Source organism: Chanos chanos, chromosome 6 (assembly GCF_902362185.1).
Source record: "Chanos chanos chromosome 6, fChaCha1.1, whole genome shotgun sequence".
Lineage (NCBI taxonomy): Eukaryota > Metazoa > Chordata > Actinopteri > Gonorynchiformes > Chanidae > Chanos > Chanos chanos.
The window spans coordinates 31534130-31678308 of NC_044500.1; the positions used below are offsets into that span (position 1 = coordinate 31534130).

At 40.1% G+C, this 144179-nt stretch overlaps 5 protein-coding genes across 5 annotated transcripts in view; all 5 read left to right on the forward strand.

Moving 5' to 3' along the window:
• The window catches only part of LOC115815312 (protein SSUH2 homolog), a 9815-nt gene extending 6754 nt beyond the window's left edge, over positions 1-3061 (forward strand). Inside the window, exons 8-13 of the mRNA XM_030778270.1 lie at positions 907-969; positions 1060-1142; positions 1278-1370; positions 1477-1582; positions 1755-1862; positions 2918-3061. Coding sequence (XP_030634130.1) covers positions 907-969; positions 1060-1142; positions 1278-1370; positions 1477-1582; positions 1755-1862; positions 2918-3061 — 597 coding nt within the window. The remainder of the gene's footprint in view (positions 1-906; positions 970-1059; positions 1143-1277; positions 1371-1476; positions 1583-1754; positions 1863-2917) is intronic.
• A 12067-nt stretch (positions 3062-15128) lies between these two features.
• On the forward strand, positions 15129-17670 carry LOC115815313 (protein SSUH2 homolog). Its single transcript, XM_030778271.1, has 7 exons — positions 15129-15236; positions 15599-15661; positions 15739-15818; positions 15954-16046; positions 16159-16264; positions 16432-16539; positions 17527-17670. Exons 1-7 carry the CDS (start codon positions 15129-15131, stop codon positions 17668-17670), a joined length of 702 nt encoding a protein of 233 aa, XP_030634131.1.
• A 2047-nt stretch (positions 17671-19717) lies between these two features.
• On the forward strand, positions 19718-30133 carry ssuh2.1 (ssu-2 homolog, tandem duplicate 1). Its single transcript, XM_030778565.1, has 12 exons — positions 19718-19773; positions 23764-23859; positions 24105-24180; positions 24324-24453; positions 24643-24703; positions 25579-25703; positions 25840-25902; positions 27380-27459; positions 27725-27817; positions 28203-28308; positions 28420-28527; positions 29996-30133. The coding sequence occupies exons 1-12, from the start codon at positions 19749-19751 to the stop codon at positions 30128-30130; spliced, it is 1098 nt and encodes a 365-aa protein (XP_030634425.1). The 5' UTR covers positions 19718-19748; the 3' UTR covers positions 30131-30133.
• A 1908-nt stretch (positions 30134-32041) lies between these two features.
• Positions 32042-77577, forward strand: si:dkey-49n23.1 (semaphorin-3D). Its single transcript, XM_030776675.1, has 18 exons — positions 32042-32065; positions 48215-48471; positions 64787-64947; positions 65589-65651; positions 66001-66120; positions 66428-66521; positions 67571-67699; positions 67934-68076; positions 68360-68474; positions 68620-68689; positions 69172-69316; positions 70720-70942; positions 72062-72150; positions 73030-73071; positions 73676-73833; positions 74736-74800; positions 75174-75307; positions 75620-77577. The coding sequence occupies exons 2-18, from the start codon at positions 48300-48302 to the stop codon at positions 76025-76027; spliced, it is 2331 nt and encodes a 776-aa protein (XP_030632535.1). The 5' UTR covers positions 32042-32065; positions 48215-48299; the 3' UTR covers positions 76028-77577.
• Positions 77578-102484: 24907 nt separating this feature from the next.
• dock3 (dedicator of cytokinesis 3) overlaps positions 102485-144179 on the forward strand; it is a 127658-nt gene continuing 85963 nt past the window's right edge. The window contains exons 1-4 of the mRNA XM_030778272.1: positions 102485-102698; positions 119004-119087; positions 127608-127648; positions 138626-138681. Coding sequence (XP_030634132.1) covers positions 102485-102698; positions 119004-119087; positions 127608-127648; positions 138626-138681 — 395 coding nt within the window. The remainder of the gene's footprint in view (positions 102699-119003; positions 119088-127607; positions 127649-138625; positions 138682-144179) is intronic.

Here is a 144179-nt window from a genome sequence, read left to right on the forward strand (position 1 = left end):
GTGGCAGGCAGCTGAATAACCAAACCCCTCAGTTTACAAGGAGTAATTACACACACACACACACACACACACACACATATCTATATATACATCTTTCTCTCTCTCTCTCTCTCTCTCTCTCTCTCTCTCTTTATGTATGTATGTATATATATATATATATGTGTGTGTGTGTGTGTGTGTGTGTGTGTGTGTGTGTGCGCGCGTATGTGTGTGTGTGTATATATATATATATATATATATATATATATATATCTGAATATATAAATATTATTCTTGAATATACAAAAAGTAAGTCTGAATATATAAATGTAATTCTGCATATATAAATATAATTCTTAATAAATAAATGTAATTCCAAATATATAAATGTAATTCTGAATATATCAATATAATTCTGAATATATAAATGCAATTCTGAATATCTAATAATTTGTAATTCCCTGTCAAATTTAGCTCCCCTACTTAGAAGGTCTTAATACCAAGAAAGTAAGGACCCCTTAATGAAGTCCAAATTATTTCCTCATTCAAATTTAGATTATTTAACGTTTTTGCTAGATTATCTTTGATTGTACTGTAAAATTTTACTGATGCTAATGATAAACTTGTTTTGCTCACTCAGTAGTCTCTGAAGAAAAAAAAAAATTCAAAACAGAAAAACGACTGTCTTGTGATATGCCTGAGTATAAACTAACTTTTATATATTCAGAGGTACTTTTATATACTCAGAATTACATTTATATATATTTGGAATTATACTTTATATTCAGACTGACATTTATATATTCAGGAATAATGTTCGTATATTTCCTATTAGGCCCCTCATTAAATTTGTATATTTCCTATTTGGCCCCTCATAATATATATATATATATATATTAAAAAGGTAAAGTTCTGTTTTATTTCTAGGGATGTCACTCTTGCCTGCATCTTGGTAGATCTGCATGTTACACATGTATGACATCAGGGAGGGTAAGTCTAATTTTTATGAATAACTGATCACACTGACGGTTTCTACTGTAGAGTGTTAATCCTGCATTACTAAGACTATTGTCCTTTCAGAGTCAGTGTGTAATGTGCGGTGGTACCGGGAGGAACTTCTCTAATGAACGATGCCTTACCTGTGGAGGGACTGGCAGAGTGCTGTGAGAGCTGATATCAACTATTTCCTTGCATTAGAATTTTATACAAATATTTCATAAAAAAAAAAACATAACTCGTGGCCCTCAGTCTATATTTGTTGTGAGGCAGTACAACTTATTTTCTTGATTACATCACAGGTGCATCTCCTGCGGTGGAATGGGTTCTAGAGTATGCTCGACTTGTCAAGGAAGAGGAAAACTTCTCTGGTTCTTGAAACTCAAGATTAAATGGTACAAAAACCATTATTTACTATTTTGTGATAATATCTAAATGATGAATGTGGATCAGTCAGAAAATGCTGACACCTTTTTGTTTATATGTATTTGCTTATCCCAGGAAAAACAACATACATAAAAATGTTGTAGATAAGTGCTCTGGATTCCCTATTGATCGTCTTGAGAAGGTTACTGGAGAGAATCTTTTCACCGACATGAACCAATTAGTGGGTGTTCAAATATCATTTTCATCTGTTTTCAATTTCAAACATTTATATCAATCTCTACAACTATTTCAACTTTCCAGTGGTCCCTATATGATAATATGAACATTCTTTGCATGACTATGATGATCCTCAGTTGTGGAAGTTGAGTTAGCTGAGTATGTGTTTGTTTCAGGTTAATCCTGTTGTTAGTTTCCCTGACAATGCAGTGAATGCAGCATCTAGAGAGGCTGTGAGAGCGCACCAGGCCCAGTTCTCTACCACCTGCCGTATCCTCCAGCAGGTGAGAGGCCTCTTTTTTATTTTTTTTTACCAGCCAACCATTTAAATTTCATTGCCCTGAGAAACAGATAGGCCACTCCTCCTGTGGAATTTTTTTGTCCGACCCAATGATTTTTTTCTTCCCCAACCCTAATGAGAAAGCCCTCTGCATTTCAGCTAACATATGAGCATGTGAACAACAAAGGCAATTGTGCTCAATACAGTGTTGGGACAACAGCCTGCATGCACAGTGGATCTGAAAAGGAGGCCTCAGAACCCTAAAACAAGTGAAAAGTGTGCGGTTTAGCAGTGTAGCAGGGGTCCCACCCTTCTGGAGGGCATCAGTGTATGTGGCTTTATGTAGCCCCCTACAAACATGTTAAGTTAGAACTGGAAAAAAAATTCTACAGGAGGGTGCAATATTGGCCATTCAGGACTGGGACTGCCCTCCCAGTTTTGTCAGTGAAGAATATATGTACTGCCACTTTAAGAATGGCCCTGTAACAGTAATTAAGTCAGTGACTGTCAGCTGTTGGACAGCCTGCGTACCACAGAAAAGGGATGGGTTGGGGGGGGCAGTTGTGAGTGCTATGTTGGGTACTAAAAGCAGGGTACATGCAAGCTGCATTCTTTGGTGTACAGAGATTGCTTATTTGTGTTTATATGAACTTTCTGCTACGCAATCTTTTTGTTGCAGTTTTCTTACATAACAGACACATTTTGTGGCCTCATTCTCATCTGCAGAAGACTTGATGCTTCACTCTATTTCTCATTTTCTTCTTTCCTTTTTGCTGTAGAGGACAAAATGTCCATGAACAGTGGCTGGCTGCCAGTTTCACCAATTAATCTTGTCTTGGTGAACATCTTTGGGTAGCACAGAATATCTGTAATTACAATTATAACTTTATGTGATTCAGTATTAAATCTCAAGCAGATTAGACAGTGGGGAGAAGATGACTAACTGTGATGTGTTTATTTTCATAGGCACAATACAGTAATGGGTTTGAGTGAGCATGGGAGAAAATATGCACATCCTCAGAGATTCGTTCTAAATATGGTTCCCTGTTTGTATTCCAGAGGCAAACCATTGAGTTGATCCCAGTCACTCGCGTGCACTACAGCTGGAAGGAGAAAACTCACATTTACTTTGTGTACGGAGCTGAACACAAAGTCTACACAAAGGACTACCCAGTGAAATGCTGCTGCTGCTCCATTTTGTAAACAGAAGAATCCCCTGAGATTTGTAGCACATTGCACACTACAGAAGAATCAACTTTAGCTGAAAAATTCGTTTTACTTCAATTTTCAGCTTTTCTTAAATTTGCTTTGTATGTCATGCTTAAAGGTCTAGAAAAGATCCTGAGTTGTTCTACACTATGAGAGAATCATCTGTGTCAGTCATGCTTTCTATGTCCTATTTTTTTTTTTTTTTAAATGATGTCACCCTTGAGACATTTGAGTATAAATCATGACCTGGTTATGTGATGTGGTTTTTATCATTTTATACTGTCATTGTATTGTGATGAACAGCTTCTGACAACTACTGCCATAAAGACATGGAACCATACCCATAACATGCACTTGACCCACTCAACCAACTCTTATTCTAAACTAGTATCATCCTTGAACCTTGGCATCCTGTACTGCATGCATCGTCGTGAGTTGGTTTGAGCAAAGAATAATGCAAACACATCCGGAGATGTACCGCACTTCACTTTATTAGTATAACCAATCTAAACTGAACTTTATATACCTAAATGTACGATTCAAAGTTAGTTGAGTTCGCTAGGATTAAAACTGCCACTGACTCTTATCAGTATTTAGCTGGTGTTTGACGCATATACAGTTGGGCTCCCATTCATTGTTTTGACCCCGGCTTCCCATTCAACTCTCTTAACAATGCCCAACACACATTTGAAACCACTGCTCTTAGCCAGAGTTGAATCACAAACCTTACACCTTTGCAGGCAAAACAAGCTGGCAAGCACATCAACTTTAGCAACTGACCCAAACGTGCTTACCAGTTTAACATAATTCATCTGTTTAAAACAAGTTGGGAAGAAAGCAACGTTAATCTATAAACCTAATAAAAACTACCACAGCCACCAGCCAGCAGTGACTAATATTTACATTTGAAGGATAATTTAACTTACATTATTCGGAGCTTCAGCCTCTTAAGCTGTAGTTTCATCCAACCTGCATGTGCTGCCATGTGATATGACTTGGGGGTGTGTTCACAGCTTTGCTACAACATAACAGAGAGCAGCCTGCTCAAAATACTCTCATCCATAAACTACCATTTGAACGTTAATGTGGTCCTGAGCATAACTTAGCCCTTTCAGATGGGAATGTTATCCGTTTTTGGGAGCTCTGATAGATAGTCTAGTAGTTCATTCTCAGTTAAGAAAAACAGGAGAACGTTGAGATCATTTTCCAGGACAACACAAGATTTTCCAAGACATTTTACTTTTTTCTCTCATTTTCCATGTGTTTTCCATAACTGGAAAATGGGTCAACTGTTTTCCAGGTTTTCTAGGACAGGTGGGAACCTTGTAACAATGTTCATCCATTCACTTTTAATTTTTTGTCATGAAATACAATTTCACATAACCAATAAGTAATCCATACACAAAATACAAGTAGAGTAGGGCTACAAAAGCATGGCTTTTGTTTACAAAACCAAACATGCATAGAGCTTTCAAAACAGGCTCATAACTATAAATTTGTATTAGAGAGAAAATAACAAAATACAATAAACACTCAGCAACCTTATATGTTTCTTCTGAAAACATCACAGGCCTCAGGCTGAGATCCTGTATATAGATAAGATTTTTCTGAAAAAAAAGGAGAAGTAATGAGAAAGGTGACGGTTACTTAGTATCAGTGCCGCTCCGCTCAGACAACTGTTTATTTGACACCATGCAAATTGTATAAATACAGAAATACATGATATCTAAATAAATAAATGAATAAAGCAAAATACATAGTTTAATCACAATCTTTCTTATTCTTTAAATAAAACACACATTTTCCATTTACCATTAAAGTAAAATAAAATAATGAGTCCAATCAGTACTGCTGTGTTAATGTATCCATTAACTGAGCTAGTGTTGATGTTCACTTTATAACTACCTAAAAGAGTTTCTAGGTTTTCGTGTTGTTCCCCTATTTCGCCATACTCATGGTGCAAAATTAAAAAAAAAAACTAGATCATTATTATCAGTGGCTGGCTATGTGGGTGAGATCGGAATAGACCTTTTTCATGTAATGCTGGTGATCTTTCCGGTCTGAGCCAAGTGGGGGTATCTTTACTTCCGGTTAGCCATCTTCCCTATTGCTTTCTCAGGTATGTTTTTATGGGCAACTAGTTTTTGGTACTAGTTTTGGAATGTCTACAAATTCGTTTTGATGATATGGTCGTGTGAATATGATGTAGTATTAGGGCCCCACTGAGGGGAAAACATTTAGAGAATGTAATCATAACATTACGAGAATTAAGTTGTAATTTTACGAGAAAATTTCATAATATTACGAAAATAAAGTTGTAATTTTGTGGGGAAAAACTCATAATGGTTAGGAAATATTTTACCAGCAACCAACAAATGGGTGAGAGGACAGTCAATATCAGCCTGAACCCTGGCAACTGCAATTAGTCTTAGACATCAGCCTGATGATAATGTGGTGCTGATGTGCCTAAAGATCAAGTACTGTATTTCGTCATTATGTGTGAAACCTATAATAAAGTATAACTTCACAAGATGCTCCACGTTCCTCATTACCACACAGGTGAAAGGTTGCTCTTCTAATATTTCCCCTCTGAAATAACATGTAGCCGAAAATTACAATTTTATTCTCAAAATATTATGACTTTTTCCCCGTAAAATTACGACTTTATTCTTATTAAATCAGGACTTTCTTCTCATAAAATTATGACTTTATTCTCAAAATCTCAAAATGTTTCCTCCTTAATGTGGCCCTAATACTCTATCGTATGTGAAGGATAGATATACACAAGAAGCTTTTTTAGCACGATATGCCAGCTTGGCTGTAGTTTGTCTATGGTTTCTGCGTGCCTTCTACGTTGCTAGCTTGTTAGGTTAAGACTCCTCATGGCCGCTTTCATGTATTAATGACAAACGCACCTTCCTGTGTTTAGTCCACTAAGGAAGGTGCGTTTGTCATTGGCACAGAAGGATGCTCAAAAAATCACCCAGATCATTACTGTTACTAGGAAGATGTCGTATATCAATGATCTAGTGCTGCATGAAATCAGTGGTGTTTGGAACTAAACAGACGGTGCGGTGGTTTGTTGATTACTGGTGCATACTCTGGACAACATAATTTTGTTGATAACCCATAGCCATTTGTTGCACGTCTTTTCAATATTATTTTAGCCAAAGTGTCTCCTTCAACAGACTGATGCAAACGATAATTTATTCTGCACTCTTGTTCATCTTGCCTCTAACAGATTTAATGTGAGCTTCACTACACCTCCAGTTTGTGTGGCTCCTCATTCTTTTTAAGTGACTTAGCACCGTGCTCGTATTACGACAGTACCGTCTCCTACGTTGGAGTATACCAAAAAGAACATACATGTAACAAACATGAATTAGTATCACAGCATATGTTATGACAATGAGCAATAGGATAATTTCATTACACATCCTTATTAAAGTGCATTTACAAGCTTGCTAGGTGGCTTGATCTAACCATCTCTCCATAGCTAGCTGGCATTACTATCATAATTAAGAAACTGTTCATTGAACAGTTCATATCCACGATCCACTTTGAATCATTTTATTTTGCAATATATATCCACCGTTTCAGCAGCTTGTGAGAGCTGGAATTTTGGTAGATTTCCCAAAGATCTGGAGAATATCAGAGAGACACACGCTTCTTCGCAGACATAGCCCTTGTTGACTGGAAGTAACTTTACCCTCTATTGCTTTCCAATATGGCAGCGTGAAAAAGGCCTATACCTCAGCTGCAGATTTGCAAAGTCTTTGAAGCGCAGAAATAATGCAAAAGAGAAAAGAAAGAGAACGAGGGAAAGAGCGAGAGAGAGAGAAACTGTATCTTGAGATGATTTAAAACTTTTTTCTTTCTTTTTTTTTGAAGTAATTAAAATGTTCAAGGACGTGTATTTAACTCTAACAACAATAATATGTTCATTTATAACAAGTGTTATCACCAAGGAAAAAAAAGATGTATTTAACCGAAAATGAAATGTACTATAGCCCCAAACCCAAAACACACTTGGATATCACTTCGATCCTTAACGGAAAACGCACAGCCGGTGTCTTCTGTCTTGTGCAACATAACAGTAAAACATACTTTCCCTGCTTGCACACAAAGCCCCAAAAATATGTCAGTCACAGCAACAAAATAAACTCAAGCTTTGATCTAAATATTAAATTTGAATGTTAAACAACATGTGTAAGTGGAGTACATAGTGACCCAAGTTTTAAAAGTTCACACACCCAAAAAAAATAGGACAAGTAATGAGGAAGGACGAAAGCAAGGACGAATCCTCTCGCTAAGAGGCTTCCTGATAGAAGCAACGTGCCACACTGCCTCCTACTGGCGACACTGAGATGCTCCAAATATACGATTAAGAATTCATATAGTTTTGGCAAGGAGTAATAATTGATTATTATGTAACCAATTAGAATATTCCTATTACAGAACAACAATCCCAAAATAAAACAGAGCCAAAATTACATAAAATGTGACCACACATTTTGTGTGCATCACAAAAACATCACAGGGAATTGCACCTATCTTAGGAGGAAACATCCCTGTAGCTCTGAAACCTATGGAAGAGTAATAACCATAATGTGATTATGTAAAGTGGGGGGAACTTTATCCACCAAATGCTGTAAGAAAATGAAAGACAATAACAACTCCTGAATTGTACATCTCTTTTTCTCCAGAATGTTTGGAATAAATCATTAAAACATTCGAACCTGATAGGGCATTTTCAGTGGTGGTTGCCTTTTCCCATGCTAGTGTGAACAAAGAGAAGAAGAGCTGCTTGGGCAGCTTCCTTCCCCCTGATGTTCTCGTCCACTTCCATCCCAGTTCCAGCCAGTGGTGCTTCAGACGATTAAAAAGAGATTTGTCTGCTGGCTGAAGAGCATGAGTGGTGTGGGGAGGACAGCTCATCACATGTACATTATTCCTGGCTTCATGAGCTCAAGGAATTGCAGGTTGAAAATGTGACTGTAATGGCCATCCAGCAGGAGGACATGTGGCCCGCAGTCCTACTTTCGTAACTGAGCAACAAACTTTTGGCCCCATTCCACAAAAAGATGTGAGATGATCCATCTGTTTTCAGAGACTCCAAAACTGCCTGGTTTTGACTCCTAGAAACCCACTCAGCTTGCACCCGCTCCCCCTTGAAAATCACCGTGACAGGAGTGAACGTCCCAACCACATTAAATCCATCTAGCACTGTTGTGGTTTCACCCTTTTCTCCTCCTGTTATTTTAAACCAGCTATTTCCTTTCTCCGCTATTACTTTTTAGAGACAAAATAGTCCTGCAATCCAGATTCATCACAGTTCCATATATGTGATGGGAGCTCATTGATCTGAAGCTCTGTTAGAAGTCTGTCATACTCTATGAACCATCTGGACGCCACTGAAGGGTTCATCCCAGGTGCTCTTGCAGTAGACAGGGCTTCTAGCTTGCAAATGCTCAGATTTTTGTTTCTTTTCATAAAACTTTCAAACCAGAAGTAACCTGCTGTTTGTTTTTCCTCCAAAAAACCTTTGACACCACATGCCTTTGCATATTGAAATGCAAGGTTTTGCAAATCTGTTCGAGTCATGGGAAGCTTCTCTGTGACAGCAGTCGGATGAGGTCAGCGAGCTCTTTCTCTGCTTCTGCTGAAAACAGAGGATTTTTCAATGAAGCACGATGAAAGCCTCTGACCAGTCCCTTCAAATGCCTCTGGAGTGTGAATTTTTCAACGTGCCAAGCCATATGCTAAGAATCTAAGTATAGGATTCTGCTCTGTCTCCACTTGCTCCTGACACTCCTGCATAGCTCCTCATTCTTTCCTCCATCCATTCATTTAATCGTCTTCCCTTCCTACCTGTACACTGCTCTCCTTTCTTAATTTTATTTACTCCCCTGTCACTTCTCTCTTTCCCTGTCCCTTTCCTTGCCGTGCAGGTGCCATCTTTTCTGTAATTCATTTAAGACATGAACTACTGCTGCAATTTGGCCTATATTTATGTATATATTTATATATTTACTAATCTTATTAACGATTTAATAGTGAGAATTTATTTTTAATTTTTTTAGAATCTTTACTCACGACATGGTTGCTCTGTGTTGTTTTTTTATTTACTAGCAATGTCCCACTTTACCTGAACCCCCCTTCCCACTTTATCTATCACTGCCAAGTTGACTGGGACAGTACTATAAATCTGTTCTTTATAAAATCTGATAAGAACCTATGCCAATTTTCATTATATTTCCATACATTATCAGTATGAACTGATTTTAAGATTAAAAGTTAAACTGTTAAATAATTATTGACAGTTTGTCATGTTCATCATTCTAAAACAATATTTCATTTGCCTCATTACCATGAGGTTTAATGTCTCAGACAATTTGAAAAATAACAACACACCCACTACTATGATGTCACACCAGTCAAAGGGTTTATTTAATTTACAATAGGCACTCAGCAACAACATAATAACAATTGTGGTTACTGGCTTGCAAAATTGACACTGTACAGTACCAGAGCCCATCTACATAGAGCCTGTCCACTCTCAGAACTTTCTGTTTCATAGGGGCTGCTCCCAAGGTAGCCCAGAATGAATGGGGGCCTGTCACTGCCCAGGAAATAGGGTAGCTGCAGGGGGATATAGAAACATTGTGGACATAATGCAGATCAGGTACAGGGCTTAAAGCAAGGACAATTTCTGTGCCTGAAATATGTTTGGGGGGTTACGAGAAAGAATGGAGGGAAGGGGGGTTCACAGAATAATGAAATTAATTCATTGAAAATGAACATGTCTATTACCACAACTGATACCAATAACGAACAATACCAAATTGTGCAATAACCAGTAGGTAACTTGTTATTTTTTAACGGGGGGATGGCCTAATGGTCACTGACACTACTCTATAGAGTATATAGTAGGGGCGTGTGATACTGACAAAAAATGATATCTCAATATTTTCTGGGATTTTGTCGATAACAATCAGTACACCCTACTTTGCATCCTTCAAAAATGTCTTTGTAAAAGTCTTTTATTGTAATTAATATACACACGCGCACACACACACACACACACATATATATATATATATACATATATATATTCTTGCTATGCGACAGTAAAAAAAAAAAGCACGAATATTTTCCATAGACATATAATTATCTATTTCCGATTCTAAAATGGCACTAGCCCTGCGCCGCAATTCCAGCACAGTGCTGGAGAACTTTAAGCCAAGTGGGTAGTGTTGTAAACTACTCTTGCTGTGCATGCGTGTTGCAGACCAGACTTCTGCCCAAGATTAGGACCAGAGTACCGCCACAAATCGGGAAGCGTCTGTCAGTGCTGTCCCGGCTGCCTGACCTGTCCTGCACATGTGCAAAAGTCAGCGCATGCACAGAATTCAACCTCTTTTATGACACTGCCCGATCCGTCACATGAGCATTTTGAACGTCATAGTCAAGATCTTAGCGGAGGGATAGCAACAGACAAAACCCCAAACTTGCAAAAACAGACAAAACCCCAACTTGCAAAAATGCTAATCTGCAGCATACAAAATGACGACTGTCACTTATACACTCTGTAAAAGAATTAAATATCTTTAAACAGACTCTCACTGTGAACAGTCAATTGTTTCTGGTTACGCAACTCGCTGGCTGCTGTCAAGTGTTTCAATCATGGTTTCAGCACCGTAAAAATGTTCACACATGACGCATTGGCCACAAGATGGCGGGTTGAGCAGTGGCATTTTTTGGAGCTTGTCAAACTAGTCCCAAAGTTTAGTCTAAGGTTGATGATTTTCCACTCTGAAGTGTCAAGATACACAAAAGCTGATTAACCTGCTAAATTAAAACTGGATCTCAAAAGACAGCAAACTTAACCTAATATTGAAGCATGATTATGCAATGGACATAACTCAATAAAATGGAGCGCAGAGATGATTCGGCACCGCCAACAACATGCAAGAGGCCAGTGGAGAAGTCCAAGTCAACAGATGACGATGAGAGTGATGAAGTCTCTTATAAGACAATTTGGAGGCTACACTAGGCCTTGAAAAAAGAATGGAGGAGCAGCTGGCCAATTTAAGGGTGCAGACAAATCAAAGTAGCGTCATGATTGCTAGCTTAACAAAAGCAGTCCAGTTCAACGTGGAAGAGGTGAAATAATGGAAAAAGAAAGTCAAAGCACTGAAGAAACAAAATGTCCAGCTATCCAAGGAGAACAGTGAACTTAAGGAGAGAGACAGAGAGCAAGAAAGATACAGAATGAGGTGGTGTCTTTGGATCAAAGGCCTGGAAGAGAAAAAAGGTGAAAACATCAGAGCACAACACATCCATATCCTTGTTAAAATTGTCTCAGATATGGAGTCAAAGATGGAAGAAGGAGCTGACGTTGTAGATAGAGTTGGACAATAACGGCATCGTCATCGTTCTGTTTGCCCAAAGGTGTGTGAAGGAGGAGATCTAGTAACAGAGCTACGGCAGCCGTGGTCTAAAGGTTAGAGAACCGGGCTTGTGACTGGAGGGTTGCCAGTTTGATTCCCAGGCCCAACATTCCCAGGCCCTTGAGCAAAGCACTTGACCCCTCGGGCAAGGCACTTAACACACTTAACCCTGGGTGCAGAGGAATGCTGCCCACTGCTCCTGTGTCTGTTGACTGCTGGTGTGTTGGATGGGTTAAATGCAGAGACAAATTCACTGTTCACAGTGTGTGTGCGATCACAGATCACATTTACTTTCACAGTGCTGCTATGGGAGGATTTGGAAGAAAGAAGAAGGCTAAGGCCACAAATTGAACAAGCGAGGCAGGCTGGAAAACTAGATTTCTTTCAGAGTCCATATGGATATATCAAAGGACGTCGGATTGGAGATGGCAGGTGAAGTCATACACTTTTGACTGTGATAAACTGTTTAATGGGATGCTGGAGCTCTTTCTGAAGGCTATGGTTCATCCAGTGACTGAGTGGATTGATTAGACAAGTGTTACACTTGCAGTTCATATTTCTTTTGTTCTTTTGTCAATGGTAAATGTCCTGTTATACTTAATTATTCTGCGTTTTAGCACCACCTACCAGTCATTTCTTAGTGCAGTAAAGAAACCCACTTCAAAAGAGGTCGCTTTAAGAGATGGCCTCTTTCTCATTGGTGGAGCTCAGGCACGTGACTTGTGAGATCACACTTGGTTCAGCCATTTTGTCACCAGCATTTACACTAGAAGGCATTTTTTAATTCTTGCCTGATAAATCTTTTTCAATCTGTTAGTGTAAAGCCTTGGAGAAGCTTTGCTTGTCAGTAGCATTGTTCTTTTATGTTATGTAGCCGCGTGTGTCTGTATATTTAGTGGCTTCATACACTTTGTGATTCTGTGTAACATAAGCAACTCATCACTGTATTTTTCATACTGTTGTACTGGCTCAGTTTTTAGCGCTGTTGTATACTGTAGTTCATAGTATAGCCTAAGCTATACAGTGTTTATTTGTAGCATTCTATTTACATTATTTACAGTATTTGCATTTTATATACAATTTGTAAACATCTTAATTGTGTTATACTGTATGTGCCAGCTTAAGAGGAAAGTACTTCTTTTTCATTGCCATTTTAGTTTCACAGAATCACAGTACTTAGAGAAACCACATGATTGCTCAAGACATACAAGACGATTGAACTTTATTTCTGCGCCTGGGTCTTCATTCAAGCCTCCAGTACTGAGTGTTTCACTCTCTGTCAATTCGTGCACAGTAGACACGCACACTAGGGGACAGAATCGTAAATGTTAAAATCTTGTTTGGTTCACTGAATGTTAGGGGCTGGAAGGACTTTGTAAACAGGAAATCAGTTTTTTTATTTTGAAAAAGGGCAAAAACATAACATACAAACATAAGTTCACCCCACATAATGCACCAGTGTGGAACAACAGATACATATTGCTAAGTAGGAAATCTATGTACATAGAGAAATGGAGGTCCAAAGGGATTTGGGCTATTGCTCATTTTATGGACGATAATAGAAATCTGTTACAGCAGGAGGAATTCTGTGAAAAATACCAACTTCAGTGTACTTTTAGGAACCACAGTGGAATGATAAAAGCCATACCAATTTCTTTGAGGTCAATGATTAAAGAAAACATTTCGTACTCCAAGGTCTTTCCTGGGCTGAGGCAGCTTTGCGTTGAAGGTATTGACTTTTGTGACAATAAATATACCGGCAGAGTTATTAGAAACATTCTGTTACAGGAATGTTAACCTCACCCAGTAAGGAGAAAATATGTTCTCAGGGAATTTGGAGTTGAAGAGGTTAAGAAAATAAGAAAAAGATAAATTTCATTAACACTTCCTCCTGAGGTAAAAGAGGTGAACTTCAAAATTTTAAATGAGATTTATCGATCGAATGAATTTTTAAGATTGAGATTTCATTTTGATGCAAACGACTGTATATTTTTTGTGGGAGAAATTGAAAATTCGAAACGTGTTTTTTTTTTTTTTTTTTATTTTTATTGGTGCAGTCTTTCTGGAGGGATATGTAAGGTTGGTTACAGTCCAAAGAGATTGATTTGTCACGCTTGAGTTTTTTTTTATACACAAGTGTAGATACTTTAAGTCTAAACCCAGTTTGAACCAGTGGATGTATGAGTTAAAATTCCTGAGTGAGTCACTGAAACTTGTTAAAGACAAGAAAGCCCTTAAGTTATTTTCATTACTAGATATGTTGAAGTTAATTTGAGATAGCCCTGTTTTTTTTGTTTCTTTGTTTGTTTTTTAACCTGTATCTCTTTCTGTCATTTTTGTGTTTGGATTTGTATTTGCTCAACCAGAGACAGAAGAAAGTTGAAGTGCATGACATGAAAATGTGCCTTGTTTGCTTGTATTTGTCATATTCTCAATAAGAAAAAAATAAGGGGAAAAAAAACACACACTCACACAAACTCCTACACATGGAAGGCATGATGTGGCTTTCAACAAAGTTCCTGTCTCAACCGCTTTGACTTCCCTAGAAAAGTAGACGGTTCAGGTGAAATATTTGAGGTGAGTAAATCTAGGCTAAGCCTGTTTGGTTCATTTGAAATGTTTCATGCTTACGTAGCCTGCCTATCTATATAAAATAAGTGAAAAATAAATGAGAGAAAAAAAAAGTGTTCCACTCAACCTGATGTGTCACTCAACCTGAAGCCACCCTAACACTGACGTTTTCAGTTAATTTATCAAATCTTAGTACATTATTAGTATTGTCAACAAAACAAGAAGAACATTTAAAGTTGGATGAAGTAGCTCAACAAATTGTTACCATTTTCACATCTGCTTTGCATAACCTGATGCTATTTCATACATTCATCACCATGAATATCATTTGTCACCATGATATTTCCTCCCCTGACTTTTCAAGCCACCTTTTCCGCTGTGTGCCTGTGTATTTTGTGGTTCAGCTAAGGTTCCGTTTCCTCACAAGTTAAATTAGGTTTGATGCGCTTTTGCATCAGAGTGAATTGTCCTCATCTCTGAAGATGGACAAGGGGCATCGTTTAAGGTAAGTCGAAGAACTGTATAATAATGCATGAGAAAACACTGTGGGGGAAACTCGCAAGCACCCCCTTGTTATATACCTTTCCCAGTGTGAGAGAAAAATTGAAAAAACGTGCCGCCACATCTTTTAAGCTTTAACCAAACCCTTTAATTGCACCCCTTAAAAATGCCTCACTTTCCTTGTATAAAGTTTAAGTAGTTTTTAAGTAGTAATGCGCACGATTCTCAGCCGTTTAAAGGGTAAAACTGGTGAATTTCTGCCTTTTTTTCAGATTAGCCCCTTAATTTTAGTCCTTATATATATCCTTAATTTTGATTAATTAGGGGGTGATTTAAGACTGTTTTAATGTCCTTAAATCCTTAAAACATCATTATATCAGATTAATTTTGATTAATTAAGGGGTGGTGTTCTACTTAAAGAGTGCTTAAATTTATACAAAGAAGTTTAGGTCAAAAGTAAAGCATTTTTAAGGGTGAAATGAAAGGGTTTGGTTAGCTCTACTTCATGGTTGAGAAGTCAGTTAATGTCAGAATTAATGAGAATCAAGAAAAGATCAAGAAAGTGGGACCTGGTTGTTCCTGTACCTGCCTTATTCCAGGATTGCAAAGCAGAAGTTCGCATACCGCATACATCCTCTGTTAAGGTAGAGGAGTCTCATTGTAACTATAAAATCTTTGAAGTATGTGTACACTACCAGATATGCTTCAAGAGTTTTAATGCATCCTCTTATGGATCTGTCCACAATGTTTTATATCCCCCAACAGCTACCCCATTTCCCTCTCAGCCTAATGCTCTCAATTCTAAATACCTAGGCCCTCTAGTGGCTGGCAGCTGAATAACCAAACCCCTTAGTTTACAAGAAGTAATTAAACAAAACACAGGATTAAGAGCATTACAACAACCAGTAAACAAAATGATAAAATATTGCTGGATGAAAAGATGTATTTATTGCTTACAAAAGCCACCTTTGCATCTAAAAAACATAGAACTCTGTTTCCTTTCTAGGGATGTCACTCTTGCCTGCGTCTTGGTAGATCTGTATGTGTGGAATGTATGGCATCAGGGAGGGTAAGTCTAGGTCTAATTTTTATGAATAATTGATATAGAGTGTTGTATCTACATTGCAAAGACCATTGTCCTTTCAGAGGCAGTGTGGACTGTGCAGTGGCTCAGGGTGGTACTTCAATAATCAGTGTCTTGCCTGTGGAGGGACTGGCATAGCGGTGTAAGAGCTGATATCAACTGCTTCCTCACATCAGAATTTTAGACAAATATTTCATGAAAAAAAACCCATCTGTCGTGGCCCTCAGTCTATATTTGTTGTGAGGCAGTACAACTTATTTTCTTGATTACATCACAGGTGCATCTCCTGCGGTGGAATGGGTTCTACAGTATGCTCGACTTGTTACGGAAAAGGAAAACTTCTCTGGTTCTTGAAACTCAAGATTAAATGGTACAAAAAAACATTACTACTTAGCATATTTTGTGATAATATCTAAATAATGAATGTGGATCAGTCAGAAAATGCTGACACCTTTTTGTTTATATGTATTTGCTTATCCCAGGAAAAACAACATACATAAGACTGTGTTATATAAGCACTCAGAATTGCCTATTGATCAGCTTGAGAAGGTTATTGGAGAGAATCTATTCACCGAAATGAACCAACTGGTGGGTGTTCAAATATCATTTTCATCTTTTCATCAAACATTTATATCAATCTCTACAACTATCTCAACTTTCCAGTGGTCCCTATATGATAATATGAACATTCTTTGCATGACTATTATAACCCTCAGTCTTGAAAGTTGAGTTAGCTGAGTATGTGTTTGTTTCAGGTTTATCCTGTTGTCAGTTTCCCTGACAATGCAGTGAATGCAGCATCTAGAGAGGCTGTGAGAGCGCACCAGGCCCAGTTCTCTACCACCTGCCGTATCCTCCAGCAGGTGAGAGGCCTCTTTTTTATTTTTTTTTACCAGCCAACCATTTAAATTTCATTGACATGGAACACTGCATTCCAGCTAACATATGAGCATGTGAACAACAAAGGCAGTTGTGATCAATACAGTGTTGGGACAACAGCCTGCATGCACAGTGGATCTGCAAAAGCAGGCCTGAGAACCCCAAAACAAGTGAAAAGTGTGCGGTTTAACAGTGTAGCAGGGGTCCTAATCTTCTGGAGGGCATCAGTGTATGTGGCTTTATGTAGCTCCATACAAGCATGTTAAGTTAGGACTGGAAAAAAATTCTACAGGAGGGTGCAGTACTGGCCATCCAGGACTGTGCCCACCCAGTTTTGTCAGTGAAGAAAATGTGTACTGCCTCTTTAAGAACGGTCCCGTAACAGTAATTAAGTCAGTGACTGTCAGCTGTTAGACAGCCTGCGTACCACAGAAAAGGGGTGGGTTGGGGTAGGTGTTAAGTGCTATGTTTGGTACTAAAGGCAGGGTACGTGCGAGCTCTATTCTTTGTAGTACAGAGCTTGCTTATTCGTGTTTGTATAAACTTTCTGCTACGCAGTTTTGTTTTTGCTGCAGTTTTCTTATGTAACAAACAGATTTTGTGGCCTCACTCTCATCTGCAGAAGACTTCTCTTCTTGATGCTTCAGTTTCCTCCTTATTTTTTCCCTTTCTTCTTTCCTTTTTGCAGTAGAGGACAAAATGTCCATGAACAGTGGCTGGCTGCCAGTTTCACCAGTTAGCCTTGTCTTGGTGAACATCTTGGGGCAGCAAAGAATATCCATAATTACAATTATAACTTTACGTAATTCTGTATTAAATCTCAAGCAGATTAGACAGTGGGGAGCAGGTGACTAACTGTGATGTGTTTATTTTCATAGGCACAACACAGTAATGGGTTTGAGTGAGCGTGGGGGAAAATATTCACATCCTCAGAGATTCGTTCTAAATATGGTTCCCAGTTTGTATTCCAGAGGCAAACCATTGAGTTGATCCCAGTCACTCGCGTGCACTACAGCTGGAAGGAAAAAACTCACATCTACTTTGTGTACGGAGCTGAACATAAAGTCTACACAAAGGACTACCCAGTGAAATGCTGCTGCTGCTCCATTTTGTAAACAGAAGAATCCCCTGAGATTTGTAGCACATTGCATGCTACAACAACAATCAACTTTAGCTGAAAAATTAGTTTCACTTCAGTTTTCTCTGTTTGTCATGCTTAAAGGCATAGAAAGGATTCTAAGTTGTTCTTTGCTATGAGAAAATCATCATGTCCAACATGCTTTCTTATATATTTTTTCTTTTTTTTTTTAATGATGTCACTCTTGAGACATGAGTGTAAATCATGACCTTTTTATGTAATGTGGTTTTTATCGTTTTATACTGTCACTGTATTTGTAATGGACAGCTACTGACAACTATTGCCATAAAGACATGGACCCACTCAACCAACTCTCATTCTAAACTAGTTTAATACATGAGCCTCCGCATCCTTCACCACATGCATGGTTTTGCGTTGGTCTGGGGCTCTACCCAACCCAGAGCAGGCCTCTTTAACTTCACTTACAAGTGCACCAACTAGGAAAATCATGTGAGGTATGTGGGTCAAGCTGGAATTCTCTGTCAAAGGAAGACTACCACACAGAAAGTCCTGTAATATAGCATAAAAGATCTACTATTAAATGAATAAAACAACAGTGTTTATCCATCTCCTTTTATTTTTAGTTATGAAAGACAATACCACATAATAATCCATCTCTACACAAAATACAGGCAGAATAGGGCTACAAAGCATGGTGTGTGTTTATCAAACAAAACAAACACAATGCTTTCAAAACAGACCCATAACCAAAAATATGTATTAGAAAGAAAACAAAACACAACAGCAAACAGAATATCAGCAAGTACGTCTGTTTATAATACCATCGAAAAAAAAAAGAAGAAAGAAAACAAGGCAGGCAGGCTGGGGGTACTTTAAAAGCAGGAGGACCATATCCAGCTTTGGCTTTAACAGCAGTGTAGTCACAGATCACTTTGTGCGGTTTAGCAGCAGAGGCCTAAGGCAACAGGATTCAACCCATAGATGCATTGGATGTGAACGTGTTTACAGTGGAGTCTTGAACGGAGCTAGGCCAATGACATACTTGAAGAAAATGGGCTTGCGCCACATTTGGTCATATGTGGAGATGGTTGATCTTAGTCAGATTTAATAATACTCAAGGTGAAGTTGGGCCGATTCCTTTTCTCGCTTTTACCTTACACTCAAAGCGGTCCTTTCAGTGTTTGCCCGCAGTGCTACATTTTGCACATATGTGGCTCAGCATCCTGTAGCTATGTGAGTTCAGATGATGGTAAACGCCGAAAGAAAATACGTAGATATACTAGAACATGGAACGATTTAAGTAGTGTCTTTTCAATTTAATTAATCGCAGCAACCCTGGGTAAAGAGTTATTGAAGCTACATTCAGTGAGGTGTACATGCAGTGCTCAGGTAAGGCGTTAAATTGGTGTATCGTTAGTTATCTGTAACAGCTTTTTTGAGACCAAGCTAGGTGGTTCTTGTTCCTTCATTCACTGTCTTTCTTTTCCAGTTCAATGCACACCCATTGCAAGTAGAGTGGAAGTGTTCTGCATCGTCTGCAGGTATGAAAAGCACGCTGAAACGCACTGAAAGTGAAACATGACACGGCTCGGGCCGTAACCTTGAGCCGAGGCAAGTTTTTTGCACCCTCATTAAAGGAAACTCCATCCTGACACTCCATCCGTCACGGTGTGGTTTGATCTGTATGCAGTTGGAAAATTCTCAACTGTGTTTTTTTTTTTTGTTGTTGTTTTGTTTTTGTTTATTTGTTTGTTCGGGGGGAGGCAGTGTGCCCCACAACCGCCACCTCCATCTCGTGTCCCCTTACGCCTCTCCCTGAAAAGGCTTTAAATGCAGAACGTTTCTGACTATTTGTAAACAGAAAGAGGCGGGGAATAGTTTCGTCTTTTCTCTGTTTTTAATTACTCAGGGGACAAGAACTGTACGAAGCATATTTTTGCGTGATCCAATCAGTATGTTCTCTTGGGCATGGCTACTTGCAGCGCCAGAAACCTATGGGTCTACGGGGTAAACACAGCGTCCCTCTTCCGACTGACGTAGTGCAATTCCGGTAACTATATAGCGAACAGATAACATTCTTTGTAAAGGAAAACGATGGACGAAAAAGACGATGACATGGGTAAGCCGTTTCATGTTTTTTCATCATCTACAATATGAACCATTACTGATGTTTCGCTTACTTCGTCTTTGTTTAAAATATGTCAACAGTTTTCTCAAGAAAATTGAAATTTTGTAGTCTGCACAGATGCCGCGCCCCTCCAGCCAAGCATGGACAGTATTAGTGAATGTAAGACCAATTTCCCTGAAACTTTTAGTTTACGACTCGTAACAATATGTGATCTCAGACAAATTCCCGGCGTGGCCGCAACTTGCACCTACAAATTTGTGAATGAAGCTGTCTAAAAGTTTTGTTTCGTTCAATATTACTTACACCGACAACAGTATCACATTTTTAGGTAAATGGTTAAAAATGCGACGAATGTCAGAATGCAATGAAGTAAAACGATAATATGAGACGAATGTCACTATGCAATACATAATACACATTTCCCAAAACTAAATTTAAACCGTAACTCTTTCTTATCTTCGGTGGTGTAGGTTAGTATATTCACGAAGACTGACATTTTTGTTGGGTTGCACTAAGCTAACCTGCATAATAAAGCTTCTTTGAAACCGAATGATATGTTAACATACTATCAATAATAATTCCTCGATCGAGAGGAGCGACCTGCATAGTTTGAAGAGGGCTTAGTAAGCAGGTTTGGATGTATATTAAAATCAGCATTGCTGTCACACCTAAGCTTCTTGATACACTATTCCAATACTCGTGAACCATAGAAGACAGGGCTTCGATTAGAAACCTGTGGAATATTGCTTTATTAACTGGAACACGATATTGTGTAAATATCCATGCGCTCGACTGTACTTAATGTGCTTGGCTGTACTATGCAAATCACGTGTGTGATTCGTTATAATCGCGATAGTTTTATGTTGTCGTGCGTTTTGACGCCCCAGATCTTGCCATTAATGATTGTAAAAGCCAGAAGGTTTTAAAGCAATGTTTATTCTGTAGTGAAGATGTTACGACACTGTTAACGTGTCACAGTAAAGCTCTACACCGCACGTTGTAGCGGCTGTGAGGTCATTTTTTAATGTCTTGTGTTTACTTTAAAATACCCACCTATACACCTTATGCCCGAGGTGTACATAAGGCAAACCGTGTTATCAAACTGAAAAGTACATGCACTGTATAAAAGTACATTTAGGTGTAGTCTTTACTGTTAAGGCACCCATGCGGCTGTGTCAAATTTGCGAATAAATCTTGGAATCGTCAGAAACCCTCCTACTTATTTGGTTAGCAATGAAGTCGTGGAAGACAGCGTGACAATTTGAAAAGGGAGCAGAAAAACCTGTGTGTTTGAAAATTACTATGAGACATCAAGGTAATCTGTCAGACTCCTGTTGGTTATAGGTATTACAGAAAAGGGGTCAAATGCCGGTGGCTGTAATAAAAATATGGTTTTATGATACTAAATGATTGACCCAGTCTCTGCCGTCCTGCTCCTTGAAGCTTCAATCACTGTTCTCTCTTGTACAGCTGATTGTTGCAATGCCATAGACCCATACAACCAGTTTGACTGAAGCTTTGCTAAATAAACAGTCCCTCCAGAAACAACTGTTTCTAGATTCTATTTCTGAGCATGTTATGTATTTTTTAGTCGTGGGTGTTCATATGCTATTTCTAGAGCCTTTGGGAGCAATGCTGGTGTAAAGTGTCCAAACTGAACCAGTGTAATGGGAGCTCATGTCTGTCTGTATCTGGCATCAGCACACATGCATATGAATTTTAAACTGACCGCAGTGTAGCTCTTTCATCTGTACGCATATTATTATTATTATTATTATTATTATTATTATTATTATTATTATTATTATTATTTTCCTCACAGTTACGTCTGTGCAGTATTCTGTTTAAGCTTTCCAGCCCACATTCCTCATCATTATCGCTCCTGCTGTTTCATTGTGGGTCATTGTTTTTGGTATCACAGGTACAAGATTGTGTAAGAGCCTTTTGCTCTCCAGGGTCCTGGCTTTATGAGTTTGTGTACTTTACCTCATTGTTACTCTGCAGTGCCACATTGTCTGAAAAAACATGCCAGATGAATTGGCATAGTGTTTACAGACTGCGACAGTACGCCTTTTTCATTGACTCTAAATGCAAACAGCTCAGCATTCTTTGTCATCAGAAGTAAGTAGTTCTCTCATAAACGTTAACTTAGACTTGGTCAAGATATTTGCGTTTTCTGAGTACTATTACAACAAAGTAGCAAGACCTTGTTTTTAAAAAGGAGTGCTCAGAAATATGCTTGCTGTATTCTTTTGTTTTTGGGTGTTCTAAGGTTGTTTTTTTTGCCTCTTCTGTATCACTGCATATGCTAGACTATGTTAAAGTACATCCAAAAACACATGTGGAGGAGTCTCATACACCCCCTGTAGGTTTGTAAGCTCATTTGTCAGCACTTTTGGGTATCTTTTAACAACGTTTGGTGGTTCTTGGGGAGCACATTGTTCCTGCATGTCACTCAGTTACACTGAAAACATGTGAAGTTCAAAACAAAAACATGCAATTTGGGCATAAGACCAACGTGCTTGTCTAGAACCATCATCATTTACACTCGCTGTGTTGCCACCCAGTCCACTTCTCACACAGTCATGTATTTTTGGTACATTGTTTCACTAGCCAACATGCCTCTTTTGACCCATTCTTTAGACTTGGTTAAGATATCAATCAGTTGTAAGATCTCAGCTGAAGGAAACTGTTTGACTGTGATATTTTTATCCCCTCATTAGTGGCATTGTTCACAAACACGAGCATGCTAACTGTGGGCTGTATTTATAGCAGTACTCAATGTTGCATTCAAACCAAACACCGAACAGGGAAAATACCCACATAAATAGGTGCCATGGACCCATTGCCAATGACACAACGGAGCCAGCCAATCGAAAAAAAAGTCCCATTTTGGTTTTTGAAAAGGCATTTTTCTGTGCAGATAGATTGAGAAAGCTCAATTTCCAGCATTTTCGCTCATTTTTCCCCTCAGCAAGGCCTTTAAAAGTATGCTAGGATTAATACGCCTGTCAGTGACCTTGACTGAGGCACTGGCAAAGAGAAATGGAAGGAGTTGGTACCTTGGCGCATGTTGCGGCCCACCGCTCCTAGCTTCTAGTGTGTGTGTGTGTGTGCTCACTGGTATATAGGATGGGTTAAATGCAGAGGCTGCATTTCACTGTTCACTGCTCTAGTGTGTGATCAATAAAGTTCTTCTTCTTCTTCTTCTTCCTCTTCTTCTTCTTCATTCTCAGAAAAGTGCGTGTTCATGATTGCACTGTGACTCAGCCATTTGACCTTTTCCTCTCTGATCCTCCAAATCAAGGATCCCAGAAAGTGTGTTTGTGTGACTGGAGTTTCCAGACCCACCCTGTTCCGCTTCTGCGGAGGAATCCATGCCACATGTTCATTTCCCTTTGTTGGTGTATTCTGTCACAAACTGATAAGTGGATCAGAGAGGATCCATCTCCTGTAGTGAACACTCCATTTGCAGGGATGTTCCAGAGCACAATTAAGTTTGCGTAGTCGGATCATGAGATCACACTGTTCGGTTCTTGTCTGTTTCTTGTTTATGTAAATTGTACAAGTCACTCAGACTAAAAGAAGAAACTGACCAAATCCAGATAATTTCCTCTCTTATGTCCTTCTATTTATTTATTTATTGCACATGTACATATATATTCCTTTTTTTATATATCTCCTTATATTACCTTATATTTACCTTTTATTGTTCTTTTATTATTATCTACCTACTACATTTTGCAATTTGAGCTGGCCCCAAGCCCAAGAATTTCATTAGGCTACTGATAATGATGTCCACATTGTTATCTAGTAAATGACAATAAAACTTGAAACTTGAAACTTGGAACTTATGCCTTGCATATGTCTGGCTCTCGGTATGAACAAACACATAACCATGCTAACTGATATGAGAGAGTGATTGTTAGACAGTTGCTTTAAGAGGAGGTGTAACTTCAGCCTCTTCTTCCCCCCTAACAGAAGCCTTTGACCCCGGCATTCCTGAGGAGGGTCCCTCAGCTCCACCCCCTGGCTGGCTGGATAGCGTCACAGGCTATGAGGACAACAAAGAGGGCGGTGAGTGTATTCTGTGCATAGATAAAAATGCAACTTGAGCTTGAGGGCAAATATTGAGCAATGGGTCTTTTCCTGTTATGCAATAAATTATTGTACTAAAGTTGACATGACATTGCTTCTGAAATTTATAAGCATTTCAAAACAATAATAGTTAAAAAACTTTTAGAGTTTTACAGCTAATTGTGCATTGATATAGTTCTAGAGATTTGTATAAAATTGGTGTCTTTCTCTCTCTGTTTTCACAGATCAGATTTACCCTCCTCCACCAGCCTATGTCCCACTACCCGAAAATGACAAGAATGCTTCAGTTCCCAGTGTCATGTATGTTTAACAACACAAACATTTTGGTTAATTTTTGAACCTTGTCGTGATATGTATCTAGTGGCTTGTGAGATGTCTTGTGAGATGCTTTGTATCTAATCTTTACTGTCAGTATATAATTGAAACACATGTATCATTTACAGGGTGCCAACAGTGTCTGAGGATGTAGCACGGGAGGCTTTGCTGCAGTTTGTGGGAAAGAAGTGGGCATATAGCAGCAAACCTGCCAGAAACTTGGTCTTTAAGGATTTGAAACCCTACACGGTCTACCGTGTGAGTAAACCCTCCCTTTAGTGTCTATTCTTTTTTTAAATGTCAAATGACTCAGAATGTACTTCAAATTGTCACATAAAAGCAATTGTTTTTTGGTTTGGTTTTCCTGATGCCTTTGGGAGCCTCATTCCTGAAAATTTAAACACATAAGCTGTACTAATATACTATTGGTTTTCCCCTTCATTGCAGTACCGCTTGGAAACCTTTACGGAGTCCAGGTCCAGTGCCTGGGAGTTTGAACCTCATACTGGTACTGTATGTCACTTAGTTAAAAACATATAGGCCCTGTTCAGACCTTGCATTAGATCCGATTTTGGTGATCCGATCACAAGTGGACAGCTCTAAAGTACGTCCGTTTATACCTGGCTTTACAATCCGTCTCCACATGTGTCTCGAGTGACCACTTGCGATTGGATCTCACTTCCCCGCTCTGCGTGGAAAAAAATGTGTTGCATTTGTAAAACTGATGACACAGACAGGCAAAATGTTGCTTATTTATTTGCACTCTTTCTTTACATTTGTGGAACCTGCCCTGCACTTGTTTGTAAGTGCCGTTTGCATTTGCAAAACATATTGTATATTTTTGATAGCCATGTTTTGTATTTGCAAGCATGGTGTGTATATTTGTGAATCGTAGGGCATCTATAAATCACATTCTGTTTGTTTGCAAATCGTAGGGCATTTGTAAATGACATTCTGTTTGTTTGTGACATTTTGGCAGCTTCCTAACTCCATATCTATGGGCTTTTTAACACAGCTTACGCTATCTGAGAAAAGTTGATGTGCAAATGAGTACGTATTTCTGAGTATGTAGAGGGCGTCAGTTGAGTAGGCAGTCGTTCAATGTGGGCGGGATCACATTTGCGTTTACGCTAAAATAATGTGGTCATATGCGGCCCAGACCACCTCTGAATGTGGTCTGAGCGATCGGATCTCGATGTGACCTCAATGCGTCTTAGGTGCATTTACACCCGTGCTTTAGAGCTGTCCACTTGTGACTGGATCACCAAAATTGGATCTAATGCATGATCTAAACAGGGCCATGGTTACAAAATTCTGAAGTGCTTCTGTTCAGTGAACAGACACACAGCGTTCCTCGCATTTGAGACCAGTCTTTCTCATTAGGTCAGTACATCGATGGACCACACAATGGCGTTAGCCCGCCTCCATGGGAGGTACAAGTACAATATCCACCCAAATACACTGATGTTGTTCAGAAGGTGCGGGTGCCACACTCCTCGTTTATTAAGGTAATGCAGTCTCATTTTATCCGCGTAACTAAATGAAGTGACAAAGAATTCTTTGAGATGTAATAGTCATATCCTTTAGTAGTGTTACTATAGTGAGAAGCTGGGCTGTATGGAGTAATTCATGATATTGTTACAGACGTGTCATAAGTGTCATGGCAACGGGAAAGTGCGTTGCACACACTGCCATGGTAGGGGACAGGTAAGTTACTATGGCCTTCATACTCATTATTTCAGACTATTATAGTACTATAGTTACACGTTTCAGTCTGTGAGATACTCCTTCCATTTGCGCATAAACTCATAATGAAAACAAGGAAGTCATTTCAACTGTGTGTTTTTTTTTTCTGAGGAACACATGTTTTACATTTCATGGTTCAGCAAAAAACAAAGCGAGATATAAACTGCCAAACTCCTAATTAAAAAAAAAAAATGATTGGAGTTACCAATTGTAAAAGTAATTTGATTGAGTTATCATTCCATCTTTAGAGACATAGAGTGCTTGTAGAAAATGCGGTACTCTCTTTTGAATGTTTTAAACATTTTGATGTTCCTGTGAAATTGTTGAGCTAGTATACACTACCCAGCTCACTCATGAGAAGAGAAAAATCTTTAATGCAAAACTGAGATATTTGCATCTGCATTAGTTCTGAACCCTTTGAGTTGATCCTTGACAGGAGTTACCCTTACTACAGTTAGTACAATGAATGCAGTGAGCTTGGTTTCCTGTAAATATACAGAAGTTGATCTGTCAACATCTGACCACTCCTCATTCCACAGCTGTTCATACTCTGTCAAAATGTCAAGATATGTTTGTTAGGAATTGGACAGGGGTCCTTACAATACTAACCAAGACCATTTATGCATAGCTAGTCTAACTTTGTTATGAATTGGCTATTCTGATCAAAAGTAAATTTCAGTTGTTAGCTTCCTCTGTCTGTCTTTTATTTAAGGCACCCAGTGGGTTTTCTTTAAAGACTTCTGTCCAAATAAATTCTTATGAGAAAGATATTGCTAACACCAGTAGGCATGGTGTGCTTTGGATGTAATAGTCACATTTATGTAAACTGATGCTTTGCATGAAAACAAAATGTTTCAGCTGAAAAAAGAAAACAAGAAAGAACCTTTGTTCACCTGGCTCCAAAATCTTTGATTGCTTTGTATAATTCAAAAAGGGATTTAGCTTGTGCTGTCCTTTGTGCCATTTGACCATCTTTTTCTGAGAGCTTCCCTCTCACCAATGTACAATGCTCAGACATACAGATATAGATATTGTTTTATAATATGTGCATTTTCACTATTCTGTTTCAAAGCTTCCAGTGGCATATAGATAGCCTTTCTGATTAGTTTCCTTCTCAGTATTATTCAAGTTGATGATCGGCACAGCCATGCACTCACACTGAAATCAGTCTAAGGGCTTTCAGCTTATCCTCTCCATTTATCAGAAAGTGAAAAGGACACTTTTTGTTCACCTAATGTATGAATATTTGAAAAGAGAAACACAGTGTAAATGGATGGATGACTATTCATGGCTTTAAGGTAAAAAAAAAAAAAACAAGATGATATTTTTTAGTTGAAATGTAAGAGTTTAGAGTTCAGACTTTCTGAGGGTATTGTAGTCATATTGAAGAGTCACAGCTAAAAGCCCAGTAAGTTCATGACCATATCTTCTCCCCCAGACACGCTGCACGTTCTGCCATGGCACTGGCCACTCACGGAACAAAAGGTGCATAAGCTGCAGTGGTAGGGGGAAGAAGAGGTGGGAGAACCTTACAGTATTCACACCTTACATTACATCTCTATGTACATCACCCAACGTAGAAGAATATTTAGCATTCTTATTTAGCATTGCTTTCACATTATAGTATCCCTGAATCTGTCCAAATAATAGGAATCTTATACATGACAGCCTGTATAGATATTCTTAACAGTGACATACTTGACACTGGTTTACAGTGTTACCTGTTCCAGTTAGACTAAACAGTGAGGTGTACCGATGTCCTATATAATTCTTCTCCACACAGATGCACTCGTTGCCATGGGCATGGTCATCAAATCTGCCCTACCTGCCGTGGCCATAGAAACCTCATGCACTTTATTCAGCTGACTGTCACATGGTAGGCTCACTGACAGAATGTACTCTTTGCACACAGAAGAGGAGAGTATGTGAATGCTTCTTTTCTTGGGTGTGTCGTGAATCTATTAAATCATATTTTAGACAGTTTCCATTAAGTATGTTTTAGTTCACTTAAAGAGATCTGTTTTTTTGTAATTCATATGGACATTCCTCTTAGTCCCAGTTTTAATTCCACTACACATCTATCTATCTATCTATCTATCTATCTATCTATCTATCTATCTATCTATCTATCTATCTATCTATCTATCTATCTATCTATCTGTCTATCTGTGTATCTGTCTGTCTGTCTGTCTGTCTGTCTATCTATCTGTCTATCTATCTGCCTGCCTGTCTCTTTCTAAACAAGTCATTGCACTCCTCAGGAAGAACCAAGTGTTTGAGTTCATACCAGACCGTTTGCCTGAGTTCCCAGTAAAGAAGTTTGAGAAAGTGTCCGGAAATTCATTCTTTGTGGATGAAAATAATTTGGTATTGTTTGTTTTTTTTTCTTTTTTGTTCATGATGTCTGTGAAAACTAGTTTTATTTCTCAGCTTTCTTCAGCACGTACAATATACTGAAATATCATTGCATGTTTGCAGGTTTATCCAATAGTGGGCTTCCCTGACCAAGATATTTGTGATGCTTCGAAGACAGCTAATCACGAACATCTCAACAAGTATTCCTCTGTCAGTCGCATCCTACAACAGGTAAACAGCAGCAGGAGATCTGTGGAAAGTGTGTATCAATGTGATACATTGTACATTTCCATTGATTTTTAATCAATAGATCATGGTTGCTAAAATACACCTTGTCAAAATTAAACAAGGGATTAAGGGGACACAATCAATTGTGATTTCTCACACCAATTAAAATTTGTATGAAAGTTAATGGAATGGTGTAACATTTTGGTTAGTGTGTCTTAAATGTGATGTATGAGCTTTGGGACGCGATTCATTTTAATCTTATTCAGTAATCAGACACTAGCTTCCAGGCCACAGTGTAACAGAGCATGTCTATCATAGCTATATAAAAATCACATACAAAAGGGATCAGTTCCCTGTATCCAAACAAAGAGCAGGATGTGATTGTCCTGTTATTGAATGGACAATTTGGAAGGCATGTGTGCTCTGCTTTTGTTCAATAGTCCACATAAGATGCCATTTCAAAAATTCCCCAGCAGAGGGCAGCACTGACCTCAGTAATTTTAATGAGCTATTCTGTATCTACAACAGGTGCGTTTACATGGACTCTAATATTCAGTTAATAATCGGATTCAAACTCAATCAGAATGAAAATGTAAACACTTCGATCCGAATGAAATACCCCAGTCCGATCGAGAATTCAATCGATTGAAAGAGGTGGTGTAGATTTTTGATAATTCGATCGATAGGAAAATATTAACCATGTGAACGCTCAATCGGATCGTCTTCTGCACTTGGAACTTTTCGTGCGTGATCAATACGCAAAGTAATAACGTATTGACGTTTCACTATGCATCACAGAGTTAAAAAACAAAACAAAACAGCGGACAGTGCGAGAGGTTTAACACGTTTGTGTCAATCATTCTCAAAGAATTAAGAATAGTCGAGCGTCTAGATGGGCTCAAATCCCGCAACAACGAGTTTTTTAAGCAAGTTTGGGAGAATATTCCATGCAGAGATTGTGTAATTGTTATTATAATGATAAAGTTACAATTGTCTTAATTAACTGATCAAATCACTGACCTGAAGTAAAGCTCTCGCTGCCCTGACTCTTTACAGTACTTGAAAGTAAGGGTTTTTTGACCTCTCTACCATTATTTATTTCTGTTAATGACCGGCTTACAGATTTTTATATAGCCTTCGACTACACCCAACAGGTCGGCGCAAGGTAATTTCTTTGCATTTGCAATGCATTCCGATTGTACGCTGGTGACATGTAAATGCGCACAAACTATCCGATTGCTTTCATGTAAACAGTACATTCGGAATCAGCAATCGGAATGATTTCGGTCCGAATGATAAAAATGTGTGCATGTAACCATAGCTAATAATCCACGTTGGCAGCAACAGCAATCAGCAATGTGGATAAGTATCTAAACTGAAAAGAGAGCTGATCCTGAAACATTTTGGCATGGGCAGGAAAAATGCAAGCGTGTTATATAGTGTAATCCTCTATCTTTTCATTTTTCCACAGAGACAAACCATTGAGTTGGTCCCTCTTACACATGCATTCTACTCCTACAATGGAAAAGACTATGACTACTTTGTTTATGGAACTGAAAACAAAGTTTACACTCCTAAATATCCATCCGCGTGCAGTATTTTATAATTTGTCTATTTGTGACTCAGTATCACTACACAGACATGACCCACTATGTCCTGTACTTTGTGTTTCGTGAGCATTTGTTCACTTTATTGTGGATTATTGGCATATTTGATATAGAAATTATTTTTATATGTTATATTATTTGCATTGTTTATATGTTGTTCTAATTTCATAAAAAAACCTTTTATGTGGTCTTTCTATATTATCCCTTTTACTAATGTTCACTAATGTTATCTGCACTATGTCCATATACTGTTGTATCTGTACCAAAGTACAGTGTGTTAGTGCTATCTGACATGCCAAGAACTTTTTCTAGTTGCTATACCTTCAAGACTTGACTCGGGTTACCATCATCCATCATTCCATACTTTACCAAGCATAACATGTTATCTGAAATGTTTATCTCTTTCAGTTATGTCTAATTTATCTGTTTTGTTTTCCATTGCACTTTTTTAATGGCGATTTTTCACAAAACTCCACTTCTTAGTTAGACAGATTGTTATCATGAACATGCTGCACAACATCAGGTTTGTTCAGTATGAGAAAGAATAGCTCCTGTCTCAGTAACCTGCCACCATGTTAAGTATTGGTATTTAAAAGTATGCATGTCTGATAATTAGCCAGATAAACTGGTACATTACTGTAATTAAAGCTAAAATATGTTTATGATGTCATAACCATAACCACCAGTATTCAAAGTCTGGCTCCATTATTATTTTTGTCTCTGTTTTTCTGTCCATTTTTGATTAATCACAATTTTTTAAATGTCAGGGCTGTCCATACATCAGGTTATCTAGTGCAGGTCCACGACAGAATTTCTCTGAGGTGCTTTTATGTCAGTGCCTTTTCTGTAAAATGAGAATATGCAAATAAAACGAATTTAAGTGAATTCCTCTTTAGTTTCTACAATACTTCTGTTGCCCAGAGTTATGTTGCTGCTGCCTTTATCTTTTCGTCTTATGTGTGCTACTTTCCATGCCATTTCACAGCCATTATCCTCGGGAAAACGTGAGTAAGATTTTTCTGGCAAATCAAGACAAGATAACTCACAGACTAAACTACGATGGAGTATAGTCAGCTGTCACAAAAAACCCCACCTGTACATGCCACTAGAGGGAGAGCAGTTACCATAAATTGAGTGTACAAACGCGACAGTAATCGGTCCTCGTCTCTCTACGCGTCTGTTTCCATCACGCTCCACCACATTTCAAATAAAAATGTCTGTTTCTACGTCAGTAACGATAGAAAAATGGTTCTTTGTTAGACGGCAAAAACAAATTAGAGTAACCTTTGAGGTGTAGACATGTCGATGGTTACCAATTATAAATTTATTAGCAATTAGAGGATTACAATTTACAAGTGAGTAATTACAAATATGCTGCATTTCGAATGAGGCACAACGATTAAAGCTGAACTCCTTTTAAATTACATTTGGAGAACCATTATTCTGTGTGTACTTAGTTCGTCCAAGACAAGTATTAATCCCTGTCTGAAAGCCCAGCCCTCTAAAATGGGTTTTAATCTGTTTTACTATGTACACCTTAAACGAACAGCGTACCTCCATTCGCACTAGATTCTCACAAATTTCTGTTTACGATGAGCACGTGCAGTAGAAACAATCAACGGTCGATCAGTGTCTTAGCACCTGCACAGCCTGTTCTAGTACAACGTGCGTCATAAGCTAAGTGAGCGGATACTGCAGGGACTGGACGGGAATTGTAAATTCAAGTAGAGCAACTACAGTAGAGCCGAATGCCGAGGAGGAGTGGCCGTTCACACACGTTGTGTGTTTGTTTATAATGAGTGGATGAGGATGAGATATAGACACTTCAGCGCTCCGCACGTCACTCCACTGCTCCACACACTCCCTGGCCCTGAGCTGCTGAAAAGTCTGGAATAATTAAATTCTGGCAAGAAGGATCAAAACAACGAAGTCCGGTGAGCTGGTTAAAATTTTAATCTTTCTAGCACGTTCAGCAATATGCTGTCTGTTAAATGAAGAGATTAGAGTAGTTCATTTTTGGACGTCTTCTTAGCTCGTGAATTTTGCATGATGAAGTTAATTAATAAAACACATTCAAAACATAGCCCAATATTCTGGAATTTACTTCAGAAAAAACACTATCGCTACTACTTGTACTACTTCTCTTGTGGAGTGTTGTTGGCTGAACATGCCAAACTATTCCCCAACTGCGAATAATCCTCAATTAGTAATCTGTTTTTTCTTTCTTTTTAAGAAGTAAAAGTATCCTAAAATAATGACTATGGGACAGGGGTGTAGTTACTGTTTAGCCAGTTTTCATTATCAATAACATGTAATATATATATATGTGTGTGTGTGTATATATATATATGTGTGTGTGTATATATATATATATATATATATATATATATATGCATGGATATGTATAATATCCATTATTAAATTGTTAAATACTTCAGAATCGTGCTACTAGTGTGACCTTCAAACAACAACTGTTTTTTCCCTTCTTTGTCAGAGATGACTAATGTCCCTACACCGTTTCCCTTTCCTGTTATGTAGTTTACGTTTACGTACATATTGTGTTTCTCAGGTTTGTGGTTAACTTCTATGTCTCTGTTGTTAATGTCCTTAGGATTAATTAAAATAGCTGTTTTTAATTTACCCAGATCTATCTTGCTAAGTGATTTTGACATATAACAGTTTAAGGCACACCAACTATTGGTCCAATTTTATATTGCTTAAATTCTATGATAAGTGCAACTCTTTTGAGGTTGGAGGGCCTATGCAGTGGATTTAATCACAACTTCACACATTTCTTTTCCTCGTTTCCTTTTGACTTTGACTGAAGATTGATGGACAGATTACATGGGAGAGGTGGATGAACTGTGAGTGTAAGGGTGGAAGTTCATGTTGAAGGGAGTGTGTTTTTCACACCCCCGTTATTTGAAAGGGAGAGATGAGACAAGGCGAGATTGAGTGTGTGGTTGACACATGTTAACCTTTGCAGTGGGAGGGGTCCCCACTTGGCACCCATTTGAGGAAAACCAGGTTGGCTGTGTGGCTCTTATCTGTGCTGCTCAGGACTCTACAGACTTCATTGTTCTTTATCTGCAGTTCTGTTGATGACAATAGCTAAAGCTAACAAACAATGGTAGCCATGCACATAATGGTATTAGTTCTACTGTCTTATAATGTATACAAAACAATACAATACACACAACACTGACAGGGGCTATTAGTCACCCCTATTGTCTCATTTACCTACTTGTTGGTGGCCTGTACAAAATGAAGTTTGGCTTTTAATGCTTTCTTCTTGGTTAACCAAAGAGTAACTCTGGCTGATGACTCCACAATGAAGCATTGAAATGCTTGATCATATTACGTATGTGAAAGGATATTACAATGCTGTAAGAGTTAATGTACTGGTATTAAAAGTGCATTATAAGACTACAATTTTTATCTGAACATTTTGATCATTCTTCAGATTTATGCAAGTTTATTTAATATGGAATTTTAGGGGAAAAAATGTCTTTTTTGAGCTGATGATATATATACACACACACACACACACACACACACACACATATACACACATACATACACATATATATATCCTAATGTGCTTTGCACTTTCCACGCATATCCATGGGTTTTGGAAACATCCACAGTTCTCATGCTGATGTAGCACTGATTTATGAGTATTGGTCTGTTTTCAATTGTGAAAATATCCTTTAATGTCAGTATGATGCTCTGACTGTGCATTGCACAAAGCCTGCTATAGAGGTCTTCTCTTAAGAAAGACCAAGTTTTCTGTTTTTCATCAGTGTCTTTGGTGTTGTTTAACACCCTCAATCACTCCTAATTGTCCTTTCAACAGGACGCCAAAGGCTCTGAAGGACATTCTTCTCTAGTTGCCACTGTTGGATATTTCCTGATTTATTAATGTTTTGATCAGGGCCCATGCATATTGGTCATGAGTCATGTGATATTTGTATTAACTGCCAAAGGATCTCCTCTAGGACTCAGGCCATGCTCCTGTAGTCTGATGTGATGCTTTCCCTTTAACTTTGCGCACTGTGTGGAAGTTTTACCCCAAATTAACCTTCTGCCCTCTTTCCCGGGACCCCTGTATGATGTTACCATCCCGCCATCCCCTGCCTCTCTCCGTTCAGGGGTCTCTACCTCTGGTATGGCTCTGTTTCTCCTCAACCTGGGCTGTCAGAAATGAGTCAGACAAGGTGAGGCAAGGCAAAGCTGGTCCTCCAGATAGAGAGGAAAGAGGTTACTATCTGGACTATAACAGTGTGGACATGCTGTGCTCCATGATTGGAAATCAAGATGTGCATCTCATAGGACCTGTAGTGATACGCAGCGTGATTCTTAGGTGGATCGCAGGACCGCGAAGCGTCACTCTTGTGTGGATGAAATATGGATGGCGTGATTGTGAGAGAGCTTGCACTTCCTGTGCTGCTTTGCCATGGCTTGGCCTGCCAGCACAGATACAGTAAAAGTGTTGCGTGGTAGTTTTATTGCTGTGGAACTTACCAGCGATTGTTCCAGCACAAGTCAAGCAGGCAAGCATAAAACATTCCACGACTGCAGCAGCTTTTGTTCCGTGAGACGGCAAAAGAAGCTGCAGGTCAACAGCACCACTAAATTCCGTCAGGCTATGAATAAAGGGAAGTGGATTTTCATTTACCACTTATCATAATCTGGCTCTGGTCATTTGAAATGGATGAAGTAGTTGCTGTTCACCTCCATATATCTAATTCTTTCTTTCTGTCAAGAAACATTTCGATAGAGAAAGAGCAGAGAAACATCGTGAGCCCAAGGTAAATTAGGATAAGACTAGCTTGAGAATCGTGTAAAATATATAACATCTAAGTATGCAAAGAGTAATGAAATTCATTTTGTATGTTAGTTTATCAGTAAATGGAGTCTGGCTCTTGACATAAAACAGATTATCCTTTTTTCTATTCTTTTTTTCTTTTTTCTTTTTTTAAGAAAGGGCCTCAACAACTCTCCATCACACCAAGTCCCAGAAGGAGGAGCGTTCTGACTCTTTATGTACTAGATCTTAGTTTATTCTTCATTGTTTTTGTGTGCAGTGATAGTGCTGATGTTAACCACATTTTGTCAGTTAATTATTCAGACGCCCCTGGATTTTTCCCTTCATGGGGCATTTGTGGTTTGGGTGTGGATGTAATTCTTCATTCCGTTCACTGATTCAAGATGCTGGAGGAAGTTCTTAAGTATGGCCTAGGAAACAAAGTTAGCTTTGGAAGGTGAAATAACATTAGCAAGTGGACGCTATGTGCAGTCGGGCCATTGTGAAAGAGCCATTGTAGTTCTTGGGTTGGTTGTTTCAAACTATTTTTTGTTCCTTCCTCCCCTGCTGTTTCCTGTGTGTGGTGAAGTGAGAGAAAGAGGGAGAGGGAGACAGAGGGAGAGGGAAGAGTACACAGACCACCCAAAAAGGATGTCACTAGTGTCCCTTTCTCACACAGATTCACTATAGCAGCTGGTTTTTAACTGCTGTATATTTATGGTACAGTGTGGAAAAGTGTGATCAGATCATTTTTAAATTCCTTTCTTCCCTCAAAAACCGGCGATTTCTCATTTTCTCTCAGCAGTTAAAGAACTATAATATAGCAGGGAATCAACAGCTGTTTTGACAATACTTTTAAATTAGATTCTATATCTTTTCACTTGCTTTAAGCATGTGTTTCCTTAAAACACTGACCAAAATGACCACAATAAGAAATATGGATTGTTTTTGGTACTAAATTCAGTTTCCCTGGAAATATAGTAGTTCACATGGTGCCTTGGTCATGCACAATAATCCCAATTGTGACATTTTTAGTTGGTACTTTCAGCTTGAATTGCTGCACTCAACTGTTGAAATCTGCTAGGAGTCTTATATTCTTTGAGGTCTGGTCTCAGTCTCACACATTATGATTCAAATAAAGAACTTCACAATCTTGATCTACATCACATTGTAAATGGAGAACTTCCATTGAGAATGTAATTCAGTCTAAGACTAGACTTAATCCTTGTCTGAGAAACTAGCCCAAAGATGCCTTAAGCTGAAATAATGCATTTTGAAAATGCAGCCACGGGAATTGTTGCTTTGGTCGGACACACACACACACACGCGCGCGCGCACGCACACACACATGCACATGCACATACATACACACACACACACACACACACACAAATATGTTTATGTTTCATTACACCAAAAGTAACTTTACATTATATGAAAATCCTATGGTATCCTTGACATCATGTCAAAATTAATCTCCATTAAAGGCTAATATGTGCTGGCTCAAACACCAGAAATATCCAGAAGGGTCAATCATAAATATTAATCCCACACACACACACACACACACACACACACACACACACACACACACATATATATACAGTTAAATATGCTTGTCGTTTATTAAAAGTTGTAGGTATTTTTCTCTTTCTGGGGATGCAAACTGTGCAAACTGTTAACCCAAGACTAAACATTCCATCATTATAAGTCATCTCACTGGCCCTCCTGCTGAAAAGCTCTTTTTATTTTTTCATGCGATCTTTGTACATCAGTGTGGATCAGCGTTGATGTCTAAATCTGTCTATTCATGGCCTGGAGTGTTATACTGTGTTATGACAAGTCATGAAACCTTGGCTTTGACAAGCTGTTCGTGTTTCGCCATAAACATAAGTAATGCCAGACACAGAGTGTCTTTCCATCTGGGACAACAAATTGTAAACATGCCATGTAACAGAAATGTCTGTGTTGTATAAGGACAAAGCCTGGTTGCTTTTCCACATTGTCATTTTATGTAGTAACATGCTCCTCACCAGAATGAAATAGTTTCCATGCAAACAGATAACAAGTGCCTACATTTAGAATCATCATTCTTACTGATAAAAAAAAAAAAACAATATTTCTTTCAGCTGAACCCTGAATATGACTGACGGGGTTGATGCCTTTGAGGCCAAAAACATAAAAGTCCAAATTTGGAACCTATTATGAACTTAGTCACTGAGATAGCCTGGCAAAAATGCTGATGGTGATTGCTTATTCACAGTTGTTTGATGAATTACTTTGTACTTTAATGTGAGGGTTTTTGTTTGTGCCAAGTCTCTCACTTGCCCTTATATGTAGACCCTTCATTCCTTTTAGAGTTTCTGACAGCTAAATAAGCTGGTCAGAGACTTATAAAATGCCTGTATGATCATCCTTGGCACCAGAATGGCACACTGTCTTCTGCTCTCCGTGTGCGTGTCATGATCTGTGAAACTGGCAAGCTAACAAACATAGTCCCCAACAAGTGACTCAATAGCCTATTGTATTGCTCCACTATTATCCTAATTAATTGGTCCTTATCTCTACCGAGTCAACAATAATGCAATCCTGCCAAGCTTTGAGCTTCCTTCCCATAGTACATCTGAGTAAACCTGCTGTCTGGCGCCAACCTCAGGAAGACATGGAGTGAGACTGGAAGTGGCTCCAAGTGGGGCAGGCAATGGGAGTTTTCCTCTCAAACACCAAACCAGCTGTTCCACTGTCAAACAGTGCCATGCCCAACATTGTAGTCTGACAGCATCTTTCTCCGCTAAACTCCTGCTCTGTTATGGTTTGAGAGCTACAAACATACTTGGTTATTATTTCCTACAGAGACCTGTTTATTTGAGTTATGGTAGGACAATGCAGTTGATGAGAATGTGTTTATTTTTGTCCACTATTGTTCTCAGTAGCATGGTCCAAGAGGAGCTCGAGTGTTGTAAGAGCAACTGTTGCCTCATTTGAAATTGTGTTGCGCGTTCAGAGTTGGATCCCACTTAGGCACTGACCACTCAAGGTCTGTTTGAAATAGGCATAGGTTTGGTCGTGGTGTGTTTGAAAAAGGATTCATGGGGCCTGTGGTTATGGCACTAGTGGGCAACAGGGATTAGGCCTTTTGATAACCAGTGACAGAGGTACACTCTCTGGATGATACATATGCTGCTTGACTCAGTGTGTGACTTTCACTCATGAAACTGCCACCAAGTATCCACAGCTCATTCTCATGGAAAAGCCAACACTGCTCTGTAACCTTTTCTCAGATTTCTGAAATCATTATTCAATGGAAAGCCAGTGATTCAACTTGTCCAGTGTCTGTATTTCATGCCATTATGCACTTTGTAATTGTCATTTATGAGCATAAACTCAAATAAGCCTCTGCTGAAAATTTGCTGAATGAATGCCAAAGCAGTCAGTGGTCCAAAACGTGGATATGCTGTTGGAAAAAACAGTCTGAGCTGCCTTGGCCTGATTAAGCACTTGTTCCTGCTGCTGGTCTGATGAGACAATCTTACTCCACCAGCTCATCACTGAGCCTCACCAGAAGAAGCAATAGAGATAGCTCCACTGGGCCTGTCCTCCCCTGACTCTGGGGGTGTATAGCCTGACCTTGGAGGTCCTGTCGTGTCAACGTGTGATCCACAGAGAACATCTCCTCCCTGTGTGGAGCTATCCCTGTGTTTTCTCTGCCTTTATAACAACTGGCAATGGAATTCCTCGGCCCAGGGCCCGAGATAAATCAAAGCGAGATTATGGGGAAGTATGCACTGGGAGAGCTAGCAAGTAGAGATAAAAACCCATTGTCAGAAGTCTGCTTTCGTCTCTGATTTACTTCCCCCTCCTCGCCCGCATCTTGCAGGACTTTACTATCGCACGAGCATGTGATGGAGAAGAAAAAAAAAGGTTAGCAACCCCAACAGGTTTGACGTAAGGATTATGAGCAGCCTCATAATTTTGCATTCCATACGCTATGCGTTTCGGATCAGGTGTCTTTGCGTAAATCATTTACATTGTATTGGATAAGTTATCATGAAGCTGCCCCACATCCCTAACTTTTGGGAGTTGGACCATTGTGTGTATAACTTAGCTCCAGCCTCTTCATCTTCTACCAGGGGATCAGTGAATTGCTCTTAAGGTCTTAGCCATGGAAATCTGCAGATATCAGTAATTGATCCCTTGGTTAAGTTTATGTGTTTTCACTTTCTCTTTAAACTGAGTTAAACCATACAGTGGGATCTTTTAATGAGCTACATCTACAGATGGCAGCATGGAACAGCCCTTTAATTTTGATCAATTCAAGCTATAATTCTTCCCATTATCCCCCTCAGGACATGGTTATGGATAAGCAGAGGTCTCTGGAAATACTTTTCTTAATTCCAGGAAAGTTCCCTTGCCTTATAATTAAGTTTCTACAGCAAAAAAATGGCAAAGGCTTTTTCACCAGGAAGAATGTGTTAAAAAGCAAAATTGTATGCATGTGTGAATGTTTTTCCCCCACAGAAAGCCACACTTCACATTATGGTTAGTTTGTATTCATTCACACACTGAAAACTCATTTAAGGTAAAAGCTTGATCCCAGTTCTGGTTTAATGAGTGCTAAACACCACATGCCAGAGGGTTTAAACAGAAGACAATTTGAAAGACAGCTCAACAGAGGGTACTCACTCTGTTAGAAACAAACTGGCTCCAGTGTCAGCCTGAATTACCATAGTGCAATCTGCCATTTGAATGTCAGACTGCTTGAGCTTGCTGTAAGTGGAAACATGAGGATGTGTTTTATGGATGGTGTGACATCGAAGTTATGAGAAACAGGGTCATTTAGACCACCAGGGATGAAGTCTCCAAAACTCAGTGTGTGTTATCTCCTAAGGAGCAGTTCATTTTGGTTGACAGCACATGTAATTTTCATAAAGGGTCTGATGTTACAAACGGGACTTTGGACAAGTTTTCGGAAGGAGTAAACTGTTTGTTAAGATTAACATTGTTTTCCCTGGTCAGTGACCACAGAGGCTGTTCAAGAGGGTATTTCCTAAAGTCTGCCATGTATGGACTCAACTGCAAATTTCATAACGTTGGAAAGGAGACAGGGTTAATTGGTCAGTAATCTTCTCTCTTTGTGTCTCATCCTATTGCCTCTCTGCTTTTAGCTACAGGTTAAGTGGAATCGGGATTACTAGGACTCTATTACATTAACTGTAGCTGAACAGAGTCTATTGTGGCTAGTGAACAATTTGCAATGTATACTCCTAATGCAAAATAATAATGGCAGCCACAGCTCTGGAAGACATCAGGACACAACTATGCGGAGAAAAAAAGTTTTAGGAGAAAGAAACAAAAGGGTTGTGTGTGAGAGGGGTCTGGCAATTTGGTCAATTCGACAGAAGAAAGGAACATGTGAAACAGAGTAGATGTGAATAGAGATTTACTATTCACTGGAAGGTGAAAATAGAGAGGCTGAATTAAATTTTCTACAAATTATATATTTTATTTTGTTTTCCTTTTTTGTCAACAAGCAAAGCAGGGCTTGTATTTAAGCTTGTTTATATCTCTAATGATAGGACAGAGTCTGCAGCACTATGAACAAGCAAATAAAAACAAAACCTTGTAGTTAAATTATATTGGCCATGGAAAGCATGTTACAATTAATTTTGTTTTAGATTATGTATTCTTTCATGTTTGTGAATTTGAGTTATATTTGTAAATAAATCACTTTTTTCCTTTGACAATACAGCAAGAGAACATTTTATCTGTACTGTTGGCAAGGATGTGTGTATATTGTTATCTTCAGTCTTAAACAAACTGGTTTGAAGTGTAGCAGGTGTTGGCTACTGTTCACTCATCACAGACTAAACAAAGACTAAAGCAACATATTGTGTCTAGACAGGGATCTTAACAAGGTGCTTTTAACTGCCTTTCAACAATAAAACTCCCAGAGGGCTCCAGTTGGGCGAGACAATTTTAATATCACGCGTCCTTGAGGTGATACAAAGATCTCTTAATAAGGAACACAAGCCAGTACTTGATGAAAGCGATCCACCTGTGTGGACTTCTCGAATAGCAGCAAAATAGAAAATCTGTCAGTGACTCCTAGGCCACTGACATACTCTTTACTTAAGTGGTATCGTATGGAAGCTGGAGGGAAGTCTCTTGCGGACTACACAGAGCCACAAGGTCAGGGCGCCTTGAATTGCTTTATCTGTTTGTTTCGCGATACAAACACAAACCGCGTACGGTTGCCATAGCCCGGGAGGAAGTGAAGAGGAATTCAAGGCATTGTGCTGCTACTGTCCTCTCATTTCCTGTCCCCCTGGCAATCATGAGGAAGGGCTTGTTAAAGAGGTTGTTATTTGGAATTTAAATGCTCAAAGAGATATTTCCGATGTGTCCTGATGAACATTCCCATGCTTTTGTGGTATGCTTGAAATGCATTGTCATCCTCCCTCTTCATTCCATTCTAATACCAGTAGTCTGGGCTGAAAACCACAACATTTGGGATGTCCCTTTTTTCCTATCTTATTTCAAAGCGAATTATTTGTACGCCTCCAAGGTATTTTCAAACATTTCAATTGCCGTTTTCATCAACTTTGTACGATTGATAACCTCTTTTTAAAACACACAGATCACAGTGTCTGTTTATTGTACTACAGTCAGAAGATTCAACTTAACACTCCATCATTTCCAGTGTATCTAGACATAAGACTCCTAGAAGTTGAAGCCAAGTTGATAGATTACTCATCCATGACTCTTTCCCAGCCGGTCTATGTTGACAGATATTGTTGTTTTTGGATTCCCAGAGAGGCTAAGAGCATTAGACATGAGACAATAGCAAAGGGGTTTGGGTTATAGAGCGCCAGGGAGGAGGAAGGGTCTTTCTTTCACTTGAATGCTTGTTAATGACATCACACAGTCATTCAGTGAACTTGTATGGGAATCAGGCACTTCGGAATACTAAACGAACAGCCTTGGAATGCTCGCTTCTCACCCCAGGAAAATGAGACCTGTTGAGGTTGTTCCATGTCATTCACAATTAGCTGTTTACGCTGATTTGGCTGAGCTGTTTCTGAATGTTGCGAGGACCAGCGTGAGACTTAGCAGAGGCATAAGAGTCATCAACAAAAGAAGTTACAATTAATCTTTCCTGACTCTGCATTCAGGCACATATTCTGGATGACATATTGCCCAGTGCTGTAATATATGGCGATGAAAACACTTTTCATAAGTGGCCTGCGTAGAATTCTGCAACATTAGCTGAAGCCGTAGACTGCAGAGTGTAGTTAGTCTGTTTGTTTTTTTCCCAAGACTTCAATACAATATTTTATTTGCTGATTTGTGAAGGTGAATGTTTCTGAATCATTTGAACCAAACTGGGGATAAACGGGACTTTCTCTCCTTTTCCATATTTATTAAAATCACATCAGTTGGCAGACAAAATCCCTGTGTCATTACAATCGCTGTGAAAGACTAACAAACCACAGAGTCCTTCTATGCACCTCTAAATCTGTGAGATTTTGTAAGTTTAGGTTGTATACCAGCCAAACTACAGTTTTGTTTTTGATATCCATATCAGGTATTGTGATGCTTTTACTTCAGACTTTGCTCTGAATGAATAAATTCACTGTGTTTATCTGACACTTAGAGAAAAAGATCCAGTTATATTGACAGAAACACACAGGCAGAGGAATAATATAAAATGTGTTATCCGTGTCAATGTGAAGTGAGAGGCAAAAATGAAATATGAAACATATTAAGTACTGTTTGAAACAAGATGAAACACATTAATGCAACTGAAAGAAAGATGGAAGCATTAGTCCGTGGATTGTCCATGGATTATACGTTTTAAAAACCCATCTTACTTTGACAGTATAATATATAAATATATGAAATCCATTCTTCAAACATCACCTGGTCATTGTTATGTATGGGTCATGATAAGGTCAGTTCTGCTTCAGTAAAATTATGTTTTGACATTCTCTCTCTCTCTCTCTGTCTCTCTCTCTCTCTCTCTCTCTGTCTCTCTCTCTCTCTCTCTCTCTCTCTCTCTCTCTCTCTCACACACACACACACACACACACACACTCACGCACATCCTGTGAAACTACTCTTCCTAGACTTCTCGTTTTATTGTTTTTTTTTTCCTGGTTAATGTCAAGAGTAAACAAATGCATGAAGAATAGCTGGAATTTGGTCATTAGAGTAGTATTAAGTGTCCCTCAAACAATGGCAGTGCCTGAAAATGACGTGAATTGCTCTTTTCAGTATGGTTAATTTCTTCTGTGTAGACATGAATGTGCGTGCCTGCACTTTTCCAGAAAGGGGAGGGGGAGGGGTGTGTGTGTGAGTGTGTGTGTGTTTGGGGGGGTGAGGGGTGGAGTCCTTGTCTTGCATTGGCATTTGATGGGGGGGGCATACATTCGCTCCTAAAGTTTGGGAAAGATACTTCTTCAGATGGAAATGCCTTGTAATTAATTTCCAGCTTTGTAGCAGGCCCTGGGTGTTCTCAGAGAGACACAGTGTCTAGAGTGGACAGTAAATCTCTTTCTTCGCATTTTCTTTATGTCAGATGGTGGTACCTACAGGTGAGGAGTATGGTGCTCTGTTGGTCTGGGGGATCTGGTATGTGAAGGAGTGACGCTCACTTTGGCCCAGTACTCTTTAACTCCAACAGCGGGCAGGGCCAGAGGATTACTTTGTTAATAAAGAGGTCAGGATCACTGAAGTATTGGTGTGGGAGCACTCTCTGCAAGACTGAAATACTTCAAATAAAAGTTCAAACAATCACCTACCACACACATGACTGTAATGGCCAACAAACATCTGGGTTCCCTTTGTGTTCTCACTTGTTTGGTAAATCTCCCAGATTACACTTGCGGCTTTGGCAGAGACAGACAGACATCTCTATCAGTACTGCAGTTACAGAGGGTCTGTGGTGCTTCACTTACTGAAAACCCCTTTCAGTTTTGATCATCCAGATTGGGCGTTGCATTGGAATTTTAAATGTGATCTGATGAAATGATCTCATGGTACTCCAGCAAACAGAGACATCCATCCCAATTTCAAAGTCTCTTCAAAGCTACTTTTCCAAGGAATCAGACCTGGAATCAGTCATGGCAGAAACACCTGTGAATCTGGACCATGTTTAATCAAGTATGAACAGTCTTTTGTCCAGCAAAATCCAAGCCTTGAAATATTGTTTTAACTGCTTATTCAAAGCAGCCCATGCGGCTTTTCTTTAGTCAAACAAAACAGAGCGAAAACCAGTCATTCATGTCTTCTTTATCCTTTTTGTTTAGATAGAGAAATGCTTGCTGCCCTATATTGGAATCCACAATTGTAGTATTATACTGGGACTTGGTATCTGCTGTGCTGTGCCAACCGTATGCCCAGGGGAGTGATTGGCAGGCACACAGTGGCACTCAAAACATCCTGTCTGTACCATTTTGTCCCATGTCTGAGGCCTCAGAGTGGTTGGAATTGGAGGCGAGTTTGTGTTCTCTAACCGCTAATCAGGCAGCATTGAGTTGCATAGCAGGACTGTTGAGGCTAGCCGTAGAGTAATTGTGTAGCCTTTTTCTTTATTGAAGTCTCCTAGATCAACCAAAGAAGGTTAGAGGGTTTTTTTTTTTCCCTGTCAAACACACGTCAGTGTGTTTGTGTCTCAGATGGAGATGGAGTGGATTAGAATGAGAATGCGCCTGGTTTTAAAACTCTGCTGGAGAAATGTTCAGCACACATACTGGAGTGTCTTTCTGCTTGCTAAAGCGGGGACCGGACTGCATGTTTCTTGGCTGGCTAAGTTTCAGTATTGTCCACTCTCAGGGTAGCAGGTCTTTTTCACAGCTCAGTAAAGATACTAATGAGACGACTTGTTTTTCTTTCACCCCATGTCAATCCAAAGAACTGCACTTTACTAAGCTACTCTGGGAAAGAAAGACTTAAGCTCCTTTCTTATTTGGTTTAGACTGCTAGAGTCTCTCAATGAAGTATAAACTGTGTAAGCTTTTGAGGGTGCATTGCACCATTTGATGTTTAAAAACTCTATTTAAACCATTCTTTTGGAAAACACACAGTTTAAAAGGTCCTCTGTTTCAAATTTGCAAATTTTCCAGATCATGTGTTATGATGTAAAAAGCAAGAGTATTCGATGTTGTCTCCTCATTCATCAGTGGTTTCCAACATTGACAAATAGCATTTCTTCTGTATGTCAGAGTAATAATCCTGGTTTAGAAAGCCCTGGTGAGAGTGTCTTAAGTAGTGGAACATTGCCAGGCAGCATGAGTGATCACCGAAGCACAGCTAGAGACAATTCCCTGCTGTTCACTGCATTCTGACCACTCGCAAAAACCCAATAGGCCCAGGAGAGGAAGTGAAGGTGCTCATCCATTACATTGACAGTGTCCTACAACAATCAGCTTAAGCCAACCATTATGGACCAAGCTGTCCTCAGCTTGTTTTAATTCTCTTTTTTTCACCACTTTTGTGCCAGGGCTCTCTCCACTTAAATAATATCAAAATGTTTGCCTTCAGTGTGAAGTGAAGAAGAAAAGCAGCATCAACAGTCTTCGACCACCTGCAGTTTGTACTTGTTCCAGTTCACTCAATTTATTCTGCTATGTCAATGTAAATGTAAAAGATGGCCTTGAAGGTTTGGTTTCTATGAGTCAAGAAAAAGAGACATTTTGTATTTCAACCATTCAAGGTCATTAATTAGGCTTTTCTCCAACTCTAGATGAGGAGTGATGGCTACTACAGTCACTGTGCCCTTGTCTGAGCTATGAGCGTGTTATTGTATTGCATTGTTGAGCTTTAAGGAAGTTTTGTGTCCAAGGAAGCAGTCCTGTATCCGGAGCAAGAAGTCATTGACCTCCTGCTTCGTGTTCATCTGACTACGCCATTGGATCTTGTGCTCTCTCTTCCCACTGTAAATTTGAACATTTTCCAACTTAATTGGAAAGTTCCGCCTTTAGCCGGTTTAAGCTCAAAACCAGTCAGACATATCTGTCTAAGATACATTTCTGGATTTCCACTATACCAGTGAGAGACAAACTGGCTCTGAGAGAGTTTAAAACATCTAATACCATAAAGTGGAGAATGGAAAGCTTATTGGGGTTACCGTATAGGCTATGCACTTAATAAAAAAGAAAAGAGTCCTAGAGCACTGAATGTGAGAAGTGAGCATAAAGTGAGACAGTCAGCCAGAAGTCTCTTTTGAGTCATTAGCGGTGATTGAAAACATGTCCTGCGTTTTCATTATAAATCAAGAACAGTGGAGCAGGCAGAGGTTTATGATATGATAGGCAATTCAAATCTGATCTTTTTTCCCCCTCCTGGGTTCAGCTGCCGCTGACAAAGACACACAAAAAAGTCAAATTAAAATATAGAAATACTCCAAAATCGTTTTTAAGGGGGTTACATTTACACTAGGTTAATATACTGGAGACCGTTTCCATTATATGGAGCTCAAACTTGTCAGTGGGCCAAGAGTGTTATTTTATTTCCTTTTGTAGGAAGATAAATGAGTTTTGAGAGTTTGGAGAAAGTTAAGAAAGCTCTCTGGTCTCTACTCGAGTCGCACACCTGCACCGTGTCCACAGCAGTAAATCCAGACTTGGGCTTTGGGTCCATGCCTTGATGAGAGAGCACAGGCGAGGTTTGTAAATCAGCCAGGGGCTTAATGTGTCACTGAGTCAAGCCCGTAAACCTGTCACCATCTTCAAACCACTTGATGCTTTGCAATCATCCCTCTTTGCATTTTAGAACTCAGATCAGATAAATCACTGGGAATTTATGAATGTGAGTTTAAAGTGACTGATAAGGTGAGACTGAGTTTCTCTGGATATTGAAGTTTCCTAAATCCATGGGCTGAATATATGTATGCTGAGGATCTTTGTGGGGGGTCATTGTGTCATGGAAACATTCTAATTAGTTACATTTTGGAAATTGTTAAAGTTTTGAAAAAGAGTGCCTATCTTTATTTTGCATATGTTTACACAGGAGCCGCTTTGGCCTGTGTTTTAATGTATCCCGGGGGTCCCCTCACTGGCATGAGTGGAGTGGTTTGGCTTTCCAGCATGGGAAACAACCGGACAGCATAAAAAATGCTCTTTTCAATGAGCTTCTCTATTTCTAGCATAGTTAATATACTCGCAGAGGAGAATTTGAATTTGATAACAGAGTCATTCGAAATGCGCCCCATCTCAAAATATTCCTTTAAAAACCCCCAAACTATTTTTGTAGATAGAAATAAAATGTAATTATGACTTTGCTGTTTCCATCAAATCCACCATATATTTATGTTGCCTGGATTGTATTTTAGTGTTATTGGAGGGAAGTGGTAAAGTGTTTAGAGGTTACACAAGCAATTTGTTTACATAGTTCGACCCCTGCGGGGAAAGAAAATAAAGATTGGGGGTGCTGATTAACCATGGGAACGCGGGTCTCTGAACAATGGCTCAGTTTCCCCCTCCTACCGTGAAACAAGTCCTCCAGAGGTCAAGCTGGCACACCGTTCACACTCTCACACAACGTTCTTATCAGGTCTCTCACTAACGTTTTAATAAACATACCTTTCGGGACCGCAACTCCCCCCTAAAAGTGTTGTCTGTTACCTCTTTGGGATTAAGCACTTCCCCAAACATTGTTTGACCTGAGGATGTGAAGTGTCATTGAGCGTGGCTCCAGCTCATTACAGCAAGCGAGCTGGCGTGCCTCAGGATGAGAGAGGGATGCCATCACTCAGGATTTCTATTTAGAAAACATTCGTAGGGCCATTGTCATTGTTAGAGAATGTCTCACAGAGTCCTCTTCAACCCTGTTGAGGCAACGCATCCTTAACTTGAAGAGGAAAAAGGACTATTTTTTCCTTGTCTGGTCGACTGTCTGTGAGGATTTTGGCCACTCAGCCAAATTCTGCCCATAAATGGTCATGTAAGATCTGGTAAATCAAGTTTACATGTCTCTGTGTTCCTCTCCTCTGCCAAATGCTCTTCCAAACTGATTGGACTCTAAGATGAGTGCATGTTCAACCTATTTACACTGTGGTTGCATTATACACTTAAAATGTAATAAAATCCAGTTATATTCAGATGTTGGTCTCGGATAAACCTTTATTTACCAAACCCTGTGTTACTTTTTGTTGAGTAGTTTACTTCGATAAATATTTAGTTTTTCAACCCACATTGTAATGGTAATCTTTCTGTCTGTCTCTCTCCCCTCTCTCTATCTGTGTATGTCTGTGTGTGTGTGTGTGTGTGTTCTGCAGAGGACTCTTGGATGCTGCTGGGAACAGCAGGAGGGTGATGTGACAGAGTAGACCGCCTGCGTTGACTGACCTAAGGAAGTTGGAGATGAGGATTGTGAGGTTCTGGAGGACTGAAGTGAGAGGTGGGGTAAACAGGCTGTGTGTTGGGACCTATAGTCTACTGCTCACTGTGCTGCTCCATCTACTACTCCCTCTTACTTCATCCAGCAGTGCCTGGAGTCAGAGTGGAGCCCCACGCCTACAGCTCTCCCAAACAGGTTAGGCTTCAGCGCACACACGCACACACACTCACACACGCACACGCGCACACGCACACACGCACACACGCACACGCGCACACACACACACACACACGCACACGCACACACACACACACTCACAAACTCACATTCACACACGCGCACACACACACACACACGCGCACACGCACACGCACACGCACACACACTCACACACACACACACACACAGGCACGTGCACACAAAGACACATACACACCCACACACAGCCAATAAAGTAATTGTCCCAGAGAATGGTAAATGGAGGGTGGAGGGTGGTTTTAGATGTATTGTTTTAATTTAATGAGATCATGTCTGAAATTGGTGGAGTTTTGTTTTCCGGACTTTCTAACCATAGTGGCCCTTAACACATCTGGACAAACCACTCTGTCAGGCTGGTGTTTTAGTGAGGAGAGGCCCATTAGTGACTCTGCTGTTGTCTTGGCTTACATCCGTTTGACCCTGGGGACATCAGCCGGGTCAATTAACTTGTTAAGACACAGTTCAGCAGGGAGCAGCTGTAGTGAGCCAACACTACTATTAACCCCTGCTTCAGGAAGAAAGTACACAAAACAACACAAGCCATATTTCGATATATTGCTAAACTACAGAGCGTTGAGTAGATTGAATTTCTAAAGTGGAGTTAGACAACATGGCATTCAGAGCGTCACAGTTTTGACCTCATATTCACCGTAATTTATCATATGAAATGTTTGTTTCCAGATATCATATCATTTTTGTGAGAAAGGTCTTTTCTGTCTCATACAGTACATTATAATGTTTGGCATAATATTGATGATAATGTGTAGACATCCTGTTTCATGCATGTGGATGATCTGGACCATCTTATAGAGTATATTGTAATGTCTGGCAGAATATCCATGGATTTATCTGTGATGTTCCTTATCATATAATATTATCCAATATTCAAGAGAATCCATGTGAAGCAAGAGCTAGTCTCTGATAAATATAATGAATGTCTGAGACAGCCGTCTCTATATTATGAAATGGCTTTAAATCAAAGGGTTTAAACAGAGTTTAGGGTTCTTAGCTAGAACATTTAGGACTTGAGGGATTTGTGGCAGACAATGATATGAGCTTTTCTTCATCTCCTCTCTCTCTCTCTCTCTGTCTCTCTCTCTCTTTGTCTCTCTCTATCCCCCTCTCTCTCTCTCTCTCTCCTCTCTCTCTCTCTCTTGTTTTCCTCCTCTTTTTACAATGACACATATATCTTCCTCTGTTAATGATAGACACATATCATCATGTCTTTTTCCTCTTCTTTTTTCATAATTTCTTTTTGAACGATTACCCCCTGACTGTTGTAATACCAGCTCGACGTGAACCACTTTAATCACAGTCACATGAATGACATCACTGTCCTGAATGTGACAGTGGCTGTGACCTCACAAACTAAACAATAACAGAGATATGGGCTCGTCTCTTAACTCGTCGCTCACGCTCGCCTGTCTGAGGTTGGGCGCGGAACTTTCCCAAAGTCCTGTCACGTTATCTGCGCGTCGCAGTCGATCCTGGGTGCCGACCCATTGAACTTTCTGGAACCCACAGGAACCTGGTCGTCTTCCTGAAGGGAAAGCGTTCTGAGGGGAGGCGGCGGACGCCGCTTTGTTTTTGTTGTAGTGGCCAATGTGCTTCCCATTATCTCCCACCCTGCTTACAGAAGTTCCCAACATGCACATCATCTCAAGGGCATGGTGTATTTACAATACAGCGCAGAAGACCTCCAAACACTGGCAGAGAAATTCAGAGCCCAGACGTAACTCATTACCAGACCCAAGTGACTTGTTTTCCTTGTAGGTATATCCCAATCAGATTCCGTGGCTAAACTCTGGAGAAACACTGGAAAATCCGTATGGAAAAATGACATATTGGAGATTTATTTAATAAACCTGGACACAGTGGTTTTGTGCAGAGGTTAGGTTTCACAGTCTTGTGCTTTAGAGTGGCAGTACACATTGGTGTCTGTGTCTTCAAAGTGTTTTTTTTTTCTTTTTTTTGTTCTGGTCATTCATTTGGGGTTTTCCATGTCATTTGAATTGGAGAGAGTGGATTGGTGTACAGTGGGGGAACTTTTAAAGTCTGTGACTTTAAACAAGTCCACATAAGCGTTCGACATTGATCAATGGGTCTCAGCTATGCTTCCAGGAGCACGGCCCTCAGGTACGGTCTGCTTGTCCACTGATGACGTTAAGCTATTGAAACAGATGATTTTATTGTCTGTGAATGTAACTAACTTCCTCAGTTTTCGCTTGCACAACCTTTGAAGTCAAAATCAGATCAACCCATCCTAGGCTTGTGTTTATTTATTTATTTTTTTTCTTTTGCGGATGCTTGCCAGCAAAATCCTATCTTCGTTTTTTTTTTTTTTTTGACAAGAAAGCTTGATAGAAGAGTGGACTAGAACCAAAGTAAACAGACAGTGTGGTTTGGAGTGACTTTACATCTGAGTTGTTCTGTAACGGAGTTTATACCTCACACTACCCACTGGCATTCTGACAGCTGCAAAAGTGTCCGTGTCCCAGAGATAACGGTCATTAGAGTTCGGTCTCACAGTTTCTGTGTCTCCATTATGTACAAATGAATAATTTTTAAAGCAATCACATAACTATGACTGCACATTTATGCAGCCAAAAACACCCTTGTGATTCATGGAAAAATAACACACTTCAACAATTTATGTGTAGTTTCTATCTTTTTTTAGTGATATTTTTGTACTGTAATCAGAAAACACAAATTTCTCCAAACTTATTCATCAGCTACCAATGATAATACACTTCAAGATAACAGATTAAAAAAAAAAGTATGTCATGTAAGACTATCGTTTTTTATAGACTTTCTGGTTAATTTGATGGCAATCATTGTGCAGTTATGAACTGTAGGGTGTGTGTGTAAAAAGGCATTTTCAGCTCAACTCAGCAAAAGAGTTGATGAAGCACAGATTTACTGGAGAACCAGTGGTGCTTGGAATGTGACCATTTTGAAGAAGCTCCTGATAGAGAGAGATCACTTGTGCCATGTGGTGTCATGGTGATGACCTCTGACTTCCTGACCCCAACGCCATATGTGTGCGAGTGTGTGTGTGTGTGTGTGTGTGTGTATGTAAATCTGTAGTAACGAGGTGCAGTGTGTGTGAGTGTTGGGGATGAGCCATGAGCTTTGACAGGAGCAGTTAATGAAAACATCAGAACATGGACACTGAGCAGAAATCACTGTCAGCCTGGCAGATGCTGTTTATCAAAGAATGTGCTGCTCAGAATCAGGAAAGTGTTGGATCTCTCTTTTCATAGCCTAGAGAGCAAAGTCAAAGCAAAAGAAATGGTAAACAGGTATTTCATATACCACAGTATTACTTTTGTCTGGCCTGAACAATTTGTTTGTCTGTAGCTGCTGCCTGCTATATGGAGATGTGGGTAAAGTTTATTGTACAGCATACGTATCCTATTATGAGATTCCCATTTCTTTCTTTCATTTACATTTTTACTTGTCGCTCAGAGAAAAACATGGTCAGATCCTTCTGAAAGAAACTGTCCCATTCTCATGGAACCCCCCTAGCTTCAGTCTCTGGCATTTGTGCTGGTTGACTGGAGCTGGGAACTGTATGACCACAGGTGATAAATGCAGAGACCTTTTACATTCCTCTTTAGAAGATAAGAGATTCTTCAAGATTGTAAGTGATTGCGTGCCTTTGCTAAAGCAGCATGGGGTAGAGTTTGTCTTGGATCACTGGCAGGATCTGGGTTGCCTCACTTGGCTTAAGTCTCCCTCATTCAGAGGCACTTAAGGAGCCAAATGTGTATCTCTCTTGCTCTTTCTCTCTTTTTCTCCCTCTCACAGTGTGTGTGTGTGTATGTGTGTGTGTGTGTGAAAGAGAGAGAGAGAGAGAGAGAGAGAGAGAGAGAGAGAGAAAGAAAGACTAGGTTTCATCACCTTTGCTCTGGCACTGGGGCAATTAAGCACGCACCCTGTGGCCTCCCCGGGAGTTGACGTATTACAGAACGTTCTGGAACATAACGAAGAAAACAGCTCAGGGTCGAATGGCTGCAGCTCAAGCGGGACGTCCTCTCATCACCACCGTGTTTCAGTGAGGCACCACTGCCCTCCAGAGAACCTCTAACGTGCATCCCACTATGCCAGAATACCTCACCAACTGTGCTTGTTTCCCTTTAGGAGAAACTGAGAGGCTGTCAGTGGAACACAATGGTGATTGCAGGAGCAATCTAAATAATTTTGTTTGTCTTAAATAACTGTGTTGATATTTTAACCACATTTTTCCTGCTCTCCGTGGGGGGAAAATAACAATGTTCATGTAAAGAGGAGGAGGAGGTCTTCTGATTGCTTCTCAGGGTGTAATATCTCAGCCGGGGTTTGAACTGACCTTCGACGCGTGCTAATGAGTCTGTTTTTCTTACCCTCTATTTGAGTTTATATCAATTCAACAGTTTGCTAAGGGAGGGCATCAACCTCCCATACTTGAGTACTGTCAACTTTCTAAAAACTTTGAAAAATAAAAACAAGAAGAGGAAGAAAAAGAAGGGGGAGAAAGGTCTTGACACCAGTAAGCGAGCAATGGAGAAAATATTTCCTTTCACCTGGGAATTCAGATGCCATCGGATGAACACTTGAAGGACACTCCTGTCTTTACTGCAAAAGTCTGTATCTGTTTGGGTCTAAAACGGGAATCCGGATGTCCTCAATCACAAGGGCCCCACAGTCATTTTAAAGGGACATTGAGTCCTAAGCAAAGCACTTATAACACAAGGTCCCTCCAAGGTCAACATATTGCCGCAAATTATTCTCAGATTGTAGCTCTGCTTTGTCTGACTGTGGCCTTGTGTTTTAAGACAGGATTTATCGACTGTAGACGGCCAGAAGTATGCGTCGATGTTTTTTGTTTTTTTTCAATGATTGGGTTATGTTGGCGTTCACATGGAGTAAGTGCCCAGCTTGATATATTTAACCATTATGCAAATGTATTTTTGTGATGACTTCCAGGACAGGAACACAATTATGTGCCTCATTTTGGGGCTGATTATTGGGTTAGTGTGGCGAGGTGAACTTATTCCCCATCAAGTGAATGGATTATTTTAATGCTATTCCAGAGTCAAAGTGCCATTAGTTAGTACCAGGTCACATCGACTCTTACACATGAGGGTGTTTATAAGGAATGGAAATCAGAGAGCCACATAATCTGATGGGCACTGACTTCACAGCATTTCTTAAGCCCACAAATAGAGATGTTATTGAGATATCAGTTTTCTGGTCAATCTTGCAAAAAAAAAAAAAAGAAAAAAAACGAAAAGAAAATTGTGGTTATGCATGAATTGAAACAGAGGGGCAATAGTGTGTATATGTGTGTGTATGTGTTTGTGTGGGTCAGAGTCTGAAAGGTGTGATGCAATGTAAAAATGTGAAAATAAACACACACACATGCACATACCAGTCCATGAACCTTGACGATAAAAACAACTCCCTCCCCTCACACACACACACACACACCCCTGCACATGTGTCTTTGTATGCAAGACCACATGAAAGTGAAGTCTAATATCGATTTACATAAATTCAGCCTATACAGCCAGATCTGCAGGATGAATCATTGGGGGATTTTGATGACTCCACAAGTCTGTGTTTAAATGTGGTTATCAGTGTGAAAGACTGAGCTTGCACACTTTAAATTGTGCACACATACACATACACACACACAAAGCTATGTTAAGTCATACATTTGCGGTTTTGATAATCATTACAAAATGATGGTCATCTAATCCCCAAAGCTCAATAAATCTTTCTCCTTAAATAAAGGAAACATTTTCCTTAATTGAGAGCATAGAGCAGCAAACTGTAAACACAGCAAAACAAAATTTTCCTCTGTTTTTCTGGATAGTTGCTATGTCACAATCTGCCTCAGTCTTCCAGTTGCATCAGACATCAGAATTTTTGGAAGTTGAGGAAAGAAACAAAAACTAAAAGTTGGAGCGATGACCTGATGAGAAAATGATTAAACAGAGATTAAAACATGTAAACAGAGAAATATATTATTCCTGTGAGACAATACACAAGTGTTGAGTCATGGCCAAATACTCCAGTGTATTTGAATATGAATACTCTTTAAGGCCTCAGAAAGCCTTTCAGTAGGAATCAGTAGAAACACTGTCATGATTAAACGGGCTTAGGGGAAGCTGATGTTGAAGGTTGTGCACCTTAATGTATGATTGCAGGGAAACAATAACACTCTGTGGGTTTGGAGTGGGAGAAATATGAAAGCCAGTGGGGGTTATGTGTTATTTAGCCTTTGATGCTTACATAGTGATGGAGCCTAAATTTCACAAAGTATGAAAAATGGCCCATGGCAGGGATTCAACACAAGCATTGTACGATTAGTGGCCTGGATCAGTGGACACGGGCAACACGGTCTTGCTCAGCTGGGGGGGGAAAGGTATACGGGTCCGGTCTGGGGAATGAAGTAGAAGGCCTGTCATCTCGTTTTTTTCTTTTTCTGTTCTTTAGTCGTTCCCCTCCTGGTACAGTCTCTCTTCCTTTCACTCTCTTTTCCTCTACCTTATCCTCTCTTCTATATGTTAGAGTGTTTATCAGACAGCCCAGACAGTCATTTGTACTCCTTTTTTACACTATGCTTCCTCTCTCTCTCTCTCTCTCTCTCTCTCTCTCTTTCCTTTTCTTTCTTTCCCTTTCTTTCCACTGCCCCTTAGATGTCCGTCTCATGATTGTTTCCCCAACTGGGAAATAACACAAGTTGCCTTTACTTTATTTCTCTCTGAAACACATTCATCTATCTATGCTGGTCCAGTTCTGTAATTAGACTCTTTTTCATGCTACTATTCATACACTGTTCACAGGGGGATGGGAAAGCCATCAGAGTGAAAACGTTGCATGCTATGGGGCTTCCATTCTGACAGGTTGCTCTGTAGTCTGATTTTACTTAAAGTACCAATTTGATGTAACATTCAGTTCAGCCATTCAGTGGAGCCCATTACTGACATTTGAAAGAAAGAATTTATTGAGGAAGTGAAAAAAAATAACAAAAGGGGGAGAGAGAGACCAACTCTACGGATTTTCCTCATCTGTCTGTTTCCCTTATCTTTCTCGTTAATGGAGGTTGCCCTCAACGCCTCCTACAGAGGGGAGTTGTGGGTAATTAGGGGGACTGGCTGCCACTGACCAAGGAGAAAGACCACACGGTAAAATGGAATCGGTTCAAAGGAGAAATTTCTGGATAATGTGAAGAGAAAGGATGAATGAGGAAGAGCACTGAGGTTCCCTCCCTCCCATTTCTCCTCAGAAAGGCCCCACGTCTCCTCATTTGTCATTTAGCAGACGTTTTGTGAAATGGTGGTGAAAACTAAAAGACTCTTTTATTCCATTTTTTTTCTTTTTTAAATTAGGACATTCTGTTTGATTTGAAAGATTATAGTACTTAATTTACCAGAAAATGCTATAGACTGATTTAGTTGTGTTTTTTTTAAACTGAAATAAGTGAGAGGTTCATTGCCAGCATTGCAATGCATGGAGAACTTCTACAAACTTGGTTATTTTTAATGAGACCACATCTGTCTGAAAAGTATAGAGGAATGTGAATAAGTTCATTGGAGGGATTTTATTACCAGTATTACATAACTGGTACTCAGTACTGATAGTACTCAATAATCGCAAATTTAGAAGAATGTCTTTTATGTCGAGGGAATTTGTACTTCCCATAATTAACCTTTTTTTAATGAACATTTTGTGAACAGTCATTTCCTGCAGTTTCTCCATTCATTTTTGTTCAGTTTTGTACCTTTGAATTATTGCTATTAGTACCAACCAAACACACATGTAAGAGAATCAAAGCAGTCCTTCCAGGACCAGTCAAGTCTGGGTGAAACCTGATAAGTTTAGAGGCGGTTCACAGTCTAGCTCCAGTCCAGTCTGTTTGGGCCACTTGAACAAACAACTGGAAGACATTTCGGAAGTCCAACCTGGATACGTTCTGGCACTGATCAAAACTGAAAAAGAAAAAAAGGAAAGTGTCAGCTACCCGATACAAAGACAAAACAAACATCAGATTTTCATTTTCCACCTTTTCTCATTCATCTCTTCCATAACTGAACAAGTTTGTCATCATCACCGGTTCCCATGGTAAAAACTTTTAGAAGTCCTCCCCAGTCCTAATAAAAGATTTTACTGCCGTTCATAGAGAAACAGCCTGCAGTCTTTCTCTCACTAATGCTACTGTTATCACAATAAATGCCTCATGCAAGGTATGTCCAAATACCATTAAATCTGAGATGCCACTACTGTGATTGTACACTCCCCTGTGATGTGTCATGAGACCTCGTAATCACTGGCCTTAAAACCACATTTTGGCTGTGTTTTCATCATTCCAATATATACATCGAGGTTTATTACTGAGTATTTTTATTTATTGTTCCGTTGCCCTTGTAGACCTTGTCATTGACTGAACACTTTGTCCATCACATAATCAGAATGATACCATGTAGCATGTGTCTGCTATCCCATAAGCCACAGCAAGGTCAAGTTGGGGGTTAAAAGCAATTGGAATGTGAATTTGACTATGCCTCTGCAAGTCTTAAACATGTCCTAGACACGCTGTTGTTCCTCTCTTTTGAAAAGCATTCAAAGTGAACGTGCATAATGCAATGCATTGTACTACTTGTTCAAGTCATATAATGTCACCAGCTATATGCTGAAAGAATGTTATTTTATTTGTTCTCTCATTGTTTACTTCTGTCATAACTTGCCTCCCTTGACAAACTGTTGGGCTGATTATTTCGGAAAAAGTGAAATAATGTTGATTCTGTTTCATGAATTGTGGCCAAATATTTAGCACTTCATAGATTATACTATGTTTATGATAATGTTATTTCTTAATATGATCCCAAGTTTTGATGGACTGTTTGCAGAGTTCTATAATAATAATAATATTAATTTTCACATGAGGTGCTGTTAGTTCAAACTTGACTCTCTCACTCCCATTGGGATTTCAGTAGCAGGGAGAGGAGATGAAGAAAAGTAGCCAGATAAATTTGGATCTGCCATTCAGATACTTAAATCAGTCAGATCTGAACCCTGCCTACAAACTGACACCAGTCAAATGTACCCTACAGGGGATTAGCTCCATAACTTCACAGGTGAGTATGGAGACTTCACTGTCACTCTTAGGCTTTGAGCTCCCAGGATTCTGCTCTGTATACTCTACCCTGACTCTAGCCTTGCCCCTTTGATTCCTATGGGCTGAAATTTATGTGGTGTATCTTGGGGCTGTCAGCCTCCACAGATATCTATTTTGGTGCACAAAATGATTTGCTGGAACAGTTTTTAAACTCATACAAGCTAAATATTTGATTTTACAACTCAGCCATGTCTAGTTGATTTGTTAGACACTTAGCAATGACCCGTCAGTTCACAGATAAGTTTTCAGACAAACAGTTTCCACAGTTTTCCCTGTATAACTATCCTCTCTGCTACAGGGTGTATAACTGTCACTTATATCTCTTCTCTAACTACAAAATGGATGTACTCTACCTACAAAACGGATATGAAAGATTCTTTTTCTTTTTGAATGACGACCCTTACATAAATAGAAGATTGAGCGGAGACCGGCAAGGGGCAATATTTGACGTAAATTAGTCAAATGAATATGGTAGCCTTTGGAAGATGAATTTTAGGGTCGCCCAAAGTTCATTTTAAACACAACGTGGAATTTGATCTCTCTTAAGTCATGCCATTTGGCTTCATCACAAAAGTAAAAAAAAAAATCACTTGAATGCCTAATCCCAGTCTTTGGTCAACAAACACAGTTTACCCCATGGCTCATTTGGGTTGTGTCCTGAACTGGATGTGATTTTGAGTTGATTAATGTAGAGGTTGAGCTGCTATGTGTTTTTAGCACTGCCAAATTTGAAATGTCTAGATATGAATGAATATGAAAAAAAAAGATTGCAGATGGTATTTGACAAAAAAGAGATAACAAAAATTCATGGTGCAGAGCTGGGGAGAGTTGTGCTCTTCCCAGTGTGCACTGTAGTTGCTTGTAGATAGCTCCTGTTACCTTTACCATGTTTACTTGGCCTCTCTCTTACTTGGAGATGGGTATACCTAATGTTGTGCAGTTGTGTAGAGGTTATTCTGTGTCGAGTGTTCTGCTTGATACTGCCTTTTGTGAAGACACTGCCTTTGTAGTGAACTTTTCAAAAAGAACCTCCTTCCTCTGTCGTCTTCTCTCGCTGAACCCCTGTTATGACAATGCTAAAGTACTCATCCATATTCTCACTATGTATGAAAAATTATGCATTATGTCAGGAGGGTCAAAGCCTTGATATTAAGCTCAGTGCTTTGTGGAGCTTTACAGCATCCAGCAGTCTGCTTATTCAAGTGTTGCACTGGCAGCTAGATGACTTCTTGATCCACATTTCCCCTTTTCCAAGGTTGTTTTCCTTTCTACTGTTCTTCTGAGCGCTCCGAGCAGTCTTGGTGTTTTCCCTGTCATTCGAGCCGTGTGCCCAATCAAAAAGCACCAGAGCGGAAGAATGCAGATGAAAACAGGAGACAGCGAGCTGGACAGTTTGTTTTCTACAGCTGATGATTGATCAGCCCGTCAGAGAATTTTATATGATGTGAATACTGTGTGTGAGGTGCCTTTCTTTTTGTTTAATTAGTCTCTTACCCATAACGAGACTGCCATTCCCCTACATCACAACTCATTTAATTCCAAAACAGCCTGATTAGAAACATTTGTTCCTGATTGCCACGACCAATCAGCCTTTCAACCGTCGAGCCATCACAAACAGGTTACGTCTGAAATGCATTAGTGATATAGCCCTAACCCAGTGTTGCAATTTTTTGGAACAGGTCAGCTCCCTCTCTTCCTTGAACTTCCACTAATATACTGGAATGTGCTGCAGGTGTTTGGCAAAGAACCAGTACACCTCAGTGTTTGATATACTCAGATAGCCAAATGTTTAGTATTAACTCATTTCACATGACAAAGCTTCTATGCACAGGATCATACACTGAACTCAGCAGAACCTCAGTCAAGGGCACAAGGGGCAGAAAGAGAGAGGAAACAGACCTGGAATTGATTAAGTAGATCAAGTGAATCATTTTAGATTAAACTCTAAAAGAAGGGTTTTTTTCCCTTTATAATACCTGGATTATTTGGAAGTTAAATCGCAGGAAATCACAAATCCTGTGTGGCCTAATCTGTGTCAAGACGTAATCCATGGTCTTTCACTTAGTATAGAGACTGGTAATCAAGATGTCACCCTTGACCCCGTAAATCCTAAAGCTTTCAGCAGTTTGGCTGATTGAACCATTTGTTGAAAGTGAATCAAGAGAGTCCTATTTTTGGGCAGTGACCTGTCATAGGAATCAGGGCAGACATGGCGTGAACCCCAGACACAGAAAGAGTCTAGGTCAATGCAGAATATCTAACAGATCTTTGGAGCTACATTTTGCGTTTGTCAGTGAGAGTACACTTATAAATGCAAGAATATGCATGTAGACTTCCTGCCAGAGCTTTGAATTGGACTCTATTCAAGATAGAGGAGAATTTTGAATAAATGTGCATATACGTCATGTCTGAATTCCTCTGGCCATTGATTGGTCGTTAAAATCTGGCAGATTTGGGTGTTTTTGTCCCACAGACTCATTCATCTTTGTGTCTGAGTTTTACATCTCTGGCACACATAATTAAAAGACAGAAATATAAACATCCAACACAAAAACAACCGGGATATCCAGAAACACACAATTCATTTAAACAAATATACGATAAAAGACAAAAAAGAAAATGTAAAAAGAAATCAGCATAACCTATAAGTTTTAGAGGTGTATATATAGGATGTTTTATGAGGGACAGTTCCCAGACTTAGACTTAGTTCCGCTCTGACAGAGGTGTTCAAAGGGAGAACTGTGTAGGAATGCTATTTCTTGATTGATCTCAGTTGTGTCAAGAGGAAAAAATACAATTTACCCCTATAGCGAATTACATCCGTGTCACCTCCGTTAGAATGTCCATACATTTCATCATATGCTTAAAAAATTCCAAAAGGAGTGAGCCAGGTCAACGACAGGGAGCAGGGTTATTATTGTATTCATCTGTGCACTTATGGTGTCACATTTGTGGTTCGTATTTTCCTTCATCCTCCCTGTGGGCACATCTTGCTCTGTTGGTGCAATTGATGTGATCCAGTGAGACTGAGCCAATGGAAAGAGGCCATGTTTTTCTGTAAAATTCCTCCAGAGTTCCAACTAAGAGATGAGACCCCCCTGCCAACACACACACACACATGCACACATACACACACTCACACACACTACAATGAGCACACAATGAAATACTGTCTGTAAAACAAATAAAAGGGAGTATGAAGCACTGCTTTTGGGAGCCTTGCAGGACTTCAAGTGATAGAAGGTTATGACCAGATATTAACCCCCACACATCAGTTCCACAGTGGGTCAATACAGCTTGGCCATAGTTTTGATAACACCACACAGCTGGCTGGGTGCAGGGCCACGATGTGTGTGTGAGTGTGTGTGTGTGTGTGTGCGTGCGTGTGTGTGTGCGTGCGTGTGTGTGTGTATGTGTGTGGAGGAGATGTGAGGAAAGGAATGTGGTATTCTGACTCTTTTGGAAAGACATGGTAATGAGAAAATATGAGCTGTGGAACAGGGTGGGAAAAGGGAGTATGACCTGTTTATCAGAGACACAGATATTCTCAGAATTGGGGAAATGTCCATGCATATTATAACACCCTTTAAGCTTTTAGAATAAACCCTCGTTTCATGACAAAGTTGTGAAATCCTTTCCAATTTTTAACATAAAAACTTTGATGTTTTTAACAGTGATTGAACTGCAACAATTCACGAAAATTTACCGCTAAATTCTTAGAGTGATCTATTGTATTCCATAAATACCGTAGATTGCTGCAAAAATGGTAAAGATCAAGCTAGTTGTTGTAGCAGTTCAAATTTGTTTTTACAGTAATTTGGTTTTAGAGTTTATATTAATAGTTTACAGTAATTGGTTTATGCAGTAATCAGCGTAGTGGGGAAATCTTAGAGTAATGTACTAACCACACAAGCATTAGAAATTGATAGGAAAAAAGGTGGTGCAGTGGAAAAGACATTGGCCCATTACTGTAGAGACATAGACTAGATCAGACAGACAGGACAGACGGATCTGGTAAGCATTGTGTGAAACTCTGCATCTGCTATGGCTCCCTGGAAAAGCCCTTTGGTGAAAAGAGGCGTTTGATGACTCCATATGTGTCAGAGGAGTCATGTGCTAGTCTACCACCTCCCTGGCCATGGGGTGCAAGCGTTGGGAAATAGTGATACAACGGATTTGGCCATGACTAAACTGGGAGGAAAAGGGGGAAAAAGGCCCAAACAAACAAACAAACAAACAAAACAAATTAATTTTGGAGCGCAGCAAAAAAAAACCCCAGTGCAAATACAATAATCATCGGCATTTAGAAATACAGTCAAGTGTTCTAATTTTATAATACAGTACAAAAACTGTAAATAAACAGTATGGTACAGGTAAAATTGCTGCCAGTGAATTACTGTAATTTCACTATATATATATTTTTTTTACAGTTTGAATAGCATAATTCAAAAGTAATTGAATACAGATTTGGGGTTATTTTTAGTAACACTGTGTGATCAATGGTTTGAATGACTAGAGAGGGAAAATATACAAGCACGGGTCGTGTGTCCATTAACCTCCAGTATGGCTGCTTGCCAGATCCTCACTGCTGCCTAAGGCCCTAAGGCTCTGGCAGAAAATTCTAGAGACTAGCTGGAGTGTAGGGTTGTAGTGGAAATGGATACAGCAGGTGCTGTGGCAGCTTTGCTGTCCTTTGTGTTGAATGGCTCTGATGATGAATTGGTTCAACCTGTGTTAATTAAGAGATTTATTTGTGTGTGTCTGTGACAAATTGCTGTTTCACAATAAGATTTGTTCCTGTTAGATCTGCGGAATTAGGACATCACTTTTATTTTCACAGTACCTAAAGAGGACATTCAACCATGAGTGGCTATGCAGAGTTAACAGATAACTTATTGGATTACATCTGTGGAATTATACCTGTCATTCTGATCATTTTAACTTCATCTGCTTTGATCTACTTTTGAGGTCAACTTTCAACCAACCTACTTGAATCAATTGGACACTTTCTTTTTGCTTTTGGACTAACTGAAATTATTTCTAAACTTCTGCTGCTGTTCTTTTCCCTCATCCTGGTCCATTTCATTCTGGGCCATTTTTTGCCACAAGTTTTGCAACAACAGAAGGTAATTTGTAATAGGCTCTTGTGGACTCTTACAAAATTGTAGAATGTACTCTGAATGTTGTGGAATGCCAGTGTCAGATATGAGGCAGGCTGTAATGGCTGAAGTCAATATTTCATCAAGGGTGTTCCCCCCCCCCCCCCCCCCCCAAAAAAAACACCATTCGTTTCCATCAGCAAGTAACAAGTCGTGGTGACAGATTGTCCACTCTCAGTGATCCAGGACATGGAGCGAGTGCAGTTGTTCAGAAGAAAGAGAATAAGAAAATGCAGTACAAAGGGGGAGACCACACAGTTACAAAACTATTAATAAAAATGGTGAAGTTTCTTGTATATTCAATGAATTGCTGAATGAGACCTTCGTATGATTTTTTTTAGCGTTTTAGTCTGTTTTGTAGCAAAACTTGCCCAATATCTCATCAGAAGTTGTTTTAGTAATCAGGATATATAAACAGCTGTGAATGAATGCATCTTATCACTAACTATTCAATTTATTGCATGACCCAAAATCATTAATATTACTTTTTATAGCTTAATTTTACACAAACTAACAATGTTTTCATTTATTTGAATAAGTCTTACATAACTGTTTCATAGCCTCACATGAGAAATCAATCACATGAAAATCAAATGCTTACATGAAAATCAAGTGCTTGTCCAAACCTATTTTCCCTCAGAAAATGTGAATGGAAATGGCTCAGTTAAAAAAAAAAGAGAGAGAGAGAGAGAGTCTTGATACAAAAATATGTTTTTACCAACATGTTGATTCCTTTTGGTGATATCTTATCAGGGACTCAGACTATGTAAACACTCCACAAGCTTTCCCTGACTATGATCCAACATGCTAGAAGTATCCAAAAGATACTGAGAAGCAGGTGTGGTTTTGGGGAGTGTGGCGTGCTAGTGTGCAATCAGGGCTATCTCTGACTATTCACAGGACAGACTGCACATGTGGACAGAGTGTGAGCCTCTATTGAACTGAAGCAGCTCTGCTGAGAGCAGCGGGCAGTGTGCTGAGTGAAGCTGACAGCTGAGGGTGTTCAGGGTTAATTGGCAGTGATTGTGGAGGGTCATTTTCTGCCTAGTTAAACTCCCGCTCCCAAAGGACAAGGAGAGAGGGTGCAGTGCGGTATAAGTCAAATGGGAGGGTGTGTTTGTGTGTGTGTGTGTGTGTGTGTGTGTGTGCGTGTGTGTGTGTGTGTGTGCGCACGCGCGTGTGTGTGTGTGTAATGTAAACCTCTGTGTACGTGCATGTGCATGTAAGAGAGAGACAAAGAGATAAACAGGGGTAGAGAGAGAGAGAATGTGTGTTTCGTGTGTTTTGTGCATGTGTGTGTGGTGTGTTTGTGTGTGTAAGAGAGAGACAAAGAGAGAAACAGAGGAAGAGGGGAAGAGAGAGGGAGAGAGAGAGTGTGTGTTTTGTGCATGTGTGTGTATGTGTGTGCATGTGTGTGTTTGTGTGTGTCTGTGAGTCTGCCTGTTTGTGTATCTGTCTGTCTTTCTGTAATGATTTTAGTGTCCTTTGCTCGTCCTATACAGAGACCTGGTATTCATGCTTTATGCAGATTGGCAGAGTTTATTTTGCCTGTCATTTCAACTGTAGACCCACCTCAAAGCCAAGGGATTGACTGACATAAATGGAACTCCCTGGATGTCTGTATTTTTTCTGTTTGGATGTGTTTCTGTATGTGGAAGAGACTTGAGCTTAGTTTCTGAACAACAGACATAGCTTTTCAATCTTGTGCACAGCCTGCTGTAATCAGTGTACCTATAATCAATGTGATATGTAGTAAAAATAAGTAAAAAAGCTAAAGAGAACAGGTAATGAGGATATATTCTGCAATATGAATGAATCTAAACACACTTCCCTCGTGTTGTTGTAAGAGACATCTGTGAGTATAATATTCCTGGCGTGAGAGGTCATGGCTTAACAGTTGAACATTTTCTATGTGCTCCTCTGACAGAGCTGCGCTCTAGGAACAGTTCGGCAGTGTTCTGGGATGGAGGGGAGAGAGGAGGATACCAGGCTTTGTTACTGGATGAGGACCGTGGCTGGCTACTGGTTGGAGGACGAGACCACGTCTACATGCTGCAGTCTGACAGCTTAGTCCGTTCTGCACGCAAGGTTAGGAATCACCGTGGGCCCACTATGGCAAATCCCCACATTAACAAACAATACACTGAATACTCAAGGCAGTCCAACTCACCAAGGGGAACGTGTTCCATTTATATCCATCTAGACGACTTGGCTTTTATCAACATTGTTCTTAGAAAATAATGATATTTGGGAGATGATGATGATTTATTATAAAAGTGTAGTTCATATTTAGAGCAGGTTTGTCTCAGTGCACTGTGTCATAATGCATTGTTAAGGGGTGGTGGTGGTGGTTGGGGGGGGGGGTAGTCTTTAAGTGTAATGAAGCCCAGGATAAAGACTGAATTACTTCACTCAGTCTTTATGCTCATTTACACTGTGCTAATTGACTGACGAGGACTCAGTACCTGGAAGCAATTTTCAGCATGAGATGGACGTAATTAACATTTGCTTTGGTATAGATGTGAAAGACTTTAAACCTGGAATAATTAACCATAAGTTTGTTATGTATTTATTTACTGTCACTTTATTATTTTGAAAAAAAAAAAACACTGCATGGAAAACTGTTGGTTTCCCTGTACTGCTTTACATAAAAAGCATTGCATCAAAATCACTGATCGTCACAGGTTTGTACCTTGGGAAAATAAATTTCTTTTCTTCCTATTGTTTAGATTCACTGGCCAGCTGCACGAGAACATATTGAGCGATGCAAACATGCAGGGAAGAATCTTTTGGTAAGGAAGCACAACTTTAAAAGGCTTAGAGAAGTGCATTTGTTCCAAAGAGACTTATATGGAGTGACTTTGGATCCATTATCTGCACCATGTGTAACAGAAACAAGGCCTTAGAAAGACTTATGCACGCCCCACAGGGAGATAGTGAAGTTTGAAAACTCTTATGGGAGGCAAGTACTCGCTGTGTTTCACTCTTGACATCTACCTCCCTAGCAAAAAACAGAGAAACATCAAAAAGCAGCAAAGCAGCATTACCTCCCCCCCCCCCCCCCCCCCCCCCCTTTTATGAACCGTGAATCATGGGGAAATGTGACTCTTTGATCATTTCTCTCCCACGCTGTATGTTCAGATGGACTGTGCCAATTACGTGAGACTCCTGCAACCTTTCAATAAGACTCATGTCTATGTGTGTGGAACCGGCGCTTACCACCCCCAATGCACTTACATTGACCTGGGCCACAATATCGAGGTAAGGACAAGACTCCTATAGAAATTGGAGATTTTCCCCCCTGTCTTTCTTTCGCCCAAGTTGTTTTGTCTTTTGTACCTTTTGAGAGACCGGCTGCATGTGGCATGACAAGTAGATAGTAGGAATTTAAAGAGGTGTTTTAAGTGTGTAAAAAGATCCATTCACTGTCATTATGAGCAGTGCAGGAATGAATAGGATTTTGAAAGACCCGCTGTGAGATATTGACCGAATGACTTGCTAACAATAAGGTTCTGTAAAGAAGGGCTAATACTGGGGTGAGGGTGACATGGTTGTCCGTGTTTCCTAGGAGCCAACGTTTAAATTACAGACCCACACTGTTGAATCTGGAAGGGGGAAGTGTCCGTTCAGTCCACAGGAGCCTTTCACAGCCAGACTGACAGGTGAGTGCCTTCCCAAAACTGAACTGCTTAACGCCATTGGAAAGGAGGAAATTACTATAATGTATCTTTTTCTCACTTTTCTTTTATTCTATTCAATGGAATGTACTTTAACTTTTTTTTCTTTTTGCTGGCATAAAGATGTGAATTTAACATTTGCACTTCTGCCTGCTGCCAGTAGACCAGGGAAGACTAAGATGAACTGTTTGGATCATAGACTGTATAAAAAATTTGTTTTTATATGGGCACCAATAATGTGTCCAATGATTCCTGCTCTGCAGTCCCTCTAGCAGAAGACAAGCATATTTCTAAACAGTTAAGCATTTCAAGGACAAAGTATATCAGATTATTTGTCTAAGACCTGCAAAAACTCCATACATACAATGTATGACAACTGAAAAATTATATAGACCAAACTGCCAGCATAGCTCAATATTCACGCTCATTTTCATCATCAAAATCAACGCTATTAGATTCCAAAGCCAGACCCAGACCTTGGAATTCACAAAATACACAACCTGTTCATTTTGAAATCTCCAGAGAAACATGACTCGTTGATAAATGGAATAACATAACTCTAAGGCAACATTAAAATCTATGTGGGAAGTTCCCAGAGTTAACGAGTCCATACAGCAGGGTCTCAGTTCTCCACTCCCTCTAATGGTCTCTCATTTTTAACAAGCAAACTGAAGGGAATAAAGTGGACCATCTAGCCTGGTCATGTTATGGTATGGTCAGGAAATGAAAGTAAACCACACAATTCATAATTCTGCATTTTCTTGAAGGACCAGCAATCCCAGAGGGCCTCTGTACATAAACCACATGCTGTGTAATTAAAGGCTGACAAGAGAATTAAAACTTCTGTTACTGCTAATTTTAATGATGTACATGCATAATCCAAAAGTAAAAATTAGAACTGCGTACTGCTGCAATCTGGTGTAAATATCCTATGTAAAAAAGGAACTTCGTTAAACTTGAGTTATATATTATGTGGTCATGAGAAAATGTTTGGTAGGCAAAACCAGATTTCATATGTTTCTTTCCCACCGTAGATGGAGGGCTATATTCAGGAACTTCGGTTGACTTCATGGGGAACAACGCTGCTATATTTCGCACACCAGTGCATGGCAACAGTCAGCATTACATCCGCACTGAGGCTTATCAGGACCACTGGCTAAATGGTTAGACAGCAGCAGAAAGTTACTGTTATTTATCATCACATGGTTTATTAAAATGAGGTGACTGATGTGATGTCTGGGTAATTATTGTTCTGATGCCTTTGTCTTCATGATCTTCCATTACATATTGTGCTATTTGTGAAATATGTGATCACAAAATGTGCGACTCTAGCATGATTGCTGTTTTATTCCATGTAACTTTTTCCATTCTCATTCAAATGTCGTTTAATTCCACAGAGCCAGAATTTGTGGGCTCATACTCCATCCCAGACACACACAGTGTGGATGATGACAAGGTCTACTTCTTCTTCAAAGAGACAGCAGTGGAATCCAACCAGTTCGACAAGCGTATCTACAGCAGAGTAGCCAGAGTGTGCAAGGTGAGGTGTTCAGTTAACAAAGCAGTCCCTACACATGACTCATGAATCAGCATAAGGGCAAGTTTCCTCTCGATATATGAATGACCTCCATTTCGGGAATAACTAATAGACTTTACTATCAGTGCTATGCTGAGGTATTGGAAAGTTATGAGGACAGATACATGGTTCTATATATTTTTAGTGATTTCTTGGACAAATGTTGTGTTAAAAATTAATCTATAGTGAATAAACCTTTTTCATTTCTGCGCTCCTATCTTCCCTTCCTCTTGTGTGTGTGATTCAGAATGACATAGGAGGGAAGAGGAGTCTTATTAACCGTTGGAGCACTTTCCTGAAGGCTAGGCTGGTGTGTTCAGTACCAGGCCCTGGGGGAATGGACACACACTTTAACGAGCTGGGTACATTAATGCAGCTTACTAACACACAAAATCATGCTTCAAAATTAGAATGTTCACTTGAAGAACTGCAAAAATGTTCTCATAGATCAAATGCAGTGTGATAACTGTTGTTATAATCTTGTCTGAATCAATTGTTTTCTTTTAGAGGACATCTTTCTGTTGGAGACCAAAGAGCCCCAGAATCCAGTCATTTATGGGGTCTTCTCAACTTCTAGGTAAGAATAATGAAAACGGCAAGAATGGTTATACAGTAACCATAGCTTAAGAAAGAAAACAATTTTTGAGTGGAGTCAGCATTAATGTTCAAGAAAAGAATACATTTGATACACTCTCCCACCCTCAAATCCCTGTTGTGGTGACACCGCAGTCTGGGCTCAGCACAAGTGAAAAAGATGAAAAGAAAAATCTAAAAGTAAGGTCTCAAAACTTCATGACATCTTAAAATGATAATCTCTTTCTTTCCTGATAACTGATATCAGCAGAATAAACGCCCTTAAAGACAACAGGCGGTCACAGGATGTTCACCATTTCTTAACCCTCAGAACAATCAAACTCATTTCTTACCCTGTTCCACCCCAGGAGCAGTAAATACTGGAGGCTATGGAGTAGGGTCAGGGGTGGTGAGGTTTGCTCAGTTGTGTTATTCTAACCCTGGACCACACTAATTCTCACTTCCCCTCATCTCTTCTTTCAAAAGCTCCATCTTCAAAGGTTCAGCTGTCTGCGTCTACTCCATGGCTTCTATTCGAGCTGCGTTCAATGGGCCTTTCTCCCACAAAGAGGGTCCTGACTACCGCTGGGTAGAGTACAAGGGAAAAATCCCATATCCACGGCCAGGAACGGTGAGCCTTCAGCAGGGATGGCTCTAATCCTAAAGTCTCAGAAATGGGGGAGATATATGGATTGCAGTTTGTATGAGGGTGTGCAGATGTTACAGGGTTAATGGTAATGGAGGAAAGCAGCACTTTTGGTGAGAATTCTCTCTTAGCCATGCGTGATATGTCATGTCTAATAGATTCTGGAAGTGAGCCACTAATGAATGTTATTAGAGTGTATATAACGTCTAGATCGTCTCAATGAAATGATTATTTAACTTCTTCTCAGTTTATCATTCTGTTTTAGATTAGTTAGAGCGCTGTAATGTGAAGAATTATGTCTCTGCAGTAAGTGTTTGTGGTGTGAATGGAGAGGCTGTAGTCTGATGGTGGTCCGCACGTGTTTAAGTGGGCCGAGGTAGCAGTTTTAATCTCATCACTGGTCATTCGGCACTCACGCCTCACTCTCTCTCAGGAATCATAAAAATGTCAGCAGGCGTATTTGGGGTCATGTTGGAGGGCAGGTGCTGCAGTGGAGGAGGAGACGCAAGGGTTGTTAGATTTGAATTCCCCCTGACATGGACTGCAGTTGGCAGGGGTGTGAGGTTTCGGATGTGCCTGATTAGCTCTCATGTCAAGCCCCGTGAGATTTAGCATGATTCATATGGCATATTGAAAGAATTATATATTTCTGGGTGCAGTTTTAGTTCCTGTTTTGACTCACTGCTTATGTCGTAGAACAATAGCTAAATTACTAAGGAAACGAAGTTAGCAATAGTGATAATCTACAAATTTTCAGAGGTGAAATCATCCAGTGTTTATGTCATGGGCCTTTCAACTTAAACTTGTTTTTTTAATGTGATTTTTGCCTGCATGGCTGAAGAATAACTAGTGAGGTGAACTTGTATCAATACACACATTTCCCTGTTGCACATGGACAGACACAGCTAGTCACAGAGACATAAATTCATTTGGTACTCTCAAGAGGCCTATCTCTCCTGATCCATTCAACATGTTGCAGTAGGTGGGCAGTAATTCTCCTGGAGAGCCGTACTGGAATCCAGGTTTAATGGAACACCACTGAAGGAATATTCAGAGGCTTCATTCTTGCTCCTTGAGATGTGATGTCAGCTGTTTATTTGTTGAGCTGAAGTAAAAGTTTGCATAGCTTGTCCTGGAGGAAGACGGTTTACCACGGTTCTAAACAGCACACCTAGCCACAGGAGCAGCCCCCTCCATTCATAAACGACACTGAATATCTTAGACTTCAAATAGCCATGCATTCAATTGTCTTCAACTTCATCTGCTTTTATTTCTCTTTCCTCTTTCCGTTTCACACGAGTTTGTGTTTCCACAGCTTTGTCTAAGCTAACACTGATATGTATAGATCGTCTCAAAGTATTTAAACTAGCTTGTGGATTTTCCCTCAGTGTCCCAGTGAGACCTACGACCCCTTGCATAAGTCCACTCGAGATTTCCCTGATGAGGTTGTCAGCTTCATGAGGAGCCATCAGCTCATGTGGGAGCCTGTGATGCCCATCCATAGACGTCCGGTTTTCACCAGGATCAACACCTCCTACAGGCTCAAGAAGGTTGTGGTGGACAGAGTGGATGCAGAGGACGGCCAGTATGATGTTCTCTACCTGGGCACAGGTGTGTGGGCAGATTAAGGTGTAAAAGTGGTAATCATAGCTATTAGACATAAAGAGGCTTAACTAATATTTGTCCCTCATAAAAGGCAAAAACTATGTATTTTTCCATTTCCAGCAATTGGCTTGAGCCTGCCCAATCACTTGTATTGATTTATCCTGTTTTGTTTTGCAATTGAGCGGCTCTTTAGCAACTGGAATGCCTGGAACTGTTAGTATGTTGGAAGAGGTAATATGTTCTCATACACTTTACCAGAGAGGCAGACTAGCTTGAAGTGCATCGAGTACATTTGGTTAGTGATGAGTACAAGCCCTTGACCTGGTCACTCATGAGCACATTTGATTAGACAGAGCCCCTTTCCCACGGGAGTCTCCTCAGAACTGCTGCCTGGGACCATCTTGACATTCTGGACAACTCGTGTTAGCTCGTACCTCTGCCATTTGTGTTCTTTGTGTCTGTTGGGGTCTGTGAACTCTACCATGTCTAAGTGAATCATTTAAGACAAACAGAGGGTTAAATGCAAACACACAGAGGCTGTGTGTGAGGAGGACATGCTTGCAGAGCGGACGAGGATGTGGGTCCGGGGGGGGGTTCCATAGGTCAGGTCGCTAGAGGAGTGTAACAGCTGTGGGTGCCCCTTGGCGTGCCACATAAATTCTGCTCTTGAGTTTGGTGGGTGTATAGGGTATGTTTACTGTTGCTGACTCACTATGGTAACCTAGCAACCCACTCAGCATGCCATGTATTTAAAGACTGGCGCCAGGTGAGAAATGTACAGTCATTTAATGCAGAGTACATTTCAGGAGTTTATGATAATGGTGAGGTGATAGGATTAAGTTATATACCAGCTGTTGGAATGCCACACATTTATCTGAAACTATCCCCTGTATGATTTCTATTTTACTCTGTCAGTTTCAGAATGATCAATTTTGGCAGCCAAATACCTTTTATTTTGGATACTTTCCCCTAGTCTGCATTTGTGCTTTCTTCATAAATAAATGTTTAACAGTATATGTATTTTTTGTAATGCTTCTGAGAGCTTGGAAGAGTTTCCTGCAGTGGTCAAATTCCACCGGTAACGCTCAATACTTCAGTAACCTGATGCCATCTCTTTGTCTGCAGATAATGGCAAGGTGCTGAAAGTGGTCTCCGTACCCAAGGAGCATGGAGTGGCTGAGGAGGTTGTTCTAGAGGAGCTGAGTGTCTTCCAGGTACTGAGTCATACTTTCAGGTTATTCTCACCGAGATGATTTCCTTAAAGCATCTCTTTTCCATCTGGTGACCTGCTGGGCAATCCCTGGCTCTTGGCATTCACTGATTGTGGTTTCACATCTAACTTCTCTCACTAAAATAACCCCCTTAAAAGGACAACCAGAATTTTTTCCCAGGGCTCTCTACTAAATCCACAGATAGGAGGAACAGAGCTAGAAACAACAAGAAACATATTGTATGACAGATCTTCTTTATTTACTCATCCAGTGGAAACTGGACATCATTCACTTTGGATGAAGCACTAAACAGGGAGCATGACAGTGCTACTCCAGAGAGAGGCTAGAAAAATAAATGGAGAACTCCATGGGTTTTGATTTGAGTCTTACACACTACAGAAGCCTGAACCACAGGATCAGTCATTTGCCGTGTATATAACACTTTTTGTCAGATACCAGAAAGAGATTGATGTTTTAATTTGATTTGCAAGGTTAGCTTGAATCAGATCTGTTATTCATAATTTCTCACTCTGGAGACATGGGAGTAGAGGACATGACTGGCGTGACACTTTTATTCGGGCATCTGGTTAAGTTGTTAGGAGACATATGAGAACAGTGGGTAATGGACCACAACCTTGCCGAAGCCATTTCAAAAGAGAGAGTCATTTTAAGTGTCAAGGGCCATTTGCTCTCAGTGTCTTGAAGTATAAATGAACCAGTGAGCTGGAAAACGCTGTAACTTGCACTAAGCCAGTTAGGATGAGCTGATTTTGTTCAAGATCAACAAAGCGTGTCCCCCCTCATCCACTGCATGGGTGGGAGCTGATTTATAAGGTCATTTAATGTGTGCTAACCCATTATTTTTGTCCTTTCATATCACAGAGTCAAACCCCCATACTGAATATGGAGCTTTCTACCAAACGGGTATGTAGTCTGTGGGTGGTCATTTTTTATGTCCAGGCAACAACTTAACAGTGTTTAAAGAGTTCCATTTGAGGAGCAAATGATTCAAGGGTGAACTTGGCCTTGATGTAATGCGGTGCAGCTTAGTATAATAATGCATGTGAACTGTGTAGTTATAAAAATGTACTGATACTTTAAGTCTAAAATTATATTACAACACATACTAATGCACTCTACACGTTCTGTCAATTGACACTAATGCTCTTGAATTGCCTAATGTTTTGAAACGGCTTTTGAGTAACGTTTTGAGTGGTTTTATGCAACATGCACAGTATTGACACCACTCATTGTCTCATAATGGTTATTCACAAGAGCTGCAATTATTATCTGCTTGCATCCATTAAACATACACTTATGCTTGTTATTATAAAATGTCCAAACTGCTTATAGTGGCAAGTAAGTGCTCAGTGCTTTCAAGAACGAGAATATTTTATATCGCATTCTTTAAAATATGACATATAATTGGAGAGAGCACCCTGTAGTCAGTGAATAAAATGAATGAGAATAATTTGATTTTCATAATTCCGTGTTATGAAACAATCTTGACCTCTCCCTGTGTGTGCAGCAACTGCTGTTTGTGAGCAGCGAGGAGGGAGTGGCTCAGTTACCGCTGCAGCGCTGTGAGCTCTATGGCAAGGCCTGTGTCGACTGCTGCCTGGCCAGGGACCCCTACTGCGCCTGGGACGGGACCGCCTGCAGCAGCTACTTCCCCAGCAACAAGAGGTATAGCACAACACCACGTATGTTTCTGTGGTATTTGTGAAGAAGTGCTGTTAATTTTTTTTATGACTGAATGCTTGGACGTGTTTTGGAGTACAGTGGAAGCAGTCCAATTTGCCTGTGAGGGATGGAGAAGTTGTGTAAATTACTGTTTTATGTGTCTGTGGTATCCTACATGCTACTGTATGAAGACTTGCTGAGGTAATGAAGGAAGTTAGGAAGCTGCCTTAAAACTGTGTTGACTCCATAAAACACCAGTAAGGACCTTAACTTCAAACCCCCTGAAGAAGACTGGGTTGAATTCCCAGTTAAATGAAGGCCTCATGTACAGTGCTTTCTCTTCATGCACATTTGTATTTACACATACGATTTCCAATAAAGGACATGTTGAGTTTACCTGTCCTTTGGAATAGACTTGATATATCCATTGCTTATACATGGGTCCAGCTGCATACAGGGATTTCCAGTCAGGGTACTGATCAACGTTCTGTGCCTTTGAGTTCATCTCTCTACTTTATATACACAGACACAGGCATTCATTACAATGGTAAAAACTAAAAATATAAAGCGTGGGGTACAAGTTGAGGGTATGACGCTTTCTACGTGGTAACATCTGGAATTATGACCTAAATACTTGCAGTGTATCAAACAAATGTGTCAAACACTTCGGAGGGAAATGTTAAACATACTATACAGAAACCAATATCATATTGGAGTTTTCAGTGACATTTGAATATTAATAATATGATAATATTGATATAATGAAGATGTGTCATTTATGCACATACAGTGTATAGTTCCACCTAAAACTGAAGTAAATGCAAGTAAAATATAGGATGGTCAGGTAAGTGGGTGTATTAGTGAGGGAAGCTGGCCATCATATGACGTCCTTTTGCATTTCACAGGCGTGCCCGCAGACAGGATGTGAGGTATGGAGACCCCTGGAGCCAGTGTCAGGACCTGGGAGATGGTAATAAATCTAACATGCAATCCTTCGTGGTCTCACAGCTAACTGTCTACACTCATTACTGCATGAGCCAACATCTTCCTTCGCAGCATTCTGTGCTGCTGCATGCAGGGAATGGAACCAGAGTCCAGCGCTGACCCCTCTGCTGCTTTTCTCAAATAATCATTAATGTTTGAAACAACAGCCTATAGCACATAATATGACCTTTATAAGACCTTTTATTTCTTTATAAGAAATTATGATTTGTCCAGAAACAGTCACAAATTGCTTTGTCATTCATTGTCTTTTAATGTTGGCCTGCTAGAATGCTGTTTTTTTCCACAAACGTCAATAATTAAGGTTTGGAATTGACGTAATTGCATTATGTGTTTTGCAGGCTTGGAAGACATTGAGCTGAAAGTGGTGTATGGAGTGGAGTATAACTCCACCTTTCTGGAGTGTGTGCCTCGCTCTCCTCAGGCCACGGTCAAATGGATAATGCAACAGAACCAGGCTCATTCCAGCAGAGAGGTAAGTTTTCACTCTCTTAAATCACTCGCCATGTATTGATATTAATGTATTGGATTAATATTGAATTGCACAGGGCTGTAGCAATCAGACAATGATGAGGATCATCTCCATTTGCTTCCTAACAAAGAATAAATAGAATAAAATTACATACATATTGAAAACATACGCACCAAGAAATTAAGATTAAAAGATGGTTATTACCAAGTACGGTAATTAATTTACATAACTGATCGTTGGTTACTCTAACCATTTAATCTAACTAGCTATAGCACATAGCTGTGTTTCTAGTAACATCTGTTGTGTGTCATGCAGTTGCTCCATGGAGAGGAGAACCTGATCCACATGCAGCGTGGTCTTCTTATTCAGCACCTTACCACCACAGACTCCGGCTTCTACATGTGTACGTCTCACGAGCACTCTTTCTCCCGAACGCTAGCCCGCTACAACCTACAAGTCATCCCCCAACAGCAAATGGCAGCCGCTCAGAGCCGCTCGACAGAACCAAAGCCTGCTGGGAACTACGCCTACTCGCCGCAAAGCTACAAAGATCTCCATCTGATGGGCGTGAGCGGTTTGAACGCGGACGAGTATTGCGAGCAGCTGTGGTATCGTGAGAAACGCAGACAACAGAAGCTCCGCACACTCAAGTGGAAGCAGACGGTGGAGAGCCGCAAAGCACGAGTTAGGAGACACAATCCTCCTTACGAGCCTCTCCAGTGAAGGGGAGCTTAAGACTGAAGGAGAAAGGCGTCAGAGCCTGCCTGGATTCAGTGCCATCTTGTTTCAGAATTAGCTAAAATTTGCTGCTTGGTTTGCTGCTAACTATGCTTGTGCAGCTTACAGAAGCTATTTAACTTAAACAGTTACAGGATTAAACATCGTTGTTCTTGGTCTTGTCAAGTTTTTTTATTTAGCAGAGGCGCCATCCTGTCATCACAGCTCCATTGTGCCAATGCTAGCTCATTGAAGGTATCCACTTGACTATAGAAACGGGCTAATACTGAACCAAAATGGTATCCGGGCAGCACTGGATTAACCGCAGGGCAAATACAAACTGACTTTTGCTCGGAGCGGTCGTCTAGATCTCATTAAGCTTTGTGGGTTCAGTCATCGCCTGCCTTCCCTCTTACATTAAGCATATGGACTCTTTTGTTACAAACAAGAATTACTCACCTCAGGCCTCTCAGAGAAGGACTTTGGACCATGTTCTGACAACAGCAGGTGTCTCTGAACATTTGGAGGAAGCTTGCCGTGCCATTCTTACGCAACCCAGGATGTTCCCCTCATTTCTTTCCTTCCCCTCCATGAACAATGCCTTCTGGGGCCTTTTCCTTTGAACAAAAGCGACACAGTCTGGTTTATGTTTTGTGACTTCTTTTATTTTGGACATAAGATAGAATAAAGAAACATCACAGTTTGTAACAATTATACTAACCATGGTGTTTTTGCTGGGTTGTGTCATGGAAGAGATATCAAAGGTCTAAGCATCTGGGAGAAATGAGAATGAATTCTTTCAAAGTTTTTTTTTGGTGCCCATGAAAATGACTTCCAGAATCCCTGTGACGATTGGATGGTATGTTGGAAGCCCTTTGTTGTCATCCTTACTAAATGAATGGAAACTCATGGAGCGTGGAGCTTGAAACAGGCACATGGGGTCCTATTGCAAAAATGGTCCCTTGTAATGTGTGATACTCTAAATTCATATAGGAATGTGGAATGTTAGTGCTTTACTTTATGTATAACTGTATATTCACCTTAATCAGTAACAGCCTGGCTGTCACCAACAGAGGAAGTTCACTTAGAAACACAAAGAGTGGTTAAGTGGTTAAGCTTGTTCAGAGCAACATACTCAAAACTGATGTACTGCTCAGAATATGTGTTTATTAAAATTTACAACCTTTTTCAGAGACCACATTAATGTTATAATCAACAAAAACTATTCAGAACGTTTTCCTGTTTCAGTGAATGTGTTATTTATACAACATATCAGAGGAACTAAATCTGTGCAGTCGTGCTTTTATCAATTGCTGAAGAAATAGATTCACACCATTTTATTTTACTTTTTAGTGATCTCAGAGAAGTGTGTGTTGTTCAGTAGTGTTTTTCTTGTGTGGTTCCTAACTCTAACAGAACAGGTGGTGTTCAGTAATGGACTGTACTTACTAACAATAAGCTGTTTCTGACACAGGATGTTTTTGAACGGCCGTAAATACATTTGTATGTACAGTTGATCATCTCCATCTAGTGTTCATTTTGGGCCAGTGCATGGATTTTACGTATGCAGTGTAGTCACATTATTATTATTATTATTATTATTATTATTATTATTATTATTATTATTGAACAATCTGCTGTATTCACCCAATGTATTTTGTCTACCATTTTATGACAGTTCATTTTGGAACAAGCTCCTAGTGGCCGTGCATACAAGCCCAGTAGATTAATTCAAAAAGACGGTCAGTTGGCTGTTTAATTTAGTGGTTAGTCATTGTCCATGCTTGCATACTTTATTTTAGTGCATTGGTTTTGCTTAGCAATCTTACTTATCTTAATTTGTTCATTTCACCGCAGCCTCTTCAGTTGGAAGCTACGTAAAGCGAGACTGTTCCCATAGCTAGTTACGTTTTTTAGCCTGTTTGATTAAAAAAAAAAAAAGACAAACTAAACTAATAATTCTATTTTATCTATTAAAATATTTCTCCCAAATGGTGTGAGACAATCTTTCTTATATATTTTTTTATCAAGGCTTTTGGAGACGTGACAGTATAAAATTATGAATGCTTAACATATATGTCCATACACATATTAAAATTATATATTTTATTTCAGAATAATATCTTTCCATCCTACTTGTTTATTTATTTGTTAGTTTGTTTGTTATTGTTCAGAATAGATTCTGGAGACTGGACAGCTGCTGAATTAAAACATTCAGCTTTTAACACCGAACTCACCAAGCCCTATGAATATTTTAGGGGATGACACTCACTGTGACAAATGGGGCCATTTTACATAATTACCTTCTGAAGTATCAACCATCTGAGGTAAAGACAAATTTCCAAATGTCAAGCTAAAGCTTGAACTGATGTGTTCTGTGAGATGCCAAGTTACCACTGTCCTACAAGCAATAGATGTGCTCAGATTGTTGGATTAAGTTTCAGTTTAGCTTAAAAAAAATATATTCATCACAATGCCTACGTGACAGTTAAATTGAAATTTTTTTCTAAATTTCGTTAAAAGCTCATTTGAATATCTTACGCAATGGTGCCACACACTGGTCATTTGGCCTAGTCAAACAAATAGCTGCACTATTCAAGCCCTCTTCAAAATGACTGTATATTATGCACATTAAGATTTCTGAATGCTTTACTTGAGTTAATTTTGAAAAGTTGAGTTAAGTTTGTAAGCTGTTCAAATGCAGTGGCCTCAACATGTGACATAAGCATGTATAATGCTATTATTCTCTCAGTCATCTTGCTTTACATAAACTGAACTTTGCTACAGCTTGGCATCTGGTGCTATATTGCCAAGACTTATCTGAATATTTCACACTCCTGGATTCTGTGAGATATTGTCGTGAACCCACACCTTTTTCTCTCATATCTGTTGTTTTGAAGTGTGCGGTTTTCCTCAGAGGCAAAATTTCTTTACTTGACTGCACTTATTTATCAATAATGTGACCAAAATATTATGAGACTACAGGGTATCCACCAAATACTGAATATTTACTGTTTCAAATCTTCAAATTAGGTTTGTACAATCTGTGCAGTCTAATAAACGATTGCTTACTTTTCTTTTCAAGGATCTCCTAGATATAAAAAATAAATTTTTATTCCATCACGGTTGTAGGCTTAAAAAAAAACATATAAAGGAGAATACTTAAGTGATTTAGAGATGACAAGATAAAATATTCCTCATCTCCCATTTGTGCTAAATAATTCACTGCTATCCTGGACAATTTGCTGAGAGATACTGATCTAGCTGAATTAATTAGCTACATTTTAGAATTTCAAGGGGAACCATGTATGTTTTTCTTTCTTTCTCCAAAATGAAAAGGACATGCAGCATTTTATCTCTGTGGATTTGATCGTACAGACAGACTTTGTGTATTAGAGAGAGTGAAGGACACTGAGGTATGGGTATTCTTTAAAACAGGGTTTAAAATAAAATGATTTTTTTCCCACACCCTGTCCTCATATTGAACCACTGTGGCACTTGTTTAAAACCAGTGCTCCCACATTTAGTGACTCTTACAGGCTTTTTAACAGCATCCTGCCTCACATATTACCATAATGATGTTCATGATGATGATGATGATGAGGATGGTGATAGTGGTGGCAAAATCTGAAATGCCATGGGCTGAACAGGTCAAACATATAATTATCACGAGTCCTCTTACGTCATTATGAAGGGACGTCTTGCCTGTTGGACTTTGGCTAAAACCAATTGGATTGTGAGTTAATGTTTATATAGGTTAATTGATACCGTTTAATGTCATGTACTATTCACTGTATTATCAATCATGTTATATTTTTAATGAGCTTGAAATTCCTCTTTTGGCACTGTATCAAAGGAAAGAGTAAGTGCCAGTAGAGGGCAGCATTGTTGAATTTGTTAAAATCAGTGCACAAAATTGCTGTTTGTTTTTTTGTTTTTAGGTCTCATCCCTCAAGATTATTTAGAGTAAATTTAGTTAGCTGCCTCAACGGATAATTTTGTAGGAGTTTATATGTTAAGTGCCCTACACCTGCATTTTTTGTCAGTATGCAGACGTTGCTAACAGACAATGTCATTTATTTGGAGAAAAATATCAATGTTTTACATGGAAAACACATAAACTTTCTGAGTTCAATGACCTTTCAATGATGTTGAATTCATCAACGGGTCAGCCAGTTCATTCTAAAATATTAAAGAATGAAAATGAAAACGGACAGGTTGGATACCGAAATTTGGAGAGAACCCCTTTTCACATGGAGTCTGACCTCAAACCAGACTGGAGTTTGGAAAGTTCTTCCAGTGTAGTAATGTTTTATTTAAAGGAATAGTTCTTTATGTAACACCACTGCCCTGTCTCTTATTCATCTTTGGCCTTGGGCTGAGCTTTGTGCTGAATTTGGTACAGTGTGTTGTTATGTATGCTGTTCCAGCATTGGGTCTCAGTGTGCCTTTCATCACCTTCCAAGGCTGCCTCTATCTGTATTGTTAAAGTCTCTTCTCAAGATATATCACAGAAGCAGTACAATTTAAAGAGAGTTAATGAAGAATGCTAGCAAGTTCTGTGACCACTCCATCATTTACTCTGTTCCTAAGATCAATACATGTTGCAACTACACTATTGTAATCTTCTTAGTCTGCCCCAGGTATTGTGGTGTGAGTTGCATATGATATCCTTACAGATTGACAGCTTTTGCTCTACAAGCAGAAACAGTTGAAGAATTAATGATCACTGACTAAAAAGAGGTAAACTGAGCAGTGCTTTATTATACAGTAGCTACATAAGTCAACAGGAAGCACTTAGTGTGTTACAGTAGTACCTGGTCACTAGAGAGCTGTTGAAAAATGTTGGCAGTAAGCATTGTTGAGGAAGTAATCGAGTACCCCTGAAGATTCAGAATAGTAAATATTGAAGCACCCATTAAGCAGTGATACTGTTTACAATGTATTTTAATCTAAACAGTGTGAGAACAGCACACACAATTATATTTTCCAATGCTTTGCCCATTAAGCCTAATTTTTTGTCACAAAAAAGTGAATAACCATGGAAGTATTTGGGTTATTCATTCTGTCTAAGGAAACCTGTGGTGTGACTAGCTGAATGTGAATATTTGAACTGAAATGATCATGAATGTGAGGTTTTGATTAACAACATGAATACAGATAACTCACTCAGTGGGTCATACAATGCCACAGTGCACACAATGACCATTAAGTACCTTCAGCTAATGCAGCAGGTTGCTATCTGCATCACCATGGTTACCTCATGCTCAGAATGTTCATTCAATTCACTCAGGATCCAAGTGCTTCTAGACAATCACCTTTATGTGCCAAAAATAAACAATGCAATGAGTTTTATGCTTGTGTAGCCCAAAACACATAATTACGATCAAGTTCCCAGAACTTTCTTCGATTTTTTTTTTTTTACTGTTGAGAAATGAATGTGCTATGTATTTGCTTGATCATGTTTGCATGTATACTCGTATGCACAGAAATCTGCAGTTGCATGCTTACATATGATGCATACCTATGCAGGTATTCATACATTGGGGCTTGCATGACTACATGTATGAACGTGTGTGTGTGTGTACATGTGTTTGTATGTGTGTGAAGGTGTGTCTGTGTGTGTGTGTGTGTGTATAGCCAGGAGTTAGAGATTCAGTACAGATGTGTAGATGTATGAGGCATAACTTTAATTGTAGGGTTGTGGAATGCTCTAGCAGCTTGTGAAACTATGAGATGGCTGACAAGCGGGGGGGTGGGGGGGGGGGTGGACTCTAATCCTGCTACCCGCCATTCTGTCTTCATCCAGCCCAGATGACAGCCCCCACACCCCCACCCCTCCACAGCAGAATGAATGCTTCTGCAAATGAGAGAGGATGTGCCATCAGCATGCCAACCCCTGCTGAGATGTACTCTATGCACCCCCATCCTCAGTTGCACTGCATTGAAAGTCATTCATTTGCTCTTCACAGTTCGCAGTGAAACAGAAACTTTAGATTAAACAAGCACACAGAATATTTTATTATTGTTATCTTAATGTCATCTGTTTTGACTTGTAGCAAAGCAAGCAGCAAGTGTTTTACACTTTCATCCATTGTACCGTGGAAATTACAGTTATACTTAAGCAAACATGGCAAAGTTTGAGTACAGGCTAAGGCTTTACAAGGAAAGTGATAAAGTATCAGAAAAAAAGCCTTCCTTCCAATCCTTCCAATCCTTCCTTTCCTGGTATGACATGTCAAGCCATGTTAAAAATGTGTCTAAAGATAGGTCATGTCTACTGCTGTGTTTTGAAGTCTTTATGGAAGTACTTCACAATGTAAAATATCAGTGAAAACACTAATGGCGCCCAAGTGTTATGCTGATAGTGGGGAGTGAAGGGGATTAACATTGATTCCTGCTGAGATGCCATCAGATTCACTGTTGTGACAGGGAAATGTACGCACTCTCACACAAACAGAGCCTCAATACGCACAAATACATAGTCACACTTTTAGACATGAGATATGCCCCAGCAAAATAATTATGCCCTGATAATTACTGTGGGATTAACTAAAACTATTAACTGCTTCGACAGATGGCTGAATAAACCACATTGGAGTTTGACATATCTAGTAGGTGCTCTGCTCTGTGGGTGGTAAAGAGTTAGGCGACACTTGTTTATCCTAGTTCACGAACAACTACACAACGGAGTAAAGTTGATATTTGTAAGGCAAAGGGCTGTCAAGTGCGCGTTTTGGTTTAATATCGTTAACAGTAATGTTAATGACTTTTTATTTATTTATTTATATGGAATAATTGTCAGCAAGTTGCCTGTGAGTGGTCAACTCATCGTCAAACAGGGCTTAATGGACATTTGCTTTTATCGGGCGAACGAGCGAGAGGTGGCTGGTTTGTTGGTTTGAGTCTAAGCGCGTTAGGCAATACATCGCACTGGGGTGATGGTGTTACTGGGCATGCCCGATTAACATTGCAAAATGAGTCTCTACAGAGTCCTGTTAAGAATGGACTCTGTGACAATCTGCGTCATGTGACGGCGGTCGGGGAAAGATGGCGCAGCGGTGACTGTGAAGAGTATCCAGTTCACACCGTTCTGTGGTAAACAGCAGGACATCGCAACGTTGAGGAAAAAAAAAACATTAGCGCCCATGTGATGCTAAAACGTCAAGGTCTACTGTACTCTCACAACAAGGGTGTCAGTAGTTCGATTAGAAATCACACATTTGTGGACTCTGAAGTAGGGGGGACTGGGCGATACAGAGGCTGGTGTGCGACCCGATTAAATAAATAATTATTTATGTCTCCATCCTAGCTGGCTAGTCGGAGATGCTGCTGCATTGATAGCGTCGAAAGTAAGATTTCTCTCACGAGAAGAGCGACTGAGATTCTGAAGTCCGCGCTGTCTGTGGACAAACAGCTATGAGACAGCTGGAGTTGAAGACGTGCGCTGAAATGTATCATGAAGAGGACGAAATATGATTGACAACGCTACTTAGTTCAGTGTTGTTCCTTTAAATATAAGCAACACAAAAAAGAAACAAACAAAGAAAGAAAAAAGCATAGCTTTGAGGGGATCTAAAAGATTGTGAGGTTCACGAATAACTGTACATGAGAGCGACCGATTCACTTTTGTTTTCTTGGGAATTTTACCGGGATAATGTGGACACCGACGGAGGAAGAAAAAATTGGAGTCGGTAAGTTGATTTGTACATGTTAAATGACACTCTTATCTGTCTGGTTATAAAAAATTTAGTGGTCTGTATGCTGAATGCACGTTTATATTCATCGTCATTATCCCCTGCAGTAGGCAATTTTATGACACGAAATGTGTTAAACAGGTTGGTCAGTTAAGCCATGCTGAACAGAAGCAAACACATAAACAAGTGAACACATCTAATGCGTATGTATCGTGCTCATCGAGACCAGAGAGCGCCACGGCATGTATACAACATTAATTCGAAGAACTGAAGGACATTCAAACACATTTTAACAGACGAGACAGCAACAACAGCGTCAAACAGTAACAACTGCAAAAACAAATCAGAACAGGCAAACAAGCAACTAAAGCAAAAGCAAAAAGAATGTTTGAAATGTGGTGAAAAATAGAACTTTTAACATGATATGAAGGGCTACATGTTGCTTTTATTCTAAATCAAACTATTTGCTATCATTAGGATTTTAATGGTTTCTCACTAACATAAAAATAGTATAGAAATCTGGGCAGATATTGTATTCCTCAGGGTAATTGACTCATCGCTGCTGCATAGCGTACTAACGGGAATGTTACAGACCGTTGTTTTTCAATCGCATACGATGGCCAACAGGCGGCGATGCGCACAATACCTTTCCAACAGGTGCACAGGATAACGGTACATTTTGGATAACTTAGGATCACCTACTTCTACCAAGCCCTTCATCATCATCATGATCATCGTCATCATGATGATCATCATCATCATCATTATTTACAAAAGTAATATCTTTAAGAATAACATCTTCCTATGCTCTTATACAGCCTATACTGCTTTTGTTCATCAATAACCACCTTCCATATTTCATATTGAAGAAGAGCCCCTAAAAATAACCTGTTTACATGGTTTTACATCATGGCACGTGATACTGCATTCTGACATACTTATATTTGCCAACTGTTTTCCTGCAAAAAGGTCCGTTGTGGCAAATTAGTCACTGCTGGACAGCCCAGACACTTTGACTGTAATGAGCATACCACACAGTTATCATCTTACTCCTATTTAACTTGACAAGACTAAGTCAGAATACAAACATAGTGGAGATGTGTTCTGACCTGAAAAGATTTATAAGGTATATGGAATATAATGGCAACATTTACAGTAAAATGGTCTAATGGAAGTTAGTTTTTGTAGGGGTCGATATATCCTGTTTTACACCGAAGGAAAAAAAACCCCAGAAAGATGCTTTCAGTGTGAGTCAGATAATCTGTGTGGAGCAGAGATGCATAAACCATGCACTCTCACTGAGAATCAGAATGGAAATTACAGAGAACAAAAAAAAAAAAAAAAAAAGCTCAAAAAGAACAGCTTCACTCTGTGGTCACCTCAAAGCAAATTGGCAGCCTTCACTTCCCTACTGTTTGATGTGGAGATAGTGTGACTGATGACACATTTTTAACACTCACACCTCCCTTGTCATTTTGTGACTCATTGCCCTGTGGCCTGACAGTGGGTTTCATTCCCGTATTAGAGTTAAGGTCCATATGTCTGGGGAAATGGAGTTAGTTTGTATGGCCTTAACACACAATGCTAGGAAAGTGGCTCAAGAGAATCATGTATTATAACATTTTCAGTAACATCTCAAGCCTACATGTACTTATTAAGTGTACCATCAAGTCTTTTTGCTCATGTGCAACTGAAAAAAAAAGACTATGTAATTGGGAAATTAGGAAGGAGAAAAAAACAAACTGTGGCTTGACTATAAACAAGTCAATCTTTCATAGGGACGAAGGGTTTGCATTCCAAGACTGGAGAGGGAGGTAACTCATGGATGCTCTCCAAAAGGCTTCCAAAATCCTGGCACACCATAGAAAAACAGCTATTCACACTGCCACTTAATGAATGGGCCTTTGTGATGCGATGGGCAACACTGAATGCAGTGCTAGCCCTGGGGGCCTTCAAGGCAACACAGTGTTCCCACCAAAGAAGGCGGTTCTTCTCACCACGTCTTTAGATTGGGATAGGAAGCCTCTTATACCATGCCCGCAACCCACTGTAAAGAAAGAATCATCAGACCAACATTGGACCAGCCTTGATTCCTGGTCACAATTAATGTTGACATGTGCAACGTTGAATGACAATGAGTGGATGAATTCTTGACTCCTGTCATAGGTTGTTATTTGGCTTGGTGTATATCACTGCCTTACAATACAACCTCCACCTTATCTGCATACTGCAAATATTACAAACTCCTACAAGTGGTTATAAATGCGGATAAAATGGTAAAACAACCGAAATCTGAAATGAAAAGTTACATTTTCTCATTGCGTTCGGTGGTCGAAACAGAATATGTGTTTGTATGCAAAGCTGTTAATGTAGCTTCATGAAGATTCTTATGATGAAATTAGTAAGCGCTTACTACAGAGCCCTGGTAACTGCTCTTCTGAAAGGCGGTGCAATGGTACATTTAATGAGTGCAAACACAGTACACATTAGGACTTTCTTATGTGGAAGTAGACATGTGAGCATTAATAACTAATCATCTCCTCCCTTTTGGGAATTCATTTCTTCTTTCAAGCTCTGCTTAAAGCGAAGAGTTAACAAGCAGATAGTCCTGCTATTATGCCCTTAATTTAATCCGTATTGGTTTTTAGGCACTATGGAAGGCCTTCTCACACACTGAGTCTGAAGGAAGCCTTTGAATATTCATCTTTACTTAACAGAGAGGCAGAACACAATTACCACATTACAGAGAGCTGGGGCCGACAGGGATCTACTGTTGGATAACAGCTCTCAGGGAGGTTGGACATTGTGGAGGGGGTCATTAAACCCATTAAGAAGTATCTCACATCATTGTGCTACTGTTGGCTAGAGTCTCATTATGTGACTACTGTACAGTATGGGAATGACAAGCAGATTGCCTTAGGTTGTGGTTTGTTGAAAAATGGCAGAATGTAATGCTATATATTGTGGCTTGCCATTTCTGTATTGGACTGTCAGTTATGAATACGTGTGCCCAATATCAGATGAGACCTGTCTGTAGGGGGAAATGCTGTTTCTTCTTAAACTGCTCTGTGTTGCTGCTCTTGAATTAGTATTCATTTGTCAGAATGTGTTTTCCACAGTGAAGTGTGAATTTCAATTTTCAGTTCTGAAACTATTTCATGATGTGAATACATCGAAGCTATTAAAATGCTTGATTCAATGTTCTGAAAATGTTCAAGTGCCTTTGAAGTTTGGAAAATAACGTCATTTTGATATAGCATGCTATTGTTTCTGAAATGGTTATGAATTCAAGGGCAATTAATTTGGTGATTTACAAGGCAAATGAAGTCAATGCTTATATATGTGTACGTGTGTGTGTGTGTGTGTGTGTGTGTGTGTGTGAGTGTGTGTGTGTGTGAGAGAGAGAGAGAAGATTACAATGTATTTCACAGAAAGGGACAAGCAGAGGATGCCTTGATAAATAGATTTTGACTGTACACAGGTCTGTGTAGACCAGAGGGAACTTGTGCATGTGCGCATTTATAGAAATGCCTTTGGTGATGCAAAGGAATATATGTATGTTTAGAAACAGGCACTGTTCTGGGAGGCTGGGGGGTGGGGGTGTTCTGGGAGGCCAGGGGGTGGGGGGGGGCTGTTTGTCACGCCACCTTCCAACCTCATTGCCTCTCCTCCACTCCTCAGATTCATATAAAGCTACTGATCTGTCACTACTGCCCTGGAGTTAATGGGAATTCACAATCATATACATTCAACTAAACGACTTTGCCAAATATATGCTGCTGGCAGTCAACACCAATTAGGCCTGCATAGAAAGACTGCTGTCATTTGGCTAATTATGAGTATCACTTGTTTTGATGGACCAGGCATGAACTACTGCCATAATGAGTTCCTGTGGACTCCCAACAACCACTGTATATCTGCCCAAAGTCTAATCATTTACTGAATTTCCATGTTTGATGGACATACATGTATGTTTTTTTCTCACTGTGACATTCTTTGCCCTCTACCTCTGTTTTCTCTAATATTGTGTTTTTCCACTAGTGTTCAGGAGAAATATATCATGCATATAGAATTAATGCATATATGGTTTGCACTCAAATGAATCTCTCAGTATGGTGGGAATGTTTAAAAATGCAGAGGTTCTCTCACACAGGGAAAGGAAAAACAGGAAGCAAAACAAAAACTGTATTACTACACATCCGAATGGGAGAGAAAACATTCATGGCTCTAACGCAAATCACAGCAGGACATATGTTTGTTGGCCTTATTAATATTAATACAAAGAATAAATGTGATGGTATTGAATGTACAGTGATTACTGCATATGGAGAGGGAAATGCACCATGAGAAAATTCAGTGAGCGAGCTGAGGCTGGAATTACTGAGCTGAAAAATGCCCAATCCACCAACTGAGATACCAATTTCTATTCCCCCTGGAATAGAAGTAAAATCAACCCTAGCCTTGGAAGTTATTGTGCAAAATGACTTCTGCTTTGAATTAATTTGTGCTAATTGATAAGAGTATAATGCAAAGGTGTGATTGAGCAGCAATTATCAGGTGTCTGTAAGATTGGAGGACAGACTGGAAAGGTTAGGAGACGCTGTCCATGGTCCTGAAGGTTGTTATTAGCTCCACTTTACCAATATCAGAAATCCTAGACTGGAAGTATATCACCAACAGCCTGCTGTGACAATGACAAAAGAGAAACTGCTGTGTTTCTGTTCTTTTCAAAGTCAGAAAACGTGACGGCGGTAGGACTGATAGTAGCATCAGTTGTGCCAAGTTGTTGAACAGAGTCTGTGTGGCTGTATTACAGTTGTTGAACAGAGTCTGTGTGGCTGTATTACAGTTGCTGAACAGAGTCTGTGTGGCTGTATTACAGTTGTTGAGCAGAGTCTGTGTGGCTGTATTACAGTTGCTGAACAGAGTCTGTGTGGCTGTATTACAGTTGCTGAACAGAGTCTGTGTGGCTGTATTACAGTTGCTGAACAGAGTCTGTGTGGCTGTATTACAGTTGCTGAACAGAGTCTGTGTGGCTGTATTACAGTTGCTGAACAGAGTCTGTGTGGCTGTATTACAGTTGCTGAACAGAGTCTGTGTAGATGTATTACAGTTGCTGAACAGAGTTTGTGTGGCTGCATTACAGTTGCTCTGTGCAGTGCTATACAGTCTCTGTATACAGTACTCTATAGTGCTGATGCATCTTAGTGTACATCATACATCTCATGTTTTTCCATCTATGTATTTATATTTAAGACTTCATTTTCTGACAGTTACTTTGAAGACACCTTCACAGTGCTGTGCTCTATCAGGAGTAGTTTATGCTGTGTGTATTGTCATTAGTCTTTGACAGCCAGGTTGCGGTGTTGCCAGGCTGGTGTCGCTCTGGTAATCAGTTAGCTGCTTCACAAGATGCTGTGAATTTGCCTGAATATTAAAGAGTGCAACGCAAGCTTTTGATCTGACTGGTGCAGCTGAAGGTTGACGCCGGGAGCGGCGTCTTCGTGCAAACACTGTCCGACGTTGGAAGTTGTGACTGGAAATTTAGCCGAGGCTTTGATCGTCAGCGTCCCAGGGGAAGCAGAGACTTAAAGTTCTCTTTTATCTCCCAGATTCAATTTGAGTTTCCCTCTTTGCGTGTCAAACGTGTTTAGGCTAGTTTTGCTCTGACCCATATGTCTGGTGGATGGCACTCCTCAGGATCCTGTTATGCTGACAGTGACCTAAGAGGACAGATGTAATGTTTTGGCCCAATTTTACAGTCTTGAATATGTGAGGTTGTTCATATACTCCAATACGAATTGATTCCAGATGATCATTTTTTTAATGGAACCACATTACCAAATATTTTCTCAAAAGTAGGGGGTAGTCACATTTTAAACTATCATATTCTGCATTTTTTTTTTGGGGGGGGGGGGGGGTGGCGGCACTGTGTATTCATGTAATAATGTGTGGTAAAGTGTGGTAATGGAGTTTTGCTTTGGTGTGAATCAGGCCTAGCTCACAGTTAGCCAGTGTACCCTACAGAGCAGTAGGGATTCTCCTCTGTACGGGCTGGGCTGGAGCTCCAGCTAAAGAGCCGAAGTGCTGTCGGATTCTGATGAGGAGTTCCGCTGTTGTTATGGTGACTGCAATGGAACAGAGCAGGCCAGTGAGGCTTGCCTTTGCGACTCTGGCACAGAAACTCCAGCATCGCCATAACAACCTCTGACCACAGAGTCAGAAATGCTGCCAAATTGACATTGTTTAGTAAACCAGTCACTTCTGTGAGGCTGCACAACAAATCACCTTATCCTGCTATATTCACAACACCATTCACAAAAGAATGGGAGTGCAGTCATTTATAACTTGTGTTGTAATGGTTACGTAATTTCACTCAAACCGTTTTCTTTCAGAGTCTAGCCATGAGGATGTATCTTGTCGACTCCAGTGCGTGGTGCCATTGTGCACAGGACCCTCAATTAGACATTTTTAACATGCCTACGTTGAAACGGTTCTTCTTTTTTTTTTTTTAAATGTCATAATGCTTCATACCATCTGGCCATTGTAAGAGTGCTGAGGGGAATCCTGTGGCAGTCTAAGGGCTTTCATTCATGGCCGTGTTTAACTGAGACTAGGTGATAGGGATGGATGGATGACTACAACACAGATGTATGTTTTTTCGCTCACACAGATCCCCTGTGTACCCTTTCATTTCTCCCAGAATAGAAGTTGGGAGTCAGCTTTTCCAGTGAGAGCTTTTTTTGTCTTTTGAAAGGCGACCCTGGCCTCCCTGTCTATTGATTGGAGTTAAATGACTTTGTTAATGGCTGTGTGAGTCCCATTCTGTTTGCCGGCATGCATATCTGTGTGTATGTGTGTGTGTGTGTGTGTTTCTTTGTGCATGTGTGTGTGTTTTTATCGCAGGTGTGGGGGTGTAACACTCCATGGTGTAAGCAGGACAGCCTGTCCATGCAGTGTAAGGAAAATGTCATTGGACCACACGTCTCCTAAAAAAAAAATCATTCGACCGAACAATGCTGGAGCCGCATGCTGCCTAACAGCCCTTGTAACAGATGATGAAAATCCTCCCTGTTCTCCTTAATGGTTTCCCTCTACACTCCTCCTTTTGTGTGCCAACAGACTTTTGAAGTGAAAAGCAGATGAAACCACTCTGCCTGTATTTTATGAATTTCAGACATACGCTGAATGTGAATGGTCAGTGTGGACCTGTATATTCCTGGTGAAAGATGAATATCCGTCATAAGAGTAGTTTTCCAGGATCATACGGGTATTTCATAAACAGAATTAATCTCAGACCAGTCGTCACGCAAACACTGGCCATATGGAGTGGTTTTAAAAGGCTTGTTGAGTCTTAATTTGTTGTAACATCACCAGTCATTGGTGTGTTCTCTCTCACGGTTGTAGCATATACTCTGGTCTACAGGCCCATAAGCCATTATCGATGGGTCGGAGTCTATTTTACCCTTGATTTAAACTGTATCAGGTTGTCTTTACTGGCTGTTCATTCACACAGAATGAGTGGATGACTTGGATGATCTGGTCCAGTGTAAATGCATGACTGTTGGCTGTAATAATGGGCTACAATGCTTTGTCATGCGTGTCTAATGTTTGTTCCTTTTGGCAAAGGGGCCTCTGGCATCGTCCTCTGGTTCTCCATGAGTCCATGAACAGGCTCGTTTTCAAAATCTTTTACTATTTTCCCCCCCAACAGAAATGAATTATTCTGTTTTATTGTTTTTTTAAATGAAAAATAAAATGATCTTGGACGTTGTATTTGTGATCTACTTATGGCTTAAGTGTTTTTTTTTTTTTAACAGAGAGCTTTGTTTGTGAGGGACGGTGTGGTGTATGTATGTATATGTGTATTGGGTAATTGGTATGCGTGTTGGTGGTGTTTGTGTGTATGTTGCTGTGTTTTGTTTGTTCATGACTGCTTTGTTTGGGGCTCGGTTTGCCTCTTGTGCCTCCGTGTTTGTTTGCATCCAGCACCAGTCACCTGGGCCATGGAGCCATTTAGCCAGTGGCGCTTTGATCTCTGCCAAGGGCGCGTCAAACTCACATGGTGTCTGTCTTTGGCTTATCTCTGAAATTCCTCTCTGGCGAGGTTGGCACCATTACTTTTAATGTAGTAGTTAACCAAATAATTAGGGAATATTTCAACTGTGACATAAACAAACAAACAAATAAATAAATCAGTTTAGTCATGTAAGTATGGAACAGTGAAGTCATATGTTTCTTCATGAGTGCAGACTTGCAAAGTGAAAATATTATTCTTATTTCCAGCTTCGGGCTTAGTCCCTCTGGTTCCACTCAAAATGTTTTGCATCTCTTACATTTAGGCAAACTAAACCATGTACAGTAGCATAGAGTTGCCTTTGACCCCCTCCTGTGGCTTACTGTACCAAGACCTGCTGTAGGGAAGGCTAAGAGTGTATAGTGTGTTGTATGTGATGAACACTTAGAGCAGTGGTATAGACACAGGGGTCAGTTCTAGTAAATAGGTTGGTCATGCGTGAGGGAAATCCTGTCTGTGCACTGACCCACTGTATGACTGTCATTGACTGTGTGACGAGCAGCCCAGAAAAGCCCTACGTGTCCTATTGAATTACAGATGTGTAACAGCCCATTCTCCACTTGGACTATGGTCTGTGGGTCAGAGCTGATTGTTAGCAGTGCAGTGATGTACAGTTGGTTTGCAGTGCATACTATGGAAAAAGCCATAGCTGGCATAGTGTAATTGAAAACATACAGAGAACAGAAAGGGCAGCGTGCGCCATAAAACCATCAAATTATCATAAATTATGAAGAAGAAGCCTTCATGCTTCATCTTAATTTAGCACAACGCTCTCTACCTTCTCTCCTCCCCTTTCCTCCCTTTCTGCGCTGCTCTCTCTCTCTCTCTCTCTCTCTCTCTCTCTCTCTCTCTCTCTCTCTCTCTCTCTGTCTTTTCCACTTTTCATATCTGTGCTGTTTCTCTTCTCTCCTCCCTTTATGCTCTGCTCTCCTCCCTCTGTCGTTCTATCCACTCTCAGTCCTTCCTTTCCTCTTTATGTAGCACTCTTGCTCTCTTATGCTCTTGCATGTCCATTGATGGGCAATTACATTGACCTGATTCCATCCCTCACACTAATGGAATTGTGCTATGACATTAAAAGGTATAAATATTTAAGTGTGATTTGTCATGCTCAATGTTAATGCTATGTTTTTCATAAGGTTAGCCAAAGATTCCTGCGTGCATCGTTGCCATACAACCTGGTGACATTTGCTCACTGAAAAAAAACTGAATTATAGAGGGGTTTTTTTTCTCTCTCTCTCTCTCTCTCTCTCCCCCCTTTTTGCTTTCTCTTTCTTTCTCCGTTTCTCTCACTCATTGCTAGCATATGCCCAGACTGAGATTTCTGACTCCGTCTCCCCCTCACTCTGTGGTAGGGCAGTGGGTTTACTGGTCATGCCCACTGGAGTATCATCAATGCCTAGCTCATCATAGAGTTTTTTCAATGCATTGACCCTGCATGAGTCAAGTGAAGTTCATGGCTGATGTAAACTACATCACTTTGTGGTCACTAGAAGGTAACGAGGCCACTGATCGTCTGGGAAATGGGACCATATCTGGGTGTCAGTATGTATGTGCCCATGTGTGGGTATGCATACTATATGCATTGTTTTAGGCCGTATCTACGTAAGCTGAACAAATTGCCCTGTGGTACCATCAAAATGAATTGTTCTGTGGTCTATCACAGGAATTCCCAAGCAGAGGTTCTTTGGAAACATAAATGACACTTCGTCTCAAGGGTTTTTTTTTAGGAAAATAATTTGGGTTGGAGGGGTTCAGCTGACAAGAAATGTTGAGAACTCCACTTGTAAAGTGTAGAGAGCCACTGGTCTCGTTTGCAGCATGACGCCAATCACGCTCCAATTTACCCAGTCCTTTCCTCAACAGAGAACATGTTTATACTAAGAAAAATCATTAATTAATCATCCTGATATGAATGGTTTTGAATAAAGCTAGATGTTTAGCCAGAGGCTAGTGCGATGGCTCCATCAGCAGTATAGATTTGCATTTGCCAACTTTGACTAAATTTGAATGAATAGGATTTCATAGAAAGTCTCCCCTGTGGCATTGATCATTCTATCTCTGACTGAGAATCATATTCCCTCTGCTCTGTGTTTTCCCCCTAGACTTCCTTTCATAGACCCCTCCCCTGAGAGGTGCTCTTCTGAGACAGTGTTGTCTTCTGAGGCAATGTTTAAACCTAGTTTGCTCTTCCCTTTTTTTTAAATTAGTTAGTGAAAACCAGAACTATTTCTTGAAAAAAAGGCACAAGTCAAATGTCTCGCACCTTCTTCTTATTTTGTAAAAATAGGGACTTTGCCTTTGTTGGTGACGCCACTGATGTTGTCTTTTTGTCTCTCTCTCTCTCTCTCTCTCTCTCTCTTTCTTTCTCTTTGTTGAACAAAACTCCTCTCTTCCTGTCCTTTTGACTTACATAGACTGTTATTTCTCTGCCAGCCCTGTTCATAATACAATGATTCCTTGAATGCCTTTGTGACAGGGGGCAGGGCCCTGAACCAGGATGCTACATGAATTTTGTACTTAAGTATTTTATTCTTTATTTCTTCATTACTGACATCAAGCTTCTCTGAAAACTGTTTGCCATTCCCTGTGTGATACTCCCATGCCAATACAAAACATCCCACATTGGCTATGCTGTACCAGAGGCCCCTCAAACAGAATTTTCCCCCTGTTTTACACTTCAATTATCCAGACAAGCTGGTTTATCACAGCATCGCCATTCATTCAAAAAGTTCAACATTTGACAGCATTTATGATACAAACAGAACATCATAAAATTTGCCTTAGGCATCTGAAAAGGCCATGCCTCCCACAATTCTTGACTGGCTGCTGGATGTGTGTTTGCATCTGTGTGTGTGTTTTGTGAGCATGTGCTTAATTTTCTGTTGCACTGACAGAGGACAGAGTTATTAGTGCATGTGTGATGCCTGACAGATTTGCCTTGCACTCAGTAAGGGGGCAAATTTCAAATTTGCCTGCGCAGTGGGAGAGCTAGTGGTTGTGTAGCAGTAATATTGATTAATGCTGGTCTCCTCTGTTCCTCCCTGTTGAGTTAGAGAGTATTTAATAGGTAAGCCATTCAGTCTGTCTGTGTGGGACTTACTCTGAGCCAATCAATTCATTTCTCAAATCTCCACTTCCCACTGAATCGCTCTTAAATGGAACACTCGGAATTCATGAGAGCTAGAGTAGACTTAATGGGTGAATGCAAAGTTATTGGAAAGTTATAACCCGTCTCTGTCTTATATAGCTCAATTCTCCTCCTGTGGCTTCATCTCATTTGTTACTAGCTGTTTTCACCTAGAAAAGATGATGAAAGCTGTCAACTTTGAAAGTCAACTATGATTCACTCTCTTACACTGGTGATTCAGGACTTTTGACACATTGGAGAATGTGTCAGTAATTTCTTTACTCATGATCCAGTGAACTGGGATGTTGTCAGGCAAGAGAATGGACATATTAACACATTTGTGTTAACATCAAATAACAACAACAAAAACACACCCACAAATAAAAAACAAAAAAACAGAACGGTCGCCTTGGGCACTCTGGTAAAAATCCAGGAATCTAAGGCATTCTTGCAATTAACGTTAAGAATATATTAGAAAGTGCCATACGTGACTTAGACACTCACAGAAGGAGTTCTGAAGTTCACTTGGAAATTGTCCTCCCCTTTTTTGCCAGTGCAAATCACTGTGCCATCATAATGAAACAAGAGGTGTGTGCTAAGTACATTGTAATCAACTCTTTCTCTCTCAGTCAGTGGTCTGGCACTCACCTAAGTGTCAGAATTGGAAGTTTATTCTTATCTTACATCTCTTCCTGATCCAGCAAACTGCACTGCGTTCTGTGTTTTTTTTAGGGGGGGCAGGGGCACACAATAGCAGTAGGGTTACGAGAGCTTATGCTAACGATTAACACATAAGTAGCACACATCAAACGCCATTAGAGCAAATCTCACCGGCAGCGTTCCCAGTTCGATACTAATGCCTGTGCTATTGACATCAAAGCAAGCCTTAATGGGACATGTTGGTCTCAAACTCACAACTCTCTGTTGTTGCTTTGTCCCTGTGTTTATTGAGAAAAAACCCCCCCAAAAAACACAGGCCTATAAATGGAGCCTGCCCTGAAGAAAAAAGAAAGCAAGTCCTTCCATCCTTTTTTTTTTTATGCACCAGTACAGAACGCATTTCTCAACTCATTACTCATTCCTCAACATGTTGAGTCTGTCAATTTTTAATGATTACCGAGGAGCCATGTTTGTTTCAGAGCAAGCGTAGCATTGATGTGGTATGTTTGTGCTAGTCTTGATGTTGTGGTTTATGGCTATACGTTTGAACTGTTACTGAAATGACTTGTTCAGTGCATTTCAAAGCATCAAAGAGATTTCCAGAGCCCTTTACTTTTTTGTCTCCTGCATATGTTTAGAAAGCGGCATATTCAGTATCATATGACACTCTTTTTGAGAGTTGTATACAAGCACTGAATTGAAGCTGGAGACAGATATAGTTGGTAGAGAATGAGACATGAAGCAATAAGCTATGAAAGTGGTGATGAAATGTGTGTGGCAGAAATTGATGCAGGGTAAAGTTATGTAGATAAAGCACTGGAATAGAACGATAAGACACTGACTGAGCTATTCAACCATGGCTCTATCTGGGCAGAATGGATTTTGCTATCTGTATTTCAACGGAACGAAAAAAACCTCAAAAAAACACACAAAACGAGAAATCGGCTGACGTGACAGGGATCTCATGCAAGAGACGGCTCAAATCCCACTGAGCGTGTTGCTTTTAACATGTTTAACATTACTACAGCTTGTTAGAGACAGAGAGAGAGAGAGAGAGAGAGAGAGAGAGAGAGAGAATAAAAAAAGTCAAAAGGATGAGAAAACAAAAAAAGGTGAAAATAAGTAAAAGTTGAAAAAAAAAATCCTCCAAAATTCAAATTTCAAATTGCTTACTTTGTTTGTGTGTCTCTCTGATTTGACCAGTTTTGTTGTGTCCTTCACGGTCTGGTAATGACAGCCACAACTGATGTGATGGCTGAAGACAGAAAGCGCCCTGAGACTTCATTCCCTCTGCACTGTGGGAACACTTCCACTATGTGATCTGATAAATTACTGAAGGTACACATTGGGCTTTTTACGTGACACAGCGTTGTGTCCTACTGACAGCCGAAACAGCCTGTGACCAAAACTTGCTGTAGGGTTAAAATGCTGGTCCTTCTCTAGATTTTCTTAGAGGGCCCTTTGGTATTTAAATAATTAGCTTAATCTTGTCAAAGGTATTTTTAGCTTCATGAAAAGACGCAGCATCACAGTATATCTTGAGGAATAATTGTAATGAGTTACATCAAAACAAATTTTGTGAAATTGACTAAGACGAAGACACTGATGACCAACCTGAGAGGAAAGAGAAGGATCAGTTAACAGAGGAGAGGTCAGTTAACAGAGGAAAGACCAGTTAACTGTAGTAAGATGGCAGATAACTGACAGGCTTTTTTAATGCACATGTTTACGAGTGACTTGAGACTTAGAGGACCCTCACATATACAGTGCTGCTTCAAAGTTTGTGAACCCCACAGATATGGGCATTATTTTTGTAAAAAAATACTTGAATAACCTTATTGAATGTACATCTAAATCCCAGTTTGTAACACAGACGTTCCAAATAATGGACACAAACAAACAAAAAACATGATATTTTCATCAGTTATTTAACAAAAGTGGTTGATTTAACAAATACATTTCATGTGTGCAAAAATATGTGAACCCCTTCAGTCAATAGCTTGTGGCACGTCCTTTAGCAGCAATTACTTCAATCAAACGTCTTCTATAGTGACCACTCAGTCTCTTGTATCTGCTGTGGGGGATTTTTGCCATCTCCTCCTTGCAGAACTCATGCAGTTGAGTGGGGTTGGAGGGGCGTCTGGCATGAACTACCTGCTTCAGGTCCAGACACAGCATTTCGATCAGATTCAGGTCCCGACTGTGACTTGGCCAATGCAGAGTGCGAATCATCTTTTTCCTCAGGCATTCCTTGGTTGTTTTGTTGGAATGCTTTGGGTCATTATCTTGTTGCATGACCCATTTTCGGGCCAGCTTCAACTCCACGACCGATGGCGTGATGTTCCGTTGAAGAATTTCTAGATAGGCCTCAGAATTCATGGTTCCCTTGAGTATGTGGAGTTGTCTAGGTCCCGAGGAAGAAAAGCAGCCCCAGATCTTCACATTCCCACCAAAGTTAAGATGGGCAGCTTGGTTCTTTTTTGAGAGCAGAGGCTTCTTCCTAGCAACCCTCCAACGAATGTCATGTGTGTTCAGTTTTCTTCTGATTGTTGAAGCATGTGTCCCAGATGCAGCAAGAGAGGTCTGCAAATCTCTAGATGTCATATTTGGGTTCGCTTTTACCTGATTTATTATGTTTCTTGTGTTTTTTGGGGATATTTTAGAAGGGCATCCACTTCTAGGCTGAGTTGCAGTCATGTTGAATGCTCTCCATTTGTAGATTATTTGCCTCGCAGTAGATGGATGGAGCTGAAATCTTTTTGGAGATGATTTTATGGCTTTCCCCAGACTGAAGTGCTCTCACTACCCTTTTCCTGACGTCCGCTGAGATCTCCTTTCCTCTCGGCATGGTTCACCTGTATGGGTATGCTTTGGTAAGACTAAGCTGACCTAGTTTCTTCTTTGTTTTAAGGTGGGTATACACAGTGTGATTTTGGGCTGTCCCAGATGAAAGGTGACCAGCGTGGAAGAAACGTGGTCATGGTTCCAAAACGGTGGCCCTTCGTCGCACTGTGAGAGAAGTTCAAAGATGGCTGTTGCCACAGTCTTGCGACCAATTTTGCCTGGGGCAAAATTCTGACAGTGTCAGAAATTTAGGATGACCATCTCACAATGTGACTGCTTCTACGACTTATGTCTACTAACCAACCAATAGGAAGGCAGCATGAAATGACGCAGTGATCAATGCGACACTGGCGCCAAACCCTCTCCTTTGGATTTTTTTTCTGGACACATAAATACCACTATTGCAAGGGTTCGATTCTTGCTTAGCCTCATTGTTTACCACTATAGCAGTGCAGATGGATGACGTGCGCTGATGATGTTTTATTCTTGTATATTGACTTGATTAAATAAGAAAATCATGGTAAAACAATAGAAAACTCTAAATTACTCAAGGGGTTCACATACCTTTGAGCAGTGCTGTACTAAGCATTGGAAACAGGGAGATCATAAAAGGGCATTAAGTGCAGTTTTGTCCGGCTTATTCCATTCACGCTGATGCACACGTTCTCGGTACGATCATACATGCACACACACGAACACACTCTCACACACACACACACACACACACACAAACACATACACATGCACGCACCCGCATACATGCGTGCCAGATCAGAGAACCAGAGAGTCACAAGGGTCAGTCTTCTTCAGAGGTCCTGCAACCATTATTACTTAATATTCAGCAAGGTTTTTTTTTTTTTTTTTTAGGGTTTTGAGCATTTTACCCATTTGATACGTATTCTGTTTTCTTCTGTATCCCACTCCTCCTTTGTGTATTCATGTGTGTACTGTGTGAGACTCAGCAGTATCTTATCTGTGCTGTTAATCTGTGGATGTGCGAACACCATCTGGCCGTGGGGTTTTATCTTCCTTTGTCCAATGACCTCTGCTTACCCTGTCTGTCACACAAACTCACCCATCGTCAGCCCTCCATACCCTCTCCTTTACAATCTCTCCCAAACTCTCTTACTGTTTGTCTTTTTGCTTTCTTCCTCTCTTTCTAATGCCTTGATTGGTCTGGTCAGTCTCTCTCTTGATCTCTGTGGATGTTTTTGTTCATCTGACTCTCTCTTTCTTCAGCTTTGGTTATTTTAGGCCTCTTTTGGGCCTCTTTGGCTGTCAAATGCCCCTAGAAAATCGAAACAAAACAAAACAAACAAATGAAATCAGATTCAGTCTAATGACATTGGTGTTGAAAAAGCCTCTTGTTCCTTTCTCTCTCTATTCAAAGACTCAGGTTTTGTTTATGAAAGGGCAGATGCTGAGTTGATTTAGCATTTTCCTGCCTTGTTGGGGAAACAGACTCATTTTAATACGGTTCTGAATTGGAAAAGCTGCTTTCTTTATTCAGAAGGACTGTCTGGCTGCCATTTTGTTTGGAGATTTTTTGTCGAAATCACTGACAGGGATTATATGGATATTCTTTTGTTTTCCAGATATGATTGGAGTTAGTGAGTTTAGCACTTAATCACTCCTTCAAATCTTCTATATAAGAGGCTGGGATCTCGTACAGGAGGTTGAATGAAAATGAAACAGTTGGGCTGATTTTGGTGGATTTATGTATTTCGTAACGCCTTGGAGTCAAACATGTGTTGTTCTGTGGTATCAGAGATTTAAAAAAGTCTGATGTACAGTGTTAACGTATGCTTTGTTCAATGAGTATAGGCACTTGAATGGTTGATATATTACTTTCAGATCTGTACCTCACACTTGGCAGTCATACATGAAGAAGCGACTGCCAAAGGATGGGAACACATAGAAACAGCACTGAGTAGAACCCCCCCCCCCCTTTTGGGTAGGGGAGAGAAAATGAGTGATTGTGCCTTCAGCTCATCCATTAAAAAGACTCAGTTCCAACCCCAACGGCCTGGAGCAAAATCATTTCAACACTGCACAAACCAGAAAGGCACCAGACTCACCTCAGATCTCTGCTTTAGCCCTCTCCAAACCAGCCCCGGTCTGAAACCTATTTCTGATGTCCAGACCGATTCCGCAGTGATGTGCCCTCTTATTTTAAAAAGAAGACAACTTCTTTCCCCCCTGTTTTACTTGCATGAATCATAGAGAAAGGTACAGGTCATTGGTTTTAACCGAGCTGGTTGGAAAGCATTACAGCAGGCAGTTGAATCGTCCAACACTGGCACCTGGAGATTAGCTGTCAGGTGTTTTTTTGCTTTTTTTTTTCTTTTCGCCGTGAGACTGGCCCGGCGGTTGCCAACGTAGGCTTGCCAAGTGTGTAAGAGCATCACAGGACAGGATGGTCTCCTACAGACTCACAGATTCTCTAATGAATCCGTTTACTGGCCACTACAGTATGAAACATGAAGAGCTCAGTGTTCTGTGTCTAGGGATGGTTTTCAGTCTTCAGTCAAGACGAATGGAAATCATGGCAGTAATGACCGAGGAAAGATTTACTCCCTTTCTTTTCTTTAAGGTCTTCACATGCTGTCATTGTAAATACAGAAAATCAATAACCTCCCTTGTCGCAGTTTAAATCATTGAAAGGGTTTAGTGTTCTGTTTTCACTCTTTCTTATTGGACACTTTTAAGTGACGGTGGCTTTTCATGCGAAATCATGTAACCAGCCGTGTAAACATTGTGGAAACTCATCTCTTTCTTGGCATATTGTTTGTGTGTGTGTGTGTGTGTGTTTTTTTATATTATTATTATTAGATGCAATGCTGACTGTTCACTGAGCGTTCACTGATTGTTGGCATCATCTCAACCTTTGCTGTGGGGAGATGAGTGATTAGAGTGATTTAAGCCTTTATAATGGTGGCTTAGCCCACTGGTCCAGTTACTGTGAGCAACTGCCATCTGGACTCCCACTCTGTGACCACCCTTTCTGCCTACAGATTGACACACATCCATACACACAAACACACACACACACACTCACGTACACACACACGTGTACACACACACACACACACACGTGTGCGCACACATCTGCTTGCTCAGACACACACACATGCCCACCCACACACATATATGCACATACAAGCGTAGACTTTCAAAAAAAAAAAAAATTAAAAACTGCATTATTCCTAAATGAACCTGACATACAGATAATCTTGTTTGACATATTCCCAGTCCAGTGCGGTCCTCCTCTATCGGTCAGGGTTGAATGAACTGCTGACGCTGCTCTAAAATTAATCCTAAACCGAACGAGCCCGTGAGCTTAAATCCTTATATGTTATCCTTTAAGGTTGTGCTATGCTTCCACTTAAAACAAAATGAGAAATGGAACAAGGATTCACTTTGTCTTATAGCTCTTTGCTCTCGATGTCCTCCACTATTAAAACGTCAGAACATGATGTCCTTTACAGCTGAGGTTTTATAACTAGCTGAAGTTGAGCGAGTCAGACTCAAACTCATCTCTGTCTATGGTTAGTCAAATGAGATGATGGACAAGGTTTCTAGAGGTTGATAACTGTACACTGCTCTCTTATCTTAAGCACATGCAGCTCCTAGGTTTTTCATTTATGCAAACTCATTTGTGTTCCTGTTTAGGTTGCACTGAACCTTACCAACATGTTATAAATATTCCATTCTTTATGTATGCATATTTTACAAGTTTTTTTTAACTCTTAACTTCTCTCTCTTTACAGACAATTATAATTCATTCTTTAACAGTACCACCATGTGTCCATGTCTGACGGCTGTATGGAGCAGCATTTCCCAAAGCTCTTTCCCCACAATACCCCCCCCCCCCCCCCCCCCCACAGTAGTGAATCATTTCTTTACTGGGGTACTGTGTGCACGCGAGAGCCTTGGCACTCCCCTCCTATTTTTACTTGCTTTAATCTATGGTCAGTTCTGGATTAAGTCGCTTTAGCCCTGATGTGGATATTACAGTCTCCATACAGTAATGATATTGGATGATAGATGGGATTATGGTAAGAGATCCAAAGGGAAAGGGGTACCATAGTGAGGGAGAGGACGGTATTCAGAACAAAGAGGTCCCTCCTGGGTCTGGGATGGCAGGCCCATGGCTGCCTTGGCCACAGCAGATAAGTGCCACTGACCTCATTAAGCGCTCCCCTGGCAGCGCTGGAGCTACCCAGACTGGGCAGACAGATTGCACGCAGGCTGCCTTCCGACAGTGCTGTAACACTCTGTCCCTCCATTCACGGCTGATTGGAAAACTCCACGCAGAGCCAAAAAAACACTCAGACGCGGAGAGGAAGGCAGGGGGAGTGAGAGAGAGAGAAGAAGAGAGAGAGAGAGAGAGAATGGGAGAAATGATTGATTTAGAGGGAAAGATACAGAGAGACAAAGAGAATACAGAAAAGGAGAAAAGATTAAAAAAAAACAAGAGAGGGTACTACAAAGAGTGACTGAAACGGTAGTAAAAACATACAGGGAGTTTGTGTGAGGATAGAGAGGTGGGACTCTTTGATTTTCCACTACTTCTTTTCTTCTAAGATATTTTCTTCTTTCATTTTTTTCCCACCCAATCTTCTTTACTCCGTTAACTCAATAAAACAACCCCACCTGGTTCCCAAGGATGCGTTTTCAGGCCCTTGAGTGAGCTTGGCGACTGCTGACCTCAATAAAAGTTTATGTCAGCATACAGAGATTAAAAACTACAGCTGAAGAGTTAGTGGAGCATCTTCTGACCATGGCATTTGAGTTAAGCAAGCGGTAGGACAAGGCTCTTCTCGGGCTGTCACTGTCTGGATTCAGAATGGCACACAGTGCCCCTGCAGGCAGAGACAGGCTCAGACAACTCATTCTGTTCCACTTCTCCCTTGCTCCATCGTGAGCCTGGCCTCATATCATATTGGATTGTTGCGGATCAAATCGTTTTAAGCGCCACGGTTTTGTTGCCTGCTCTTTCTGTTGATGAGCCGAACGTAGACAGGAGAGACTGCGGATGGACTGACTCGCTGTCGTCTATAGCTCGTTTATTTGTTTGTTTGTTTGTTCGTTATTGCCGTTGCTTCCTTCTGTCCACGAGCATTTTACCCTGCTCTTGCATCAATATTCATATCCAGATGCAGCTTTATGCAAACAGAATTTCCAATGCGTGACCACATTTATCATTTTTCAGGCTTTATCATTCTCTCTCTCTTCTCTCTCTCTCTCTCTCTCCCTCTTTCTCTCCTTCTCTCTTTCTCTCTGTTCACTTCCCGTGTATAAGAAGTGCATAGAGAACTGAGTGACCTTAAGATTCAGGTCACACATACTCTTTTCAAAATGACTGATATTAGAGCCTCTCCAGAGACTCCACACATTTCTGCATTACATATCCTGAGAGAATACAGACACAAGAATATAGTGTCACACTGTTAAAATGGAGAAGTCCTTATAGGTTATAGTCGTCTTCTTAATTTGTTTTTCCCTATGAGTCAAGCACAGTTCTGTAATACCAGCCCAAACCAACTCTAAGAAAGAGCTAACAGATATGACTTGCAGTTTCTTATATAATCTTTGATGGTGAATGGTAGGTTACATATTGGCATAATTGATTTATACAAAGATTTCCTTACTGGCAGACAGAGCTGAAGGATTAGGCATTAAAATTTCTGTTGTACTTCAACGCAAAGTTATTATTATTGTTTTGTTGACAACTGATCATCGCTTGACCCATAGCATTGATAACATATATATATGTATGTATGTCCAGACTTAATTGACAATGCTGTTTGTGTTGATTTGATTGGTCACTGGAATGTTTGTCTAGCCTTGGCAAATTCTGAGATATATCCCCCAGGTCTAGAAGATTTGGATTTTAGTTCAGAGCTCGCAGTGACATTGGTATTGATAGCATGGAGTGTCCCAAACAAGCCAACATTGAATGTTCACTCTTAATATAAACACAGAGGACATATTAAGCCTGAAACCAAAAGATGGGGACAGGAACACAGCAATTACAAAGCCTCTCAGGGAATAATTGGACATGTTTCTTGCAGACACACTTTTAATATGTTTTGCCACTCGAGGCAATTTGCATTTCTGATTTGACAAGAGCATTATTAAGTATCATAACCTATCTTGTACCAGTTTTATGCAAATAAGTTATAATTTATATGCACAGGAAGTGAAAAATAAGAGCTCAGATAATGCATACACGGAGATAGTGAAGAAATCAAAGCTTCGTGTTCATCTTTGTCGTGTTCACTCCAGCCTTCCTGTCTGATGATGGCATGAGGACGTCTTATCCTGACCTATTATTTCAGCCATTTTACCACATAAACTGCCCAGAGCAGGGTGGAATTTCACGGAATACACTGGGGTTTGGAGGTCACGGAACACTCCTGTCTACTTACTGTACTGTCTGATGCAGTTTCACTTGTGTGTGTGTGAATGTGAAATGAAAACCTTTGACCTTTTCTTCCAGCACGTACACATATGCTTGCTGTTTTCTCTTTCACACACACACATACACACACACCATTGCATATTTGCATTTGCTCTTAGGTTGTATCGTACAGTTATATAATACAGGTATATTATACAATTACACAGTTATGCTCTGACTGTTCAGAGCAAAATGGGGCAGGAGGTATGGGTGGGCGGGGGGGTGTGGCAGGGGGTATAACATTAATGTCACACCAGGAAGGCTAATTAAAGAGATCCTTTACATCTGAAAATTATACTACATGATGACTAAATTATCAGTGCATTGGATTTTGTCAGTGAACCTGTGGTATGTTTGTGTTATTAATTCCGTTATTTTATTTTTCTTAATTTTTAACACAAAAATTTACATTGTGTTGTTGTGTTCGTCAGTTATTATTTTCAGTGCCTACCTTACTCAGAGCCTTCAAATCCTCATTTATTTATGACAATTCAGTTTACTCAGGAAACTTATTGAGGATGTGTTGCATCAATAACCTAGCCAACATGCTATCCAGAGTATGTGGGATACAGTCACCTCAGCTCTGGCATGCAGCTCACTCAGTGTCCCTCAGGCCAGACCGAGTACCTTCACTATGACCTTGTTTTGTTATATTTCTGTTTGGAAGAAGCATGTGCTTTTCCTACAATATCTGACAATGAGACATCGTCTAGCGGGTAGGCGAAAAACGCATAGGCAAGAAAAGCAGGATGTTTTAATGATCTGAGACGGTGGCTGACGATGGCATCTGAGACGGTGGCTGGTGGTGGTGTGGCAGTCTGACGTTTAGACCGGGAGGGAGGAGGACGCGGGCAGAGATCTGGTGAACTGGCACAGACTCACTCCAGAGTCTTTTTTTTTGTGCCACATGTGCATCCACTGCCTTCTCTGACTAATACTGTGGTACCTTGTCGTGGCACAAAAAAGCCCTTTGTTCTCCGTAAGGCTTTTATTTGCCAACCCGGGTGCCACTGTCTGCCCCCGGTACCACATGATCCAGGGGGCACAGCTGTGATAGGAGCCTCAAGCTTGTACAACCATGGCAGGAGCCCCAAGGCTAGATCCTGTGAAGTATCAAAATGACATTTAAAACAAAACAAAACAAAGCTACAACAAAAAAAAGTAGTCATGCCCATTAGCTTACAGTATCTTGTAAGTTTATTTTAGGATGACTACGAAAAAGGCATAGATGCTAATCTTGTGTGTATGTGAAGTTTAATCTTGTATGTTCGTCATTTTGGAGTTTAATCCATACGAGGGACTAGTCTAATGATCAAGTCTTACTAACCTATCAGTTTGGAGAAATATTTATTTGTTTCTTTTTTTTTTTTATTTGTTAAATGTTTATTTGCTCAGCAGTAGTGCTCAGCAAAAGCTCAGCAATAGTGGCGACATCTCGATGAAACATGATGTAATTGGAAAATGATTTGCACAAGTGGCTCGTAGAGGGAACACATCTGAAACGTGAACCTGTATAGATGCCCTGACACCATGGAGGCAGTGTTAATAGATAATCAATAGCTTTTAGAGTGACAGTGCAAAGCAGCACCCCCCGATAGAGAAAACAAATGAACAAAGGCATTGCTTGCTCAGGAATGCTTGCGAGGCACATTCCATGTCCCTGTTGACTGCGTTTTTAACATTGTGTGAATCTTGCCCTGGCCGACAAAGTGCTGTGGATCTCGCTCTTACAATGTTTCGGTCTCCAGCTGCCCCGATGAAACTCTACCAAGAGCCACGTGTTCGTTTTCCTGTTGCATTTTTAATAAACCCATCCGTCCTATTGTCTACATAAAGAAAGATAAAAGCAACGTTTTGCCCTGTTTTTGGTCACGGCTGACTGCTGGTGAAAAAAAAAAAAAAACATTTCCTGGGGTTAAAAAAATGAAATGTTATGCAGAACAGTTGCCCTGTGGGCATTGTGCTTTTGCCAGTTTCTAGGTCTATCTTGTGAAAGAGAGGCAGTATTGTGCTAAGTGTGATAAGTCACGTTGACCTAGGCTGACAGCATGAAGACAAGGCCTTTTCAGTGTGCTCTTGCTTGAATTATAGTGTTGCCAAGAAAAATCCCATACAGAATCGTGAAAGCATCAACCACACACACACACATGCACGCACATGCACACACACACACGCACACGCACACGCACAAGCACTCACACACACACACACACACACAAACATAGGTTATATGTATAGAATTCTCTTTAGGACAGCACACAGTGCACTTCATTCCTTTACATTGTATGACTTTAAATGGGAAGCTGTTCACTATACCCCTGTCACTGTTGGGCTTTAGGCTAAAACAAGCAGAGTGGATGGAAAAAGTCCTGCAGGTAGCAGTTGGAAGGATGCACTACAACTTTGATAAGCTAATTTGCTCACATCTTGATCGAAGGAAGTTAATTAATTAGGTCTCTTTCTTGGGCTCTTGATTTTCTTCTGTGGCAAGATTCTTATGTAATTTAGATGTAATGAGGGGGTTTGTTCCATTTAATGTAGGTGTTTGTGAGGCTCTTTAGAACAGAGACTTAAGTGACAGACAGTGGGAATATGCACAGCGTTGCAATACACCTTAGTTACTTGTACAGGGCCAATATAGTCTTCATCTTTAGAGAATGAAGTTAAAAACTGTATAAATATACGTCAGTACCTCATGAAACTAGAAACGTATCATTATCTCTGATACTGGTTGTTTCTCAGTGATTCACTCACTCTGGCATAACAGTGAGAGATTTGGGTTTTAGGAACTCAAGCTGCCTTCACTCAGGTCAGTAAATTAATCTGATTAACTAATTGTAACAGCACCCAGAGGCATAGAATTTTTCCCCTTCTGCAACTTCAGTAATGTGACGTAGCTGTTATCATCACCACATTCAAAATTAGGGGGTGGGTGGGTAGATGGGGGATTTTCTGATCTCCCAAGTTACGGTTAACCTGTCAATCTAATTAACAAAACCCTTCACTGCCATTGGTTGTAGTCTTCAGGCCGTTAAAGCTGTCAGTGCTAAAAGCTTGAAGGTAGTGAAACAATCTCTTTAACTCCTCATTCAGTGACGTCATATATATGTGTGAGTTGTGACTGACAGGAGGGAATACTGATCAAAGCCTTGAACTCACGCCAACATTGCTATCGTAAAAAGACTAGTGTCAGCGAGTCCTTGTTGTTGTTGTTGTTGTTGTTGTTGTTGTTGTTGTTGATGATGATTCTTTGACAGGGTGTGCAACTTGTGAGGATGCTGAATAGTTGAATGCACCCAGTGGTGCCCTGCTGTGTGTGTGTGTGTGTGTGTGTGTGTTTGTGTAAGTGCGCTTAGATACATTCATTATAGTAAATGATAGAGATTATGTAAAGATTGTGTTAAGTGTCCATGGCTTCTCCCTCACATTCAGTATTTGATCTCTTAACAGCCATCACCATCAACTAAGGAAAGATGTTCCGGATGTTGCTCATCTTTAACACATTGTTTTTTTCACAATTGTGATTGTTTCTTGGCTACAGAGCACTTCTGTCTTGAATGTGTGTTGAATTTAGGGCGTATTGTTGGTAAGAAATCTCTGTGTTAGAGAGGAGCAGTGTGTTTGTGTGATTTACACAGAGTCACGACCAAAATCACATGCTTTTTGTCAAAGCTTTCCCCCCTTTTTACACAAGCAGAGCCTGAATGTTTACTCGATTATGCTCTTTGAAGCAGAGCGCCAAAAACAGCCCTTCCGCACACTCTACCTGTTCGGCTGACTGCAGCGGCGGAGGCAGCTAAGCTCGTGTTGTGGGTTAGTGCGGCCTGTCCGTCAGAATTTTCTCTATCTAATCCTCCGTAATCCTTGTAATACTGCTTTTGTACCCAGCCTGCACTGCTACAAGACCTGCCTTTCACTTAGATTAAATTAAAGGGAAATCAATTAAATCAATTAATCTCGCAGAGTATTAGACTTTATTGATTTGTTATGGATTGAGAAAACCTTCACTTCTCAGCTGTTTTTGAGTTCTAGAATTCATTTAGTAATGTATCTGATGAGCTTTGTTTTTTTCAACTTTACTCAGATGTTCTGGTTACCCCATGAAGAGTATCACATAAATATTGCCTTTAGTTTAGAGTTCAATGCAGATTTTCCAAGACAAGCTAAGAGCTGCAAAATCACTGTAGAGACAAACTTTGATACACTGGGCTGTTAATCAACGATATTGATGTTTCTGCACACATATTTAATTTTTACAGATGAATGCGTACACAGAACAGTGTGTGGGTTGGCTGACTAGTGTTTTGTGCTCAACCCATGTGTGCTATGGCAAAAAAAATAAAAATAAAAAAAAGTGCAAACACGCATCTTTTCAAATAGTCAATTAGGAAAGCTTTTAATCCCTCAAAGGGAAATTTTAACAGAGCACAAAAAAAAGCCTGGTTTGCATCAAATACTTTGACAGCTGTCTTCTTTTAACTATATAAATAACCCCGGTTTATTTGTTAAGTCTCATTCATATCGACAATTAATGATTTAAAGCATCATTTAGGGTTTCATTATTTGTCTACGTGTCTTGTATCTTTGCTAATTGCTAGACAGACAAGTGCAAGCAGCATCAATCTGATACACAGCCCCAATAAATACCAAATACTTGCTAGTTAACGAGAGCGAAAAGTGAGTTTGAAGCGGTAAGTCTGTCACGTGTGCTAGCCATATGGAGGGTAAGTTGCCATGCACTGCATCCCTTGTCTCTCTCGTGCAAGACCGACAGTGATCCTGTGCTGGCACAGGAGGAGCCCTAAGAGGCTTGTCTGTGGTTTAATGTTCTTCTAAAAATGCTTTTTTAATAGATTTTATGACTTCTGAAGAATATTGCCACGAGGACACCCCATACTGTGCCGTTGAAGGCTTGGATTTGGAGATGCACAATGCAGGATAATTCAGACTTTTTTTTTTTTCCCTCCAGACTGAGACTTAGGAAAACCTTGAGAAATGCCTGCTTAAAAGGACCTATTTCCCTCCATATGTGAGCGTAATACTCAGCATTCACTGACCTGAATAGAGGAGGTCTCTCGCCACGGGATATTTTGCATCTCTCGTGTGTGTTAAGATCATACTGTTATGAACTAGACTCACGACCATTTAACTTCCAGTTGTGTTTCTTTTGTAATCGATTTTTACACTGTAATGTTAAATTACGTCAATTTTGAAGAGCGATACCAAAGTACCATGGATGTTGGGGATTGGGGCTGACGTAGCTGGGGGTGTTTTTCCCAATATGTCTTTGTTTGTTTACAACTCTCCTCTGGCTTTTGAGCAGTAGCTTTGTCCTAGCTTTGCCTTATCTCAAGAGGATTAGATGGGACCCCCCCCCCCCCCCCCCCCGACAGGTCGGGGGATGACTATGTCCTAACAACATAAGCTCTCACTACAGGAGTGGCCCAGGGTCTGTTAGCATGTCACAGTGTAACTATCTCAGTTGTTCTTTGGATTGTGCTATGAATTCAGCCAAAGAAGAGGGAGAAAGGGGGCCACTGCAGTTTGCTGTGACCTGGCCAGAGCCACAATAGCGTTATTTCTGATAAGCCCACAGACTCAAGCATAAGTGTCAGCTTTTAGTAGCAGTAAAAGCAGCAGTAGCAGTTGTTTTTTGTAACAATAACCATCGCGAACACATGTCAGTGCGTGAAAATGACAATAAAATACTAGAAATTCAACTGTTAGGGAGAATTATGGCTTATTAAACCAGTGATAATGCATATTGCTTTCCCAGGCTACATTTCCACGTGTGAAGCTTTTTTGTTGAGGTCTTTCCTTCCTCTGGCCTCTCTCTCTCTCACTCTCTCTCTCTCTCTCTCTCAGTCTCTCTCTCTCTCTCTCTCAGTCCAGTGCTGGGTTGAGCCGGCTGGCTGCCTTTTCCTGGCCACAGGCACATAGCAGTGAAGAAATTCAGTGGAGCGTAGCACAGTGTGCTATCTTTAACTCTGAAATAAGCAGAGATTCCCAGCTCTGCAGCCACTCCACTGCTAAACTCTGCCCTTCCCACTTTATAGGCACAGAATGCTAAAAATACAGACCAGCCTTAATCGTTGCGCCCCGTAACTCTGGGCCCATGGCTGCCATGAAACAGCTCTGAGTGATCACACTGATGAAATGACCACCATCTTTCTCTCACACCTAAACACTCTTTCTCTCCCTTCCCTTCTGGCTTTACCGCCTTCCACACCCTGAGTTTGTAATTGTCGATGAAGCAGCGTCGCAGTTAGAATCTTTTCTGTGAGGGTCAGTGCGAGGGTCAGTTTTAATAAAGCTCTCAGGGCCGCTCTGAAGTTTTCTGCTTTGAGAATTTCTTAAGTTTCTTTATACTGACAGTCTGTATTAACAATACTACAAGATTATGGTTCCCATAACGCTAACCTCTCGACAGTGTGGACCTCATTCATGTCAGAGATAAGTGAGATGACAAGTGGATACATTGTTACTTGCTCTTGCTTCTTTCACTTGTGGACTGTGTATCTGGTAGTGAAGGGAATGGGACTGAGGAAAAAGTACTGGGGTTCAGGACTGGGTTCAGCCCAGCCCATAGACTCTAAGCATAGAGATTATAGCCCTTTCATATTTCAATTTCCTTCAGAAATCCCCTGCTCTTGGCGTAAACGACAACAGCTCACCTCCCTAATCCCCCTCTGCCTCCCTCCATCACAACCCCTCCCCTCTCCAACTGCAGGGGACAATCAGCAATAACTGAAATAACGGATAACAGACAAGAGTAGCACGGCAGCATAGGAGCAGACCGGTGTCCTCTGAGAGAGAGAGAGAGAGAGAGAGAGAGAGAGTGTTCCCTTGTGACTGAGCAGTTAATGGTCAAGTCACATCATTGGCTCTGTATGTGAAAGCAGGGCTAAATGGGGAAAGCTAACACTATTTGTAGTGATGCATGGATTAGCACTTTGAGCATCTGGCAGCTTATGTTAACCCATTCAACCCTGACCTTCTACTGACACACTTTCTCCATAAAAATGCATGACTACACTTTTCTTTTGTTCATACAAATCAATTATATATGTATACTGTGGAGTGTTTAACTACAACCCTCATGAAATATGCCTGAATCATCAGTAGCCTTAAAGGCATTACAAAGATTCTAACAATGAGGAAGTCAGTTATGAATACAATGAAAAGAACCAAATTGATTTTTTCAATTCTCGCAAAAACAATAGAGTTCTTTGTGCTCATATGTGCCACATGAGGTCAAGTTTTTGGCTGTGTCATTTGATTTTATTTTGGGAACTGTCTGGAATAATATCAATATTATAAAAACATGGTAACATGTTATTGAGCAATAAAGCCAACGTAGAGCTATCCTCTCAAAATGTTGTTATTTGTGGATGTCTAAGCTGCAGGCTGTAAAATGGGTCACTACAGACAGTTAAGAGTACGGATACTAATAAATATATTAATAAAGAGCACATAGGATTTCACATTTGCTCTGCAGTCGATATAAAACATAATCTCAGACTGTGTTTCGACTTTGTCTCTCTGTGTAAGAGCTAGGTTTCTCAGTTCTCATTTATCTTTTTCTTTTTCTTGAGTATATTTGGCAACACTGTCATGCAGCCTAAACATACTGCAGTTCGTTAAGAACGAGGAATGTTTTGGTGACACTTGGTGACTTGGTAATACATAGACGGTACCACATGTCACCTCTGCCAAAATAGTATAGCTCTTCCTGGAAGGACGCGGATGTCAGCACTCATTCCATTCAGCTGTTGACTGTCTGTGTGATATGTGGTACTAGACGATTCATGTTACTTTTTTAAGGAGGGAAAACCCTCTTCTTCAGCTTGTAAACAGGTATGCCTCACTGACTGTGGACCTCTATCAGATGTCATTTCTACCCGTATATTTCATGTAAAATACAAAACAATGTCTTGTAATGGATAAAGAGTTATGTTCTAAAATTATGTGTTAATTTTTAGTGGTTGTATGTCTCAATTTTTAGGTTATAGGTCAGTGACCCATAAAGCATTGATTGATGGACACAAAAGTAAAATAAAACAAACAAACAAACAAACAAAAAAATTAAATTAAATAAAAAGTGCAGCTATCATCGTATTTGGTGTGTTTCTGTTGTGGCTTGGGGATAAGTGGAACTCCTTACACCCCCCTGTGGCATAAACAGCTTAAATCAGGATGTTGCCTTGTACTCCAAACATAGCGAGGTGGCTAGACGCCCCACCTGTCCGTTCTCATCACGCTGGGGCCACAGGAGTCCCTAAGTGGCTGACACATACCCCAGACACCAGCTCTGCACTCTCTGACCCTCAGGTATGGAGAGAATGCCACTCTTTTCACAAGACCAGTTCTGAGGTCTTCATTCGTGCGTATACACTAAACCAAACCGGGCTACTTATTCTGAATTCGCCCTCTTATAATTATTTTAGTCTTCTTAATGGCGATAGAACGGCAATATCTTGATCCAAAGACCTCCAGATAAAGATGGAACAATAGTTGTTTTAGGTTGTCATCAAGAAAGCATGCAGAGGAAGGGGTGTTATCTGTCTGATCTGGAGTATTGCAGTACAGAGGGTGACTGTGTCTGGTCTGTGTCTCGGAGCATGTGATAGATGTCGTACTGGCGTTGACTCGCTCAGGCAAATGGCCCATCCAGTTCATTTACTGTGGCTGTAGGCATTGTGCCCAGCATGGGAATAAAGGCCCAAAGTGTTTAGGTAAAACAGCCTTCAAATGAGAACGATGCTAAACACAATGTGTAGCAGCTGTTAGCATCCTGTCCCATCAATTCACTCTATTGTTCCTCCAAACTCATAACAGGACCGAATTTTGTATTGGAAATTTAGAACATGCCAGCTTCCAGGCCTAAGACAAACTGTGTTGTATAATTTTATAGTTGTAACTTGTAGTGGCTCTGTAGTCTAGCAGACAACAGTGTGCTATTGGGATGTATACTATAAGAGGAGAAAAATCATTATCTTATCTCTCAGAGTTCTACATTTATCGAGAGGGTAAACATAGCCTGTATCGAAAAAACAGAAGTGTGTATTGTCTGTTTTTGAATCATTCTCCTAACTAACATGCAAGTTTCATGTTTTGCCTTGTCTCCACACAGAGCCTGTAGCAGGATTTATTTCTTTATTTCTTTATTTCTTCAAACTGGACCTTGTGCAGAATTAATTAAACAACATGAGTGGTGTTGGCATCTGTTCCTGTGCTGCTAATTACAGCCAATGTCTCACAGCTTCTTTTACTAATGAAGGCCTTATCTCGCATCACCGTGTGCTATCTCACTATATCATAAAACTTAAACTGTGGCTATTTATCAGCTTCCTCTTTCTGCTTCCAAAAGACAGAGCATGTGCAAATGACATTTCTCAGTCATCAGGTGTCTGTGACTGCTCTGACTTCATAAATAGGTTTTGTGCATGTGTTCCAGATTTCTTGTCAGCTCTTGGTTACGATGGAATCAGTATTGTCTTACACAACTGTTGCCAGGTAAACTGGTTAGGCATTATGTGAGGTCACTAAGTCAAAATAAATGTACATACCAGGCTTTGTGGAACATAAAAGATGGCTACATTTCTGTGCACTTTTGGCACCTTTTATACCATAAGACACATGAAAGAGGGTGCAATTTTGTGGATGTTAGGGATACTGCCATCTAGTGTTGCACTGCCTCTGTGCAATTTTACAACAAAAATGTTAAGTGAAATCACTGAAAAATATGATGAGCACATTTTTGAGAAATGCATGTCATTATAAAGAATAGTTATGAATGAAATGCATCTACTATTTAAGCTACTTACATCAAAATAGAAAAACATAAAAATTTATTTAAACATACTGTCTCTAAGGGATTCTTTGATTTTCTTTTTTTTTTCCAAAATTTTTAATGAAGATATTGTGGATTTATAATTAATCTCATTGTACTTGGATTCAAATTTGTTTCAGTGAATGCTTGTGGGGTAGATTCTGGCTATTAGCCACAAATAAGACTCTGTCACTTAAAAGAGGTTCAGAGACAAAATATTGGCAGAGACCAAAATAGCTCGATTCCCCTGAGCAAAAGCAGGAGTATATTTTAAGCCTTGAAATGAGTACATAAATAACAGCAGTTATTTCTAGTACATTAGATTAAAGTGCATCCCATTTTGAGCCATGTTTGTTATCTTAAAGGGAATGGCATCAGGCCTGTTTCCATGGACACTGATACATTTCTGTATTTAAGGCAGACATAGCTTGTCAGGCAGATGATTGAAGCTCACATAATGCCTGACATTTCTTTACTAGACTTTATCATATAGGTATTTATGTTGACTGGTGATTTTTGCTGGAACACAGAGGAGGTTAGTGCCTCTGGGTTGTCTGGAGGTACAGAAATTCAATAAACATCTTTTCCACTATGTCATGTTTGATCAGTATGTTTTTTCCCTCTGACTGTGTCATCCTGATACCTTTTAATGTTATGAAGATGATATGTTTTCGGTGTCGTCGAGAGATAAAGAAGTGAAAGGAATAGCTTGTTTTGTGAAAATGAGTCCGAGGAGGAGTCAGCTGACTGTGAAGTCGTTTTGTTTGGTTGGTTTACTGACCTGTTTCCTGTGCTGCTTAGGGCCAGAGAAGGCTTCATTCACTATGTGTTGAAATAGCCTGCCTGCTAGATCCCGCCCCCAAATCGCACTAATCATAATGGACACACACACACACACACACACACAAACACGTAAATGCTCTTCCATTCCCATACACTTATGGCCATAACCACTGCCACGGACATTCAGCTGGACTAGTGCTGGCAGCCATGCTAATTTGACAGGCTATTTGCCTTAATTAAAATGTAATCTTTTCTCAGGCCATGTTGTTGTGCGTGTTGGCTCTCCTGTCTCTGGTGGCATAAATGGCCGTACCGACGATCAGGACTAAAATAGCTGATCCTTTGCACCTCATTTGTTCTCTGCTGTTCTCCTGTGGAAAACATGATTTTTTTTTTAACAGAATCGCAGTAATAACCATTATACAGTAATGTGTGGGAAACTGGAACACCACTGATGGTTTACCTTATTTCTCACATTAAGATTAAAATTTATACTTTCAGTGTGGTTATATGAAATTCCTTTTTCAGTAGAAAATGCTGTGTTATGGAGCATGGGTTGATGTGGCTGCATGACTTAGCAAATCATTTAATCCCATTAAATCTGAAACCTTTTTTTAGATCAAAGTTTTTATATCTGTCTATTATTTTGGAGCCTTCACCAAAAAATATATTGTTTTCTTTTTTTTTCCATGATTCACTCATGACAAGCACCTTTAATGATGTTATGAATTATTAATGAAAAATAGATTTCTGTCAGTAGTCTTTTAAGTTTTCTTTGAAGTTACAGCAGACGCTTCCAAACAAATATTAAATTTTAAAGCTGAATGTTTGAGTGATGTCTCATAAATGACGTTATGTCATGAGGATGAGTTAGTGAAAAATAGTGTCTTGTTGTTGTCAGATGCCATTTTGTTGTCCAAATTCTAAATTTTGACCAAAGAACAAACAAAGAAACAAACAAAAACTCCCTCTCATTAAGAGGAATACAAGAACACAGCCCTGTTCATATTGATTAAAACAGTTAAGGTTAGTTATACCAGTCCAGTTTATTTAAGTTAATGGTACTGGTAAGGGAATGATTACTCAGGGATTCCCCTCCATAACCCATGGGACACTCACATCATGGTCAACTTCATAGGAAATAACACTCTTAGCTTCCTCATTAGCTTCCTCAGTTTCTTTTTTTTGCCCTGATGCTAAAGCAAGCATCAAATGCCTAGCTCACAGGTATTTGTCTAGTACTGTCTGTCTGGTATTTTTTTTTAACCTCAACTAGAGAGTATATTGCTTGAGTCCTCCCAACTCTTTTGGTTCTGTGTTGTGGTGCAGATAGCTGGTTGCTTAGTGACAGCACAAACATCCCTTTGGATAAGGATATCCTTATGTGATAAGGATATCCCTGTGTGAATTAGAGTCCATCAGACAACTGTTTAAACTTCCAGCCTCTTTGTCGCAATGGACCAGACAGGATCACGTTCTACAAATCCAAAGAGCTTTGGAAAAATTAACAAAAGCCTGGCTGACATTTTGAAGGCATCCATCTTGGCATGCCATTTGGATGGCAACCAGTAATCTTTTTCTGATATAATCAGCATTGCATGGGTGGCTTATTTCCCAGTATAAGGCTTATTTCTACTGAAAAGTACCATGCAAGCATAATTTAATCTGAACACATTGAATTTTTATTCTAAGAATATTCTGTGTATTTATTCCCAGTGCCAGATAACTTCAGGTACACAGTGTCCATTTTATCACAGGCGTAAGTAATTCATATCGCAAAGTTTTGGTGCTGAAGCAGTTTTTTTTTTTTTTTTTTTTCCAAGAGACTCTGCTGACATTTCTCTTTTGACCTTCGACATCCTTTGGACAGGTTACATCTCCAGTTAACATTTTAAAAATAGGTTTTCCTCTCGCTGGACCTTCAGAAACTCTCCAAAAAGTAATAGGAATTTGGCCTGTGCTCAAATGATGAGCTTGGACACTACAAAATCAGTTCCTTAATGAGCTACTGTTTTGGATGACATTTTAAATTCTGCTTCCTTTTTTTGGACCCGGAAAACCTTAGAAGCAGAGGATGATTGAACTTTCCTCAGGAAAAACCATATATAGATATTGGATGCAATACATATATTTTATTTTCCTGTCACGTTTTTGGGGATTAATATGACTGCAGAGCATGTTTGAGGTCAAGACTGTCTAAGGCACTCATGTTATGAATACTTTAAGTTGAGCTTATTCACATGAAAACACAGAGCTGGGTTTGCTATGTCATGGCATTGACTAATACTGATTCTACCTGTTAGTTAATATACTGTGTGTGTACATCAGTTTTCCATGACAGATTGTACTTCCACTTGCCCAGTGTTCTAATAGTGACCTATCATTGATGCATTCTTTGTTTTGTTCTTTTTAAAACACTGAGTAAACAAAACTGATCTTCACGTTGAGTTATTCCACTGCTGCTGGCCTTGCATTTGTCTCAATATCTTCCTCTTATACTCTAAGGCAATTCTCGGACTATTTTTAAACTTGCTGAACATTGTCTCCTATTTATTTTTCTGCTAAGTAATACTTTCAGACAAGTACAATGCAGTAGATAAAAAAAGAATATTGGTATTTATTTCAAATGACCAGTGACTCTGACTGTAAAGTGTTTGACTGTAACCCTCTGATTCGTCAGAGAAGATGCAGTAACGAGCGTGTACTTTGGTATTCATGTGGATTTATAATGACCTGGATCTGAGTTTGGCTTTTTTCATGGAAGCTCAGCCCAAAACAAAAGAAAACAGTGGGGGGCCAGCAGCTTCGTCGTGTGTTCACACATCTTGCTAATTCACAGGGAATGAAGCCATTCATCAAATCCTCAAAACCAGAGAAAATCTCCTTTAATTCTTACTCATTGTCTGACTTAAGCCGGTACCACTGAATTTTATTCTGTCCTTTTTACATTATGGTGTGTACATATTCATGAAATTCTTAGTCATGCTTAGCTTAATGCTTAGCCATGTGCTTGAGGGGTGAACCTAGACTGAGACTAGGCTAGTCTAGACTTGAACTTAGACTAGTATCTTCCTAAAAGGTCATTTGAACCATAATGCATATGATCTCATAAAATTACATGCAACAGTGATATAGCTTTGATGTTTTCTTGTGTTGGATACGTAGATGCAGTTTTAAGTCTCGAAATGAATTCAAGTGCATTTTGAATAAATCTTTCAAAACAGTTTTTTATTTAATTGTTTTCTGTTCTCTGGAAGTATGTTAATGTGTCACATTAGAGGTAATATTTTGTCTGAATGATGAAGAGAAGACAGACATTACATCAGTGGCAATATTCGTTAAGAGGAAATAAATGTGAGAAATGAGGTTTCATCTTTTCTTCTGTGAAAGAACAGTGAGGACTAAAGTAGGACTTGGTTATGTTACTGCTCTGATCTTTGTCTGCAGCGCTGGCTTGGTCCTCATGAGCTCTTTTTGTCCTTGTTTTTCCCAGTGATCTGCAGCTTCCGTGGCTCCGTGCCTCAGAGCCTAACGCTGGAGATTGGAGAGACGGTCCAAATACTGGAAAAGTGTGAAGGTAAGCCAAGTTACAGAAACAAGACCAGTCCTGTGGAAGTCTGAAACGTTTGTGTGGACTTTTACTACTTTTCTAGTTATTGTTGAGACTAGTTATTGGGTATTTTATGCGTAAGCAGATGTATGTGTATGTGTGCGCAGGTATGTGTGAGAAACTACTGCCAAGCTTTATTCCTGTTCCTGAGAAATAGGTAATTAATTGCACGCGTGACCTGTGCACAGGGCAGCTGGCTCGAGGTGCGGAGTGAGATTCTGTATGCATGGCAACCAAGATTGCTTTCTGTGGTTATAAATCTGAATTGCAGTCCCCTGCCCCAGGCCATGAATAACAAGCTGCAAAGTAGCAGCAATAACCTGTAAGACTGCCGTTAAAGAACTGAATGTAATACTTCTCACCGTGATAAGGAAGCAGTGAGTCATCGTTTTATCAGCTATTTGGTGGTTTTGGACAGTATTACTATTTGTCTTCTTAAAATCTGATATTTATAAAATAGAATAGAGGTGCTAAGGATGATATAAGAAGGCTCTAAGTTCCCATTCAGATATTCTTCCCAAGATAGAAGACAAACCAGACTTCCCATGAGAACCATTTAAAGGAAGAAAAAATATATTCCTCTCCTGACAAATTACTGCAGTTGGTTTTAATATGCTGAGCTGTGTGGAGGCGAGTACAGGAGCAGTCACAGGGCTGCAGTGTGTCTCCACGCAGAATCATTATAAGGTGTAGACTTAATGCCATGCTCACAATCTCTGTCTTTCTCTGTGGCCTCTGAATAGAAGAAAAAACTTTTCTGAGTCACAAGCAAGCACCTGTGGGTTCCAATATTAGCTTACTGAACTGAATGTGCTAACGCGAATCTGATATTACTCTGAAAGTGTGGAGGATGTTAGTGTGTCAGTCATCATTTGGTATTCCTACACACACACACACACACACACACACACACACAAAGACACACACACACACACACACCGGAGGCCATTGATATGTTTGACAGTGAGTGTATGGGTGTGTAGGGCAGCTTTGGCCTGGAAATGTTAGCCCTCAGATAATGAGTCTGATGGTGTGACATTAGCAACGGCTCGTTGGATCGGCCTGATCGATCAGAGCAGCAGAGGTGTGAGGCCGGTCTGCACACAGGAGTAATCTCACTTTACCCTACACACGGTCTGACACTAAGGGTGGCCTGGAGGAGGGAGAGAGAAAGTACTGTTGATTTGCAGTAAAAGCAAACTGGAATGCGTAACTAAAAATACACTTACATTTTATACCTGACTAGTGAACACTGTTTAGTACAAGATCCAGGGGCTTTCCAGGTTAGTTTTTCAGGAACATCAACACAATAATATTTGCTGTTATAATTATTGTTACTATTAGCATTTTAAGATTTTAAATATTTTTAAGTATTAAGTATTTTAATTAAGTATTTTAAATAGTATTTTTTTAAAAAAAAAATACAATAAATATATTAAAAGTAATAATGCAGTAAAATAATGCAGTAAACTGATACATTGACCTCAAGTAAACGTTGCTGTTGAATGCATCTAATACTGCATGACTGTCTGCAACAAGGACTTGCAGCTTTGGGATTTCACACTACATGATTGAAAAAGAAGCAAGATAATGTTGTTTGGCTATGAAGCCATGTTAGATACTTGTTCAGCTCATGTTTATTCAGGTGTCCCCTCTGGTTTAATAAATTCCAATGCACTGACTGTAACTACAAACATGCGAGTCACAGATATATTTACCATTGATTTATTTAGGGAGAATAAGTTCAACACTATAGTTTAACCACTCATTATGTTAGCGATCGTCCACTGATAAACATAGCATTAGCTAGCCTTGTGGGTTACCTAATTTAGCAATGGACAGCGTTATAAGCTGCTGTAAGTGAGGTTGCCAGAGAATTTTTAGCAGCGACAAGGGTGAAATGATAGGACTGTTGCTTGTTTACTTGCTAGGACTGCCACGCTGTTTCATAAATAAATCTACAATCAAATTTGTCAACAGCTTAGCCTACACCACTCAACTACCGTAACATTAAACGTAATTTTGATGTTTGACTGACGGTACCGGCTTTCACGTTACTGCAGCAAAACCAGGCATGGCTCACATGAATGTCATAACATGGTTGAAGGATCCATCTTCCGTCTCTCCATTTCTTTTTTAATTGTCATTTATCGGCTGTTATAAAAGCTTACACCGATTTATTTGCAATTAGCTCATATCGGCCGATAATATCGGCACACCGATTTATCGGTCGGGCTCTAAGTGGTGGTAGTAGTGGTAGTAGTAGTAGTAGGTGACAGATTAGGACTGTGACTATTTTTAAACGTATAACAATGCATAGCTTGTCCACAAACACAAGTAGATGAGAGTAATCATAAAACCGTCAATGCAGGCATTTTCTCTAGAAAGTAATAAAAAGAATTTTGCAAAATTTTGAAATATTGAAGCCATTAGTGTAAGTGTACAACATGAAAGGAACACACTCGCTCAGCATGAGTGCCAGCACGTTCAGTCATCTGAATGAATGTAAGTCACAGCTTACATATGCACTAATTTGTTTGAATTCAATAGCTTTTCTTTTAATGTGTTTCAAACAGAAAAAAAGAAAAGAAAAGTTAAAAAAAGAATTAAATGCGCCTACACAAAGGTGGATGGCACGTACATACCTAACCTCTATGTATTTATGGAATATTATACTGTAGGCTCTTGTGGTCAGGGGAGAGAAGTAGGTTGAAGTGAGTGTGCTGGAGGTTAAAGTGCACCCTTAAATAAGACTCGTGCCCTTCTGCCTGTCAGTGTGGATGGCTGATATAGCCAATCAAACAGGAGGTGGGTGACAGATGACACCACAGCCACCAATGTGATGGCCTTAATGTTATTTTATGATGTGGAACCTTCTAAATGGCTGTTTGAAATATGTTTTGGTCTGAAAGATGCCTAGAAGCCTTAAGGAAGAGGAAGAAAGTTTATATTCAGACAGTTTTTTTTCTTTTCTTTTTTCTCCTTCCCCTTCCCAGACTCTGTGGCCTCAGATGTGTGATTTGCAGTCAAGGGACACATCGACAGTCCTGTATGTTATCTTGTGATGCTGTTGGGAAAGCTGTTTGGGGCCTTTTGTGCACCCTCTTGGAACAGTACCAGTTGATGGTGCTTCGTCTTGCAAAGCAAACTCATTTACCTCCCTGATGTGTGTGTGTGTGTGTGTGTGTGTGTGTGTGTATTTGTGTGTTAATGGGGGGGGAGGGGGTGTGGAGAGAGGAGAGAGGGGGTGGGGAGGTGGGGGGCGAGATTAATGGCGATACTAGCTTGACACATTATGCAACAATGCAGATATTTTATAAGAAGTTTACTGGTAACAATGAGTCTTAATTGACTCCGCTAGGTGCAGTGTTGTAAATCTAAATATAAGTACCTAAATATGAACACAAACATTTAATATCTAAAGATACTGTATAGGACCAAACACAGAACACACTATCACAGAGTGATAAATCATTGTGCTGTTTCACACAATAGAATTCTGCATGTGACATCTCAGACACTTCTAGATGAGAGCTTAGTTATGACTCTGCTACACTTGCTGGTAGCAAAACGATGCTAACATTTATTTTTACATATTGTATGTAAATGACTCCGATATTAGTTATATAAGATGAACATGTATGTGCTACAGTGGATTAACCTAGGTCAGGTGGTTAGGCAGGAGGAGGCTATGGCCTCTTGTGTCTTGGTGGAGTCAGAGCTCTGATTCTGGGGGCGGGGAGTTCACTGCTCTTGTTGATTGTTTACGTGCCTGCCCATGGCTCGGGAAGTACAGGATCTCAGTAAAATCAATGGCTCTGAAGCCTCCAGGCAATAACCTGTCAACTGCCCTGCCCTCTTCAGCAGAACTGGGCTACATGGAGGAGGAAAGCTTCAGCCATAGTTCTCTTCTGCTCAAATGAGGTGAAGAACATGAAAGACCAGAGTGTAGTGATGTAAGGACTAATCAAAATTGCCAATGTTCTGTTTTTTTTTACATCAGTGGCTCTTTTGAGCATGCTGTTACTTTAAGTGGAAAGGTATAAAACATTCAAAGAAGGAGACAAAAGGAAATATTCCAATGGCTTCTATCCATATGGTTTACTTTGCAGTTCCACCATAACTGTATGAAATAAATCCACAAAACGACATACAATGCAAAACTGTGATGGGCTTAAGTATTTGGTTGGAAATGAAGAATTTATATGTTAGTGTTAGGCTTACTGGACATATAAATCCATGTTTCATGTTCCATGTTTGTTACTATGGCCTTCTTTCAGAATGGTAATATTTGTGAGATTGACATTTAACCACGGTAACTGATTATAACAGGCCAGAGCTAGATAGACCACTCCCTCACGTCTGGACCTTTGGAGATTTTGGATATTTCCGCAACTGTCAATCATAGAGTGTTCTGTCTCCCTCAGCAGCTCAGATGGGCTTGGCTGCTTACTCTGTCCTTGCCCATCTGTGACACCCAACACAAACACACACTAGCTTTACCATTGCTCAGTTATTTTACCTGCAGCTTGCCTTGGGGCCTGTTTGTTTCAGCACTTGTCAGTCTTGTTTTCTTTACCAAGCTAACATTTTCACATAACATCCAGTTAGCTTATGGCAATTACTGTGCACTGTGAGTCATTGTGAAGCTACTGAATAGGTTACTGTCAAAGTTAAGCAATCTTTAGCTTCAAGACTTGTCTTTTGTGGCATTAGTCAAATCTGCTACTGTAGTCGCGCCATTTTCGGCTAATGCTCTGACAGACGGACGCCCACATTAGCACAACACACATGAGCGCTAAGATTGCCAATTAGGCTGAGAGCCTGGTTGCCAGATGGCATCAGTGTATAGCCAGGTCAGTTACAATTGTTCAACCTGGTGGGTAGGTGGGTACTGACAATCCAACCAACAAATGCTGACTTGCATGGACAGTTCTTCATACTGATGTACCAAGCGACAAATTGCATAGTTATGATGCTCCTCCTGCTTGTACATAATCAGTCTCTCGGCTAATCAAAAGCCATTAGGGAGGTCACCGTGATGCTGGAGATAAATAATGCAACATTAAGTGTGTTCACGCTGGGGCAGATGGCCGCAGGTGGATGAGAGAAAGCCAGCCAGGCCCTTGCATATTTTCCACTGCCATTGCTGCCGATGGCAGGCAAATGACTGCATTAACAATGGACTCGTCTGTGGAGTGCTGACAGATAAGTCGAGACGTTTTCATTATGACATGAGCTTCAAAGTCAATACCGAGCGGGAAAATTCTTCCTTTTGCAAGTTAATCGATGCTCCTCTTCTGTCTGCAGTGTCCAGTAGGACTCTGACTGCAGACACTTACACGGACAAAAACAGATACACACACACACACACACACACACACTCTCTCTGTCTCTCTCTCTGTCTCTGTCTCACTGTCTTTCTCTTTCTCTCTCTCCATCTGCATTGAGGATGAGTCACTACACTCTCTCCCCACCCTCTACCCGGCCCCATGTGCTCTTACCCCATTTTTTATCTCCTCACATATTTACATACAGATATGGATCTGGGGACTTACCAAGCCCTTTAATTAGAACCCTCCTCTATTCCAAGCCCCCATTAATTATAAGTGATTGGTCCTTGAGGAAATGCAAGTTATTTTCACACGTTAAATGAAACAAATGACCCCAATCAAGGGAAGCTCCGCAAACCTGCAGTTGCTGTGCACAGTGGTAAGGTTGACTGTCGTCGTTGTGGGGCAGCCTGTGAGATGAGATGGATTTTTCCAGACAAAGACAGCCCTAGAAAATGACCTTAGATAAATCGATAGATGAGATTTGGTCTGAGGCTGAATTAGATTTGAAATGAGTCCTTCAGACTTCCATGGTTATATGGGATTGGGTGAAGTACATTCTTAACATCTTCTTTCTCTGCTTTCCCTCAAGAGCCAAGACTGAGATGACAGACTCTTGGCTTGAGAGAAAAAGAGAGTCTAATTCAGTTTAATCTGCATTCTCTCTCTCTCTCTCTCTCTCCCTCCCTCTCTCTCTCTCTTTCTGCATGGGGGCAGAATGAAACAGCAGCATTGTTGAGTGTCACGAGCACATTGAGGATGTTCAGTCAGTTGTTATATAGGTTGGATGATCGGACATTATGTGCCTCACTACTTGTACAGTTGAGAGCATGTTTTGCTGTGAGCTTAAACCGATGTCTGGTGCTTTGATGTTATCTTGAAACCTAAATGGCCTTTTTGTGTGGTGATGTGGCTGCGTACGGCAATGGGTAGCCTTGACAGTCAGTGAGGTTGGAAGCTTGAAGTTGGTTATGATACTGACTCTACTTGTGTGTATAACATGGTGTGAGATATAATGTACAGAATTTCACGGACTACTACTGAAACTTATGTACAGAGAGCCTGTAATAAAAGTGGCTCTGACTGGCTGTATGATAAAAGCAGAAATCCCGCACTGTGAATTGCTTTGACTGTGTCTGTAAAATAAGGGATTGAGTTCACTGAATGGGTGGCTCAGACTGCAGACTGCATTTAGGCCAAGCAGCTTGTTACTGGCCTAAACAGAGTTCAGTTAAGGTAATATAATCTATTACAGTCTTTTCATTTAGGCCCAGCACCAAAATACACCTGATTCCAACTAATAACGAGGCTCTTAGTTTGAATGGAAAAGATTCTGTCATGTGAAGCCTTTTGAAGCACTGATCTAATGGATGTAAGGTGTCTCTCCAGGTGATGCCCCACTCCTCTTGTCCTAAAACTGCTCGGTAAGAGGGAACCCTGTGGTATAGATGGGTAAATGCGTGATTCATGGATTCAGGTTATTGATTGTGGAGAGTCCTGTGCTTTTGAGGTGCTCTGCAGAGGAGCACACACAATGAGTATGTGGCCTTTCCTGGATGTATACTGACATTTACCCAGCTTATGCAGATCAAGAGCATCAAAGGCAGTGAGAGGGCAGGCTTTGATCCAATTCATCTGTATTCCCCATGTGCTTACAGTTTGGAGAGGAGCCTCCCCTCTGTAAAACCCACATATTTTTGAACTACCGTGTCCTCAGTGCAACTGGAGGAGCAGCAATCATTGTTATTGTGATTTCAGTACTAATTACCTGTACTAATGAACTGAGGGTAGTGTTGTTGTCTGTTACTCGACAAAAGGAGTACTTTTTTTTTTCTTTTTTTGTCAGTGTCTACACTGCTGCTGCCAGTAGGAATTCCAAAGCTAATTAGTCAAAGGTCACGTTAATGTGGAGTCACTGCAGCATAGAAAAAAAATAAATCCTGAAAATGGACCAGATATTCCAGAAATGGTGTGAGTCATTAGTCTTCCTTATTCAAATTAATAGAGCTTTAGTTATTTGAGTCATCATCTCCAGTACTAGATGTGAACATAATGCTGAAAGCGATTACTTAGGAAGACAGTACTTACTTACGTACTTACTTTGTACTTACTTACGAAGACAGTATTCCCTGTTTGTGAAGTTTTAAAGATGAAGAGGTATTGTAAACTAAATGCACTGCGGCGGTTTTGTGTTCTGGCTGATCTTTTTCAGGGATGTCATTTATGACACATTAGAGAACCTCCTCAGAGTCCAGAGACAATGAACACTGACGAATGTCTTGTCTCTGTTGTCACAGGCCATTGCCTCTCCTCCCACTCCTCTCTCCTCCTCCATCCCTCATTCCTGTCCTCTGCCCTGTCCTCACCACAGACAGACCTGTCGTGTGTCTCTCTGCCAGGGAGGATAGTCCAAAGTTTTCCTCTCCACCTTAGAGGTGTGATATTAGCAGAGATCTCTGTGGTCATTAGTAGTTTTGGGAAAGCGGCTCCTCCTTCATCTGCCATTCAGTGCTGCACCTTATCTTTCAGTCAGCGTGAACAGAACATCAAAGCTCGGTGCCTGAGGCTGTGAGAAGGAAAGTCTGGTTACAGCTTAGAATGATATTAATGCTTTTGGATCGTAAATTAATGTTTCAGTATTATAATGTTCAGAATGTAATGACTTCATTCTGTGGAGCTCATCTTCAAGGTGATAAAGTTTGAGAGTACGCTGAAAATTCATATTACTAAGTATAGCTTAACCAACTCATATTACCATTTACAGATAGGCTAATCTGGATTTTGGAACACCCACTCTGCTGATTAATCTAAAAATGGTATACAACTATATTAAATGTACTGTGTAATCTTATTAGTTCTTACAGATTTGTAGCCATCTTTGTAGATGCATTTTGCTTGATCACTGAGATACTGGGGGATACTGAATGTGTATAAATGCTAAAAGCTCTGTGAAAAAGATGTAAAATTTCAATATCTAACCAAACCATATTAATGTTATTTTGATTCACGTCTTTTGCTGTCATCCCTAATGGTCCTCTAAAAGTTGCGGTTGCCACATATATAGAAAACTTTGTATGTGCCGCAGATGTGTAAAGTTTTATAAACTGTTTCTTTGTTAAAGAGTTTTATTTTCTTTTTGTTTTCTTTCTTTCAGGCTGGTACAGAGGGTTCTCCACCAAGAAGCCCGCAATCAAGGTAAATTGCCCAGTTTCAAACTCTTAATTTCCAAAAATGACTTGCTTTCCTTAGAGAAACTCAGGGGAGCAGCAGTTAAAAAAAAAGTGTCTCTCTTTTACTCTTTGCTAAAAGATGTTTTTCCTCAAAGGGACTTGAATGATTTCACTCTTTTTGCATCATTGTCACTCATCCCTCTGTTGCCTTCGAAGTGAGTGTCTCAGTATGATCTCATCTAACGCAGCTCAGATATTCAGAACCACGTACTGAAAAGGAAAACATTTAAACCTGCTTCAGCTGCCCTTCTTATGAGTCCTTGTCTAAAAGCAGCTGACGGTCTGCTGATTTATGAATTCTCAAGCGCAACAGATAATTGTATGTTCCTTAAATGACCTGTGCACATTCAGCTAGAAAGAAAAAAAAAGAAAAGAAAAGAAAAAAAAAAACTGTAAAGTGAGACTGTAAGCACTGCACTGAAAGACTGAAGTTCTGTATTACTGAAATTTATCATTTCTTATGTAAAATACAACAAACACTGAAATAAAAGAACATTTTAACTGGTGTTTTTTTTCCTACACTGTGTCCTGTTCTGTCGTGCAGGCGGAGGGTACTGTAATAATAGGATCTCTCTTGGATTTGCTTACATAAACAACAAGCAGGATGCTGTAGCCTAAAGGCCAAGTGGTTCTGCATTCTGATATAGCAACTGAAAGCCATTGTGTCATGTGTAATAGCTGGTATGATAACATAGCCATGTTTGAAAAAAAAAAACAGCAAAAAAGTCTACATTTTACATTCAGGTTTTGTTACTGTTTAATCCTCCATACTTATTGCGAATCCATCTGCATCGCTGTTAATTTTCTGGTGTCTAACTGTTGAGTGTAATTGGCGTTTTGTAGCACTAATCCAAGTTCTTTGGTGTGTTAGGTGTTTTGTGTTTTCAGTGAAAGAACACAACACAGGCACTAGTTGTCACATAGCATTGTATTAAGGGTAGATCACTCTTCTCTGTGAACATTGTCAAGACTTTTCCTTATTAATGCTACTTTGTTGGAGAAGCATTTTATGTTCTGGCCAGAAGTAATAAGGGCACTACTTCTGTACGAATGCTGCCAAATGAATTTCTTAAACATAAATTCATGTTTAAAAATGCAAGTGTTTCTCCTACATAGTTTAGTATAGTTTCAGCAAAGTCAGTTTAGTATTGTGAGCTGGCCACCAGAGTATTCTCATCAGATTAGCTTGAGTGTGTGGTGATGTCATAGTGTTATAGTGTCTAGTGTCATAGTGTCCAGGAAATACAAGTCAGGCTGATGATTCAGACAAATAGATTTTATGATGTAATCTGATTGGATATCACATATTGTCTCAGCTGACTCAGATGACAGCCAAGAACTTTAAGCATCATATGTTTAGTATGAATTGATGAATGTACACATAACTATGTGTTAGATTTAGGTCTATATAGAGAAGTCTCTATCTGATATATTCAAACATGCCTCCATCATGTGAAGAAAGTCTGTGTTATAAAGAGTTGCCAAGAAAAGGTTATGCATCTGTTGACCTTTAAAAAAAATTACCCAGATGATTCACTAAGATGCTTCACCCAAATTGTTCAGCGTAGCATCTGCCTAAGGTAAGGATACCATGAACCAAATGCACCTCAATCACATTTAGAGAAGAAACATTTTGACATTTAAGGGAAGATTCGTTGAAATATGGGAGTTTCCCCTCATAACAACCACTGCCCAGCTGTTATTAGTGGGAAATATCACGTTTTGGGAGAAGGAAATCCAGCATTAAGATTCCTAGGACAGTCTCATTGTCTGTTTTCTCTAGGGCGTTGAACAGAATTGCCAATCTTTCCCTTTTGTGCAAACATGCAGTTCACAGCTGGGTATGAGAAAAAGAAGAAAATGTCTGCTTGTGTGACATGAGTTGCAAATTTTGGGCTCAGGTGTGTCACACTGCATGCTACTTGACACATTCCTCCAGGTGAGCACCTCAGGCATGTCACATTGCCCCAGTGTTCCTCTGTGTGTGTGTGTGTGTGTGTGTGTGTGAGAGAGAGAGAGAGAGAGAGAGAGAGAGAGAGAGCATGGACAGTGCCATGTGGCAACACCTCAAAGAGACATGTTGGAAGTGTCCGTCCCACCCTGTGGTGTGCCTAAGGCCCTGCTGCCGTTCCTCCAGTCTGTGTTAATCTACTGTAGAGGTGACACTGTGCTGGCACCAGCTCCAGCAGAACTGGGCCAAGCCCTCACAGAGCATAGTATGGGGGGCGGACTTCTGGTGTGAACAAGGTGAACAAGTCATGCATTTATGTGAGTAAGAGGATAAAGACCTAAGAACCAGCAAGGCAGAGGGACTTTTTTTCTTTACATCAGAAGGGCCTGCACACATCCAGTTTTAAATGAAATTGTTATATGAAGATAGAGCTGTACTTAATAATTTTGTCACAACACCATTCAACATACTTGACAGACTAATTTTACAACTGTATTATTATGGATTAACTGTTCCCAGTTGAAGTCACCTTTATATATATATATATATATATGGGTTTTTTTTTTTTTTTCATTTTTACCATAGAAACTGTTGTTAGTATTTAAAGGCGGAGTGTTGTTGTTAATGGAAAATTAATACGTATAAGTCAAGTTTCTCAGCATGAGTAACTGGTGTTTAAGAAATGTAAGAAGCCCTCTGTGTGTCACACTGATAGTGACATGACAGTGTGAATCACTTCTGTTCACTGGAGAGTGATATATGTTTTTCATTGTCACAGTGACTAATTTCCACACACACACACACACACACACACACACACACACACACAGCGAGGCTATGTGTCTATCAGTTTAGTATTAGTGTCCAGTAGATTTATTTTTCTTTTGTGCTATTGCTGCTATCCTGCGGTGATAGATTAAGTGTGAAAGCTATGCATGGTGAGGCAGTGTTGAGCTGTGACTGGCTCTCTCTTTCTCTTCGTGCTCGGTTTTGCTGTACCTACCATGTTTTTGCCTCCTTTTGCTCTCTCTTCTTTGATCAGCTCTTTTCTTCTACAATCATCCACCCACCCCTGTCCACCTACTCACAGCATTTACTCTCTGCAAGAGGCAGCGAGGTCAGGTCTGAGGATGTCTGTGTGTCCTCTTCAACTTAACACGCTGAGTTTAGGCAAAGAGAGAGAGATCGAGAGAGAGAGAGAGAGAGAACAAGAGAGAGAGTGTGAGTTGCTGAGTAGAAAAGGCCTGGCATCTTACAACCAAACACTCTGTCGCTAGCATCTGTATGTTGGTTTAAATGAAGGTATATGAAGTGAAGAGACAAGGGAAGGACATGCAAGAACAAATGTCCCCCGGTGCAAAGGGTAGAAAACCAAGAACAAGACCAAGCACTGCACTGTTTAAAAACTGGATTAACAGAATTTGTAGGAAACTTCTCTGATTAACACTTATTGGCATAGACACCTAATCTCTAAAGTATAGACAACCATCTCTCTCTCTCTATCTTTGTGCAAATGTCAAGAATTACAATTTAGACTGACAAAGCTGACAGAAAAACAAACAGCTCTGGGATTAACATGGATGCCACACAATATGTCAAACAAAAGAAATCTTACTGATTGACAAATGAGTGATGTGCATTCTCTGTAGCCCAAACAATAGCTCTTTACAGAGCACAATGACTTGGGCCCTAGACTAAATTGACGTGGAAAAAAAGACTTCACACTGGTGATATAATGACTACTTTTATGAGGCATTCAGCACCAAGGCATAATCATTTTTTTCTAAATTATACACTTTCACTTGCACATGTTGCAATTATGCCTTTCTTTTCTTCCTTTGACTTATATGAAGAATAGAATACAGCAGACGGCAGTGGACAGATGTGTGCTGAAACGTGTGTGTCCCAGTTTGGTCCCATATGCGCTTATGCAATCACTTGTCCCTTTCATAGATTGCTGATGGACAGAAACTTCTAACTATACAGTCAGTAATATGCATTTTCACCACGACCGTGTAAGACTCCTCTATACTTGAGTGATTAGACAAAAAAAAAGCTAGAATTTTGAGCTGCTGGTTGCATATGATCAGTAGTTAGAGTTCACTTACTTTATCACTGTGCTAAATGTTGGAAGGGCCAGAAAGCCAGCAGCCAAAGCAGAATTCAGAATGAACCAATCCATTGAAAAAGTTTTCTCCTAGAAACCTTACCTGTGAAATGCTAAAGATCAAAGCGTTCCTCAGATTTCTCTGGACTGAATGGCAAGACTTTGTTCTTTTGTGGTGCAGCAAACTATCAGCTCAAATGGAAGCTTTTTGTGTTTAGAGGAGCGTGAAGTTACTTTATGGTAGATGTATATGGAAGTGTGTCAGTACAGCAGGAGACTGGTCAGTCAGACTGTCTAGTACAGTAGTGGAGCTGTCAGTTGTACAAGTATAGGGTAAATGCCATTGTATGGAGAGAGGACACCATCGCAAATGCTGCATAGCAGACAGCAGTTAATCAGGGGTGAAAGTTTTACATGTGGTCCCTCAACTCTGACCGAAGCAGCATTTGTGAAACTGAAAACCTGAAGTCACTTTAAACCTTCAAGGTGAGAGAGGAATCCTTTAACTAAAATATTGATCATGGACCAGTGCAAAGAGGTCAAGTGATTTAGATGTCGTTGAGATTTTAACATTAGTTTGTCAGACCAAATATTAAACTATCCTGACCTAAACTGTGTTCTTAATGGATATTAAAGCTTGAATTTATTTGAGGACATGTTAGACAATTTTCAGACACTCCAGCCCATAGATATATGCATATAGAGATATTGAGCAATGGAGGAAGAATTAGGATGTGATGAATTAAAGGGTTAATATGGGCCATTGAAAAGCCTTTAGCTGTTGCTGAGTATTTAAACACACAACTGAGGACTATTTCCTGCAAAGTATGCTGCAACTCTATTTTCTAGGCACCAACCTCTCGCCATTGGTTTAGATGGAAAAATGATGAATATTAGGTCACTTTGCTGCAGCTATACTGAATTTATACAGTCATCTGATTGATCAATAGTACTATCAAGGTTTGCTTTGATGGGAATAAGAAAGACTATTCCACTAGACCTGCAGATTTTCCCATCTGTGCAGAAATCTAGGGCACTTTTCTCAGCTGAAACAGTTCCTCTTCAAGGATCTGCAGCCAGTCAGCATCAGCCCTGTCCCCAGAGATAAATTCCTGTCTATTAGAGCAGATCATTACTCCTTATGGCAGCGGAAACAGAACCTGCTACCTCACCAAGAGAGGGATTAAGTGGACAGTTAGGAGAGGGGAGGAGTGCTGCCCAGTCTCTCAAAAGTGTTTTTTTTTTCTTTTTCAGAAAAAGGTGAACTTAAAATTACAGCACGTGTTCTAAAGCATAGTGTTAAGGCAGATCTTCTCCCCACCTCACTTCACTCTGTCAGTACTGCCCTGTGATGCAGGAAGTCTCTTTGTTTTAAGCATTTGTCTTCTGGTTTAACCCTTTCTGTACCATTCAGCAAACAAGCCTTTCAGCATATATCTATCTGAAGAGTTCTGGTTATAAAATTCACCTTTTTGGACTTCTGAAAGCAGTAGTCATAGTATAGAATCACCAGAGCAATAGAGTGGTTCTCCTAGCTCTACGGGTGTACTGTCCTGGCACTGTTTCTTTCAGGTAGAACTCAAAATGTGCTCATGCAGGATTTATAGACAAAAGAATTGTGCACAATGGCCCAGTTAGGTTACAGCAGTGCTTAATTATTTATTTCTCTTTGTGGTTTCTTTTCACTTGACAAATAAAGGAGCACTTAGTGAAACAGAGTTATGTGAGAAATGGGACTCATAGTCCTTCATTACTTTAGTCTTTCCACATGGTGTATACATTTGTAGCTTCTTCATTACATCATGGTACAAAACAACAACAACAACAATAATTATTATTATTATTATTAGTAGTAGTAGTAGTAGTAGTAGTAGTAGTAGTAGTATCATCATCATCATGATAGCATGACAGGGTGAGCTGTACACCTGTCAAAAATGTGTTAACAAAGCATAACAACAAAAACACCAGAAATATTTACCTTAAACAAAACACCTTAAATAGTGTAGTGGATAATCAGGTAACTAGACAAAGAAGCACTAGTGCTTGTGTACTCTGACATAAATGAGAAGAATATAAATCATTGTTAAGGACAGACCCAGCACACGGAGACTGCATTCATTTTTGTCTTGGCTTGCAGCAGGATATGCGTGCTGTACTTATACGACTTAACACTGACCTTTCCCGCTAAACGAACGCTGAACTGCTTGAAGTGCAACAAAGGACGGAGGTTTAACTGTCTTTCTCTGTCTCCGTCTCCCCACCTCTCTTTCCTAAACAGTGAGTGAGTGTCAGAGTTAGCTCAGAGCAAAGACTTAGTAACAGGTCACTGCTCCTAACCCCCTGGCACTTGTGTGGTCTACCTGATGCTCTGCTCTGTTCTCCCTAAACGCACTGCTTTGTGTCAGCCTCTTGTGGAAACCGGGGATGTAAATATCTGTGAAAAAGATATTTTGAGTGGTAGGGAGTTTATATAGGCCAGAGGCAGTTTATGGTGTTGGTCTGCTGGCAGGCGGCTTTCTGGGATGACTAGATTAAATTCATGTAAATGAATGGATAAAACTTCTTTGCCATAAATGTATAAACGTGCTGATGAATAATGCATTATTCATTATATGTGTAAGGGCTGGTTTAAATGTAGAGAGAGGTAAAGATGTTTTGACTTCTTTCCTGTACCCTCTGGTTACTGGAGCCTTTGCACACAAGCAGGCTCTCTCTCTCTCTCTCTCTCTCTCTCTCTCTCTCACACACACACACACACACACACACACACAACAGGTCTTTCTGTTGTGTGCCCTATATGCTCTACATTGAATATCTCCAAAACACTCTGTCCAGTATACAGGGCTGTGTGTGTGTGTGTGTGTGAGAAAGAGAGAGAGAGAGAGAGAGAGAGAGAGCGAGAGAGAGAGAGTGTGCACGGCATGCCGGTGTGTGTGTGTCTGTGTATGTATGTGTGTGTGTATGCGTGTGTGTATGTACATGTTGATACTACATAGAGACCATGACAATAGGATTGTTGCACTGATTTTGTGCTGGTCTTGCCTTAGAGAGTTGCTGGAAAGGACCGGAGGAGATGAATGGCACTATGACGGTGCCACAGAATGGCAGTGGCTTACAATCTTATCTCCACTCTCCCCCCTTCGCCCCTGTCCCTGCTTCTCTGCCATCCCCTCTCTTCACTTATTTATCCCAGCCGCACATTTGGCAGCAGACCGCATTTTCTACCGCCAGAGCTTACCTAAGGAAAATACACCATGAAAGAAAAATGAAACACTTTCAAGAGGAAATGTCCAGGGTTTTTCTTCAGAGCATTAGGAACAGTAGGGGGATAAAGCTGTGTGAAAATGTTCGCTGTGACTGTTTACTGACTGTATACAGCAAATTTGTCAGTTTTAAATCAACTTTGAGAGTGTGTTTGTATTATCTAACACTGCATCCTGCATTTTGGACTGTGTAATCACTGAAATCCACCCTCCTCTTACACCCCAAACTCATCTTTTTATAGATATCTTGCTTGAAAAAAAGAAGCTGCCTGACAGAACTCCTCTGATGTCAGATGTGTTTCTGCAGTTGTTGTAGCTTGATCCAGATAGCTTTACTTAAACTTTGTTTGGCTTAACTGGAAAAATGCAATGTCCTTTCCTATACTGTATGAGTGACTACTTGTGCTGTACCAGAAACCACTTATTGAAAAATAATTTCTGCCACTTAAGACTCTTTGGAGGAACACTTAAAACTGACCATAAGAGCCAAAGTTTTGAAGTATGCATGACTCAATATGAATTTCATGACTCAGATTTTGGTGATTTGACTGACATTACCAGTACAGCACACTGAGAAAATGGTTATGTATGTGCTTGCTTGTCTGGCAGTCTGATGTGTCAAGGCTCTGATTTGGTATAGGCTGTGTAAATGTCATCATTGTGTAACCTTTAGCTTTGCAACAATAAGCTAATTATATGTCTCACACATATTTGTCTAGCATGACAAATACAGGAGAAAGCGTCATGTGGAGACAAAAGACACGACATGGAAATAGCCTGGGGTGTTCCTCTGTTCGGCACGTGAAGAAGACTTTCCACTCAGGTTTCACACTCTCAAATTTATGTAAACATCCCAGATGTCATGTGGTCTTAGAAGTGAAGAAAATGCGTATTTATCGAAAATATCACTCGGCGCGCTAAATCTGGTTGAGTGCGCAGTCATTTTGCTTAGAGGATCATCAGCCGTCTTTCAGGATGGAAACGCAGAAGGGAAATGAGCCAGATGTAAGGCTCAGAGTAAATTAGGACATTGGCTGTAAAGCGGAGCGTCTAAAGTGGCATCTATGATTCAGGAGACGCTTTGCGTTTATGACGAGTGGAGACTGGCGTCGTACAGTCCGACTCAAGATGGCCGTATCTCAGGCCTCGAGCAGCATTGACACATGTGCAAGCTTGCAGCATGAAGGCGGAGCTGTGTGTATATATCAATCCTGTCAGTGGCACGTTCATCTTCAGCTCTAGCCCGGACTCTGCAGCAGATCAATCTGAGAGCGCGGTATTGAGTATTGAGCCTGCAGTAGAGGCTCAGGGGAAGCACTCCTTGACAGAACTGTCCAATGCTTGACTGCATGCAAAGTCTGTCTGTTGTTCACCGCTCTGATTGTAATGCAGTTCCACGCACACCTGTCTTTTGAGCAGCTTGACCTTGGATGGAGGAAAGCAAACTTGAGCTACAAGTGCATGAAACAAGGGATGACAAATCAATGGAGACCTGTAGGCCCAATCAGGAAGAGCAGTCAATGATGTCTGTCTTATGGGCTTTTTACAGGTTTTTTAGAGAGGTCTGGCAGAGACTGATACTATAAGCCTTTTCTTCTGTTGATGCTAGAGAGATTTATTCGGTCATGGTCAGGGCTCTAGCATAATGTCTGCCATGTGATTTTCTTCATGCAGTAACCCTCTTAAGAATCTTTCTGATACTCAGAGCAAAAAGAAATTATGAGACACATATCCACACTTCATATTATTCCTCCAGTAGGTTTTTGAGTTTTGTTAACAGTTACATCCAGGACCTCTTGGTCACCCAAAATGATTTATTTAACAGACCACTTTGATACAAAAGTCATTTGGTGTAACCAGGGTACTCTCCCAGGGTAATACATATTTGAAATTATATATGAGGCATGATGTTTTCACCAAGTCGCTGTTATCTACAGTCATGCTCTGACCTCATGACCCCATGAAGTAAATGGCTTAAATTACCGGGTGATTTAATCAGGGTGGTATGTATACACACATATATATATATATATATACATACATACACACCTATTTACACACACACACACACACACACACACACACACACACGCACACAGTAGCCAATGTCACATCTGCATAGCCTGAAGGGCTTGATTCACATGCCCTATTATTCCATTATATCGCACCAAGCCACAACACTAGAAACCATCTACATGGCCACAGAAGCAGGTCAAATGATGAAAGAGGACATGGACGGATTATGTGGATTATCGTTCCTTGATAGAGTCGCTCATATGGTACAAGATGATGGAAAGAAACATACAGGAGTTGTGAATAATTGATCAAACTAATGCATGAGGATAGAGTGTGTCAGATTCCGCTGTTCTTTTTTTGTCTTCTTACTTTGGCCCTGTGCAATGTTATTAATTCTTTTGTTAATCTCCAAAGCATCTAACACCACATTAAATATGACGGATATAAAGAAGTGTATTTGAAATGACTGAAATCTTATCCGTGTAGCTTATGTTTTTTTCAAGGAACTGAAACAAAATTGATTTGTCATTGCCAGCAACAGTCTATATTTTGTGTGTGTAATGTAGACTGAAATAATAATTTTCTTTAGCTTGATAACTGAGGAATATTATGTGAATAAAGAATATTTTCATACAACTGAAACCACTCTATAAAAACACTGATACAGTTTGCATGTTATTGTGTTCAGTTAATATTTTATGAAGTATGCTGGTGTGTTAGCATTGCATGCGGATTCATCCTATTCAGCAGATGGAAGTTTGAGCGAGTGCATTTGGTATCCTTGATAACTAATTAATCTGACCTTTGAAACATGAGCAAGAAAAGACAATTAGATGACAACTCTGAATCAAAAGATTCTCCACCATCTGGAATTAATCTCTGCTGTTCCGACCATATTTTGACCATATTTTGAGTAAATCCCCTGTGGTTCTGTCTGTCTGTGCATTAAAAAAGAAGTGGGTTTGTTAGAGCAATTTCAAGTAATTGAGATGATTAAGATATCATCAAGAGATCATCAGTCTTTGAATCCACTTGTCAGTAAAGCATATATTTTTTACATCCTGAACTGAATATGAATGGTTTTTCTCCAAGACACAGTTGGTGATGGTTAATGACAGATGGCTGAATGTAAACCTTACTCTTGTGGTGGTACTCACAGATGCATGACTCAATAGAAAACAGTGGGCTTCTTTGTTTGATTGCTGTTTTTTTTCCTCATTGGCTGACTTGTAATCAGCTCTCACTATACCTCAACCAAGACCAGTTACTCAGAGAAATAAAACAACATTGACCCAGGGCCTTTGGAACTTGTTCTTGTATTGCTTGAACTGTCAGACCGGTTTGTGCAAGGGAATGAAGAGGTTGTTAGACTGTGTCTTGGCATATATGTGAGGACTCTGACATTTCTCAATGTCTGAGAGCTGTGTGGAGCTTTGAGTGTGATCTTCCACTTGAAGAGATGACCTGAAACATCTACAGCGACATGTCAGAGGAGAAAAGAGGCTCCCTCCCTATGTGATAGTGGAGTAGGCTGTTTGCTCTGTCATTTATGGTGAGTTCAGTAATGGAAGCATAGGTGTGATTTTCTCTCTTTGTCTTTTTCAGGGAATCTTCCCTGCCAGCTATGTTCACTTGAAGAAGGCTGTCGTCACCAACAGAGGGTAAGTTCCTTCTTTTGAATTATGTCAAGCTGCTAACTCACAGGGCATGGAAGGACAGAGTGAGAGACTGAAGAAAATAATGAGGAAACCACTTAATTTGTCCAGTTATCTCTCTCTTATTAAACCCTTCCATCTTCTTTCTGTCCTCCTCTGGGCAGCCCATCATTTGTGATTGAGTGAGATGGTGTGACTGGAGACTGTCCACAAGAACATTTATTTACAGCTTAATCAAGATATACTGGCTTCTCACTTATTCAGAGTGTTGTGTAGCTTCGCCACCAGTTTTTCATCGCTCTTATCCGTCAGGGTATTTGCATGAATGTGTTGGACAACAGACAGACAGACACACACACACACACACACACACACAAGTCCTGTTAAAAAAAAAAGTAAAAAAGGTTAAAAAGAACGAATGGATTGTGGCTAACTGAAGCTGTTTACATGGAGTCTGTTTATCAAATGATATCAGAATTTACTGCACTCAGTGTATATGTGGAATTTCTGGTTTGTTGTTAATGCAGCATATTACATAAATACAGCGTATTGCATTTGCTTTTTCATCACAAAATTGACAATTTATTGTGAATTCTTAATTGTTGATGATTATTTTTTGTTTTACATCATTGCACTGTTTGAATTAAATTAAGATTATATAGCTCTGCTTTGTTACACTTTTAAAAATATCAAATTCTCAGTCATGTTTAAAGTGGAACTAGATCACTGGACTGCTGATAATCAGCATCTTCAGTCAGCATGGTGATGTGTTCTTGGAATGAGTGTATTTTTCATTGCTCACATTTTTTATTCCTGTCTGCCTTAAAAGAGAATGAAATATATGTCTGAGCAATATTTGAGCCTTCTATATCTGTTTACATCAAACTCTGAAAGCTAAATGAGTAATCTAGCACTGATATGGGCCCTCATTGACTGTAATGTTCACAACTGAATGCTAATCAATGCCTGGTTTTGAGAATCAACCTCTTTCACTTGTTAAGAGTATTTATTCCATCACCTCTTTTCAGTAAAATCAGACAACAGCCAAATCTGTCATACTATGCGTCATTCAGAAGCTGAGGAAGGTTTTGAAACAAAGAATGTTGCTGAATTTGAAAATTAGACATTTTACTTTATAAATCTCTTAAAAAAATGACTTCTGTTATCATGGGAGTATATTGTTGGAGAAAGGATCGTTTTGTGTAGGAGCGACCGTTGGTTACCATAGCAGGAGTTCTACATGAGCACAGCAGTCATGTGTACATGGCTTGCTCAGAGCTACATGGGCCATAGAAGAATGATAGAAGAGTGCGCCATGTGACTCACAAAGACTTGAGTCAACTAAAGTCACTCTGCCAGTGCACAGTCTGCTTTTGGACAATCTCACAGTGACATGACATCTCTGAAGCTGACATGCTGGGCACATACTCTGGCACCAGTTCCTCAGACACCACTCACTACTCTTTTTTTGTGCTTTCAATGCATTTCAAAGCCTTCTTTGACTAAATTTCAGGTAACTTTAATTATTAAAATGAAGCTCTAGTATCTATATGGGTCCTTCAGGACTTGACCAAGAAATCAAGACGTAGGTATATGGTGATTGCAACTGCCATTTTTAATCTGTGTAAAATATAAAGTCTTAGAACGTCTTAAATATAGTTTCTGATATTCAGGTCTAAAAATGTCTTAAAATGTTTGGAATTGTAGGAGGGGAGGCATGTTCAGGTTTTATGTTTTATTTTAGCGGTATTTTATATCCCACAACAATGACCATTTCCGCAACGTCCAATACCTATTTGTTTGTATGTTAAAGAGGTAGCATACACTCCGCTTCGGTAGATGCTTGTGTATCCGCTTGTGTGGCTGTGATACGCATTTTAACCTAGAAAAAGAACGTGTTTATCTAGCTTACGATTTGAGGGGTGCGGCGGGGAAAAAGGAAAAAAACAAAAACACGACACTGCAAGCAAGCGTCAGACACAAGCGCTATGCTAGCACCTGAAAAGCACTATGCCCTTCGAGTTGTTCACTGCTACTGCAGTTGTAAATGCAGGGAGACATCTTTTTTCCCATAGGACTGGGTCTATAGCCATACAGTTTTATTTTTCGTTAATGAGAAAGGAGTTATGTTATCTGATGTGCACTGAATATTTTGGATTTTGAATATTTGTCATTTTCTTTTGCCGCAGTAATGGTATTATTTTTTTCCTTTTAGAGGTATTTAAAAGTCATTAAATTTGTACTTAAAAATGTGCAGCTACCCTGGTTAGCCATGTAAACAACAGCTCTTAGCTTGACATGGCTATTCCACTGTCGGTTGGCTTATGTCACTTCAGCGTTCCTACTGTCAGTGCAGGTGCAAACAGGAAAAAAGACCCGGAACGTATGTGGTTTTAGGGGGCGCTCCCCAGGGGTAGTTCCTCTCGAATGAGACCCTAAAACTGTTTGGTCTGAAAGCGCCTATGATGTCATCAGAAGTAGCTTCTGTAGAGAAACCATGAGAAAAGAATGGCTTACTTGTTTATCTTGTTCCATCATTTATTCAAAGCCTGTCTAAGCAGTGGCAGTATGTTTAAGCTCCTTATGTGCTTATCTTGTTGTATGATTTAGTATTTTTTATAGTTAGAGGTGTTTTGGTAGTATGTAGTGTGTAGTTTTGGTAGTATGTAGTTCCATTTCACTACATGTTGTACTGTGTATGGCTGTGTGTGTGACAAATAAAATTTGAATTTGAATTTGATTTGTAATTCGGTAATGGGCTGTATGCTGTATTGGAATGACAGATAATGTCAGTAGTGGTTATTAACACGACAGTAATTTTTGACAGCTGTAGTCTTCATGAATTTGCCTCCATTAATTTGCCTTTTTACCAAAGGTCCAGGGCCTTTTCTCATCTAGACACTGAGAAAGTGAATCCTCCAGATGTAAAGCAGTGGCCTTTGTAAGGTTCATGGCTCAATGTCAAAACGTTTCTACAGGACTACTGCAGTTTGATGATCGGTCTGAGAATAACGGAGCCTGGAGAGCATCATTCTGTCACAGATCTGAATCTGACAGACAAAGAGGAACTCAACCTCATAGTGAAATGGCTTGGACATGAATAAGTGAACATGTGAAACGAATAAGGGCTGTGCTTGTGAATGCCCAAAAAAGGGACTCACAATGGCATGGCAAAAACTAGAGAAATGTTATAGAGTGCAGAGATTACTGAGGAATCGCTGTAGAAAAGAGTGGACGGCTTCAGCAAGATCTCCAGTTGAGACCATCAGAAGGTCAGAGAGTTTGGTGACCTACTAATAGAACTTAAAGCTGCAAAAGAAGACGGTGGCTTCCCATGGCGTTCATACTTGGATGCAGCTTCCTGAATGTAATGTAAGAGGGCTTTTACAGAGATGAAAACAACAGTTAGGCAGCCCCTTTGCCTTTCAGACCACAAATATAACACCTTCCCCACAACAAGGCATAGGTCTTGGATCATTTCAGGTCATTACAGTGATTCTTTGGTTCAGAGCCTGAGATGAAAGAACACTTTTTCACATTTGTGAAGAAGATATTCCAGAATGGCCATGCAGAAGTAGGTCCTCCTGTCAGGAAAGCACGTGTATCATCTGAAGAAACCCAACAGATCAGAGTGGCCTGACACAAAGATGGATGCTATCAGCTTTACAAACAGTAAAGTGGTTTGGGGTTACATTTTCAACAATAGAGAAGATTCTACATCTTTGTCAACAGCTCACAGGATATTCATAGGATAAGGAGATATTCGGCTCCATAAGAGTGGCACTATGTGCCTACTCCAAATAACCTGGAATACCATGCTATAAGATGTGTCTCAACAGCGTACATCAAGGATACAACAAGGGTCACTGGATCTGTGCTCCTTATTCAGTATCAGCAGTCATCTGATGATGCTGAGACCTTTGAGCTTGTTGATCCAGATTAAGATGTGGCGGTTCATCCTTAAGCAGTAACTCTTAGTTTTAACAACTTGTATCTCAGCACCTTGAGCATTTCTCCAGCTGGGGGTCTCTGATTTGAGACATTACATGTCTTGTCCACATTGCTCATCTTTTTAAGTAAAAAACAGGACATTACTAAGGCTTCTCTGTGCAATATCAAGCACAGTTGACCTTCTCATCAGAGCTAAGACTTTGTAGATGAAGATGGCTTAATGAGAGTAGGGAGCTGAGGCAGATGTTGGGTGGGATGAGAAGAGACCAATCAACTTTGCTTGTTCGCAATTACCACCTAACCCTAGCCATGAGGAACCACATCATCAAGGATGGCACTTCATGGAGGGTGCAGCCCACACTGTAGGGTTTTGGATTTTAAGAGATAAGAAATGTTTAAGCATTTACCCATGTCGGCTTAGAGGAGTTTGGGACTTGGACAGCCTCTCGCCACACAGGCAGCGATCACGCCAACACTAGAAAGCAGTCAGTCCTTTTCATTTCTCTGAGCATTAGGACCATTCATGTTGAAGTGACTGAAGCCATGGACACTTGAAGCTTTATACATGCTTTGAGGAGATTTTATTGCTATTAACAGGTCAATTAAGATAATACGGTCTGATTGATGAACAAATTCTATAGTAGACTGTGGTAAATTTAAAATTCCTTCTAACCTTGAAGAAAAGGTTTTGGATAGATTCCTTTCAGAGCAGGACTGCTTCTGGATCTTCAATCCTCCCCACTCTTCCCATATGGGAGGCCCATGGGAAAGGATGATTGGAGTGACACAAAGAATATTGGATACCATGCTCCTACACTTAAGATCATCTAGACTCACTGATGAGGTCCTCACAATGTTGATAGTTGAGGTGTTGGAAATTGTGAACTCTAGTTTTTTGGCACCAGTCTTAAAAGATCTTGAGGACCCGCAGATACTCACTCCTGCAACACTACTGACACAGAGGTCTGGAGCTTGTCCTGCTCCCCTTGGTGAATTTTGCTGCAATGACCTCTTTAGACTTCAGTGGACCTGTTTAGAGACAGGTGCAGAGCCTTACACCTTTTTGGACAGATGGTGGAAGCAGCATCTGTCTACTCTTTAGGCATGAAAGAAGAGGGAGAGTAACTAGCCAAACATCATTCCAGTTGCTGTTGTGCTTATAAAGGACTACCAAACTAAAACAGTGAGAGGCGTGTGGAGCTTGTTACCAAAGTACTCCCAAGTAAGAATGGAAGAGTCCGGGAGGCAGAAATCAAAGTTATCAGAGGAGAGGATATTAAGCTACTCCTCAGAGCAACAACTGAAATACACAACATCAGGAGAATCCGCCCATTCCTCACTCAACAGGCGACCCAGCTCCTGGTCCAAGCGCTTGTCATCTCCCGCCTGGACTACTGCAACGTTCTACTGGCTGGTTGCCGGCCTGCGCCATTAGGCCGCTCCAGCTCGTGCAGAACGCTGCTGCACGCCTGGTATTCAACCTCCCTAAGCACTCTCATGTCACTCCACTGCTTACTGCGCTCCACTGGCTTCCGGTAGCAGCCCGCATCCAG

What these genes read in the sequence shown, in the direction of transcription:
- LOC115815313 (XM_030778271.1), top strand. Translation starts at nt 15,129, where the DNA reads ATGAGAATCAAGAAAAGATCAAGAAAGTGGGACCTGGTTGTTCCTGTA. An exon ending in CGCATACATCCTCTGTTAAG is followed by an intron (nt 15,237 to 15,598) that starts GTAGAGGAGTCT and finishes TTTCCTTTCTAG; the next exon opens with GGATGTCACTCTTGCCTGCG. An exon ending in TCACCGAAATGAACCAACTG is followed by an intron (nt 16,265 to 16,431) that starts GTGGGTGTTCAA and finishes TGTTTGTTTCAG; the next exon opens with GTTTATCCTGTTGTCAGTTT.
- si:dkey-49n23.1 (XM_030776675.1), top strand. Translation starts at nt 48,300, where the DNA reads ATGAGGATTGTGAGGTTCTGGAGGACTGAAGTGAGAGGTGGGGTAAAC. An exon ending in TGTTCTCTACCTGGGCACAG is followed by an intron (nt 70,943 to 72,061) that starts GTGTGTGGGCAG and finishes CTTTGTCTGCAG; the next exon opens with ATAATGGCAAGGTGCTGAAA. An exon ending in TGGAGCTTTCTACCAAACGG is followed by an intron (nt 73,072 to 73,675) that starts GTATGTAGTCTG and finishes CTGTGTGTGCAG; the next exon opens with CAACTGCTGTTTGTGAGCAG.
- ssuh2.1 (XM_030778565.1), top strand. Translation starts at nt 19,749, where the DNA reads ATGGACGAAAAAGACGATGACATGG. An exon ending in GCTTCAGTTCCCAGTGTCAT is followed by an intron (nt 24,181 to 24,323) that starts GTATGTTTAACA and finishes TATCATTTACAG; the next exon opens with GGTGCCAACAGTGTCTGAGG. An exon ending in TTGTGGATGAAAATAATTTG is followed by an intron (nt 28,309 to 28,419) that starts GTATTGTTTGTT and finishes GCATGTTTGCAG; the next exon opens with GTTTATCCAATAGTGGGCTT.